The sequence below is a fragment of the Xyrauchen texanus genome, chromosome 29 (assembly GCF_025860055.1).
Source record: "Xyrauchen texanus isolate HMW12.3.18 chromosome 29, RBS_HiC_50CHRs, whole genome shotgun sequence".
Lineage (NCBI taxonomy): Eukaryota > Metazoa > Chordata > Actinopteri > Cypriniformes > Catostomidae > Xyrauchen > Xyrauchen texanus.
The window spans coordinates 30,116,948-30,261,126 of NC_068304.1; the positions used below are offsets into that span (position 1 = coordinate 30,116,948).

General features: G+C 38.8%; 1 protein-coding gene across 3 annotated transcripts; it reads right to left on the reverse strand.

The window, feature by feature from the left end:
- Positions 1–22,590: 22,590 nt before the first annotated feature.
- On the reverse strand, positions 22,591–105,488 carry insyn1 (inhibitory synaptic factor 1). Of its 3 annotated transcripts, none has more exons than XM_052096728.1 (4): positions 104,745–105,488; positions 104,219–104,552; positions 103,109–103,514; positions 22,591–24,298 (listed from the first exon to the last, which is right to left on the reverse strand). In XM_052096728.1, exons 3-4 carry the CDS (start codon positions 103,250–103,252, stop codon positions 23,498–23,500), a joined length of 945 nt encoding a protein of 314 aa, XP_051952688.1. In that variant the 5' UTR covers positions 103,253–103,514; positions 104,219–104,552; positions 104,745–105,488; the 3' UTR covers positions 22,591–23,497. The 3 variants fall into 3 exon arrangements, with proteins under 3 accessions (XP_051952688.1, XP_051952686.1, XP_051952687.1); XM_052096726.1 differs by having other exon boundaries at positions 103,109–103,628; XM_052096727.1 differs by having other exon boundaries at positions 103,109–103,979.
- Positions 105,489–144,179: the final 38,691 nt, after the last annotated feature.

The following is a 144,179-nucleotide window of genomic DNA, read 5'->3' on the forward strand; positions in this document are numbered from 1 at the left end:
GTCTCTCAGTGCGCCTGGTAACCTGGTCTCATCCTCCCAACCATAATGAAAAGCAAAAAGAAGTAATAAAATATGAGAACTGTGGTGTGCCCCTTAAAGGTGTGCCCTCCCCCAGATCCTCCATACCTCCTGTATGTAAATCTACAGGAACCCCCTCAATAGGGGACCAAAATCTAATTATAATGACAGACACCACCATTTGGTAAGCATATTGAATTATCTGGGTATTTAAGGAGATGTGACACATTGCTCATGGTTCTCTGTAGTCAGACGATCCCACACAGTTTACTGTGTGTAATTTATATCAGGTGATTGCAATTCAAACTTCTTAGGTTTTGATAACATATCTAAATTTGACTTATCACTGTCTGGAATTGATGAATTGACTATGTTACCTGGTCAATAAATTGTCAACATTTGATTTTATTCTGACTGACTCTGACATTGTTTTTCCCAAACAGATTAAACGATTCGTATGTTACCGCAAGTCTGCATCAGATTAGTGACGACTAAAATTTGGCATCAATTCAAGTGTACTTGATTTGCAAAGACCAAAAGGGAATTTCTGTTTAGAACAGCAAATGCTGCTTGACCAATCTAAATTCGGGTGTGTCTTACCTCTATTTTAATTTGATGTTTCTCCAGATAAGTGTATGTGGGAAACCACGCATGGCCAATCCAAAGCTATTATAAGAGAAGTTATGTTGGTCAACTTACATCTGTAATAGTGGCCGTGACCTCTACTGAAGAAACCGTTAAGTTAAGTTATGTGAGTGGTAGTGGCGTAGTGGCTAAAGCACAGGGCTGTTAATCAGAAGGTCACAGGTTCTAACCCCATGTCCACCACCATTGTGTCCTTGAGCAAGGCACTTAACTCCAGGTTGCTCCGGGGGGAATTGTCCCTGTAATAAGTGCACTGTAAGTCGCTTTGGATAAAAGCGTCTGCCAAATGCATAAATGTAAATGTAAATGTAAATGTTAAGTTAGGATTCAAGTGTATGTAATTCCATGGGGGCTATACTGAAGTGTCTTTGATTGTGTGAGCTTGAATGTGGCTGATCTCAGGTATATAGCAATTACCTCTGTTTGATGATCAAATACTGGCCGCTTGTGATCGTGAGACCCGCGGTGTAGAGAAAAACACGCGAGGACCTCAAAGCGACATAGTTTCTTAATCTAAACGGGTAAAATATAATTAAAGGAGTTAAAAGACTAATCAAACATTTGTTCGCTTTTAATGATGCTCAGATATCATTAAAAACCTTTTTCATTATTGGAGTCAGATGAAATAACGAGATAATACATAAGAGAAAATGTATTTCATTTAATCTTGTTGTGTTGCGTACAAGGAAAGACCGTAACGCGCAGAGACCTTCACCCATATTATTGGAGACCGCCATTGGACCGATAAACGGGCTTACAACCATAACGATTCTCTTTCGGGTCAGAACCAGTGGCAGCCTGCGGTAGGAGCAACATCAGGATCAATATTACAGTCCTATCAGAAGGGAAACAGCTCCCTTTTGATTGCAATTCCTCGTCGTCTGATTGCATTTATTTGTGAAATTAAAATGACAGTAAGCTGGCTAATTTCAATAAATTGTCTCAATACTCTCCCCATTTTACCAAAACTTTGGGGGAAAATTAGGAACATCTGGGATGTGAAAGGTACACAATTAGCAATATACACACATTTCTATATGGAAACGGCTTAAGGGCAGATTTATTTAGCAATAAACCATTTTTTAGCATGACGTCATTACGCACAACATTTTTATCGATAAAAGGCCATTTGAATGGAAACAGGCAGAAGATGGAAAATTTCGCAAAATTTGTTTTCACCTTGTCGATAACAAAACAGCGTGCAAAGTTGATGGAAACTAGGTTATTGATGCAACATGAGATGATGTGGTTGCTGCAGAATGTGCTTTTCATGTCACATATGCTTTTACAGTAGGACATTATCGGTAAGGTTTAGGTGTATTTTAAACAGACAGTTCACCCAAAAATGAAAGGTCTTTCCTGGTTTACTTACCCTCATGCCATTTCAGATGTGTTTAACTTTCTTTTTTCTGCAGAACACAAAATTATGCTTTTTAGAAAAATATCTCAGCTCTTTTGGTCCATGCAATGCGAGACATGTCAATTTTGACATGATTTGATAGGTGTGGGTGAGAAACAGATCAATGTTTTGGACATTTTTTGTCATAAATTGTCCTTCCTGCCCATCAGGTGGCGATATGCAAGAAGGATGTGAATCACCAAGTACAGAAGGTTTCTCACCCAAACCTATCAAATCACTTCAGAATATATAACCACCAGAGCTGTCTGAAGTACTTTTATTTTGCTTTTATGTGAGTATTGGAGATTCAAAATTTTGGCACCCATTAACTTTTACATTGTATGGACCTGAAGAACTGAGAAATTCTTCAAAAATCTTAGACTTTGTTCAGCGGACGAAAGATAGTCATACACATCTGGGATTGCATGAGGGTGAGTAATGATGAGAGAATTTTCATTTTTGGGTGAACTAACCATTTATGGGTAAGAATGTGTGTGATGTTAAACTCTCATTTGCTTTTAGGACACTTGATTAGGTTTAGGTTACAATTTTAGATCTGTGAGATTATTACATTAAAACTGATTAAAACCTCCCTCCATCTAACATTCACCTTAAAAACATAGTCTGATTGCAACACCATTTCACTCGCTTTTGGCTCCCCCTGCTGGACTTGCAATGATAAACATAAATTTAGCAAAATTTTTGTCACACACTTAAGTTTAATGAGATCATGCTGAAAAATCTGGTTTTATGTTACTTTTTGCTGTTCAAACTACAGACAAATCAGAAAAGCCACCAAGTCAGAACCAAAAAATAAATACAAAAAAATCTTATTTTTGCTGCCTGTGTGAACAAAGCCTACCATCTCCCAAGCATGAGTGCAGTGGTTGTACACCTTGAAAATGTTAATGAGTAATATTCTGAGGAATGATTTAATACCACTGGGAAGATGGGCAGGCAGGTGGAGCTATGTAAAACTGGCTGGTAGGATCCCCCCTTGAGAACTCTAGCACACTCTGGACATATCCATAAAACTTATGAAAAATGATTTGGCTGTGACTAATTGCCTGTTTATTGTCATTGAAAGTTGTTAAACAGACCATTGCCTTTTAAAACCTAAAGTAAGGAAAGGGATTAATTATGCAAAGATCTATTCTCTGCAGCCAGGTTTCAGTTCACTCTATTTAAAATAAGAAGCAACAGTATGAAGACTTAAGAACAAAAGACGGATTGGGATGGATCTTCGGACGAGTGATAAGTCTCTTAGGAGGGCCAGAGTATATTCCTTTCTGCACTTCAGTTCGATTCAATTCAATATTTGTATAGCACATTTCACAACACAGTACATATTGTTCCAAAGCAGCAATACAAAGAATATGCCTTACAAATGAACAGTGGTAGATAACAAGATAAGCAGACTAGATTTTTTTTTGGAATGAACCAAGACTCTGCTGGAGAAGCTAACCTCCCAAGGCTAGTACATATTTAAACAAATGAATGTAAGATATAATTAACTCCACAAATGTGTACTTATGCATACATACACACGTGTTCAAGGAATCTTCTGAGTTCAATACAAATTAAGCTCAATCCACAACATTTGTGGAATAATGTTGATTAGCACACACACACACACACACAAATTAATAAATAAATGTAAAAATAAACAAATAAAGTAAGCCTTACTTTTATTAAATTTGTTGTTTTTTATTTATTTATTTATGTTTTTAGAAAAGGACGTTCAAGTCGAAATTACAGTGTTAACTAGTATTGAACCCAGAATATTTGTTTAATTTGACCAGCTGAAATGCATCCACACAGTGATAATATTGACTAATGTGTGGTTTAATTAGATATAGTAAATATAATGTTTGTAGTAAAAATTTTAGTCTGTTGTGAAAATCTTACATAGATTTAATAATGACAATGTTATTACTACATTATAACTGCTTTTATCCAGAACTATTTATTTGTATCTACTCTTAGTACAATTTATATTTGTGAAAGTAAATATGATTTTTGTATTTGGACATATTTTAAGTGAATTTTTGTTGAAAGAATCTGGATCCAGTTGTGGACTTCAAAACAGGGCCGAATGGGCGGCGACAAGATGAAACGGGCTGCCTCATTATGCCGAATGGGCTGCGACTGGCTGAAGAGGGCCGTGATATGCAGAAAAGGACAGCAACCCCCCGCCCCTAATGGTGTTTCGATTTTTATGTAAAAAAGCTTTAGGAAACAGCGGGTGGCTGTATCAGGCTGTCACTGAGCAATTCAATTAAACTTTTCTTCCTCTCTATTATGCGACGACGGATTTATGGACCTGTGGACGTTTTTAAAGGACTGCTACTAGTCCTGCACTAAAGGTCCTTTTTAGCTCTCCACTTTTTCTTGTTGACAGGATCTTGGCACATCCTTCAATGAATAGAAGTGAAGTACTTTTGAACCGGCCAATAAACCAACATCCCAAGCATGCATTAGAAAAAAACCCTAGCAGCAATTGGACGAACACTTGAATGGATGATCTCAAGTAGGACTTAGAAGTGAATGAACAACAGGATGTCTAGGGAATCATTATTGCCTGATTTTTGAGTATGTGGGACATTAAATTATATTGATTGTGTCTACTCGACACATGGCCTTGTTACAGATAGTGAGAAGTCTGTCTCTTGCTGTGATCATAGGGGTTAGCTTTTCTTACTTTGAGTTATCAGGTCTAAGTTGAGTGATGTTGGATCTTCATACCGACACTTCCACCTTCTGTTATGTAAGGTCATCATATTCTGTCAGGAATCATGTACATTTCTGGAGAAAAAAATATTGTTCTTGGTGCCATTTTAATAGTGCATAATATTAGTTAAATAATTAGGTTAACCCTCTGCGGTCTGAGGGTGTTTTGGGCCCTGGAGAAGTTTTGACATGCCTTGACATTTGTGCTTTTTTCAGTTGCTTAATAACACTGTATTCAGCACAAACTGGGCTACAATAATGTGTGAGCAACATGTGCGTACGTTTATGCATGGTTTTTGAAAAGAAAAATGTTTTAAGTCATTGAAATAAGGCCATAAAACACATAATAAATATTTGTCCACAAGACTTTTGATAACTGAATATTTTTGCCTAGAGTTTTTGCAACAAGATGATGCGAAAACCATCCTGATCACTCATTCATACAAAACAATATAGTAATATAACTTTTGTAAGACACTTTTAGTGTTAGAAAGGTCATATGCGAGGAGGTGTGAATTATCATGAATATTGATTGTAATTCACACCTGAGGAGACAAAAGACCCCTCCCCTGGGCCTATCAATGAGGAATATGACAGAAAGAGAATGAATGTGAGACTTAATGATCAAAATCAAGTTGGACTATACATTTTTTTTTACATAAAGACTTTACAAAATTTTAAACCTACATTAGCGTTTAAAAGAAGTCTCTTCTGCTCACCAAGGCTGCATTTATTTGGTCTAAAATACAGTAAAAACGTTGATATTTTGAACTATTTTTACAATTTAAAAGAGTAGTTTTCTATTTTAATATATTGTAAAATGCAATTTGTGATCAAAGCTGAATTTTCAGCATCATTACTGCAGTCTTCAGTGTCACATGACCCTTCAGAAATCATTATAAGATGGTGATTTTCACAAGCTTTGTTGATGATAATGAGTCAGCATAAACAGTAGTTAAAATATAATCTAAACATTCATATAATTTGATTTCATATTACATACCATATTTATATCATACAGCATACAATTTAAATTCCTGCTTTAGCTGAAACAACATTTCAGTTTAACTAAAACTTGCCTATTAGGAGTCATATTTCAAATTTCAATACTTTGAATCCTGGCTGGCAAGTCTGGAAACAGTCCCACTATTAAAATATGTACATGTTTAAATAAAATAGTATGTCAACTAATGTAATTAAAACGAAATGACTTACTCATCCAAAATTTTATCCTCAGCTGGATCAAGTCTCTCTTCAAAATACAAACGTTCATCAGAGTACCGCTCTTCTTCTGAGGAAAATGTTAACTCTTCGTCAGTATCAGGGAGTTTTCTCGCCTGTGTATCGTGCATCTTCCAAACATGCAGAAAAGTGAATTAACGTTGTTTTTAAGGCACAGTCGGGGGCGTTTACCATTTGCATTGATCGCCTCTGCACATTACCGTATGAATAGTGCCCTCTGCCCGTGGGTGTGATCACATTAGGGATAATTAGCTGAGCCAGGATAAATAGTGCATCGCTTTGTTTCATACAGATTACATTGCAGGATAATTTTGGTTTTAAATTAGAATTGTTTTATTTAAAAGTAGACATTTTAAGCTTTCTTTAGACATAGAGTACATCCGGAAAGTATTCACAGCACTTCACTTTTTCCACATTTTGTTATGTTACAGCCTTATTCCAAAATTTATTAAATTCATTATTTTCTTCAAAATTCTACAAACAATACCCCATAATGACAATGTGAAAGAAGTTTGTTTGAAATCTTTGCAAATTTAATAAAAATAAAAAACAAAAACCTCTCAAGCTCCATCAGGTTGGATGGGGAGCGTTGGTGCACAGCCATTTTCAGATCTCTCCAGGGATGTTCAATCGGGTTCAAGTGTGGGCTTTGGCTGGGCCACTCAAGGTCATTCACAGAGTTGTCCCGTAGCCACTCCTTTTTTATCTTGGCTGTGTGCTTAGGGTCGTTATCCTGTTGGAAGATGAACCTTCGCCCCAGTCTGAGATCCAGAGTGCTTTGGAGCAGGTTTTCATCAAGGATGTCTCTGTACATTGCTGCATTCATTTTCCCTTGATCCTGACTAGTCTCCCAGTTCCTGCCGCTGAAGAACATCCCCACAGCATGATGCTGCCAGCACCATGCTTCACAGTAGGGATGGTTTTGGCCAGTTGATGAACGATACCTGGTTTCATCCAGATATGACACTTACCATTCAGCCCAAAGTGTAAAATGTTTTGTTTATCATGGTCTGAGAGTCCTTCAGATGCCTTTTGGAAAACTCCAGACAGGCTGTCATGTGCCTTTTACTGAGGAGTGACTTCTGTCTGGCCACTCTACCATACAGGCCTGATTGGTGGAGTGCTGCAGAGATGGTTGTTCTTCTGGAAGGTTCTCCTTTCTCTACAGAGAAATGCAGGAGCTCTGTCAGAGTGACCATCGGGTTCTTGGTCACCTCTCTGACTAAGGCCCTTCTCCCCCGATCGCTCAGTTTGGCCGGGCGGCCAGCTCTAGGAATAGTCCTGGTGGTTCCAAACTTCTTCCATTTACGTACGATGGTGGCCACTGTGCTCATTGGGACCTGCAATGCTGCAGACATTTTTCTGTACACTTCCCCCGATCTGTGCCTTGATACAATCCTGTCTCGGAGGTCTACAGACAATTCCATGGACTTCTTGGCTTGGTTTGTGCTCTGATATGCACTGTTAACTGTGGGACCTTATATAGACAGGTGTGAGCCTTTCCAAATCATGTTCAATCAACTGAATTTACCACAGGTAGACTCCAATCAAGTTGTAGACGACAAGGATGATCAGTGGACACAGGATGCACCTGAGCTAAATTTTGAGTGTCATGGCAAAAGCTGTGAATACTTATGTACATGTGATTTTTTTGGTTTGTATTTTTAATACATTTGCAAATATTTCAAATAAACTTATTTCACGTTGTCATTATGAGGTATTTTTGTAGAATTTTGAGGAAAATAATGAATTTAATCAATTTTGGAATAAGGCTGTAACATAATAAAATGTGGAAAAAGTGAAGCGCTGTGAATACTTTCCGGATGCACTGTATGTTTCATGTTTGTGTGATAAGTATTCGCAGAGTTTCAGTTCATTTTTGTGACGTGTTTCAGAAAAATGCTCGCGCACACAGAGACTGCTGAAAGCTCACCCTTTTTATTTTATTTATTTTACAAAAGCACAAGGTTTTGTTGTTATTGTAAGTGTACACAAATAAAAGAAGATCCTTTATAGTATCTAATGATGTCTTGCACTTATCTGTATGCCCCAAAATGACGGACAATTTGATGTTATTTCCGCTGTAATTATGAAAAAATCCAGCAGGACATAATTAACTAGTTGCTATGCTATTATATGCTTTTATGAATATGCACAATATTTAATCTTATAATCAAATAGAATTTTAACATACAGTATACAGTACTGTACATTAACATTGGGACCACAAGTCTAAGACTACTAACGAAAATGCTTCTATTTTGCATTTTTCTAATTTTAATGAAGTACACATTTTATATTCCGATTTAAAAATTTAGTGAAATGTTGAATTGAAAACTTAATATGAATTTCAGTTTATTTGTATTTGGTATATACCCTTGTTACTTTAATGACAACATCCCCTCGAGCTGGGTATGGACTTCACAAGCTTGTGCCAAATCTGATAATTCACATTATCCAACATTCTTTGAAAATATTTCAAATAGTGCAGCATTTTTCAATAATTTTAATTCATTAATACACCAAAACATAGATTTTTTTATTTATTAATTAACTTTATTTGACATTTTTCAAAAGTGTTTATTTACAGGTTTTATAGAATTTGAATCCCAGATTTTCAATGTTGCCTCAGGCTTTTGGAAATGCATCTTAATACTAGGTGTACATGGGGTCTAGTTAAGGCAAACTAGATCAGCTTCAGAATGCTTTGCTCCTCTGATCCTGGAGATTCACAGTAAACTTACATCAGGAAACAAGTGGGTGGATCTCTCTGATTAGACAAATTGATAGTGTGGTCCACCAAATACTTTCTAGATCACAATTAACCTTGTGCCAGTGTTCATTGCTTTTTATTGTCCTTATCTTTGCATCCTTTTTTATGAAGCTTCTTCACCATTCTGGCCACAATGTAATTGTCACACTATATTTAAATAAATAAAAACTTCTCACAACCCACACAGAATTAAATGTTCTCCTTTTCTAAGTCTTGTCTTCTAGGTCTCAATTATCCTGTGTACAACGGCCAATATTTTAATCACTTTTTGTTTATCTTATTGTGCTCCAAGTAAATGGCTTAATAAAACCCCTGAGCTATTAATCTTCAGATATGCCTCCAAAATGCTGTCAACATGCCACTGAGTGTGGAGAAAGCCAGACCTGACATTTGTCTAATTGCACTCATTTGAGAATGATCAGTATTCTGATGTATTGGTGATTGTGGGTAAATACAACATAAAATGAACTGTAACGGACAGTTAGGATGACTCACTGCTTTCTGCAAAAAAATAAAAAAAATTTAATTAAATTAAAGAAAGGAAGTGAAGATGAAATTAAGAAACTAGATGAATGAATGGAGGAATACTTGAGATATTCCTAGCTGTTGATTGTCTAGGAAATGTTTCCAATTAATGCAGAAAAGGTTTGCCCCAAATTCTCCTCTGAGATCAATTATGTCTGCCTGTCTGTCTATCTATCTTTCTACAGTGGCTTCAAAAAGTCTTTGGACACTTAAGGCACACAAATGTCAACCAAAGCAATTGGTATCTGCAAACTAATTATGTTAGATGTTATCTCAGAACTACACAGTCACTTACATAAAAATCTACAGAGTTGCTGCAGTTTCAACACTCATTAAATTGCACATGCAAATTAGTGTTGTGACAATCTCTTCATTGTTGCCAAAGGTTTACTGAAGATTCACCACTAGCAGTAAAGAGCTGCAAACTTCTGGCAAACATTTGTGGTGACAATCAAGCTCATTTGCATGTAAAAATAATGAGTAGCAAATTTGCGGAAAGTTTGCAGCAAGTTTGTCGCAACTTCAGATTTCTTGTAAGGGTAGCCTCACTTTTCTTAATTAGTTTTCACAAGGTCTTATGGGGCTTTTCCACAGCATGGTACAACTCGACTCAACTCGACTCTGCTTGTTTTTTGGGGGGTTTACACTGTGTACCTGGTAGCTGATTTTTAGTACCACCTCGGTCGAGGTTCCAAGCGAGCCGAGCCGATACTAAATGTGATGTAAAAATCCAGCAGATCACTGATTGGCCAGGGAGAATCGTCACTACGAGCATCACTGGATTTCCAATATGCGACATCAACCCACTAGTTTTAAAGTTAGTAACAGCGATAGCGATACTATCATTTGTTCATGCGACTTTCGAATTGTGAAAAAATAATTGGGTGTGCGCAAAACCACGCCATGGTCAATAAACCCGGTGCAGACGGTCCACTCGTTAGCAACGAGCAAAACTAAAAAGTCTTTCAGGAAGTGTCTCAGCTGTTGGCCGCACACGGCTACCACTGGACCTACCAACAGTGTAGGGAAAAGTTTTAAATTTTTTAAAGTGACTACAGAACAATCAAGGAAAATTGGAAGTTGTTTGACCAAATGGACGCTATCTAAACTGGCGAGCAATGGGAGGGAGAGTGCCCTTGATCCACGGTGGACGATGATATGTTTTGTTATGTTAACTCTACACTCAGCTTGAAAGCTTCATTTTATTTAGTTGACCAGCTACTGGAAGCTTGCTTTTAAAACAACAAGGCCAATTTAACTGATACACTTGTGTAAAATCACCATTCAACAACTGCTTTATGCAGCACAATGAGCTAGTAGCTAACAGCTAGCAGTCGTGTTATTGTTTTGGTCAGTTTGTGTTGTGTTTAATAGGATGTCACTGCAGTTGAGGTGGTGCAACAGCAATCAGCCTATAATCCCACCCACGTTGAGATGGCACTAAAAAATGCAGTGGAAATACAAGCTCAGAAATGTAAAGCGTGTAGAGTTGAGGCGAATCGAACCGTAACGTGCGGTGCCTTTTTTGCTTTCAACCTTATTGTGTACTGTCAGAAATACGATTGCTGTTTCTAGACACATAAAGCATTTATGAGTTATTTATTATTATTTGTTTCCAAACAGTCTTTCCAGCAAACTGTGTTTCTATTCAGACATTGTGCTGCAACTTATATACATTTCAAATCATATCGGGTGCTTTTTGAATCTTTTTGAATCTTTTATCTAGCAGGCAAATCATGTTAACTTGTGTTATGTTTATTGTTCGGAAATAATCAAATAAAACCATGTGTGGCTTCTCAATATATGGTTTATATACTGTATACATAAACCATAATAACAATATATATATATATATATATATATATATACAGTATATTAGACATGCTATATGTAGACAAGCTACTACAATAAAACTTCCAAAAACATCCATTCTATGTTAAGAATGTGGACATGCTGCTGCTGCTGCACAATTAGTCCAATTGCAACACACACTGCACCGACATGCATGTCAACAATCCCCATGTAGCAGATGCAGACAGTAGAAATGGGTGGAGGTGGGTTTCAGATAAAAACTCTTGAAGCGTGCTACAGTGGAACTAGCTAATCTACAAAATTTAAATGTTAAAAAGAGACAGACACTATTTGATTGGCTACACGATTACATGTCTGAGATGCTATTCTTCTCACAATGATTGTCCAGAATGGTTATCTGAGCAACCATCAACTTTGTCAGTTCAAACAAGTCTGGCCATTCTCTGTTGACCTCACTCATCAACAAGTTGTTTCCGTCCACAGAACTGCCACTCACTGGATGTTTTTTGTTTTTGGAACCATTCTGAGTAAATTCTAGAGACTGTTGTGCATGAAAATCAAGGAGATCAGCAGTTACAGAAATACTCAAAGCCTGTCTGGCACCAATAATCATGCCACGGTCCAAATCACTGAGATAAATATTTTTCCACATTCTGATGGTTGATGTGAACATTAACTGAAGCACCTGAACTGTATTTTCATGATTTTATGCACCGCACTGCTGCCACATGATTGGCAGATTAGATAATTGCATGGATGTTTGTTGGTGCCAGATGGGCTGGTTTGAATATTTCTGTAACTGCTGATCTCCTGGGATTTTCATGCACAACATTCTACAGAATTTACTTGGTACTTTGTTTTGAATGGTACCAAAAACAAACAAAAAAACATCCAGTGAGGGGCAGTTCTGTGGAAGGAAAAGCCTTGTTGATGAGAGAGGTCAATGGAGCATGGCCAGACTGGTTCGAACTGACAAAGTCTACGATAACTCAGATAACTGCTCTGTACAATTGTGTTGAGAAGAAAAGAATAGTATTCTGAGATACGGGTTGGCGTCACTAGGGGGATCTACAAAATATTACACAGTTGGTTTTAATGTTGTGGCTCATCGGTGTGTACACATTGTATATATACACACACAGTATATATATACTTGCGGCCAACAATTTAGGAATAATGTACAGATTTTGCTCTTATATAAAGAAATTTGCACTTTTATTCATCAATGAGGCATTCAACTGATCACAATGTATAGTCAGGACATAATAAAGTGTTCTCATCAAAAAATCCTCCACATGCAGCAATGACAGCTTTGCAGATCCTTGGCATTCCAGCTGTCAGTTTGTCCAGATGCTCGGGTGACATTTCACCCCACGCTTCCTGTTGCACTTGCCATAGATGTGGTTGTGTTGTCAGGCAATTTCCATGCACCTTACAGTCTAGCTGATCCCAAAAAATCTCAATGGGGTTAAGATCCATAACACTCTTTTCCAATTATCTGTTGCCCAGTGTCTGTGTTTCTTTACGCACTCTAACTATTTGTTTTGTTTTTCTGTTTCAAAAGTGGCTTTTTATTGGAATTCTTCGCATAAGGCCTGCAGCCCTGAGTCTTCTCTTTACTGTTATATATGAAACTAGTGTTGGGTGGGTAGAATTCAATGAAGCTGTCAGCTGAGGACATGAAAGATGCCTATTTCTTAAACTAGAGACTCTGATGTACTTATCCTCTTGTTTAGTTGTACATTTGGCCTTCCACATCTCTTTTTGTCCTTGTTAGTGTCAGTTGTCCCTTGTCATTGAAGACTGTAGTGTACACCTTTGAATGAAATCTTCAGATTGTTTTGGCAATTTCAAGCATTGTATAGCATTTTATTCCTCAACACAATGATTGACTGATGAGTTTCTAGAGAAAGCTGTTTCTTTCTGCCATTTTTTACCTAATAATTACCTTAAGACATGTGAGTCTAATGCATACTGTGGCAACTCAAAAACAAACACAAAGACAATGTTAAGATTCATTTAAAGAACCAAATAGCTTTCAACTGTGTTTGATATGATTGCAAGTGATTTTCTAGTTCCAAATCTGCAATTTAGCATGATTACTCAAGTATAAGTTGTTGGAGTGATGGCTTCTGGAAATGGGGCCTGTCTAGATTTGATCAAAAATAACTTTTTTCTAAATAGCGATAGTGCTGTTTCTTTACATCAGTAATGTCCTGACTATACTTTGTGATCAGATGAATGCCACTTTGTTGAATTAAAGTACCAATTTCCTTCTGAAACAGCAAAATCTGTACATTATTACACACTTTTGGCCTTACCATGGATCTGAATAAGCAACATGTTTTCTTAGTCTATCTTGTCTAGTCTTATTCAATTTTTTGTATAGGGTTGTTTGAAATTTAGTATTTTTGTAATTTTGTTTTGATACCGAATGTATCCATAAAAATGTATACATCCAAAGACTAAAATTGTGATGAAATACACATGCAATTCAACATTTTCTTGCATTATGGTTGTACCAACATTCGTTCAATTTGTTTGACCTTGCTGGCATTTCATCTTTGTGAATTTATAGTCTACTGACATGGATATTTTTGGAATGTTTCTTATTTTTGTTAATCAAATATCCATTAATTTGTCTTACATTAGCCATCCATTGAGCAAGAAACTATATACCAGCTTGAATGTAATTTTAAAAATAAATAAGTCCTTTTACATTTCTGTATCATGCAGGCAACAATTTCGAAATATTCCAATTAGACATATATTGTAGGTACAGATCTGGCCAATGTCAATGAGTAAAAATCCTTAAACCCATAATAGGCATATTGCATCTTAAAAGGTAAAGGTGTACACTCTGAGATGAAAATTTCTGGTGTCTGTTAAACATTTCACAGTATGGTCTGTCATGAAAAGCTACTATATACTTCTGAATTTGCCTTTTTATTATTGAATTACATAAACGCAGTGTATTTAAATAATGTTTGTATATTGCATTATCATATAGTTTATTTATTAATTAGCAAATCCATAGTTTTCCCTTAAATTTTAACTCAGTCATTGAGGTATTCAGGTTTTCAGGTGCACATTAACAACTGTTGTAATTTGGCACAATTTTGATTTGTTCTGTATAATCAAAGCTACATTGTGTATATATCTACTATAACAAAATATTAAGGGACACTTACAAGACAAAACTAACACATTAATAGAAACCTCACTAGCCACTTTGGAGAGAAAAAATATTAGAGAAAGTATGTTCAGAGAACAGAAATAATTTGCTTAGGTTGATGGAAGAAATACATGACAGAGATGAAACAAATCAAGTCTGGGTAGCTTCCATGAGCAAGTCAATCTTTAGTCATCAGTGTGACTGTATTCACAGTGACTTTTCAACAGAGATTTATTCCTTTTGGAATCTTATTTGCCACCCAGAACATACAACTCTCATCAATTTTCCATAGCCCTGTGCTGGATTGATCTATAATATCTGGCTGAAAAAAAAAAAAAAAAAACACACTGATTGGGGTCATGTTACTTCTTCAGAGGACAGTTTCATATTTTCCATCAGTACAATAATGTGCACGAAAGCTTGGAGGTATGTTGGCATAATGAGATGATCGGTAAAGATTAGGTTATGGAATAGATGCCTGTTTATGTGTTGACAGAACACATTTTTTCTCACAAACGACAAGGTGCAGAGGAAATACAAGCTTAGCATATTCCCCAGTCTCCCAAGAAATAAACATTTGAGCAATTGTTGTGAATTCCAGGGCCGTTTTTGAGCATATGGGGGGCCTAAGTAAAATCCTGCTTGGAGCCCCCCCCGCCGCATTACATTCTCCCTTCCCTCTCGGGCCACAAGGGGGCCCCCTATAGCAGTCTTATTAAGCCATAACTAATGCCTTAGTCTTACTCGCAGCTTTTAGTATATACTGTATATAAAAAATTCCTTGCTTTGCAGGGCCTCCTGGTGGCTAGGGGGCCCTATGCAACTTCATATCTAATGCTTATAGCTGGGAACAGTCCAAGCAAATACAAAATAATTGTTCTCATTCTGTTGAGGTACAAAGTAATGATGGCCTGGAAGCTGTAAAATTATGCTGTCTCATCTGTCTCTAAGTAGTTAAAAATGTTCTGCAACCTTCTGCCACCCTTTCAGATTGAAGCCTTATTAGTTTCTGTCTCTTGGACTGCAGTCGCCAATACGACTCTATCAGCAAATCCACTTCATTATTCTCTTTAATTGGTTAAATAATTCCCCTCACTCCCCACTCAACTTGTTTGTTGGTGGGCAGACTGGCATTCTATGGCTGTCTGGAGAATATACAGTATAGTAAAATGGTAACATCATTTTCAGCCCACGCACGCACACATGCATGCACGCACGCACACACACACACACACACACACACACAGTGTACAAATAGATCCACGATAAAAGATCCACCCAGTTATACATCGTACAGCTCATTTAAAAGCAAAATCATCCATGTGTTTTGAGGGAGCAAAACTCTGTACTTACTTCAGCTCAGTGCTGGACCACTTAAATTAACAACCCAAGATCATTAATTTCAAGACAAAGCTGTCAATGGCAATCTGATCACTTAATGGCATGTTGGAAAAACATTGAAGTGTTTTTAGCCCTTTGAGAGTCAATATGTCACTGTATAGAAAAGGCCAAGAAAAAAAAAAAGATCAGCTGTAAACGAGTGTTAGATACATGGCTGATGGGTTCTGGTCTGTGTTTGTGTTTCTTGTGATAGATGGCTTTTCCTTGCAGCTGTGCTAACCAGTGCTTTGCTTGTTTATGCTAATGTGTTTGATGACCTGTTGGTCTTCAATCTAACTGGAGGAAATGGCAGCTGGAGCAGCGGGGTGTTATCCTTTGATTGTTATTCAATGCATCCTTCACCGCAAATCCTCACCAACATTAAATAGACAAGATGAATGAAAATGTGAGCAAACTGTTGGTTTTCAAGCATGGGCCCTGACCTGTTCCAGGCATATTTACAACAGCTGATACCAGCATAATTTAATGATTACTTGATGGTTTCCTTCAGTCAATACATTTACATGGACAGTTATAAACGAGCTACAGTCTTAATCTCTCTGTAGTATATGTGACACAATATATAATCAAATAAATTAAGAAAGGTCCTAGTGAATTCGAACTTTTAAAAGGGACCTATTATGCAAAATTCACTTTTACATAGTGTTTGTACATAAATGTGAGTCGGCAGTGTGTACACAACCACCCTACACTGTTAAAAGTCCACCCACTCCTCATTCTTATATTTCAATTAATCAAAAATGAATGGTTTTCGTTTCTGCTCTAAAGTGACGTCATGTTAGAGCAGGCCTCGCCCACGACTGGTGATGGACTTCACCCTATTATCATAGATCCTCCCCTGAGGGCTCTACACACTGTCCACAATTTTTCCCCACGCTGGAGCAGATACAGTGAGAAGAATAATGTCTCAGCTTCGTAAGCATCATAAGTGTTCTGTTGTTGGCTGTAAAAGTGAACATAAGAGTCTTCACGTACTCCCGGCATCAGACCCACTGAAGACGCAGTGGAAAAGTTAAATTTTTTAAGGAAATGTGCCCCCAAAACATACATTTGTGTATTTTTTAGCAAATCACTTTAAACAGGACTACTTTGTGAATGAGTGTCAATATAAAGCAGGATTTTCCAAAAACTAGATTTTCAAGAATGGATAATTTCCAACTATTCGTGTTCCAGCTTTATATCCTGAAGATGTAAGTATTGCACTTTATATTTTGTGAATGTTTGCAAATCGCCTTTCCAAATGTGCTTGTTAGCTAATTCCATGGCTAATGCAGCTAAAGTTACCATTGTCTATGATTGTTTTCACAGAGATCAGAACTATGTCGTTATGTTTAATTTTTAACCCGAAAACGCTAACTGTCAGTCACCATAGCCTCTGATTGTATTCATGGAGACCAGATATATATATATATATATATATATATATATATATATATATAGTGATTATTAATTAACAAGATAGGGATTACATGATTAAACAGTACAGATAGTTCAAGTTCATAGCATCAATACATTATTATGTTTCTGTCTTGTTTCTTGGTATCAGATAATATTCTTTCCAAATACTCTAAACAAAAAAGTTATAGAGTTCTCAAGATTTTCTTGAGTTATCTTGAAAAACAAGACAAAAGAATAACAGCAATGCATGGCCCCTAAATAACTTTTTATCTAAGCAATATTACATTAAATTGATAGTTCACCCAAAAAGGAATATCCTCTCATAATTTACTCACCCTTATGCCATCCCAGATGTGTATAATTTACTGAACACAAATTAAGGTTTTTAGAAGAATAAATCAGCTATGTAGGTCCATGCAATGCAAGAGAATGGGTGCCAAAGGTTTGAAGCATAAGGGCAACATATAAGTACTCCAGAAACTCCAGTGTTTAATCCATATCTTCTGAAGCAATATGATAGGTGTGGGTGAGAAACAGGTCAATATTTGAGCACTTTATTAGGTACACCTGTACAGCTAATTATTTATGCGATTATCTAATCAGCCAGAAATGCCTTGTTGATGAGATAGGCCATGGAGAATAGCTAGACTGGTTTGCGCTGACAGAAAGGCTACAGTAACTCAGATAACCCCTCTGTACAATTGTAGTGAGCCGAATAACATCTCAAAATGCACAACATGTCGAACCTTGAGGCGGATGGTCTACAACAGCAGAAGACCATGTCGGGTTCCATTTCTGTCAGCCAAGAACAGAAAGCTGATGCTGCAGTGGGCACAAGCTCACCAAAGCTAACCTGGTCTAATGAATCTCAGTTTCTGCTGAGGTACACAGATGGTAGGCCTTGTGCAGCCTCAGCTTTCCAGTGGCCATTCTCTGTTGACCTCTCTCATCAATAAGGCATTTCGGTCCACAGAACTGCTGCTCACTGGATGACCTGGCATTTTTTGGCACCATACTGAGTCAACTCTAGAGACTGTTGTGTGTGAAAATCCAAGGAGATCAGCAGTTACAGAAATACTCAAACCAGCCTGTCTGGCACCAAAAATCATGCCATAGTTGAATCACTAAGATACATTTTTTTCACCATGCTGATGGCTGATGTGAACATTTACTGAAGCTCCTTACCCGTATTTGCATGATTTGATGGATTGCACTGCTGCCATACAATTGGTTGATAATCACAGGAATAAATAGGTGTACAGGTGTACCTAATAAAGTGGTCAGTAAGTGTATATGCGGCTTCTCTCATGTGCGTTCGCTATCTCTCTCTCCACACATACTTCTGTGTGTGTGCAAGAGACCATTTAAGCGCTTGTCAATCAATTTTTTTACATCAATATGAAAGATAGAAAACAGCCAGAAAAGAAGAAAAGAAAACCATTTGAAACAAGCAAATTAATTTTCATTTCATCCATTTTCATGTGATATATGCAGTTTCTCTCTCCGAAACCTTGTGTTTGAGGGAGTGGAAAAGAAAATTTTCTTTAGACTTGTGCCGGATATTTGTTGTTGTCTTAAACACAGCGAAAAATCATATGTTTTATGTGTAAAGAAGATGCTGGGGAAAATGGATAGTAGTTATGGTCTGTCACTTTTACTTAGCCCAACAATAACAGGATAAAGCAATCAAACGAAGTTGAACTCTCTCAGGCTCAATGCAACAAATCCAGAACAATCAATCAATACTAATACTACACCATTGAAGCATAAATAATGTATCTTATGTGTTTGCTTGGTTATTTAAAAAGGTATGCTACACTCTGGTAAAGCGGTTTTGAAGTCAGATATTCTCAGTTGCTTTGGCTCAATTCTAAAATAATATATATATATATTTTAAAAACATTAAATTCAAATCTCTGAACAGTTCGTTTCTTGTTCATACCAGATTTAAATGTTATTAATGTCAACAAATTGCACATGTTTTGGCACATATGAGCAGAAGAGTAAGTGCAATTGTCTACAATTTGCACAAAAACTAAATGCACATGGTTTGCTGATCAAAACTGATGAGTTGATTCTCAGTGAAATTGTCATAATCTTCACAACTTCTAAAAATTATTTCATTGTGTGAGCCATCACATGCAAAATGATACATTCAATTATACAAATCATTTTGTGGCAATTTTCTGAACACTATTTGTGACAAACATTTTTTTAAAATGGACATGCAAATGTGAATTTTTATGTACAAAAATATATGTACTGTATACATACAAATGTGCATTTCTTTTTTCTGTGTACTACAGTATTGTACAGTATTGACTATTCCCAATAAACTTTTACCTACTGTTGAAATCGGTATCTAAAAAGCTAATTGTGATACACAACAGCATTTAGCTAGACAAAACTATCATTCCCCGTCTGTTGCTCACTTCGACGTTGTGTCGAAGAAGCGACACTAGGGGTCTCTCTTGAGGGCAGAATATGCCTCTGATCTATGAAAAAAGGTCAATGAGCAGTAGGCAGACAGTATTTGCATACCCCGCCCTCAGACATACAGATATTTTCTTCGGAGCCGATGGTCGTGTATGCAGTCAGCTGCGAGTCACACACCTGTTCCTGTTCCTCTGAGCTTTGCCTGCTGTTGGATCTACGGCGCACTTCAGCGGTTTTTCACCTTCTCTGCACGGCAGTGCAGTTTGCCCCTGGGTGCTTCAACAGTGCAAAAAACTTAAAAGAGTTTATTTAAAAGAGTGATTTTCTCTATGAAAGAGTATTTTCCTCTAAAAGAGCTTTGCACAGCGGCGTTGAACGTCCTTTTAAGGATGCGTCTTTTTAAAGATGCCTTTCCACCCCTGTGTAGTTTATGGATGCGGTAGAGTGCTCTCCGCTTCAGACGGCCACAGGCGTTGTCTTGTTGCGGGCACAAAAAAGCTCTAAAAGAGCTATTTTCTTTGTCTCTGGGTCACCTGGCCCGCAAATGCCGTTCTCACAGCACTCTGCCTCCACACCTCAACAGTCCCGGTACGCTGGACACGGACCCTCCGCCCCCAGCCCCATGACTGTTCCCCGGCCGGCCGGTTCTAACAAGTCCAGAGGACACCTCTACTGGACCTCCTCCTCAGTCGGAAAGAGGGTCGGGGACCTGCAAGTGTTCTCTTTCAGCGACACTTGCCTGAAGTTTAGTCCGGCAGACACACATGTGATCCTAAGACCGCAACCGGGCTTCGTGCCCAAGGTTCCTACCACGCCCTTCAGAGACCAGGTGCAAACCTGCAAGCGCTGCATCGGGAGGAGGCACACCCAGCCCCTTCTTTGCTGTGTCCGGTACATGCTTTGCATACCTACTTGGACCACACGCAGAGCTTTAGACGTTCTGAGCAGCTCTTTGTCTGCTTTGGTGGACAGCGGAAAGGGAACGCTGTCTCCAAACAGAGGCTTTCCCACTGGGTAGTGGACGCCATTTCATTGGCCTATCACACCCAGCCCGTGCCCCCCCCCCCCCTTGCAGGTCCGAGCACACTCAACAAGGAGTGTTGCATCCTCATGGGCTCTGGCCAGGGGCATCTCCCTGGCAGACATATGTAGAGCAGCGTGTTGGGCAACACCTAATACCTTTGCGAGGTTTTACAATCTCAGGGTTGAATCAGTATCGTCCCCTGTTTTCTCAGGTCCGAGCCGGTAGAACTCGGTACATGCTGATGGACTGACTGGGTGGATCGCTTGCACCTAGCGCCCTTTCCCTCGGCCGAGGTAAAACTGTGTGCTTTCTCTCCCAGCAGATCCCATTCATTCGGATCCCTGGATGACCCCTCCCAAGCCCTGTGGGTCTGCAATTCAGCGGAGGAATTCGCCAACCCAATCCCCTGTTAGGGTAACCAGAAGGATTCCGGCGACTTTTATGGAGCATTGGGTAAGGGTATGTTCAGTCTGACACAGATGGTCGCTTTTGTCCTCCTGGCCACGTCGCTGAGCCGAGCCACTGTGGTGGCCGGACCATTTCCGGCTCCTCAGAAAAATCCTGCGTGAACTCAACGTATTTCCCCGCTTTTATACCCGTATGTCCGGGGGCGGGGTATGCAAATACTGTCTGCCTACTTCTCATTGGCCTTTTTTCATAGATCATTGGCATATTCGGCGCTCGAGAGACCCCTAGTGTCGCTTCTTCGACACAACGTCTCATTCCCTCCATCAGAGAACGGAGGTTACATACGTAACATAGACCTTCTCCTTCAGTACAGTGAGCAGTCAGTGTCAACAAAAAAAAATAAATTTGAATATAACAAATATTTCCAGGGTTGACTGCCGAGGTGAAAAAACATCTAAACATTTTGACCAGAACGGCTCACACAATGAAAAAAAAAAGAAAACATAACATTTTGGTGGCATTGGCCAATTTACTGACACAATAACTAGGTTTTAAAGCATAAATTAAATGTTTTGAGTGAGGTATTACATTTTGCATACATGCAATAGAGTTGTGATGTCTCATAAAACAGTCACTTACACTTACAGTGTAGAGAATGTTAAGACTGTTTGAGAAAAACTGTAATAAAAACACCAATAGCGGCTATATCAAGATATCAAATACAAATAGAATGACATCCGTACACAAGAACAAAATTACTCATAGTAGGCTACTAGGTATCGGGTGATACCTAAAACTAGGTACTTGGTACTTGTATTGTCTTCAAAAATTGTTTTTGGTGCATCTATTGTGTCTAATGCCAAGTTTCTGGAATTGTATCATACTGACTTAGTATATTGAATGTTTGTAGTGGATATCCATAATAACATGGTCATTTTTAAGAGGTATTAATAATGTTTTTATGATGTGTAGTGCAGTGTGATTGTGATTTTTATATGCTGGTTTTCTATCATTATCAAAATATTTTAAATGGCAGGTATCATTATAACCTCTTTATTGAGGTAGTGCTTGGCAGAAACTTTTCTTCAGATATCTTTATACAGCTCTTCTGTTATGTATTGTGCACTTTTGCAAAAACATACAGTTTTTAAATTTGACACAGATATACAGTTTCATATGAGCTAAATATACTGTTTTCTTAAGTATGCACCAATTGTCATTAATTAGTGTACTTGATTGCAATCCAAAATCTGATCAAACTAGGTTCTGATTGCACAAATTAAATGTGTTTAGTATTTAAAATGCAGACGAGTGTTAAGATGGAGATTGCAGAGAGACATGGTATCACAGGATCTATTGCCCTGACCATCTCTGTTGCCCTGGGAGATGATTCCAAGTAAATGATTATGTTGAGGGGGTAATTAAGAACAATCTGTCTTCAAACACTCATTTTTTCCAGGCTACTTTGCCCTTCATTTGCCTCTCCATTTTCTGTAATGTATAATTTCTCTCCCTCTTCCTCTCTTTCTGTTCCTCCCACTCACTCATTTCTCTCCACCCTCCGCCCCTTCCCACCACAGGATTGTTTCTGAGCTGCAGAGTAAATACCAAAAGCTCTAACAGAGAGCCAGGTTTTTGTTAAAGACCCTCGAAGCTAGGAGCCAGGGACTCAGCACGGAAGCCCTCTCACCGAGCCTTAACCCATTGGATCGATCAGCTGTGCTATTGGCAACATCCCTTTGAATAAAACACAGTACTATTGAGTATACAATCCCCACTGGGCTCAAGAATGGGGAGACATAACCTTTTGCATCTCGGCTTTGTGCGCTGCGATTCAAGTCATCACCCCTGACGACCTTGCCCTCCCCCACAGAGAGGAAAGAGATGGAGTGTAAATGTCAGAGTGGAAAGCAGGCACTTCAAAATAATAGTTTTTTTATCCCTTCATCCCATCACCCAAACCAAACAGTCTGTACTAGGGGTAGGATCCTCAAATACTTTATAAAAAAATCAAAGGCAAGTCACACAGTGTTCTTCCTTGCAGCCGCCCATACACCAGAGACAAGACTATATTGATCTTGTCATATGCACACAAAACATTGTTCAAAAATTTTCCTAACTACAGTATGAGGAATAGAAAGTTGTAGAATGCACAGCTCTGCATTAATAAAACTAATGTCAAACTGAATAACCCCTTAAAAGAGCTGAACCTCTCAATAGGAAAGAAACCTCTGATAAAATATTTAAATACAAGACCTCACAAAAACATACTGTTTCATTCAACTCAACTCTGTTGAATATGTGCAAAAGATATCCTCCTCCAAATGCATAAGTCATAAAATGACTTAAGCAAGTCTTGAAAGTTTCCCATATATCATTTATTTAATAACTGATGTATTGTTTTGTTTTATTCTATTATCTATGCATTTCATATTAAATCGTATATAGTTATTTGCAATATTTCTTAGTCCGTTCTTTTATAATTTTTTACATTTAAAGTCAGGTGTTCTCTCAGAGGCCCTTGGTTTTCTGTTTGGTGGGAATATAGGGCAGTACAGTTTGAGTGCTTTTATCCGAAACTGTTTGTGTGCTGCTGTTTCTAAGCAGTTTTTTCCGGCAGCCTGGGTTAAGAAGACCTTTCCTGGGTAGCGTGTGAGACCCCACTACCGGCACCTTTATGGGCGAGGGGCCCGCAGAAGCCGTTTCCCGACAGTTATAAAGACCAGGCGGATGGTCTGACGAGGGCAAAGGGGGCGTGGGTGAACAAGCCAGCGGGCTGGGTTCACTGTCCGTGTCTGGGGTGCCACAATCCCTTTTATCTTCCTCCTCTGCGCCTTCTTCATCTTCATCATCATCACAGCACAAGGCGTGGTAGAGGATCTTGTCACTGAAACGGACCCTCTCTCTGGTCCCGGATGTGCGAGAGGTCTTCTGGCTGTGTGTTGAGCTGGATGCTTCTTCACTGGAGGAGTCTGGAGTGATGATTAAAGGTCCGTTAAGGATGGGGAGACCCCCGTTCATCTGCGAGTAGACACTGGCCGTGGCAGGTGTAGGTGTGGCTGATGAAGCCCCCCCTTGCACTTCATCCACCTCCTCCATGTGTGCTCTCCGGTTTGCTGCATTAGACGCCTCCAAGAAGTTGCAAAATTCCCAGCTGTCCGAGAGCATGTCCTGGCTGAGGAAGTCCAATCTGAAGGACTCACCCAGGCCACGCTCGCTACTTGAAGTGCTGCTAGCTGTTGCCACCGTCCAATCATCTGACTCCAGGTCAAAGTCAAAATCTGATGTGAGTTTGTCGATCTGACCCACCACCTAAGAGACAAAGATGTAAAAATAAGGAAGAGAGAGTGATGAAAAAAATATTCCTATGATCATCAAGAAGGCATCACCTATAAGGTCAGTCCAGGTTTACTTACTGTTCAAAACCACATAAATATATTTTATATATAAGTCTGAAATGATCCTAGGATCATAATTCAATTATTATTATTATTTTTAAACAGTTTGAACTAAAGTAAAATTGAGTTCAGCACATTACAAACTACTAGTATTTAAGTGACCAAAACTTTTATTGCAATAGAACAAGATATGAACCCAAATAGCATCTGTCAAATAAATAAACAAATATATTCTGTAAATAAAGACAGACAGACAGACAGACAGACAGACAGACAGACAAGTAGATACTGTAGATGGATTTTGCTACTTTTGGGGTGCACTATATAAACAACTGTACATTTTCTTTACCACCATGGAACCAATGTTGTTTTCTCAATCTTCATTTTTATTCAGATTTGAAAAACATACTGGGTATGTCCATTGACACGACACAAAGATTTGAGGCTGTCCACACCAGACATATTGACACAAATGTTCTAAACTCTTTATGTGTGTTGTTGGCAATACTAGTGACAGCACAAGCACAAAATGGAATGGGACACCCGTTTACTCTCGGTGCAACGTGCCGCGCTGCAATGGTCGCTTCCAGTGTAGACAGCATCATTAATTATAAGGGTTCTATTGCTTTTGACAATTGCTTTTGTCCAGTGTAGACAGGGTGTAAGGCTCTTTCATAACTTGAGCAATAAGAGGTAATGTGTACTGTTTTCAGACTTAAGCAACACAACTTTTCCTCTGCAAATATTAATTCTTTCTTGGTTTAGATGTATTTTCCCTTCACTTTGTGGCATAAACATGAAAGGATCAGATGAATATGCCCTGCTGTCATGAGGGATTAAAATCTAATTCATTTATCCAGCACAATGACTCCAAAGGAGCAATTAGGAGCACTAAATCCCTGATTACACTGCAGTGAAAGCCAGAGGAGGGCCTGTGTTTCCATGATCTGCTCGCTGATTTAACAGATGAGTTGCCTGAGACACTTTTCCTCATCTCTATCTGTAATCACTCACTGAGCAGTTGATCCTATATTTAAACGTGCTCCAAAAGCCGGTTGTTGAGTTTACTCAAACGTTTTATGGAATATGACTGCTTGGCTTGGTTTAATTGCCTCACTTATTGCATTCATTTATTTTTTCAATGTATGTCAAGTAGAATCCATTAGAAGAGGTGGAAAGTATACAGATTTTTTTTTACATAAGTAAAAGTACTGCTACTGAAGAAATAATTCACTTGAGAACAAGTAGAATTGCTGAGATATATTATGACTCAATTAAGAGTAAATAAGTATTTTGCCAAAAAACTACTCAAGTAATTATGTTACAAGTTACTTTATGAAAATTATATTATATATAGTATATACACTTCTATTTTTAGAACACAAAGACATTTTTGTTCTTCAAAGAAATTAATGCTTCTTTTCACCAAGGATGCATTAAACTAATCAAAAATACTGCCAAAATCATTAACTGCAAATTACTATTATGGTTTTAAGTGTTTAAGACATATTCAATTGTACTTCAATAATATTTAAATATAAAATTTTTCTTTACCTGTGATGACAAACATATACTGTGTCACCTATTCCTTACAAAATCATTCTAAATTGCTAATTTGGTACTTGACTTATCAATAATAAGAAAATGTTCTTATTATTAGAACATTTGAAAATGATTGCGCTACCATGTGGAGATCACAATACAGTGTTTTTTTTTGCCCATTTGCTAAAGTATTAAGTTCTTACAAGTTGCTTTACACTTGCAAGTCCAATTTTGGTTTTAAAAATAAGCATAAAGAACGTCTAGGTTACGAATGTAACCTCCGTTCCCCGATGGAGGTAACGAGATGCTGTGTCGAAGAAGCGACACTAGGAGTCTCTCTTGAGTGGCGAAAATACCTCTGAACTATGAAAAAAGGCCAATGAGAAGTTGGCAGACAGAATTTGCATGACCCGCCCCCGGACATACGGGTATAAAGGCGGGGAAATACGTCTGTTTCATTCAGGATTTTTCTGAGGAGCCGGAAATGGTCCGGCCACAACAGTGGCTCGGCTCAGCGACGAGGCCGGGAGGACACAACTTCTCGTTCCCTCCATCAGGTAACGGAGGTTATATCCGTAACCTAGACATTCCCTGTCTGTCGCTCACTTCGACGTTGTGTCAAAGAAGCGACACTAGGGGTCCAATTGAAATCACGCCATGCTCTGAGCCGTATACGTGTACTGCTGACACAGGAGCGGGCAGGTACTTGACGTGCCAAAACGACCAGCTGTATCAGACTGCACGTACCCTTCCCCAATGCCCCATAAAGTCGTCGGAATCCTTATAGTTACCCTAGACAGAGGAACAAGGCGACGTTTGCCAACCTGGGAATGGGCCGAGCCTAGCCGGGCCTATTTTCTCTCTATGTTTCTGCCATGGCATGCAGGGCGGAAGCGGCCTGTCCAGTGGCACTGTAGGCTTTGGCGGCCAATGATGACGTTGTCCTACAGGCCTTGGAGGGGAGCACAGGGCAACCCCACCAGATGGTGTCATTCTCGGGGCATAGGTGGATCGCAACCACCCTATCCACCTGGGGAATCGGCGTGTACCCATGGGCAGCTCCGCCGTCGAGGGTAGTGAGTGCGGATGAGCGAGTGGAGAGGGGTGCTCTCCATGCAGTCGTCAGCTCATCATGCTCCTCCAGGAAGAAAGGGGGGGTGTGGCTCTGAGCAGTGCGCAGACCCAAGGAACCAATCATCCAGCCGCGATGGCTGTGGGGAGGATGGAGGGTTTCAGTCCAGCCCCACGCTGGCGGCGGCCTGGGCAACCATGTCGGACATCTGGGCATCAGCCTCAGCCTGGGCGTGCTGGCCCGAAGGTGGCAGCCCAGTCGAGTCATCAGCGTCAGATGCCGGACCGCTCTCCGATGCAGCGGCAAGCTCATCCAGCTCAGGGGGCTCCAGAGGATAGGCCGGCTGGCTGTGAGGCGAGCCGCTGTTGCCTAGAGCCCGGACGGAAGTCAACGGGCGGGTGGTTTGTGGGGGTGTACCCGGCAAAACGAGCCCGCTGCCATCCCCAGATAGCCTCAATCGCCAGCTGCGTCGTCCTCAATCCCGTGGGAATTCCCCACCTTTATACACGTATGTCTGGGGTGGGACATGCAAATTCTGTCTGCCAATTTCTCATTGGCCTTTTTTCATAGATCAGAGGTATATTGAGCGCTCAAGAGAGACCCCTAGTGTCGCTTCTTCGACACAACGTCGAAGTGAACGACAGACGGGGAAACACATTTCTGCTGAAATTCTATTTTCTCCTAAAGTTTGTTGTTTTAGAGAGACAAAGGCTATTCCATGCAATACTGTTTTGAAAAAATAATCTCTAACCAGATTCAGAGGGAAGTGGATGGCCAGATGCACAACAAAAATACAAGTATATCACACTCTCTAGTTTGAGAAAAAGACTCCTCACAGGTCCTACATGCCAAAGACCTGCATTGTTGCAAGATGATTCTTGAACAAACAGAACATTTTAATAATACAAAATTTATTTCAATAGAAATAGCCATTTGTAGCACACTAAATGTCCCTAAATCATCATCTATTTCTGGTTTACTCTCATTCACGTGTCCAAGTATTACTGAACCAAGTTACTGTACTGTACAATATCATAATTTATCCTCTATGATATTGCAGCAATTGTCCAGATACGGAAATTGATTATTAAGCAAACTGTTATCAACTCCTACATGACAACTGAATAAAATAAGTGTTTAGTGAGATATATGATTGATTCAAACACTAAATTTGATTGTTCTGTATATGTATTATTGTACTCCAGTTGTAATAATAAAATTTTGGCTAAGTTTTATATATATATATATATATATATATATATATATATATATATATATATATATATATATATATATATCAATATTTAGTATCAACTTGTTACTGATCACTGGTACTTTTGATATCACCACAATACACACACACACACACACACACACACACACACACACACACACACACACACACACACACACACATGTTGTGTTTCCATGTTTTATGGGGACTTTCCATAGACATAATGGTTTTTATACTGTACAAACTTTATATTCTATCCCCTAAACCTAACCCTACCCCTAAACCTAACCCTCACAGAAAACTTTCTGCATTTTTACATTTTCAAAAAACATAATTTAGTATGATTTATAAGATGTTTTCCTCATGGGGACCGACAAAATGTCCCCACAAGGTCAAAAAGTTCGGGTTTTACTATCCTTATGGGGACATTTGGTCCCCACAAAGTGATAAATACACGCTCACACATACACACACACACACACACACACACACACACACACACACACACGTCTATATATATATCAGTTCACTGCTTTATTGAAAACATTCAGCCCTGGTAGCCAACTTGAGGGGAACCAACTTCATACATCCACTCAAAATTACCTTGGGACCAGTTGTTTAAAAGTAAAAATGGCTTAGAAAAAAAAAGTTAGTATTGAGAAAAGTATAATTTGATTGCAATGACATTCTTTCATTTTGAAGCGTGTCTTTTTGGGGTCACTGCATACATACATGTATCTCAAGTTCAAACTATTCATCATCCACAGTCCATTTCATTCCATGCAACCCCATAAATAAACACTTATTTTGTTTTTTGCGCTGGATTTCCGGTAAATAATATTTGCGTCGCTTCTTGAGCAGGAGCAATATAAAGGTTGTGTGGACTCTCTGAGTGGGAAACTTATAGTCTATGCCATGCCAGCACTGAATGAAGGATAGGCAAGCTTAATAACACACACTGAGGTGCTGAGGATGTGAGATGAATTGCTGGCCCAAGGGCGGATGAGATAGCTTTGTTTACGAGATTACTTGTCCCGCAAAAGCAGGATTTAATTCAATCAATGCTTTCCGGATAGTCTGGCACTGTCAGACACATTTCACAAACCCCTGTCATCCAAAGTAGAAATGTAATTTAATCAATATTAAGTCTATTATGACTCATGCTGTTTTTAATATTAATTGCAACTGTACCCAGGCTGATCTCATTATATATGTAGCTATTTTTACAGTAATATTGGTAACATTTAAATGTACATGTTTGTACATCTGGATAGACACTAAAACTTACAATATGGATGTTCTGAAGCATCTAAAACATTAAAATTTTTACGTATTTAAAGTTTTAGAAACTTAAAATACTGACAAATCCATTACTAATATATTTGAAAACACTAATCAATTATAAATATATTTGTAAATTTGTGCTGTTTTAAAGATATTTTAGATTCATTAACCCTACCCAACCTCTAAACATAACCAAGTAGATTAATGTAAAGTGACAATCATTTTTGTTACAATATATTCATTTACATATCATTTACAGCCCATAATCTCAAACCTACTCCTAAACCTAACCTTACCTTAACAATTTATTAAGCATATAAAACATGTAACAGGCAGATACATTTAATCACACTAATTTATTCAGATAAATGGCAAAATGCAGTACAAATGTAGTCAATAGGTCAACACGCTGCATCCGATGTGCTTACCTGATGGCATACAATAGCATTTTGTGAGGTAGAGACTGAAATTTTAATTATTAATCACTGTGAAGCTTCTCCTAATGCACACCGTAACAGCGCTATCATATTTAATTCATACATACATCGTAGAATACAGCAGTCGCAAACATTCACAAGACACTTGAGAGAAAATGAGCATTCGACATCACTGCCATAATACCGGTCGAGACATTTTTGTATTTTTAAAATGAAAACCAATGTGGGTTGGTGGCATTAAATCTTTAAAATCAGATTTTAGTTTGAGGCCCTTAGTAGCAAGAAGACTAGACACCCTTTAGCAAAACTATATTCTGTTTGTTTTCTTAGTTATGGCTATGTCTGTACTTGTTTTCTGTATTGTTCTTAGACCACAGATTTCCCAGTACATGTTATCTGTACTCAACACATTTACTGCTTCTTAAACGTGTTTTTGAGAAATCTTTCACTGAATCTTTCGTCTTTTATTTTGTTATAATATATCTCAGAATATATCTCAGATATATTATTAACCCCGCCTCAAAATGGCACACTGTTTTACATGTTACTGTAGTGGATCTTGCTGTCTTGACAAGAATAAGATGCATTATGCTGCAGATCTTTTGCCGTTTAATCAAAGGTCTGGCCACAAAATCTATCTTACAAATGGCTAACTTAAAGTAACCCATCCAAATTAAGCCGATATAAGAGAATGTACTTTAACATACAGAATACACACTTCACCTTCAATATAAGTCCCCTTGAGGTAAAACACAAACTGCTAACACACAACATAATGCGCCTAATTTTGCTGATAATGTCCTTTGCGGCACCGTAATCATCTAGGCATCCGCCTCCATTCCTGCAGTGCTTTCTATCCTCATCTCACTCTAGGAATGGAACAGGCATACCTCAGGGTAAACAAAATCATTCAAATAAGCTTGCCTAGACAATGCCCTTACCCCCACAACAGTTCCTGAAGCAATTTAACTAGATAGCAGAGAAAGCTTTAAGGGTCTGCAGAACCTTTCTAGGTCACAGATGGGCTCGATCCAGCTACAATGAGCAGTAATCCCTGTGCCTTTTCTACAAGATGCAGAGAGAGTGAGTGGGCTATGGAGTAAATTATTGGGTAAACAGATTGCCTAAGTGTAAAGGATGAATGAACACATCAGGAAGAAGTCATTAGCATTGGGACACATTGCGTTTTAACTGGAAGGAGCACAATGAGAACCTGCAATAGTAATTACAGTCTATAGAGTGAAAATCACATCCTTTTGTCAGGCCTCGGCCCTCATAATGGCAAAGATTGCAGATGGATTAGTCAGCTCAGAAAAGATGACTCTTCCCACTCCGGTGCTTTCAGATGATGCTGGTCTCACTGTAGCAAAATTATATACCACTTGAGGAAACATAGCACAATATGACCAACACATGGAGGTTGAAAGAGACACAAAGGCCAACATTGTGGAACAATTATATGTGGTAGCACATGACACCAAACTGGCCTTTGAATTTTACTTCTCAGAAAATAGGTACAAAAATAAAACGGGAATGTGTGTAATTCCGCTCTCATTGCTGGACACACACAACCCAGTTACCTCTAATAAAACTAGTAGGTGGTAACTGAATGACTGCGTGAGAAGTATTGCTAGCAGAGCTCCATCTGCAATGATTGGCCAGGGTAATTGCAGGTCAGGTTCTCTCTGCCGTATTTGAGGAAGTGCAGTGCAGTTATAGCGGGTAGCCGGAGAGAGGTTAGCATTCCTAAGAGTGACAGCTGACTCTCTGCCTGAGCCTCCTGCAAAATGTCATCTGCGGTGCTGATCCGTGAATAACATGCACTAGAAAGGCAATGCACACTCCTTGTGGAATAAACACTAGAAAACATGTGCTACTGTTGTTTTATGTATTTTAGCTGAACCCAGTCCTACAATGGGGTCAGTTCCACTTAGACCAGTGTTTCTCAGCCATTTTGTTGGTGAACACCCCCGTACTTCATTCCCTAAATTGTATTAATATATTTTGATCATTGGAAAGCCATTGAAAACTATTTCAGAGGATAAAAAAATCAATAAGCAGCCTCTCTGCTCATTTGACGTGATGGGTCTAAATTTACAAGAAACGTAACAATATAATGTTATATTAGCTTACTTTGTTTAGCATAATTGTAATGGCAATAGAAAGACGACATGTTCTTATTAAATGGATTAAGAAGACATGTGGCATGTTACCACACAATTTAAAACCTAAATAAATATGCCTTAATAAATCATTAAAATATGGTTAACAGAGGAGATTAGAGTGAGAGTCTGCAATGAGGTTCCCTCTCACTCTCTTCATCATCCTCCTTGTCCTCTTTCTTCCTCCAGTGGCTGATTCAAATCGGCTCGCCTAGTCTTTTTACAAGGCGTTGCATGCCGCATAATGACAGTAAGGCTACAAGTAAATAGTTCAGCACCTTCAATTAACCAGATGGTCCATTAATATTTAGACAGGTCAATGAATAATTCAGTACTGATGCCCGTCATTTTAATTCTGTTCTATGTGCATTTCCAGCCAAAGAAACAAAACTTTAGGCTACATGAGAGGCCCATATGATTCACATAGTGTACATTCATGCTAAATGCATTATTGCGTCTCTTTCATTAATCTCTAAGATTGAGCATCAGTACATCTGAATCTCCGTCTTACTAAATTCATAATTATTTATTTCATTAAATTCTGTATTAGTTAGGAAATACATTTTGGCGCCTCAACAATGTTACAAACAAATTCCAAGTTTGTTAATATTTCCACTTTATTTTTAATTTTGAGAAGACAAACACCTGGACGTACTGGCCAAAGTGATCAGCTACTTTGTACTGCACAGATCCCATAACAAAGCACTTAAATTCTACTTTATAATGAGTAATCTACTTGCTGGTTTGGGAAACAGGTGTTTCTCCATCATAAAATATCAAGGGACATTAGTTAAGGTGATCGTTTTAGCTTAAGTTTCAATGTTGTCAGGAAACCCTCTTTGGTTCAAATAACAAAAAAGACTTGGACTTGTTTGCATGCATACTTTGTCTCAAAAAAACACCGAAAGAGTCAACTTTATGTAACAGTACACAGACCAAAAAGAATAATTTCCATCTGCTGTAAATAGATATTGGGAAAAAAAAATTGCCAGGCAAACTTTGCAGGCCTCTGAATGATACATTATATAATATCCAGCCTCTGGGGTGAATTTTTCTTAGAATCTGATTGAAATGTGAATGCTAGGGTAACAAAGAGCTATTAAAACCGCCTCTCCATAGTTAGAGGCCGAATGTGATGATTAGGAACTGCAAACAATTACTGCAACAGCAGCACATGCTGATTCCAAAGTGTAACGTTGGTAAATATTTCCTTAATGTATTTCGCTCATGCAGTGTTTCAGCTTTTTCGAGCACGCAGGAATCTATTCATTGTCCTTTCCATTTATTCCTTTTTGGTCTACATGTGGTATGTGTCATCCTGCTTGGTACTTTTTATTACATTCTGCTGGCGGATTCATCATCCTTATCAGTATGAAATTTGCTTATGAGGAAAAAAAGAAAGAAAAAAATTTCAGCAGAGGCTGCAGATACACAGTTCAGCTGATAGTGTGAATGAATATTCAAGGTGATTTCATAGAACAAGAAAAGGTAGTGTCAAAGAGGAAATAATCACAGTTGTTCTGGTGTGCTCACTAGAGAGCCATCATTTTACAGGTTTTCAGAAATGTTGCATAGCTAGAGTTTCGATTTATGGCATAAAGTCTAATCCACAGAGAGCAAACAGTGCCCATCCTCTTTTTCAGCCATTTTGATTCTGAAATATTATGGGGGTTTTTTCCCCCTTTTCATATTTTCCCATTATTTTTTTTATAAGGATTTCATATAAATCATTCACATATATATCACAATCATACACTCATATATACTCTGATGAACTGAGTTGTAAAATTTCTAATATGGTCTATTTTTTGTTTTTCATAATTTTTGCATAATCATTTGACTCCCCAAGTGCAAGTCTCGTGAGTTCTAGGATGTAAGTTCTACATGTCAATCAACCGCTACATTAAACAAAGATTTTTTTATACTTTGTCGGTTACATGGAGCTTTTAAAGGAAATAAATATCCGATCATAATATTTCAAAATTTGCATTCATACATGCACAATTTCACTGAACTTTGTCAGTGTGCCTGATATCATAATAAAGTGTCACAGATGAGAAGTACACACATGTGTGAAACTCTAATGCTGGTACAGCACTTTTCTAAAATGACAATTCTTCTATAAATGTAATGTTTGCACTTTTAAAATGAAATGCAATTAATTTGCAAAAATTATGCTCTGCTTTTTCCATTTTCATTTTGTTATTATCCTTTTTTGCATTTCATTATAATAAATTAAAACACTATTCATACACTAACAAAATGACGGATGTATGCAATCATTAATTCAGAGACCGACCCCTCATAATCCAAACACAATTGTTTAAAAGATACACATATTTCCAGGTTATAATGGTGATGGTACCTGTTAATACAAATCTTAATGCTGTACCAGACAATAAACGGGGCACATACAAAGTAGGAGTGTGTGTGGGAGAGACAGTGAAGTCAAAACTGATGCACTAGGTTAAAATTGTTTTTCTTATTTATTTTATTTATTTATTTTATCTGTCAGAATTACGGAGAGCATTTGAAATAATTTATCCATTAATGTTTTTTTTCTTTTTGTTTTTATTTTTTTGTTTTTATTTTACAATATATGTACTATTAGTATACTTACAGAGTAATATTAGGTAGCTACATGTACTTAATATGAGTTAAAATTTAGGGTTGGGGTTGGGTTTAGGGTTAGTACCTAGTAATTACTGTAGTTGTTGTACTTATATAGTAAGTAAATGTTGAAAAGTACTGTCAAATCAAGAGCTATCGAATTTTCCGTTAACGTAACCCCTGTCTACTCATTGTCTTTCATGAGGGCATTGACTACAACCATGTGGAGCATTTCGAATGATGTAATCAAATTAAAACAAAAGAAAAACATACAATTATCGATTTCAATAGTTGATTATAAGTAAAAAACAACACATTCTAGGTTTATTGCAAAATATTAATATATATACAAATATACTGTATAAGTAATTTGAGTTTAGGGAAGAGAAGACTCTAATGCTTTATTCACAGGAGTGTTCAGTCGATACTGGGCTTGATTGGGGTGCTTTGTTTGCTGCAATTCTCTGATTGGTGGATCTTTCTCTGTATATCTGTCACGTTCCTGTGTTTGTCTGCCCCATGTTTTCCGTGTCACCCTTCACCGATCCAATTCCATGTCACGTTTTCCCTGTTGAGTCTCACTGTCCGTGTGTAAAACTACACTTCCCACAATTCCCAGATCTTCTCACTGCCATTATTGTGTCATTGTTTGCACCTGTTTGTCGTTTGTGATCGTCCTGTGTCTGTGTATATAAACCCTGTGTGTTTTCCACTCCTTGTCTATCGTTGTAAGTTGAATGCTGACGTTTCATGTCCGTGCATATGTTTACTCTTTGTCACTCGTGTTCGTTCGTGGTAACCTTGCCCTTCGTGGATGTTTTGTCAACCTGTGTTCACCTGTGTGTATTTTGTGTTTGAGTTTAGTCTTTTCCCATCGTGGACTTTTCGTTTGTTCCTGAGTTTGTTTATTTCTGTTTTTGCTTATTAATAAACTGCGTGTGGATCCTAAACATCAGTCTGCCTTCTCCTGCTTCCCACAGTCATAACAGAACGATAGACCACACCATGGATCCAGCAGTGTTAAGGGCGAACTACCAACTGCTCTGCCTGAAGCAAGGGGACCGACCGGTAGAAGACCACATCCATGACTTCCTTGTTCTGGCAAACGTTTCAGACTTCCCTGACTCCTCCCTTGTGGTCTTCTTCCGGGACAACCTGAGCTATGGGCTGAAGGAGCGGTTGCCACCGGCAACGCGCTACTGGACGCTCTGTGACTTCATGGAGGCGACGTTATTGGTCTGCGGCTCACCGTTCACCATGGGGGTCGCTGAAGAGGACCCTACCTCTCCTCCCTCAGTGGTGACTCTCCAGTAACCCGTGGCGCTTCCTGTCATGCCAGCCCCATCTGTCAGCGAGCTCACCCCCACGCCAGTCGCCTTCCATGAGCCAGCGCGGTCCACTTTGTCTGCCCGGAGGAGAAGGAGAAGACGGGCTTCCGCCTCCTGGCCCACGCCTGCCCCGGTCTGTGAGCCAGCGCCTGTAGCCTCGACCGTCCCTGAGCCAGCGCCTGTAGCCTCGACCGTCCCTGAGCCAGCGCCTGTAGCCTCGACCGTCCCTGGGCCAGCGCCTGTGGCCTCGACCGTCCCTGAGCCAGCGCCTGTGGCCTCGACCGTCCCTGAGCCAGCGCCTGTGGCCTCGACCGTCCCTGAGCCAGCGCCTGTGGCCTCGACCGTCCCTGAGCCAGCGCCTGTGGCCTCGACCATCCCTGAGCCAGCGCCTGTGGCCTCGACCGTCCCTGAGCCAGCGCCTGTGGCCTCGACCGTCCCTGAGCCAGCGCCAGCAACTATGACCGTCCAAGGGAAAGCGCCAGCAGCCATGACCGTCCAAGAGCCAGCGCCAGCAGCCATGACCGTCCAAGAGCCAGCGCCAGCAGCCATGACCGTCCAAGAGCCAGTGCCAGCAGCCATGACCGTCCCAGGGCCAACGCCAGTAGCCATGACCGTCCAAGGGCCAGCGCCAGTAGCCAGGACTGTCCAAGAGCCAGCGCCAGTGGTCGTGCCCGTCCTAGAGCCAGCTCCTCCAGAGCCTCCCAGGGCTCCTCCTCTCGAGCCTCCTAGGGCTCCTCTCGAGCCTTCCAGGACTCCACCTCTCAAGTCTCTCGAGTCTTCCAGGGCTCCTCCTCCCGAGCCTTCCAGGCCTCCGCCTCTAAAGAATCCTACGGCGCCACCTCCCTCGGCTCCGCCTCCAGAGCCTTCCAGGGCTTCGCCTCTAGAGCCTTTTACGGAGCCACCTTCCTCGGCTCCGCCTCCTGAGCCTTCCTCGGCTCCGCCTCCTAAGCCTTCCTCGGCTTCGCCTCCTGAGCCTCCCTCTGCTCTGCCTCTAGAGCCTCCCCCGGCTCCGCCCCCTGAGCTTCCAGAGTTTTCCATGGTCCCGCCTCCCTTGGCTCTGCCTCCTGGGTCTCTCTCGGCTCCGCCTCCTGGGCCTCCCTAGCCAACCTCGGCTCCGCCTTCCTCAGCTCCGCCTCCGGAGCCTCCAGAGCCCCCCTCAGCTCCACCTCCTGAGCCTTCAGAGCCTCCCTCTGCTTCGTCTCCAGAGGCCCTCTCAGCTCCGCCTCATGAGCTTCCAGAGCCTCCCTCAGCTTCGCCTCCTGAGCCTCCAGAGCCCCTCTCAGCTCCGCTTCCAGGACCTGTCCCTGTCCTGAGGCCGCCTCCTGGACCTGGACCTGTCCCTGTCCGATGGCCTCCTCCCAGGCCCCCTGAACCTGCCCCTGCTCTATGGCCATCTCCCAGACCACCTAAACCTGTCCCTGCCCGGTCGACACCTCCCAGACCACCTAAACCTGTCCCTGCCCGGTCGATACCTCCCTGGCCTCCTAAGCCTATCCCTACCCTGTGCATGCCCCCCAGGCCACCTGACCCAATTCCCTTCACACACCCCCAGAGACTGCTTGCTTGCCCTCTCGGCCTGCCTGGTCTGCCAGACTGCCCTCTCGGCCTCCCTGGTCTGCCTGTCTGCCCTTTGTGCCCCCGTGGACTGCCTAATTGCCCCTTGTGCCCACATGGACTGCCTAATTGTCCCTTGTGCCTCCTTTGTTTGTCTCTGTGTCCCTTGTGCCTCCTTTGTTTGTCTCTGTGTCCCTTGTGCCCCCTTTGGTCTGTCTGTTTTACCCCTTTTCTAGCCCCTCTCTCCTTGACCATTTGTTTATTTTTTCTATTCTTTTGCTTCTTAGGACCGTCTGGAATCCGGTCCTTTTGAGGGGGGGCTATGTCACGTTCCTGTGTTTGTCTGCCCCATGTTTTCCATGTCACCCTTCACCGATCCCATTCCATGTCACGTTTTCCCTGTTGAGTCTCACTGTCCGTGTGTAAAACTACACTTCCCACAATTCCCAGATCTTCTCACTGCCATTATTGTGTCATTGTTTGCACCTGTTTGTCATTTGTGATCCTCCTGTGTCTGTATATATAAACCCTGTGTGTTTTCCACTCCTTGTCTATCGTTGTAAGTTGAATGCTGACGTTTCATGTCCGTGCATATGTTTACTCTTTGTCACTCGTGTTCGTTCGTGGTAACCCTGCCCTTCGTGGATGTTTTATCAACCTGTGTTCACCTGTGTGTATTTTGTGTTTGAGTTTAGTCGTTTCCCATCGTGGACTTTTCGTTTGTTCCTGAGTTTGTTTATTTCTGTTTTTGCTTATTAATAAACTGCGTGTGGATCCTAAACATCAGTCTGCCTTCTCCTGCTTCCCACAGTCATAACAATATCATGGGAAGTGTAGAAATGTATTTATTTATTTTAAAGAAGTTGAAAAACTTCAACAGAAGCATATACAACCAATTAAAAACCTCAGAGCTCACTGTAGATTTATCTATAAAGGTTTATAAGTTATTGTAAATAATAAATTCCCCCATGGAAAATACAAAAAAAAAAATATATATATATAGTAAATTTATTTCTGGAGCTAAACTGTTGTGATTTATTACAGTTTTTTAGATGAAAAACAGCCCACCTAGACAGGAAGTGATCATCTGACTGACATGCAAAGTAACCAACCACAGTTCCTTTTGCTTTTGGGTTTATCTGAAATGGATTAAACCACAATAATAGACTTAAATTAGACTGGGATGAGAGTGATCCTTTTGTGTCATGCGGTAAGGCATTAAACGTGAATGTGTATGTTTTGCATGGATCTGCTTAAGACAGACACTTGTACGGATGGCACTGCATATTTGATCTGGGTCAAGTAGACCTGATTGGTTAGATGTGTCACTCATCCAGTGCTGGGGGTATGAAGTGTGGCATTGAAGTGCTCTCCCCGACTGTTAGCGGCTAATTATCCTGTCATACATGGGAGCATGGTCTCTGCCTTTCATTAAGCACACAACATCCTCCTTTTCATCTCTACTCCAATATAACACTTCAAGCAGACCCTAGCACACTGTGCATTTTCACAAACACCATAAGTGGGGCGATGAAGCTCTCAACAGCTGGGTAATCAGAACCAGCATAAAAACACAGCTGTATAATGGGTGTCAGTCAATGACGGAGAGCTCTAGCCATCGCCACTGCAAGCCCTGTGATATGCCACATAGATTCCTCTATTGCTAATTGCAGTGGAATTGTCAAAACAGGTCATTATTTTGCCTCTCTTCTTCCAGAACCTTGGCTGGCTAAGTGCAATAATTTGAAACTTGCAGTGTATGGCTGTGCAAAAGAATTATGTGGGCCATGGCTATACCTATTATGCTTAGGCTATCTTTAGATATAGGCATAGCTAACTTTGGATGTGGGTTTGCTGGCTAATAATGGCACTGTGAGTGGTGCTGTGATACTGACTGGGCGGCTCCCAGGAGCTCTTTTACATAACTTTCTGACTGCATAACATGAAGCATAAAGGCAGTCGAAAATCAGATTGAACACCATAAGAAAACCTAGGTATTCAGCTCAAATTCATATTGTCACCATTAATTGTAAGGTTACTCTAGTTTTATTGATGTAATTTTATCACAATTTTACCAGGGGGCTTGTACAGGTTCTTTAGGCAATACATGAATTGTTAATTGCAAACATGTTGCACATTAATTGTTGAACATACAAATCACTTCCAACCAATGCCCTAGAGTGCAGCCAATTTTTCCATATAATTTAATCACATACTCATGGATCTTAGACTATGCAACATTTTACATGCTTAATAACTGTTTTATACATGCGTTATAGACAGATTATATGGTTAAAATTACTTATATAGATAAAACATCTACTATGAAAATGATGTAACAGAACTGTTATTCATTATTTATGACTGTTTATACACCTGTTAAAGACAATATGCAGTTAAATTAGCTTTTATATAGCTAAAAAAATCTACCATGAAAATGATGTAATAGAACAGCATTCTCTCTCTCTCTCTTTCTCTCTCTCTCTCTCTTTCTCTCTATAAATGGTGCATTTATATGCGTAGGATGATATTCATAGAGCCTGACTCATGTGTTATGAGTAATCTAGCATTGACAGCCTCAGAAGAAGCTTATGTGGAGACTCTCAATGTGTCTCATTCACTAACTAGGCATACACACACATTTGTGCATATATCCTGTGTACAAACATTTCCACACAGAAATCATGATTGATCAATACGTTTACACTTATAATTGTATTTCTAGATTTACAATAATATATAGAATCATCACAAACCAAACATGCAGTGTGCAAAAATCCAGCATCATATCAAGACAATTATGTGACTGTGGCAGAATTTTTGCAAAATTAAATTATGTGGTTTATCTACACATATTTTAAATCGACTGATCTTCATTTTTAAATCTACGATTGGCGATTGGCTGATTGAGTCTAGATTCAGGGCCGATTCACGAATCACAAATTAACGAATGAGCGCTCAATCAGCCCTCATAACATGATACTGCGACCACTGGAGAATGAGTTTTCTCTACTTTTTTTTTTTAAGTAATATTTCACATGCAATGATTTTGGAGCTTTTTATATACAGTATATATATATATATATATATATATATATATATATATATATATATATATATATGTATATATATGTATATATATAATGCTCTTATTTTTGAACATATCTCTGATGTGTGTGATGCTCTCATGGTGTTTACTGGTTGCCAGTATGTCACAATTATATCTGATAGTGACAACAGAACATATTCACAACCATTTTCAATTCAAATAAATGTTAGCATTTCACAACCTATTTAAATTGAATGTTATTTCACAGAGTGAGGCATAACCATATAACTGCAGCAAATAACGTGTAAAAGTCTAGCAAAGGGCACATTAAAATGTCAGTGAACGGATCAATATCGGCAGATCTCAGTATTAAAAAATCGTTGATCTGTATCTGCCTCAAACTTTCTGATCGGTGCATCTCTAACACATATTGCTGCAGTTTTCAGATGAAATGTCCACTGTGTGAAGCTAAAAACAAGTTAAATGTTCTCCGAAACAGATGAGGTTAAATTTAATCAGGTTTTAAATCAATAAAACCTACCTCCCAACCCTAAACCTTAAACCTAAACCTTACCAATACCTAAGTAAGTATCCTAATTACTAACTGAGGAAATACACTCCCTCCTTTAGAATAATACTGATTCATCAATATTAGAGCAACGTGAAGAATGTGCATACATGCCCTGTTGTGAATCTGGCAGTAATTTTGCATGAGAACCTTACATGAGAATGCTTGTACGCAATTATTATTGAATGAGACTCAATGAATCAGCCCTGACCATGAGAGCAACAACCTTAAAACCCATTTGGCTTGAATGATTATGGTAAAAGGCTGACGAAAGAGAGGCTTATACCAAGAGAGCCACATCGAACCAAGAGTGTAGTTGTTAAAAAGCAACAAGCAGTAGTCTTGTGATAAGCCTTAGTCTAAAATCAGTTTCTTCCTTGGCATTGAACCCCTTTATGACATAATGTCGTCATTTCATCACTGTAATACGTGTTCACTGAACAAGTTATGAGCAGTCATGCTATTGGTTGATGCATTTGCTTATGGCAGTCCTTAGAGAAAAAGCACAGGGTAAACTAAATTGCTTTTAAATCAGGTTACTGATGTTTGTTCTGTATGTTTTCTGAAAGATTTTTAACACTTCAATTTGAATATTTTTCACATTGGCTGAATGATACGGCTTGCAATATACAGTACATCTCCAGTAACTACCAATTTTCATCACCTCCTTTTTTTCATCTGTTTGAAGAAACAGTTGCGAGTTTATTTAGACTACCTGATGGTGGCTTAAAGAGAGTAATTTGTACACTATAATGGTGAAATCTACTGCCTACTCTCAGTGGCTGACAGTATAATTGGAAGTAAGACAGTGAAGCACATTTGAAAAGACATAATAGAAGCATATTAGTCACTAATTAAGTCACATGCATTTTTCTCTCCCCTGACACATTAATCATCCAATAAATCCCTTCATGTGTTACTCAGTAAATAAGTGTGAAGCTATGTTTATGCGTGTGTGTGTGTGTGTGTGTGTGTGTGTGTGTGTGTGTGTGTGCATGTTAGACTGAAAGAGACAGAGAGAGAAAGAAGACACAAAAAGGGCACATGGTTAGTAATTACCTCCCAGGCAGAGGTGGGTCGAGTAGCCAAAACCTGTACGTAAGTAAAAGTACTATTACTTTAAAAAAGAATTAAGTAGAAGAAAAAGTACTAACATAATTACTTTCTTCAGTAAGAGTAAGAAAGTATCCAATTAAAAGAGTACTCAAATACTTTCACAAATGACATAATGGATGTTAACTCCCCTATATTCTATTACATAATACACATTTAACATGTATTACAAAATTATTATTATTATTTTTTATTATTAATGGAAATACTGTCCTTATTCACCATCATGTTGTTCCAAACCAGTATGACTTTTTTCTTCCATGCAACACAATAAGGAGATTTTAGACAGAATGTTTGCCTGAGTCACTATTTACTTTCGGTGAATGTGTATTTATTTCTCCATATTTTGAAAGTTAAAGGTGACTGAGACTGTCAGTCTCTAACATTCTGTCCAACATCTTTTGTGTTCCACAGAATACAGAAGGTCACATGGTTATCACAAGGGAAAGTTTACCCAAAAATGAAAAGTCTCTCATCATTTACTCACTGAGACGCGGCCAATGTGAACATTCAATGCGACCACCTCACTGTGCATGTGCAGAAATGCTGTCTGTAACTTGGATATTTACATGGATTTATACAGTAGGCAGTTTAATCCACATGTTAAGGATGTTTCCCTGCACTAAACAGCCATAAGTAGCTGCAATAGCTTCCAGTAACCCCATGAGGGTGCATGACATGCGGGACAAAGCGCACTGATATATTGCTTCAGATTCAAAATGTACACTTAAAAACTGATCTCAAGAATCACTCTGAAAATGACCATACCCATAACACAGAAAAGCCTGCGTTATCATTTGAGCCACAACATACCTCAATATGCTACCTTGAGTTGGAGCTTCAATTTGAATCTTGAAATATCCGCTTGTCTTCATGTTAAATGAAGGCATTGCATGACAAAACTATTCTTTTATCACTGTGTTGAGCGAAGAAAGTGTTTCACTTTGAAGAGCTTGATGCTGCAGCAGTGATGGACTCATGCGTGTAGCTGTGATCTTCCGCTGTCATAAAAGTCCCATTCAATAATCTCTCAATAAATGATGCATTAATGAAAAGAAACCCACTAATGTAACGACTGGAACGCCGCCCACTGTAATGAAGTAAAAGTACATTTTTTTCATTCAAAATTTACTTGAGTGAGAGTAAAAAGTATCCACTTTTAAACCTAGTGTTACTCAAGTAAATGTAACAGAGTAATTGTAGCACATAACTAACCACCTCTACTCCCAGGAGATATAAACCCAGATGAAACGCTAAAAATGACCAACAACTTATACCAACAGATAGAAAGATTTACATTTAAAATCTTTAGAAAGTTTAATTTTGATACCGCAGGACTATTGCTGAAGGTAAACCAATAAAATTCAGAAAAATCCAGTAAACCCCTTACACAAGACTTTGATTTAGACGCCATTGAATTAGACAACCTAGAGTGCTTTCGCATTTGGTTTGATTGCTTGAACCAAACCTGAGTTTGTTTCCTCCCCCCTCCCCCTGCCCCAGCTGGCCTCTGTTCACATCATATTTTTTTGGGTCCGAACCGCAGTCCGATTACGTCATTAACATGAGGAAAAGCGGAAGCTGTTTACCACTGTAACCAGGCAACAACTCAAGTAGACATCAGCTTTGCTGTAATGTACTCATCTCTTTGGATTTACCACCAAAATGTCCATGCACAAAATGACAATTATGTTTGTCGGCCACAGATGCATTGAATGTGCAATGATGTGAAGAATATTAGTGTTTGTCTGCCGTGAGCCCGCAGATGCGTAGTAAGAGATGTGAAGTATGTGAGCTGCTCTCTGCAGGTGATTTATTTGGACACAAGCTGGTAATGGAAATTCATTAAACCATAATAATTGCGATCGGAAGCCTGCAAATACAAAAATTATACGTCATCAATGGCAGTTTAATTTCCACGATTTTGTGTGATTGTATTCATATCAGTAGCGAACCGCACAGGAGTTCACATGAACCGTACCCCAGACCACCTTTTGAAGTGGACTCGTGTGCTGTACTTGAGTGTGCATCGGAGTTTAGAAAACAGCTTGTTGTGTGGGGCCTTGGCCTGGGGTTTGTACCTTCCCACCATCCCCCCGCACTTTTTCGCCCTGGATTTCTTGCTTGGGGCTGGGTCTGCATTAACCTAGTTTTTGTTTTTAATGCATCACATATTAGCTGAGATACATATATATATGTATATATCTACAAAGAGCTAAACAAGGAATACCTCTGAAAAATGATAAAAGGGAAGGGAGAAAAAAGAGAAAAGGGGAACACAACACAAAAACCCAGCACAGGCATGTGGGGAATGTCCTAGGGGATGGTGGTGTGGGCCTTAGGCCATGTGCCCGGCGGCATCTCTCCCTGACGGCCCATTGTGGTGTGACATGGGCATGGGACTAACTTATGACATGGCCACGGAGGGAATCAGAGGCAGCCTTATAATAATTTAATATTATTATTATTATAATTACTACTACTAATATTATTATTATTTGCCCTCTTAATAACCCTACACCCCCCCCATTTTTATTGAATTGAGTTTATTATTATTGTCATTATTATTTGTTGATTTTACAATTGTTATTTCTGTTATACATTTCTAGATGTTCTTTGGTTTATGTGCTTCCACCCCAACACCCAGATACACTTACCCTCACACTCACACTCACTCACACACACACACACACACACACAAATATATATGCATACAGGAGATAGACTTGACATGTTGGCCGTTGGTATGTATGTTTGTTTGCCTTGGTTATTATTTATTTGTTACATGTAAATACTGTCACATTCTTTGTTTGCATAATAAAAAGATATATATATATATATATATATATATATATATATATATATATATATATATATATATATATATATATATATATATATATTTGCATCAATTCAAAAGTGTTTACCTATTCCCGTGGTGGTTATAGTGCCTTACGCAAGTGGCCTTAGACACGGGTTCAGGTTCCATGGAAACCAAAAAATTATTGTGTTCATATAATCAATAATGAATGTGATTCTGAGGTTGCATTTTCCATCTAAGATTACATTTTTACTCCACTGATGGTTAGGTTTAGGGTTGGGGTTTGGGTTAGGGGATATTATGTATAAAATATGCATGTCCACTGACTGTACTACATCATTTAGAACTAAAACAATTAGTTTTACAACTCACTTTTGGTTCAACTCTGTGAATATTTCACCTGGAAACTAGATCACATATGCTCTTACATTCAACAACACTTCCAGCTTCAGCCAACTTCAGCTGAAGATCTTTCGACCAACTGTCACAGAATGAACAGTGATGTCTGGTCCGGTCAGCCAGCTGTAATCACTTACAGCATCTTAATGGACATAAATTATGCATACAACGAATGGACTCCACATTAATGGATAAAATGATACTGAGCATCATCCAGAAATCATATTAAAAAAATTACATTTTCCAGTAGGGAAAATTATGTGGAAACTATTGGTCCCTAAATGTTGTCTGTGGTGTTTGTCAAATTCTTAACAGGGAATCTTTGGTTGTGTCCTATTAAAAACATTAAATAAAAATAAAATAAAAAACATGTTTTCTGTCAGATAGTGGCCCCTGACACTGCTTTGCCCTTCGTCACTCATAGGGCAAAATCAGGGCTTAAGATAGCATTGAGCAGGAGAACTGGAGGAAGACTATCACACTCCCGTTCTCTTATTCTCAGAGAGTCTTATTCATAGACTCTCTCTCTATGATATGGGCCATCAGATCGATGTGTCTCTAGCACTTTACTCTGTTTCTCTGGCCTACACTGCTTCTCATTTTGCAAATCCTATATATCATTACACAACAAATGTAACTTCCTTTACCATACCAAAGTGAAAATACAGGCATGCAGCATGAATAAACAAATAAAGAGATTTAATTTTCCATTCTCAGAGACACTTTTATTTGGTATGAAGCATAGCAGCAGCAGCTCTATTTACATTGCTTTATTCTTTTGTTTTTGACTTTGTTCAAGCTAAGACCTCAATCGTCAAAATTACCTTGACACAGCCAGGAACTTTTTACAATCAGTGATGCCTCAATTGCCTGAACTGAGAAACGTGAGTCACGCTGTTCACTTTGATTAATTAAGAGAACAAAGATTTTTGATTTTGTATTTTATTATTAAAACAATTGCAGGGGGTGCTGCATTGGTGGTACAATATTCTCAGTTTATGTTTTGTTGTGAATTATAATGTCAGTTTGGGAGAATGATAAAACACTTAATTCCCTGAGAGTTTTAAGGCTTCTTCTGCTGTTGAATTTATCAGTTTTGATGAGCCAGTGCTCTAATTGAATTATATATTTAAAGAAGGAATGAACCAGAAATAAGGCTCATATGTGCATTGTGCACAACAAGAGAGTTGTTTTGAAGGCCATAAATATGCTTGGAGCAAATACACAAATGCAGACAATGAGCGCCTGGCCAAAGCATTGCAAGTGTGTGGTCCTGTGTACTTGAAAGCAGAAAAACAAAACAACAAAAAACATTGTCATCATTGAAAGAAAAATGTTGATGTTAAGCAGAATGTTATGGGTGAAATGTTTGCATGAAATTTAGCTTACGTAGCTAGAAACATCCTATTGTAAACAAAAACAAAAAAGATTCAATGAAAGTGATTTGTGACTGAGGCTAACATTCTGCCTGCCTAACATCTTTATCATCTTTTGTGTTCCACAGATTCATCCAAGTCATACTGGTTTCAAAAAACATTAGGAGGAATAAATGATTATATCATTTTAATTTTTAGGTGTACTATCCCTTAAAGTCAGATAAGGCAGCAGCTCAATGTTACATACTTGATAACGTACTTGCACTTCACTCATCAAAACAATTTGTCAGTGCTGCCAGATTACCTCCATCCCTACCTGAGACAATCTGTAATATGGACCATCGCAAAGAATGATTAAGAGTGAATAACACACACACACACACACACACACACACACACACACACACACACCCACACATGTTGTGTTTCCATGTTTTATGGGGACTTTCCATAGACATAATGGTTTTTATACTGTACAAACTTTATATTCTATCCACTAACCCTACCCCTAAACCTAACCCTCACAGAAAACATTCTGCATTTTTACATTTTCAAAAAAACATAATTTATAAGATGTTTTCCTCATGGGGACCGACAAAATGTCCCCACAAGGTCAAAAATTTCGGGTTTTACTATCCTTATGGGGACATTTGGTCCCCACATAGTGATAAATACACGCTCACACACACACACACACACACACACACACACACACACACACACACACACACACACACACACACACACACACACAAAGCTCTTCAGCAAGACCTCAGTGAAGCAGTGACCTATTTATCAGACTTGTTAGATTTCTTAATCAATGGTTGTGGTGTAATCTGTATGGAAGCAGGAAAAGAAGCAAAGGTGTGTCTATTTGCAAACACAACCGCAACAATATATACTGAAGTCCCCCGAGGAACTATCGGGTTTCTGCTTAAATTCCTAAAACAGAGATACACTCCTAAATCCTGACATGCGTATCTGTTCAGCAGCTATAAATGGCATTTGTTGACAAGTTATTAGCATCATAGGATTTATTCAGTCATTAACTGTTAGGTGTGTCAGAGCCAACAGTTAATTTTTAACAGTCAGCGGTTTCAAAAGAAAGAATAATGCATTTCACTGGCATGATCTGTGTTCAAATCCAGCAGTTGTGTTTCTGTGGAATTTGCCATTTGTATTCATCTACCAATATGACAGTAAAAGATTTAGGTTTGAGTCCACATCACTAGAAACAGACTCATTTGTATGAATTAATATAATTATACGTAATGTGGATACTCGGATAACATATGCACATGACCAAGATATAGGCACAAGAGTGCTTTCTCTGGAAAGCATTGTATCTCTGTACCAGAATCGGGTAAACTTCTTAAGTAGAGGCCTATTTGCATATACATTGGCCATAAAAAGTGTTTTGACTCTTTAAAATTGCCTTAGGAAATATTGTGTGAAAGTGGCATTTGCAAACAAATGGTGCTAGACTTTTTCTCAGAAACGACTTTAATCTCAGCCATTTTAGCAATGATTTTAACCAGCTGGTCTCAAGGAAATTTTTAGGGGAGGAAGACTGTTTCCCTCAAGTTCACACATATAACCTTGCAGAGTAAAAGCAAGTGAAGTTCATGACATTAACATGTTCTATTTTTCGTCATTATAAAAATGGTATTATTATAATTTATGAATCTATTCCTATTAGAAAGTTTTTTTTTCTTGGTCAAATTGTTTGCTTGTGCTTTCTTTAAAATATTTTTTTTTTACTGAATGCAACATCCAAATTATCGTAAAACATTCTGGGACCACTGCATTGTTTGTTTCATTGACTTGCATATGCTATATGGAAAGTATTTAATCATATAGAGTTGTAAAATTGCCACCACATAATTCCACATGGTAGAGGCTAGTTCACTTCAGATTAGCCAACTAGAATGTTTAGTAAGTGTTTATCTATGCTTGCACAGCAACATATTGTAAGAATGTCCACTTCACTTTCTCAAATTCTACAAAGCAAGTAATTGTTGCACTCTGGTTTGAGAGAGCAGCTTAGCCCAGCTTTGCTCGGTACAATTGCTACTGAAAATCATTCTATCTCTAGTAGGCTTCAGTGTGACAGTAAAAACACTGCAGCAATTATATCAACAGCGTTTATTGTTAGCCTTGTCCACCTTTTTCAGGGAGAGGTGTAAAGTCATATCAATCCCAAATTAATTTTTCATTGTTTTGGCGTGCGGTATGGGCTAATAGTATGGGATGGATAACAGATGATGACAAAGTAATAATAACAATTTATGGTAACATACTGTAAATAATGTTTGAATGTCTTTAAATGTACAGTACATTCAAAGACATTTATTGGGCCTTCTCATGTATGTCATTAAACACATGAAAAAAAAAATCCATCTGGAAATTAGAATAGTTGTCCTAATTCCAGTCAGTAATTGTTTAACAACTATCAGACTGCCCTGCAAAGTGACTGTGCCAGTTCATACATTGGATGCAATCAGAACTAAATCACTCCCATTACTATCAATGAAGCCATCTACAATGTAATTATTCAGTGCCCGGCCTTCAGTTGATGGACGCCCCATTTCTCTTTTTGATGTGCTGCAGAGCTTTTTTTTGCCATTTTATATCAAATTCAAATAAATTTATTTTATTTACAAATATCATATGTGATATTTTTATGCCTATAATTTATTTATATGTTCAACTTCTAAAAAGTACATCACAGCCACAGTGTCTAGTCCAATAATAATTTAAAACCATCTTGTGTTTCTAACCATAGCAATGTTAAAAGTCACTGCAATGTTAAAATACATTTTAATAATAATTATACAGGTACATTTTTATTCTAATGGGTTTGTATTATAAAGTTACATACTGTACATACTAGGGATATGCATGGGTAGTTGTTATTTGGTTAACCTTTGACAAGCTAGTATTCAAAAACCAATTCGGGCCAGGTGCGGGTATGTTTTTTTCAAGTATAGAGCAAGTTAGGGGCTTTTCAAATGTTTTTGTGTGTCTGCCCTGTTTTTTATTTGTTTTTCTACAGTATGTAAACACTTGCTGGACAGTCGTCTTTGACCGTTGCAACACATCTCACTTTTTTCAGCACTTTGATAAGGACCACTGCATTTTTTAGAAGTTAAGAATAGCTTCTTGAGAACGCATCTCAAGCCACCTGCGTTCTGTTTCATTCATTGTGCTACCTCAAGCTGTTTTAGGTGTCCTTTGGGCCTTTGAATTTGTTTTCACTGTGATGCTGAAGGTACTCAACTTTATATTTCTCAACCCTGATTTCTCCCAAGGTTATTTTTCTCCATAAACAATTAATTCCATATCTAAACTAAAAAAAAGTTATGCACGGTTATTTGATATTCAGTCAAACTGCACAATGGCATTACATCATCATATTCTTTTAAAGCTACATTTCCTGTTTAGCAGCTTTGAAACAAATGTTCTGCGCCTGATAAATGTGCTAGGACCTAGGACCACTCAAGCCACGATCCAGGGGACATCTGCATTCAAACTCTTGAAGGTTGCGGTATCAGAAGCAAAATCTCTCAAGACACAGAGTCTCGTTCCTTCCCTCTCAGTGGGAAAGGTTGCAAATTGGTTTTCAAAAATATAAATGAATGCTAATACAAAATCAGATTGATGAAGCTCAACAGCTGCTTTGCGCATTTACAGTTAGTTATCACCACCCAAAAATCTCCACTGGCATCAGCATTCTGCTAAACATGTGTTTAGTGCTGTTATTAGGATGAGATCAACCAAGAGATGTGAAATATGACAGACAGACAGATAGACAAACAGACATAGAAAGATAGGTTTCTCTATAGCAGGGGTGCCCACACTTTTTTGTGTGATGATCTACTTTTAAATGACCAACTCAATAAGATCTACCAACTAAAAAAACACAGTTTCATTTAAAATAAGAAAATGCTTGTTGGGACTACTGCATGTATCTACATGGAATTCATCTTCTAATTAATAAAAAAATATATAATAATGTTCAGTGTTGATATCATTCAGTTTTAACACTAAACCCAAAACACCTACAGCACAATAGATTATAGCCAGGGCATTTACCTTATTCTGATGACGAGTAAATATTGACCAGGCGAGATTTAGTTTATTCAGTTGCCATGACAACTAGGTTTGCGCATACTCGCCTTCCAAGGTAGAGCGCGAAATTGCGACGCTACTGCCCGGATTAGGCATGTTCTCAGAAGTCCTTGGAAGGCGCATATGCGCAAACCTAGTTGTCATGGCAACTGAATAAACAAAACCTCGCCTGGTCAATATTTACTCGTCAAGTGCAAGTCAGACAGAAACTAAAAGCATTATATAACATTATATTTATTTTTATTAAAATTTAACGAAAGTACATTTAAATTTTGTGCGATCTACCAGCATTGCCTTTGCGATCGACTGGTAGATCGCGATCGACGTATTGGGCACCCCTGCTCTATAGCATGATTTGTTTGTTTTTTTTGTTCAGTGGAGATGCATTTTCCATTTAAAGCAGGTCTTTTCATCATAATTAGCAATACAATAACAGAGCACAGCAGAAGTCGAGTGGAACATCCAATCCACAGCTAGAACTGACAAAATAAACAGTGACGCTTCATTAGAGGCTTCCTTCAAAAAGCTCTCGTCTGTAATAAAGTTGTTTTTGCTCATGTGGCATGGCGAGTGACCCCTGCATGTCCTCTTGGATGCAGTTTGAAATCAGCCACAGCAGCCGGTGAATGATTCTGCACATCTGTGAACATGCACGGTATGAGCCCTCTCCAGAGCTCCTGCATGACACTGGGTCCTCACCGCACTTAGAAATGGCTTTATGAATTATGAATAGCACTATGTCTAGGCACTGTATGCAAGTGTGGTCTGAGCTCAGTGTCTCTGCCTGCAGCTTCCATACTCTGACACCTCCTGTTATGTGTATGCTCTGGCAATTTCAGCCCCAGATGGTAAGAAACAAAGGGAAGAGAAGAGAAATCTATCCTTCCGGGAGAGGGATGGAGAGAAGAAGATAAGTGACTAGCTGCTGATGAGTCAATGGATGGGATGGCCCTGTGCCTGACAGAAGAAAAGCGAAGGAGAGAAAAACAGAGGGCAGACAAGGAGAGAAAAGCAGGGAGAATGAGAGAGCGGAATCAGAGTGAGGCAAGTGAGAGGATGGGAGCAGAGACAAGAGAGACATAAGGGAGTAGATGAGCATGAGTCAAAGGGAAGGCTGGGTTTGAAACAGAAAAAGACAATGGATATGTTCAGAACAGAATAGTAGATTACTACTTGCAGAATACTGTGCAGAATCCACTGTATCCTACCTACTATGGCTACAGTTTCCTGGTAAAATAAACACTAGATGTGCTAACACAAACGACTTTGATTCACTTTCACACAAATCACAAGTAAAATGGCAGATTATCAGTTCAAGAACATTTACTGTTTGCTGTGTTCCTCACACAAAGCTAACTTGTGGCATCAAAAAACATTTACTATTGCGCATGACTTGTAAGTCAATATGTGATTGGGGGGGAAATCACTCCGTAGAGAATGAATGGCACTCCAAAACATTTTTATTTTGTTTGAGGTGCAAAATGTGCAAATAGTGTAAATAGTGTTTAAAAGTAATCATAAAAACAAGGTTACATACATTTTTGGTACTAAGAACACTACCTACTTCCCTCCCTAAACTATAGAGGTTGGAGTTTCTCCTGGTATTTCAGATATTAATATCTGAATGAAACTGAATTTGCATTTGTCTGTGCATGTATAACAACATTATTCTGGAGGCAGGAGGTGTCAAGCAAATTGTGAAATGTCAAGCACACATTTTGCAGTTAATAATAAACAGAAAACTCCAAACATTAAAATAAATTAAAATAAAATTAACATAGCCTACAAACATGTGAAAGTCCCATAAATCTTTCAGGAATTTGTATGATAGTATTATAATTGTATGACACCATTATTTAGTTGAATAATAATAATAATAATAATAATGTTACATTTATATAGCACCTTACCAGATTTCAAGAACACTTAACATTTTCAAATTTAGCACAGTTTAAAGAAGAAGAAGAAAATATTGAGCATGTTTCAGTTTCTTCGTTTTACATAAGGAGGGATATTCCTAATAGATGAATACTCTACGGAGCATTTAAACCTTTATGGAGCATTTAACTTTTTTTCGGAATAAAGTCTTAACCAGTTAATATCCTTAATCGCTGATGTGGACATAAATGTGGTCAATTATAAAAGATGGATAGATGGGATCCGACATAAGATCAGGAATTTAACATCTCGCTCATGTTTAGGCTATACACATGAATTGTGAGATACATTAACATAGACATTTCAAGAAGTAAAAAGTGTTTATGATGTCGTATACTAGTTAATATTACACTTCACAAGCACAAACACAATTAACGGAGACCGCAAACAGAGTCGAGACTGCGCCCATCCGATCTGAATTTGAATTTTCATTCATAAGGTTTACACTTTAGAAATATTGGCTGCACAGATTTCTAAATTTGGTGTAATGTTTATTTAAAATGTCACTTTATCCTTGTGCTTTTCGGATAATCAGTCATACAAATATTTATATTATTCTGATTAATCCATTATTCATTTTGATGTCATTATTCGTGCCTTTCTGAATAAGGTATTCGGCTTTGGGCACATCCCTACACAAGCAGTGCTAGCATAACCTTATCCATGTGCTCAAACACTCGTCATTCATCTTGTCTTCCCTCTATTGGCAGATGGGTTAATTAGGGTAATTTTCCTGCCTTTTCCAATTGGAACATAACATTATTTAATCAAATTCAAACTCACCTCCCCATTCTTAAATACAACATCTTTGAATAAATACAGAATAATGAGTTAAATTTGGGGGCCTGTGTAGCTCACCGAGTAAAGACCAGGGCGTGACTCCAGCCAGGTCTCCGTCCAAACAAATTGGTGCGGTTACTAGGGAGGGTAGATTCACATGGGATTCTTTTGAAAGTCTTTCAAACTGTGGTGTTAGGGCAACACAATGTAAAGTCACATTCCCGAGAGTGAGAGCTTTCATTGAATATATGACTTGTACATTTATGTGTTATGTGATGGACTTTTATTTTTTATATAAATATTTCTACCCCATTACCTCTGAGGGGTGATCATTTTCAACGTTAAAGTTTTGGTGCCTTATTTTGTTATTTTAAGTGACATAAATGCAGAAGTGATGGTCTCTCTGGATGGTATCTCTGAAACGTTCAGATTATAAGGTTTCCAATAATACCTCATATGCCTGACTTATGTATACAGAGACTTTAAAATTGTAAGTGTAAACTTTTTTCGTGACATAGCACCCCCCTTTGGACCTGCTGATGGGTCCATAGAGTTTGGTTTAGAATAGAGAGGTTGTTTTTTTTATTTAAAACTCAGCATTAACCTTTACAATCTCATATGTTTGAGAGAACATTTAACTCGCTTCTAGTGCCACTCAATGGACATTTCACCATGGAACTGCCCCGATCCATGTAAGAAACTACAGTATGTAATATCATTTTGCAAAAATGTTGCTACAAACACATATTTTCCATGAGATCATGCAGATTTCATTATAATAGTTTCAAACAGTGTTATGCCAAATTGTTGTCGCATGATGTAATTTCATGTAAAATATAACAAAAAACAGTTTTGAACATAGTAGGAAAAACCTAAACTAAATGATACATTTTCATGATTCAAAACTAATATTACTATTAAAATAACCAATAATTATTTAAATTTTTAGTTTTTGATATATAGTACATATGTTATCAAATTTGATACCTTTGCAACCCTCCTTTATTAAACATGACAATGCACTAAACAGTGATAACACAAGACAGCCTTGAGATATAGAATGAAGTCTAATGTAAAATAAATAAACTGAAATACAATTTTAAATAAAACGAAATAAAATGTAATTAAAAACTATAATATCTCAATACACATCATGTAAGTGGCATTCACTTATAATCTTAGTAAAATAGTTATTTTTATTCAATTAGTTGTAAAACATGTTTAATCAAATAATGAGACCAAAAAGTTAAGAAATGTTAAAAAGTGTGGCTTTAATTACTTCCGGTTCATTCATCAAACTGACAAGTGGGGTATTCAGTATTCCTCACACTTTGCTTTGTAGTATACTGCACATGTAGAAGGTCATCTGGGTACACTGGGTTCTAGAAATGTGCACATGTTGTATAGTTTAAATACATATATACACAGCAAGAGTAGTGTTATATGACCCTACTCTTTTGCTTTTGATTTTCTTGTGAGGCTGCTTATTGCATAAGGGCAGAGAGGTGAATTTTGTATTCTGTTTACACAAGACATGTTACAAAATGTTCATTTTTTCCCACCAGTCGTTAGAAAGTTACTAACTCTTAAGCTTATTTATAGCTTTATTTCGTCAGCTCACATGTCCTTGTTTAAGTTTTTGTATGTGTTTATGTTTACTGTTAAATAAAACTACCGTTTTACTCTGGCCATTGCATATTTTGTTTTCTACTCTGGATGGCTAATGTTGATCCCAAACTTGGGTCCCAAACAGTAATATGTTAATATTCTACTCTGGGCATAGCCAATGTCAAATGAAAAAAGACATGATTAGGGGAGGAAGTAGAGACAGACTGAAAGAAAACCGTATCAAAGGAATTCACAGGAATTTTGAATCACTAATCTTGCCCTGGTGGTTTTGAGTGACAGTGTGATGCTGGTTATGCCACCTTGCCTCCATTTTGCCAATCAGTGTGTGAGCAGTACTGTATGATGTCATCATGCAGAAGATCTGTGAGTGTGGCGGAGAGCCACACAGCGAGACTCAGCCTTCAGCGTTCAGTCTAATCAACCCACTGAGGCACCAGACGAACACATACACACGCTTGTGGCATTTTCATAGACTCTCACACACAAATACATACTCATATGCATGCACCAGCTGTTGTTCAAATAAAAACATCCATACATTTCTACATGGATTCAAGCTGTCACAATAATGTCCATGATGAGACACCCACAATATTAATTTTGTAACATACTAGTTAAAACCCAACTGGTCACTTTAATTAGACAACTGGTAGGAAATTACTTCCTTGAATCATATTTGCCATCTACGTAATTTAATATTGTGTGTTGAGTTTTTTTTTTTAAATTGAAGGTAAGTGAGGTATATTAATGCCATTTTACAGCACATGCATTCTGCACAGAGAAGGAAAGATAATCCATTGTTCATTAAATGACAAACTCCAGGATGGCTATGGAAACATGATCTGTCTTTTAACCTGACACATAAACAACAATTGGGCAAGACATAGGGGTTAATCTGCATGTAAGGACACCTATGTTAACTTGATGAGAACTGTGGGTGTGTTATTCTGCATGTGTGGATGTTTATTTGTATGTTTGTGAGGGGATTTATGTTATGCATGCTGCACTCCTTTAAATAACTGATTTTAATCTTTAGATGGCACATTCTTGACAGCTCCTGCCTGTTTGCCTCCCCTGCCACCTTCTTTATTTAACTCTCTCTCTCTCTCTTTCCCTCACCCTATCTCATTCTCTCACTCTCTCTCTCTACCTTTATTTCTCTCTCTCTGGTATTCTGACCATTGCTCTCTGGCCCCTAAAGCCGTTGTCTCTTCTGCTCTGTGTCTGCATCTGAAAAGCCCAGTGGATTTACAAGGTTTACTGTCAGCTCCTCTCTCCCTCTCTTGAATTCATTTTTCCTCTTGCTCTCTCTCCCTCTGCCACATGCTATTCCATTTTTCATGCCATTCTTTCCGTCTGGTGACACTGTCGTTATTCTCATTATTATCTCTGTACAGTCGTTGTCTTAGCTTGCTGGAGTGAAAGTGAGCAACAAGGCTCAGCTGTCATTTTCTCACTTTTTTGGTAGGAATTTTAGTGTTTATTAACGAGGGAGGCCAAGGGTAAAATCTTTAAATTCAAAGTGTTAAGGGGTGGGGGGTCTCAGGAAACACGTAAAAAAGCACTGCTTTTGTATGTGCTGTTTCATTGCAGAAACCTGCATCTTCTTCACTAACCAACCGAAATGCAGTTTAGCAAGCCACTAAATGCACTGAAATAGCATTGCGTTGTGAGCATTAAATTAAGAATTTTTTAGGTGCAAACATGCCCCATTTCTATGTGAATTACGTTTATCATAGTTCCAATTTGTGGAACTCCAGCTGTGTATGATCGCTATGGGAAACCATCCGAGTGTCACTTGGCCTGAAGCCCTTATACAATCACAGCAATTTATTGGCTTATAAAGTCCCCTAGGGAGCTACATCACAGACTCCATAGAGACACACGCTTATGCGCCATTGAGTGAGATATTCTGTTCTTCAATGCACGAATTGTCTAAGCCGTGTTTGTTTCTAGTGACTCACGTTGAAGCAAGGATTATTTTTTCTCCCTTTTGAGTGGCAAACACATACGAACGTTGTTGACACAGCATAAATTCTGAGAAATTTCAATGTGATTTTTTCAAATATTATAAGGGACCAATGAGGACAGTGGAGCTTCAACGAGGCTTGCAATTTCTCACAAGGTGTTTTGCCCACTTGTTCCAGTTCTACAGCCTCCAGATTTTCAGCTCCATGTGCTGGAGCCGTTTGGGATTTCGACTTTGTGTCTGAGAAGATAGGAGTGCGAACGGACACCGGAGTCCTCCTCGTGTTTGTAGATCTCCCTCTGAGCAAAAGAGTGAGTCTCGTCGGACATGCTCTGAAGCCTAGCTCGGCAGCCATATTCTGATGAACAATGCGGCCTCGGCCTCTCCCCTTCCCGTTCGAAGCACTGCTCCAGAACAAGAGGGCTGGAATAAGAGAACATTCCCCAACTGAGTGATGGTGAACCAATGCGCAAAATACTGTGCAATTATTCTCTCTGGATTCTATCAGGAGATGCAAGGTATTTTTAACTACTCTCTAGCAGCTGCATAGGCTCGTGCCTTTTGCAGAATATCTGACTCGATGTTGCAAATCTGCTCGCCTTTAGGGGGTACTTGATGTAGACATCAGCTAATAAATGTATGTGATTGTATAAGGGCTTCAGACCATGTGACAATCAGATGGTGTTCCATAGCGATCATACACAGCATCTCGTTCCATTCAGCGAACCAAGGTTACGTACTTAACCGAAACAATTTAAAATATTCACAATAATACTTTTTTGCACAATTGAGTATATGCAATCCATTTGAAATAGTTAAATGGGTCATGTCATGCAAATGTTTATTTTTCTTCCTTGAGATTAGCTTAAAATATTATTAAATTGTTTTTGTACAAGCACATTTATAATGTAGAATTTCATTACCTTTTCTACTGTGTTTAGCCCTCTGTCTGAAACGTTCCATTTAACCAGTATTATAGCTTTAAGATACGCCCACTCTTCTGACTGGCTAATATCATTAAAAAGCAGACGACCTCTCGCCATTAAAAGTGAGGAACAATATTTTACAATATTGAAAGAATGAAAATTAGCAAGTGATTTACGAAATCCCCTGAAGCACTCAGCCCAGGCAATCATTGATATGGACATTTGTCCCAATGGGGTTCTCAATTGGCTGACTCCGGTCTGGGTCCAGATCCAAGCCGAAGGACAATTCAGTCCAGGCTAAGTGACTGTGCAAGCAGCATACATGTATACGAATAACGTGTGTCCAGCACTACGTCCTTATTCTCTAGCGCTGAATGTGCTTCTATTCCTGCTCTCCGTGCGTTGCCTCACTCTCCGCTGTAGAGGCAGCACATAAAACCTGATTCAATGTACATATTTGCATGTGTGGTTATTTTAAAAAGAGTAGCGAAGACTCTTTTACATGAAATTACATTCACACTTTAAAATTTTTTATAAAAATCTTTTCTCAGAGGACACCCCTGAACCCCCATTCAGTGTTTTTTACATTTCTGTCAAAAGGCCTCTTATGTCCCATATATTCCAAATGTAAAAATATTTAAACACAAAAACTGGACTGCTGTCATTCATCTTCAAAATTAACTGTTGATCATATGTTTTAATATTCATATCCAATTGCCATTGACCGATGAAGCCTTGATGAAATATTTAAATCTTTTGGTAGTATATCCATCAGACTGCCCATCTCTGGGCCCCTAATGTCCTTTTGACTGTTTAGAATATTTTTTTGTACAAAGTCCTATTGCTGCCAATATGGCAAGTTATATAAACTATTCAAATATATATATTCTATAATTTCTTAGCCATATGTAAGCTACGTACTATTATCCGGACTTTAATTGGGAAGGAAATGTAGAGACCTGACCTCTGGGAACTTTAATTGTGTACCTCTGCAATACACTGTATGTAAAGCACACAATCAAACTACAACAGTTGTTCAGCTGAAATGACAATAGAAAACTGAAGAAAATCGCCACACTGTTTCTCCCCAAAACTTATCCGGCATACAAGATTTGGTGATAAAATAACGCTATTTAAACAGCAAAAAAAGTTGTGAATTTGAAGGGTTAATAAATGTGTATCAAGCTGTAGGGAGAGTGTTATAAGGGACAGCCCGGGGATTCCCCTGTTTGATCTCCCGGCTTCAATACTCTGACTGGGGAATGGGGATGTTCGCTGGTTGGGGAATCTCCCTTGTATTATTCAGAGGAGGGAGTCTCCCTCAATAAATTTGCTGATTAAATACGGGAAAATGGGTTCGCTGTCCTTTTCTGCATTTCACGGTGCCGTTTTGTGCTCCATTCTGCATAAAGCGGCAGCTCATTTTTGCTTAGCGCGGCACGTTTCGCAGCTGACCAACCGGCCTGCTCGGTTCTCCTGCTGGACAGTCCGCCCCTGATCGGCACCAAAGTGCATCAACCCACAGAAAAAATGCCTGGTATGACAGATTGCCAGCCCTGAGGCAGATGAGACATTAGAATTGCACTTGTAACTTGCTGGCATTACTGTCGAGTCCAATATTGTTTGCATTGCTCAATTTTTCAGTGCATTGTTCTTTGTAAAGCCTGAATCCTTGGTTCTCAGAACAATTCCTTTAATTAATGAATCCAAATAATCCAAACATTCGAATTCAAAATTTGTTTGAATTAGCCACTCATTCCTAACATTGGGATCCTTCAGAAGTCTATGCAGAGATATAGTTTTTCCACAACCAGGAACACAATAACGTCTGGGACCTAAATGTACTTTTTTTGCCGGCAAAAAGCAAACTACAGTTTGTGGCAAGGTGTTTTTCGCTATCCCCTTCTGCATATCATGGCACACTTTGGCATATCGCTGCCCGTTTCAAAGCCCCAAAGTTTCAAAAGTTCCAGTTCTACCGATGTCCACTCCGCCTCTCAGCAGATTTTGAAAATTAACAGGCAAGACAAGTCTACAAAAAACTAAAATAATAAAAAAATTATGCATATATTTTGCAACATGCATTAGCCTATGATCTACTAAAAAAATGCAATTTAATTATAAAGTTTAAAGTACAAGATAAATTTTCAATTGATCATGTCAGCAGTAATTCGTCAAATAATGATCAATTCATGGAGAATTGTGTTATAATCGCCTATATATATATATATATATATATATATATATATACACACACATTCAGGGTATTTTAAATAGCTGATCCAGAGTCTTAGATACCAGATTGTGATAGACTGCTACATCCTCCACAATCATGGACTTAGAAAGGACCCACAGGCACACTTACATTTTCCCTTGCAGTTTGTCTGTGGCAGTACCTGAGTTACTTGATTCCTTTTGCAAACAAGATGCTAAAACAATTCAGACGGAGTGTGCAAATTAATAATGATTCATTTACTGTGAATTCTCCCAACAGTGGATTCCATGATGTGCTAAGGAGGCAGGGTCAAGGTTAAAATCATTACACACAGTATTTACCAGCACAATGTGAACATATCCTCTTGTGTGTTTAGATGGTATGGGTGTTTTGTTTGTGTGTGTGTGTGTGTGTGTGTGTTTATGCGTGCGTGCGTGCGTGGGTGGGAGAACTAGAGTGTGTGTGTTTACATCATCCTACAGCACCCTGAGAGCAAAGATCAGAGGTGAGAATCTTTCACACACAGCGTGCGTACAAATCGTGTTAAGGTGAGGAGTTTCTGTAAAACGCAAGACGCAAAATGCTCATAAACAAGCAGTTGTGCTCTCACCTCTGATACAGTGTAAAGCATGACTGAGTGTCTCACAGCAGCCTGTGAGTCAGCCTCACCTGCCTCGGGCCTAATTTAGCTCATATTAACTAAGCACCCCACAAACAAGCTATTTACACAGGGATAAACTTCTTTCACTTACAGGAAGTCCTTTATCGTACCTGCAAAAATACAGAATTCACCAGCGGGGGTAGAGCAAGTCTGTAATGAATCTCCCTGTGATGCAGATGATAGAGATGTTCAATGATGTTCATGTTTACATGCACAGATTTTGTCTCATTATGTACCCTGTATGTAGTATTTATATGGATAATTGATGCATAAAATGGTCGTTTTATTATTATTATTATTATTATTATTATTATTATTATTATTATTTATAACCAACACTATGCTATTCTTGATTCTCCTTAAGTTGAACAGAATGTATTGAGAAGCTAATTAACAACTGTTGATCCAATCTGTAATTGAAAACATTATGTCACAAATTTTGTAGGTTGTGGTAATAGAATCATTGCCTTAAAAAGTGTTTTCGAAGACTTCCAGTGCTGTGCAGTTTAGATAATTTCAGTCCACAGGGCTATGTATGTGAGCAAGCACGTGTGTGCTTGCTACAGATTTTAAAGAGTCTAACCTTTCCTTGATACTCAAAGGTATGTGAGTCTGTGAAGTTGCTCTGAGCACAATCCTTGTCTTTACTCAATGGCCTATTCAAGATGACACACACTGGCGCACACTCATGCACACCCCCAACAGTTATACCCTTTTTGCTGTCCTATCTTTTTGAATCATGTAATTCCTCACACTCAGAGCTTGCAATCTGGCCACCCTCACCATATGCCAACCATTTTTATTCTGAACCGGTCAGCCATTAGGCTACCAAAGTGCAGGCACATCATTCCTACAGTGTGTCTTAGCTCAGTATATAAAGGCCCTATTTTGTTTTTCCAACATCGTAGCAGTGGAAAGAGAAGAAACATAATTTTTAGTAATGGACAAGGCTCTAATGTACTACAATCACACACGCTTTCATATTATTTACATGCTCAGGACTTTCAAGCAAATTTGCTAATGCTGATAAGTAACTACATAACCCAAATAAGTTATTGAGTTCAAGCAGATAAAAACATTGTACACAATCATTCCTACCCTGTTAAAAATAATAATAATAACGCTTCAGCCAACCTAAGATGTTTTGCTGGTTTAAGATGGTCTAACCAGTCTCCACGCTGGCAAAGCTGGTGCCGTGCTGGTTTCGCTGGTCAGACAGCTGGTCTCCCAAGAGACTCTCTAAGGGCGTTTTCTCACCTAGTTCGTTTGAGCAATCCAAGCACTCTCAGAGCAGTATAAAGTGTAAATGTGAACAACCCAAATTGTCTCAGACCCCTCTAAAAGGACCCAAAAGCGAACCATACTCAGACTACCTGAGGTGGTATGAGTACGGTTCGTTTGTGGGTTCTTTTGTGGGTTCATACTTCACATTCCATTCACAATTTACAGTCCACATATGGGAATTCTAAGCAAATATATATACATATATATATATATATATATATATATATATATATATATATATATATATATATATATATATATATACCATGATGTGTTTTTGTGTCTCATATTCCATTCTTGTTGCATTATTTGAGCACCTAAAATGAACGGACAGGCCACATCTACATAGGTTAGCACCAAACTCCCATGAAAATGCCAGCGAGGATTTTTATAGATTCACTTTAATTTTATTTGCACATGTTCTTGGCTTATACCCTCAATGTAAATGACATGCAGGAGGAAATGCTTGCTTGCTCCATTACTCTCAAGATGGTAGATAAAGAAACAGATTTTCAAATGCACATAGAATTTCAAACATTTTCCTTCATGTGAAATAAGGGCTTGTAGGTTTTATCAGAGAGCCTTAACGTAACGTGAGAGAGTGAAGAATTTAGGACAGAAATACAGTATACTTTATTACTATTGCCTAATGTAATATAATTTGAGGTGTTTTCTGGGTTTCATAAATGATATAACATATATGTACATTTATGCAGACGCTTTTATCCAAAGCGACTTACAGAGCCCTTATTACAGGGACAATCCCCCCAGTAGGTTTAGACCACTACACCACCACCACTCCTTATATATAATATAATTGAATATGAAAAATTTAATATTTCTTAAAGCCTTAAAAATAATCATATAGGCCCATTTTAATATATCAATAAATTACTACTTAAGGTGGAGGACTATCTGTAATAAGCATATGTGAACCTTAAGAAGTATGACAATTTGTGACAATTGCTTATCACAATTATTTATGAAAAATTATTGTCAGCCAAATTTAATTATCGTGACAGCCCTAGCTGTAATGGTGTCTGAGTTCTTAAGGAGCTATGGTGTGAACAACAAGGGGTCTGAGACCACAATAATGTGAAGAGAACCAAAAAAGAAACTCTTTTAAGTCCACTTACATTTTGAACACCAAAAGCACTGAGGTCATTTGCGGCTTGTTCCCTTTCTGGTTCACTTTAACCAAACTGGGTATGGTTCTCTTAAAACGCACTATATGTGAAACCACCCTAAAATCAAAAAGCAAAGACTAGCTTGACCAGGCTTGAAGACCAGCTGAACCCAGCAAACCAGTTTAGGCTGATTTTCTGTAAGCTTTTTATAGCATGGTTGGCTTCTTTCAATGACCCAAAAGCACAATGCTTGCTAGTTTGTTTGCCTTCATGGTAATGCTGCCTAGCAAATTTAATTAGCGCATAAGTTAATTGATTCCATGTAGGCCTATTTGATCAAGCTCAAATATGGTTTGTGTGGGTTTAGCCCTTTGTCAACATGACTAAATAAGCTCTGGTACTACTATCCAGGCTATGATGTCCAAGCACTTTGTGAGTCTTACATCTGCTTTTTCTTGTTCAATGAACCATAAACAATTACTGAACATGCACCTATGGAACAGTCGTTAAGACACTAACAGCTTACAGATGGTAGGCAATTAAGGTCACTGTTATAAAAACTTAGGACACTAAAGAGACCTTTCTTCTGACTCTGAAATACACCAAAAGAAATATGCGTGAACGTGCCTTTGGCATGCTGCACGGAGGCATGATGACTGTAGAAGTGGCCAGGGCAATAAATAGCTATGTCCATACTGGAGATGCCTAAGACAGCACTAGAGGGAGACAGGAAGGACACCTGATCATCCTTGCAGTGGCAGACTATGTGTAACAACACCTGTACAGGATCGGTACATCTGAATATCACACATGCTGGACAGGTACAGGATGGCAAAAACAACTGCCTGAGTTACACCAGGAACACACAATCCCTCCTTCAGTGCTCAAACTGTCCACGATAGGCTGAGAAAGTCTGAACTGAGGGCTTTTAGGACTGTTGTAAGTCAGGTCCTTACCAGACATCACCAACAACAACGTGGCCTATGGGCACAAACCCACCTTCAGTGGACCAGATAGGACTGGCAAAAACTGCTCTTCACTGACGAGTCGCGGTTTTGCCTCACCAGGGGTGATGGTCAGACTAGCGTTTATCATCGAAGGAATGAGCGTAACACCGAGGCCTGTACTCTGGAGTGGGATCGATATTTTAATGATTAACTTAAACAAAAGACAAACACACACACACATGACGGACATGTCCGTAAACGATCTCTCTCTCGTCGCACCATCATCCGCAATCGGCCTTTATCCCTCTCAGAGGCTTAGTTAGCCTGATAAGGGTGTGTATAATCACGACCCGGCCCCGCCCTCCGCCCTGTCACAGTCCACCACTGTTTATATTAAAAAAATTTAAATGACAAGTCATCTTCCTTCTATATTTGTGTGCTTTCCAAATTCTTTTGCAGAAATAAATAAATCCCCCCCAAACCATCGGCAAAGATCCCAAAGCTATCACAATACTTCACTGCAGAGTTAGTGTTCTAAGTGTGATGTGCTGTGTTAGGTTTGTGCTAAACATAGCACAGTATCAAGGCTCAGAAGTTCAATTTTGGTCCTATTCAACCGTAGACTCTTCTTACAAATTGCCTAACATGCCTTTGGGCAGAGTAGATGCAATATGAGATTTTATAGCAAAGGGTTTGTTTATTCTACCCTTCCATATCAAGATCCATGAAGTGTGCCTGTGTGTGTGTGTGTGTGTGTGTGTGTGTGTGTGTGTGTGTGTGTGTGTGTGTGTGTGTGTGTGTGTGTGTGTGTGTGTTTGCTATTGTTGAACAGTTTCACCCATCTAATATTGTTATTCTTGCAGAGAGGCTGTAGGCCTTATGGTAGCCTCTCTTATTACTATTGTTGTCCAGACACTCAGGTTGGAGAATGGAGAGTTCTGGGCCATGATTTCCAAAAGCATCATGAGCCTAAGTAGATCGTACGATGCACCCCTGAAATGCACCCCTGGTCTGATTCAGTTGGTCCATATCTTTTCACCTTTTACTGAATATTTTGAGTGCTATAAGGTGTATTATTTTCCACACCATGCCACATCCACACTAATGAATCTACTGTAAGTTTGTAAAAGTTATCAGTTTCCGAATGCCACTTTCTAAGTATGAGATGAGATGTGCGTGAATTTTTGGAAAAGAGATGTTAATGCCTAATGCATTTGTTATAAAATCATGGAAAAATCTCAGCTGCACACATGTGGCTTCCAGTACTTGGAAGTAAGTTCAATGGTAATTGAGCATCTAGTGTGGTTGAATATTTGTACAACACATTTTTGTTGTATGTTGTTTTTTTCTAATTACGTCAGTAAGATATATAGATTTTTTATTTTATTTTATTTTGACATTAAATGACACTTTGTGTTTATAAGAGGCAAACATTTCCATTTAACTATATCACAGTTTTATGCTGTAACACCATAAAATGTGGGGGAAAAAATCTTAGCACAGTACATTCACTGTGCTCAGACCATATGGTACAATATAAAGCAGGGCCGTCAGTGTGTCCACATAGTAAAATGCAAATTAATTTGGTCTGATGCCTGGAGCTGCAGTGAAAGAACACTCCATGTCCCGTTGCTGAGATCTTGAATTTGAATCTCATTCATTCCAGGCTCTGGTTGAGTGTCTCAGCAATGGCTAAATATGATTGGGTGTGTGGCAGGGTGGGTACGGCATTTGTGGTGACCTCCTTGTAATATCCCCAGCAGTTACCATGGTGATGGAGTTTTGGATTTGAGAGATTTATAGTGTAAGTCACATCCATATGGCTGGTATACCTACAGTGACATGGTTAAGGGATAGAGAACAGTTTGTGAGGAGGAATGTGGATGAATACATCTAGCCTGATTGAAGGTCATGTGTTGGAAGAAAATAATGACTTTAGTTTTCAGGCTGCCATCTACTTTCAAACCTTCCATGTGGGCTAAATATAAAGGCTCAGCTCAACGTAGTAGCCAGACAGTGTTAATGGATCGGGAAGAGAATTGAAGTCTGGATAGGCTCCAAATGCTGAGGGGAAAATGGGTCTTGGCCAGACAGTAGTGAGGTGACCACTGGACACGATGCTCCAACACACACAGACATACATTCGCACTGCACGACCTCTGCACACTTGTCACTTGGAATGATGAAGCACCTGGACGCTCCTCTAGTCTCTCGTTCTCAGTCTGACTCATTCACTCCCCTTCATAAAATCCTTTTAAACTTCAATCTCATATGCCAGTCCTACTGTGTGTAGCAAAACTCTTTCTTTCTCCCCTGTTCTCCCTTTCTTTGCTCTCTCATATAGTTCAGTAGATATAAATATGTAATCACAGTCCCAAGAAAGTGGTTGCATAAGTGCAGAAGCACCATGCCCCTTAAAAAAGTATAGATTTTTAATCCCTTAAGAGGCATAATGAAATCAGCGTTCTCATTACTTGATGTTTCAGAATGATGCTTTCTGCAAAAAACGTAGAATAAAACGTTTATTCCAGGGTTGCATTGAAATGTTGTCACTGACAAAATTGTTAGTCTTTTCATTTGTAATCAGTATCAGAATACAATTCAGAAGTAATCTACCTAGTACCTTAGTGAGTAGTTCCTGAAACATTGCTAGGGTGTTCTGGGTGGCTGCTAGGTGGTTGCTATGTAGTTAGTAAGGTGATCTGAGTGGATGCTAGGCAGTTGCTGGCCAAAGATGGCCAACTTGCCAAACATGTCAAAAGAGCCCTCCCTCAAATATTTCTGATATTCGAATTCCTAAATTCACAGGCGGCCAAAAGTTTAGATAATGTACAGATTTTGCTCTATGTGGAAAAAATGTGTACTTTTATTCACCAAAGTGGCATCCAACTGATCACAGTGTATAGTCAGGACATTAATAACGTGAAAATTACTATTACAATTTGAAAAAAAAAAAACTACTTCAAAGAGTTCTCATAAAAAAAATGTCTCTGCTGCACATTGAGGTGCAGCAATGACAATGACAGCTTTGCAGATCCTTGGTATTCTAGCTGTCAGTTTGTATAGATACTCAGGTGACATTTCACCCCACACTTCCTGTAGCACTTGCCATAGATGTGGCTGTCTTGGCGGGCACTTATCATGCACATTACAGTTTAGCTGATCCCACAAAAGCTCAAAGGGATTAAGATCCATAACACTCTTTTTCAGTGATCTGCTGTACAGTGTCTGTGTTTCTTTGCCAACTCTTACCTTTTCTTTTCTTTTTTTTGTCATTTTCAAAAGTGGATTTTTTTGCAATTCTTCCCATAAGGCCTGCACCCCTGAGTCTTCTCTTAACTGTTGTACATGAAACTGGTTTTGAGTGGATAGAATTCAATGAAGCTGTCAGCTGAGGACATGTGAGCGGTCTATTTCTCAAACTAGAGACTCTGATGTACTTATCCTCTTATTTAGTTGTATATGGCCCTTCTACATCTCTTTCTGTCCTTGTTAGAGCCAGTTGTACTTTGTCTTTGAAGACTACAGTGTACACCTTTTTTTGAAATCTTTCAAACATTGTAGCCTTCATTCCTCAAAACAATGATTGACTGACGAGTTTCTAGAGAAAGCTGTTTCTTTTTAGTCATTTTTTTTACCTAATATTAAGACATGCCAGTCTATTGCATACTGTGGCAACTCAAAAACAAACATAAAGACAATGTTAAGCTTCATTTAACTGACCAAATAGCTTTCAGCAGTGTTTGATATAATGGCAAGTGTTTTTCTAGCACCAAATTAGAAATTTAGCATGATTACTCAAGGATAAGGTGTTAGAGTGATGGCTGCTGGAAATGGGGCCTGTCTAGATTTGATCAAAAATTACTTTTTTCTAAATAGTGATTATGCTGTTTTTTTACATCAGTAATGTCCTGACTATACTTTGTGAGCAGTTGAATGCCACTTAAGATAATTAAAGTACCAATTTCCTTCCAAAACAGCAACATCTGTACATTATTCCAAACTTTAGGCAGCCAGTGTACAGTATGTGTGAATATTGAGAACCAAGAGCAATAACACTTTAATTGCTTAATAATCTCGTTCCATATCTGGATAAACGCTGTAATATCATAGGGGATACATTTCCTCTATGATATTTCATTATATTAATTTTGTTAATCAGCCAAAATACTTCGACATATGTGAATGATAATAAACCTGAAATAGGAATGAGTTTAAGTCACAATGTACATTATGTAGTTTGGAGAAGATTTAGAGACATTTAGAATGTTACAAATGGCTATTTCCTTTTACATAAATGTTGCATTCTTAAAAAGTTCTGTTTGTCCAAGAATCCTCTTGCAGCAATGCAGGTCTTTGGCATTTAGAAGCTGCTAATTGTGAGTAGCCTGTTTTTCAAACTAGAGAGTGTGATTTACTTGTATTTTTGTTGTACATCTGGCCATCCTCATCCCTCTGAATCCTGTTTAGAGATTCTTTTTTTCAAAACAGTAAAGTATGAAATAGCCTTCATCTCTCTAAAAGAACAGACATTAAGAGAAAATAGAATTTAATCAGAAATGTGTTTCTTGTTTGGCTTTTACAACCAAAATTTGATTTGCAAGTGTAAAGCAACTTGTAAGAACTTAATACCTCAGCAAATGGGGAAAACCCCACTTTATTATGATTTCTGCATGGTAGCGCAACCATTTTCAATTGTTCTAATAATAAGAAACATTTCTTGAGTACCAAATTAGTACTTTAGAATGCTTTTGTTAGGAATATATGACACAGCATATGTATGAGACCATGGGTAAATAAAAAATTGAATAAATTTCACTTAAAACAATTATTTCAAACTGTAATAATATTGGCAATTAATGAGTTTGACAGTACTCAAGTTAATTATTTCTTCAGTAGAAGTACTTTTATTTAAGTAAAGTAAAAAAAACTGTACTCTTTCCACCACTGCCTAAAATTCTGCATAGAAAACTTTACTTCATTTCAACATTTTCAACAACAGGTTCTAGACACATAATAGGGCAGACCTGAACCCACAACTCGTTGTATGATCACCAAGGCTCATGTGCAGTCATGGAGCACATGTGCTACCACTAGGCCACAGGTCTGTCAATAAACTTGTAGGATACTGTATATAATACCCCTTTTAAACTGAACACAAAGTATGGTGGTGCTCAAACCTGCCTGGATACAGGGACAGCTGTGTGAGTACATATTCTCTAGCCCTGTGTATAATGCTGCAATTTGGCATCTGCTAAAGTTGTCCACCAGAGAAGAGGGGGGAAGGAACAAGTGAGAGAAAAGGGAGGATGAGAGATGCATGGGGGTGTAAAGATGGACAGATAAGGATTGTAGGAAGGAAGCAGAAGAAGAAGTGGAAAAAGGAACGTTGAACAGGAAAGGAAAGTGGAACAAGTGAATGTAAACAAAGAAGATGGGAGAGGAACAAAAAAATTGGAAAAAATGTATGAAAAAGACAACAAAGAAAGAAGTTCTGACAGTGTGGTGGAGGAGGCTGTCTGATTTAGTTATGTGAGACGATGTGTTCTTCCTTTTAACATGAAAAACACAACCCTCAATATTACATACTCTTTATAAAAATTTTAATTAATCCCTTAATGCAATGAGATATCGGTTTATATTAAAATTACAAATGTAAATAATATTAATATTAAACATATAACATGTTTATTTGTATACTTGTGGAAAATAATGTTTCCAGAGGATTATTTTACTACAAAACATTTTCTATATCAGGATGTTTGTATTTATGTCAGTGAAAATGGTTAAATATACTTAAAACAAATGCATTTACCTGAGAATCAAGATATTTATGTATTTTTGCTGCCAATTTTCAGATGCGGAAAAATTAAATCAAGATACATTCTCTTAAAACAAACCTTAAAGGTATAGTTCACCCACAAATACAAACTATTTTGTCGTTTACTCATGCTCATGTCAATCCAACTCCCTATGATTTTTTTTTATACAATGGAACACAAAAGAAGATAGTTAGATACGAGTTAGGCTGAATGTTAGAGGCTGACAGCCTCGGTCGGTCACCATTAGCTTTCATCGCATTCCAATATGGAAAAAAAAAAGATCCAATGAAACATTTTATGAAGGTGAATGGTGGCTGAGGATAACATTGTGTCTAACATTCCCTTTTGTGTTACATGAAAGAGAGAAAGTCAAATATGTTTGGAACAATATGAGGTTTAGTTAATAATGGCATAATGTAAATGTTTTGGTGAACTATCCCAACTTAAATGTTTTATGCAGTTGCACATCTTAAGTAAATGTATCTTGTTTTAAAAGAATAGTTCACCCAAATATTCTCTCAGTTTTCACGCCTACACTAATGCCATTTCAGATGTGTATGACTGTTATTCTTCTGCAGAAAACAAATAAAGATTTTTAGAAAAATGTAAAAGCTCTGTATGCCCTTATAATGTAAGTAAATGGGTGCCATCAGGCTGCTGGCTATTTGACAGTCCAAAAGGCATATTTAGGCAGCATAAAAGTAAGGCAGATGCTAAGGCAGATGCTATTTGCACCCTGGTGCAATTAATGGTAGATGCATATTGCACCTTGGTGAAAATAGTGTCAAATACTGTTTGCACCCATATTTAAATACTAACATACAGTATGGGCATCACTGCAGTGTTTTTATTGTGTTTATTTAGAGTCCCACAGACACACTACACTAATCTCTACACCAAAACCTAAAATTAACCTTACCTCAAAAAATATATAACCTTGGTTTTACTACTTTAACCATGATCTTACAATGGTATTTTTTGTAAATTTACAATAACCACAAAATTAACCATGGTTAATATATTGGCACCATATTACTGTACAAACAACACTACAGTTAATTGCATTAAAACTATGGTTTCTGCCAAAGAACATGGTTACTGCAATATTAATAATACAGTGGTGCAATGTACACACAAGTGATGATGAGCCGCTGGAACAAATTCAAACATATATGATACACATGATAAGTTTGTTGCATATTTCACTAATTCCACCAGACTATTGGGGTGCAAAAATATGGCTTGTGTTGAGATGCTATTTACACTGGGGTGCAAATAGACACTCCGTAAATGTAATCTCTACGACTCGATCAATAAATGTCTTCTGAAGCAAATCAATACAATGCTGATAGAAACAAATTGATAATTAAACTGTTTTTAACTTTACATCATTGCTTCCGGCCAGTGCTGGAATGCTGTTTGAAATGAACTATTTCTCGCATGACGTTCGTACCTAAGCACAAAGCATACATTTCCGACTTCTTGCATTAACGCGCCATAGTGCTTACGTCACTAATGTGTCGACTACTGGCCGGAAGCAATTTTTTAAAGATAATAAAGTTTTAATTATCTATTTGTTTCTTACACAAACCTATCAATTTGCTTCAGAATACATTAATTGATCGACTGGAATGTTATGGATAACGTTTATGCTGCCTTAATATGCCTTTTGGGCCATCAAAAAGCCAGCAGTCTGAAGGCACCTGTTTACTTACATTATAAGGACCTACAGAGCTTCAGCATTTTCTAAAAATATAAATTTGTGTTTTTGAATTTTGATTTTTGGGTTAACTATTCCTTTAAAGTTTGATCTTGCAATGTTCAATACAGACATGAATAAACAATCTGATTCATGTAAATGACACAGGGAATTATTATTTTTTTATCTGTATTTTTATCTTGTTTTCTGGTAACATACTGTAAATAAACATCCTTAAAGCACAAGTGGTGTGTGTGTGTGTGTGTGTGGGGGGGCTGATTTGGGTGGTTTACAAGGACTTTTTTTAGGTAATAAACTGGTAATAACAAGGGTATTATGCTCTAAATGTGGTTTATGAGGACATGTCTAGTGTCCCCATAATTCAAATCGCTTACAAAACATTTTTGAAAATGCAGAATGTTTTTTGTGAGGGTTAGGTTTAGGGGTAGGGTTTGGGTTGGGGGCTTGAATCTAGTGCTATACTAGTTTGTGCAGTATAAAAAACATTATGTTTATGGAGAGTCTTAATAAGGATAGCCACACCAATGTGTGTGTGTGTGTGTGCGCCCTCGCATACAATTTAGTGTGCAGAAAGATTCAGCCCTCTACCATCCTTGCTCAACCCTTGCTAGGGCTTTGCAGTGTCCTGATTAGTATTCTATCTGCAGAGGAGCAGGCCAGTCTAAATATAGCCAATGAAAACAAGACCAGTAGCATCACACTAGCACTAGAACACTGACTGCTCACCAGTCAGACACAGACCATAGACACTGGTCAAACCAAGACTACCCCAACACGTCAGAGAGAAGCTATCAACACAGAAGAAAATTAGTTTTTTTAATATGCAGAATCAACTGTACATAAGCCATTCATGAGATGATTCCCCTTAAAAGTAAAAACATTGTAGCTATGTGGACCTATCAGAAACATCGACCAGTCCAACATAGCAACATTGAATAAACCAATGCTGTGAGATTGGAATAGGACTATCTGTTTAGTTCAACTAATAGAAAATAGGGGGGAGTATAAGGTTTGAAAACAGTCAATATATTTACAGTACAATTTGGTGGCACAAAAATTACACAATTCCGTTTTAAAGTAAGTTAAAATGCTGAAAGATGTTTCATCTCTCCAATTATGTTGAGAGAATCTGCATTAAAATAACGAGCACATAAATAAAACATTGGTAACACACTGTGCTTGCAACACAGAAAGACCAAGACATATCTTGCAATCCCTTTGAGATGCTTGATACTGCATACAAAATTTCATATATATTTAATGCATTCTATACATCTCACATTTGTCCTTTTTCATGTCCATTATGTTTCAGGCATGTCCTGTGTAACTGCTCTGCAAATACATTAAACATTAAACCCAGTCTAAGACGAGTGACTGTACTTTGACAATTGTTAAGAGGTATGTAACTTCATGTCAAAATATATTTAATGTTTTACAAAATATGTTTTTCAGTGAGTAAAGACACTGACTACCACCCCTGGAGTCTCAAGTTCGAATCCAGGGCGTACTGAGTGACTCCAAATTGGCCAGGTTGCTAGAGTGGGTAGAGTCACATTGGGTTAACCTCCACATGGTCACTATAATATGGTTCTCGCTCTCAGTAGGGCGTGTGGTGAGATGTGCATGGATGCTGCGGAGAATAGCGTGAAGCTTCAACGTGCCCTATTTCTCCGCGGTAACACGCTCATCAAGCCATGTGATAAAATGCGCGGATTGACGGTCTCAAACACGGAGGCAACTGAGATTAATCCCCCGCACACCTGGATTGAGGTGTGATTGATTGAGTCACTATGCCACCATGAGGACTTATAGTGCATTGGGAATTGGGCATTCCAAATTGGGGAGAAAAGGGGAGAAAAAAAACACAAAAAAAACATTGATGTTTATATTTTGAGCGACTCACTCAGCTCCCACCCATCCTTTCTAGCTCAACTTACACTATAAGTTTGGGGCGTGGCTACTTGAACTAGATGTTCAGCCGGGGGAATATGAACAATCATGGCAGACTTGTACAGAGGAAAATAAATAAATCTTTGTCTACAGATGTTAAATCCAAAATTCAAAGACTTGCTGAAAGATACAGAGACAGAGAACGGAGAGTGAATATTGGCATCATATTTACAAGGTGGAGAACACACACGCACACACATTCCTGTCAATAATAGTAATCTCACCAAAGGTGCCACAATGGTCAGAAACTCTGTCGTAATGCTTACTAGTAACCAGAAGACCTACCACATGTGCTGTATCCCCCACATCGCACACCCTGCTTCAATCCAGCGATGTTATCAGATGACAGGATTCCTCTGCCATGCTATCTGTCTGGTGTGGTTATGTTATAGTGGTCTTGATCATTTCACATTAAACGATTATCACCTTTTATTTATTTGGTTGCGGTGGGTTGGTGTGTTTGGCAGTGGTAATTGGTGTCTCATTTTTGTCTGTCGAAGGGTGGGGGATTGGGGTGCATAGTCAAGGTTGGTAAGCAGTTTTACAAGGGCTTGAAGCATGAAATTATAGGGCTTGAAGCATATGCGGAGGTGGAGTTACAATGAACAGGAAGGGAACCATCTACATGGACAGTAAAATAGCCATGTAAGGCTCTGCATTACAGTACTTTTATGTGAAGCAGAATACGATTGAGGAACACATCCAAATGCATCCATATGCATTGGTGGCGTAGTGGGCTAAAGCACTAATCTGTTAAGCAGAAGGTTGTCAGTTCGAGCCCCCCGGCCACCACCATTGTGTCTTTGAGCAAGGCACTTAACTCCAGGTTGCTCTGGGGGGATTGTCCCTGTAATAAGTGCACTGTAAGTTGCTTTGGATAAAAGTGTCTGCCAAATGCATAAATGTAAATGTAAATGTAAATGCATGGACTAATTGCGTTTTTATAAAATGGCATCAACAGCAATATGATACAAGAAACGGTTACATTTCTTATTAATAATTATTAGAAGAAACATTTCTTCAGCCAAATAATATATATTGCATTAGAGTAAATAGTTGGAAAGCACCGTAAAAACTTTTATTATCATATGTGCTGGTCACAGGTGTGCGTTTATAGTTATTTTACAACAACTTAAAATCCAATTAGAATTTAGAATCTCAGCTATCCACATAAAAAGTAAATTTCCCTCCCTAGTGTGAGCAGCATCCAGCCAAGTTATAAAGACTAATAAGGACGTCAAATTTGGACGTGCCACTGGAAGAGACTATGTGGAATTTTTAAGGTGACCTGAAAGTGGATGAGCCCTTCCTCTCTTTCCAGAAAACCATCATTTGTCTCCCTCACACACAGGGGACGCATCAGTAACGTCCTAGCTTGGCATGGACAGATGCTAATGCACTGTGAACACACGTGCAAACACACACACACACATTTTAAATTACAGCCCCAAAACTCAATGTTCCCATCAGCCATTGCACACAGCGCAAACTAGGACACAGTTAATCTGTTCAAAACATGGTAGAGGTGTCCTAGTTTATTTGACACAGTTCAGTTACTACTCACCATGCTGTGGCTGAAGGTTTACAGGAAGTGCACAAAGTAAGGTTCACAGCAAAAAAGGATGGTGCTATGTTAAGTGATATGTTTTAGTGGTTGAAACTGCAAACAGAAACAGCTTGTTAATGACAGTGGTCTAAGGAGAATGGCCCGACTGGTCCAAGCTGACAGAATGGTGACAGTAACCCAAATAACCACACGTTACAACAGTGCTATGCAGAAAAGCATTACTGAATGTACAACATGTCGAACATTTAGGCGGATGGGCTATATTAGCAGAAAACACCTCCGGGTACCACTACTGTCAGCTTAGAACAGAATACTGAGGCTGCAGCCTAAGTTTTCTGTTCTTGGCTGACAGAAGTGGAACCCGACGTGGTCTTCTGCCATTGGAGCCCATCTGCCTCAAGGTTCAACATGTGCATTCTGATATGCTATTCTTTCTGATACAATTATACAGAGGGGTTATCTGAGTTACCGTAGCCTTTATTTCAGCTCAAACCAGTCTAGCCATACTCCTCTGACATCTGTTATTAACAAGACATTTTCGTCTACAGAACTCCCGTTCGATGTTTTTTTGTTTTTCACACCATTCTCTATACACAATTAGAGACTGTTGTACATGAAACTCACATGAGATCAGCAGTTACAGAAATGCTCAAACCAGCCCACATGGCACCAACAATCATGCCACATCTTTTGAACTGTTCTGAAATCATCTTTCCATATACAGTATAACGTATTACATAATGGTGTATAATTATTGTATTTATTTAGAGTCCCACAGAGAAACTTTACTAACCCCTACCCCTACACATAATTCTGACCTTCCCTTTCACAATTAAACTATGGTTTTACTACAGGAACCATGGTATCACCATTATATTTTGTAGTAAAAACACAGTTATCACAAACTTAAGCACAGTTTCTATATTAACAGCATATTACTGTAGTAACACCATGTTTAATTGCATTAAAACTATGGCTTCCTTCAAAAAACATGGTTACTACAATATTACTATAGTAAACCGTAATTAATTTTTACCGGATGAAACATTTACACCCCGACCTTCACCGTGACCATATCACTGTGAGAAATTCTTATTATTTATTCATTATTATAAGTAGTATTAAAGGAAATATTAAGAATAGACACTGGAAACAGGATGGGAAAAAGTGGGACAAAGGGGAATACAAAGCCAGGTCATCCGAGCCAAAAAAGCAAATTTACACCATCATTACACCCAACGCCACTGCAAACTTGGGGCGCAGTGTGTCTTCAATTTCTGTTTCCACAAGACTACTGGAGTGCAAATTGCTGTGTTGTGTGGCAGCTGCTATTAAAACCTATTACAAATAGTCAATCCGATATACAATATACAGTATATTGCATTAAGTGCACCCTTTTCAAGATTCATTGATTCATTCAAAAACCCACATTGCTTTTGTGCCAGATCAATACTGTTCTAAATAAACTATAAATTACAAATATTAAAAATAATTTTATTCCCACATATATAACTTCTATATAGTCCGTTGCTTTTTGTTTGTGGCGTAGCTTGCAAGATAGCTACTTTTTAATTTAAATGTCTTTTAATTGTTGTCTGCGGATTAACTTTAAAAAAAATATATAGGTAGCTTGTACAGAAGCTTGGATAGCTACCATTAAAAAGTAACACCGGTCTTTTGTCTTGAGTGTTTTGTATGTGTTTGTTTGTGCTCTCTCTCTCTTTGCCTATGAAGTCTCAGCAAATTTCTTAGTTCTTTTCATTTTGGTCTGTTGAAGCAGTTCACCCTCTGTTCTCTTTTGACATATGAGTCATTGTGATTCAGCTGTCTCAGTGCCTACAGAAGGTCCCTTTTTTCATCTGCTCTTAAACTAATGGCACATTACCCGGTCCACCGTATCTGTTCCTTTTGAACTGTTCTGAAATCAGCTTCCCATTAGGCATTCATCCAGCAATGTGTCAGTCATCCTTGAGCAGGAGATATTCCTGACAGATATTTTGATAATCTCACAAACCTCTGCCAAACAAATGTTTGGCTTGTCCTTTCAAGCATTGCTGTGCAGTTGTGCTATTTCTTTAAAGCCTTTCTCTGTGTTTAATAGCTTAATGCCTCTTACTGAGATGATGCCTGAGGTGAAGGGCAGATACGTTCATTTTTTCATTTTTCCCAGTGCAACCCCCCATCTTCTCTTTTTGTAAAATAATGTTTCAAGCAAACCAGTGAGAGGAATTGATCATGCTTCCCTTTTATAATTTTTTTTTTTTTTTATTACATTAAAAAGACAAATGCAGAAAGCGTAATAGATTAAAGCATTCCACTCCAAATACATACAAAATGTAAAAAAAAACTCATGGGCTCAGACTCGGCATGGTCCACGTCCAAAGGCTGTGTCTCACATATTGGCTGAGCTGGCATTGATCATTTTACAGTTGGCTGACGAAGGTTTGCGGCCAACAAACGTGCAAAACAAATTCACTCAGTAGGAGCCGTTTGCCTCACTGCCCTTTATAGCAGTGCTAAAGCACTGGCCGGAGTCCCTACCTCTAGTAATACGAATGCTGTTAGAAAAAAAAGTAACTGTTTGAGCTGCTTGTTTCCCTGTAGTGAAAGTGCATTGTTGGTTAAAGGAATATTTCACCCTAAGATACACCCTCAAAATTCGGTCACTATTAAATTCACCCTCATACAGTCCTTGAAACACAATAGGAAATGTTTAGCAGCATGTTGATGCTTTCCATTCTACTAAATTGAATGGTGAACTAAAATGATAAAGCTCCTTAAATGACATCAAATGACACTAAATTGATAAATAACCACAAAATTATTCTTCTAAACCCATATGATAACTTGTGTGAGGAGCAAACTAAAAGTTTAGTAATTATCTGAAATTCTTCCCCTTTGCGATAGCTTGCAAACACATTTGCGTCTGCACATATTAATCTGTATTGTGTCAAGATGCATGACGTATGTCAGGTTAAACACTAATGACACCAAATGCCATTGGTCTCATAACCAAATAATTAACAGCAAGTTTTAATGTGCAGAAATGAAAATGAAATTTCAAGACATCAGCGGACAGCTAGATTTTCAGTGAAAAACAGCTTGATTTTCATTTGATTTTTTTTGGTTCATTACATAAAGCCAGCCTGATCTCGAGAACATGACCGAAGCAACATTGTTGCAAAACCAAATTATGTGCTTCATAACACTTTTGGCTGCAGTTTACCAGTGAAAAGTCCTGCCGGGGGCACCAAATGCAGGTGAAGTGATGTTGTAATAAGACACGGTTTGTAAGGTGAATTTAGGTGGATATTTAATGAGAAAACATACATCCCTAACCTAAAACTTTAGTCAAAACCTAGCCAGTAGTGTCTTAAAAGATAAATGAGAGGTAAACAAAACAGACATTGTTACCCTTAACCAACATCTAAACCTAACCGATAGTGTTTGAAAAAGCAAAAGTGACATGAAAAGCACATTTTCTGAAGCAACCGTGTCATTTTGTGTCACTTCTATGGCACTGTTGTTTCGAGCATCCTTGGCTGGCCTCAAGACTCGGTCTTCGAGTCCACAGTAAAACAATCCATCAATTGAACTACTGCACAAGTTAATCACATTGGAATAAATGTGTAAATGGTGGTGGGTCTGAAATACAAGCATTCAAATTTATCATTTTTTAAATTATGCATTAAAGAGTTTTCGATATCATAACATAGCTGTGCATGAGTAATATAGAGAAAAATAAGTGTTTATAAAGACATAATCAGCCACTGCACTCGTGATTTGTGTGAAAGTGAATAAAAGGCACAGTTGTTGTAGTGCCTCTAGTGTTAGTTTCACCAGGAAACTGCGGCAAAATGTGGAACATGGCATGTAAAAGTCAGTTTTTCAAAAATGTAGTTATAGAAAAATGCTATGAGACTAGGTTACATAAAGCTATCATATGGTATAAGAAGACTAACTGGACCGCTATTATGGTACTTTTATGGTACATTTTTACAGCTTGACAGCCCCTGGTCACCATTCACAACCATTGTATAGAGAAGAACAGAATGAAACCTAACATCCAGCCTAACATATCATTGTGTGGACTATGGATGAAAGGAAGCCACATGGTTTTGGAACAACATGACTTAATTATAAAAATAAAAAAATAGAATAATTTTTACTCAGCAGTTATTGTTTTCCAGTGGTCATGTTAGGTATGTTCCAAAGTAGATTATTTAATGTATGAAGGCAAGGCTGCAATTTTAAATTAAATGACCCTTGTTAATTGACTCCCATTACAATGCTTTTAGTCCCCTTGGCAAAACCAATTCCTGCCAGATATTTGACAGAACAGAGTTTTCATTCTTAAACAAAAGAGCTGTTTTTTCTTTTTAAACCAGTTGCTAATGGGTTCAACAACAGAGCCAAAATAAATAAATAAAAAACTAAGATTGGAGAACAGCTCTCAGCTTCCCTAGAAAGTTTATTTTTTCTCAAGGTTATTCAGTAGTGTTGTTCAGTCAAAGATCAATACTATAGCCTTTGCCTGCCCAATGTTTCCATAAAAGAGGTTCTTTGTGAATGAAATAGTAGCTTATATTGATTTGGTTAGCTTGTGTTTTGTATGTGTGTGTGTGTGTGTGTGTGTGTGTGTGTGTGTGTGTGTGTGTGTGTGTGTGTGTGTGTGTGTGTGTGTGTGTGTGTGTAAAAAGTCTTGTCATTTACAAAAAGCTATAGCTTCAGTTACATGTCTGACTGCCCTTGTAATTGTTTTCTCTCTAGGTGCTATGACACATTGTTGGGGGGTGCAGGTGCAGGTTTACCATTTTCAAGGATGAGGTGGGTGATATTATTAAGTATTCATACATATTTATTAAGTGCAGAGACAGGTATTGGTTGAAAAATGAACAGTATAGGTTGCACTTGTCCTGTGTCTAACTAATTGTATGATTTCTAGTTGTTATTGCGTAATTTCACACATACACACTCCCCTGGAGCGACACCTCAATCTACCCCCTGCCGTTCCTGAACAAATATCCACACCTGAAGTGCAAAGTCAAAGCAACCTTGGGGATGCTGCTGGCCGATATTGCCACCTGTCAATTATATCTTGTGACATCAGTTGTGAGGTGTCACTAAGCTCAAGTTACCATTCCGCTTCTTTGACTTTCACAATAGTTGGCCAACAATGAAAAATAGATGTGTATGACAACATTATATATATATATATATATATGTACTTTTGAGGCTTTTGCTCTGTTATTATTCTTAGAAACAGTAAAGAAATGACAGGGTATGTTGGGCAAAGAGAGGGAATCAAACTAAATTTCCCTCATGAGCACCACTGCTCCATGTGTCCAGAGCAATGTGTGAGGTTAACTGCTATGCTACAACTCTTATTCCATATAATAATGTTTTGTGTTATTATTTTGATGCTTTTTGACACTTTATAAGCAGGAATCAAACCCAAATCTCCTATATGAGCCCTACTACTTCTCGAGTCTGGAACACTTGCATTAACCAATAGGGCACGGATTTGATACTATTTAATTTTATTTGTAGGCATTTAGAAACGTTTTAAGCTAAAATCAAACCCGCATCTCCCACATAAGTGCCACTCCTTCATGAGTCTGGAGCACAAGCATTAGGTGGCACAAACACTAGGCCACAGCTCTGACACCATTTCATTTCACTAGTGTGTGAAACCGCAAGTGTGCATTTTGTACAGGGGTTTCCAGAGTACTGAAAAATCGTACTAAGTAAAAGTACTGTTACTTCCCAAATATTGTAGTGTGAGTAGAGTAAAAGTACCTGACCTAAAAATGACTCAAGTACGATTAAAAGAGTAGCTCATTTAAAATTACTCATGAGTAGTGACTAATGAGTATTTACTATTAGAGTATTAACTGATCACATTAACTAAATACCTTGCGAATATGGGCATTTTGGTGGTATTATGAAGCATATTTTCTGACAGTTTAGGCGCATATTCATATTCGCGGAGCACACACGCATGTAAAGCGCAGTGCACACACATAAGCCGCCTGTCAGTCAAACAGCACATGTCCACTGAACCTAGGAAATAAAAAGTTAATCTTTTACATTTTATGGAGATCAACCAGTAGTAATCTTGCTATCATGATCAATGTAATGAGCACCCCTGGTCTCCAGTAGATGTAGATGTAGGTTAGGTAAATATAGTAAACTACTCATGTTTATCATATATATCAAGGATATTTTCCCCCCTGGTAAATATAAAGATTGTATGATCACCCAGCCCTATTGCTAGCATTGCATAATTGAGCCCAACAGTCTGCAGCAGAAATATGAAGTTTACCTCAATATGTTTCTTCAAATTAGACGTAGAATTAATGCTGATATCTCGATTGGCTTGAGCAAGCTAAACTCACATGACACGATCAAGCAATCTGCCGCCTTCGCTGCAAATAGTCCTTTCGGGTAAGCACTTCATGTCACATGCATTTCTGTTACTCCACTGTTGGTTGTTTTATCTTGAACTTTTTAAAAAGAATGCTTTTGGATAGCTAATTAAAAGAAGTATCACTCAGTCACATCCCACAGCAAAGCACATTGAAGGTATATTAGGCTTTGGTCATAATTATACAGTGATATACAGAATACAGTGAAACATCAAAATTAAAACAAAGAATGTTAAAAAAAATATTTGTAAAATTACAGTTAGGGAAGTAAAGTTTAATACAAACAGTGTTTCTTGTTGCCTTTAAAATAAACTTATTAATTAGATTAATTGTGATTTGTTTTTTAATTCAGTCTAAAAAAAGAAATAATAAATAAATAAATTATATATATATATATATATATATATATATATATAAGAAATCTTTACTGGCTAGAGCAGAGCGTGATTATAAGACTCTTTAGTCCCAGTGGATTTTTCTGGAACTCTTTGTTCTCTCAGTGATGTGATGGTTTCTTATTGCATCTGCCTTTTAAACTACAGTAGCAGCCAGTGTGAAATATGAGCATAACATTCACTAAAGCTTGAAGCCCTGAGATACAGGAAGATCAAAAGTAATCTCAGCACAAATACTGTGTGTTAAAAACATCAATATAGTGTTTATAATTGGCTTCTAATGCTCGAAATATCTAACTGATCAATAGGGGCAGATCACAAACCAATAATAAGTCTGTAGTCTGCATATATGTCTTGGAACTAATGAAAAACTGTTTTTTTTAGACAAAAGGCAGTACTGACATTTCTAGACCATGTCTGCACTAAACCGAAGGTTGCGCTTTGAGTGAGCTATGCTGTTTTTTCCCCTCTTATTGTTTCAAAACAACAAAGAGACACAGAATAGACTTGGAGATCTCATTGATCTTTCTGGAGTTATATGTTAAGTAGGAAGACGTTTCTGTAAATTACATAGCAATTAGGGAGAGATAATGCTGTGGCATACATCAAGGCTTATTAAGGAAACACTTTCATTAATTGGCAAATGTAAGCACATCACAGGATGCATAATTCTCTATAGGACACAGAATGTTAGCAGCTCAAAACCATGTTCTTGAAGCTGCAACAAGACACGCTTTGCTTACCCCCACTCAAAACTGAGCAATGCAGTAAACCGCGCTTGATGATTCATTTGTAGAAATAACAGATCACATCATATTATACTGACAAATAACAATCAGCTCATGTTTTTGAACATTTGAAAGTTAGTGTCAATATTAGGGTATACATCTGGCAAATCAACAGTAGTTGTGTATATATATATAAATATATATATATATATATATATATATATATATATATATATATATATATATATATATATATTTAAGCAATATCACTAGCAATATCATTTAAGCAATAAGAGCAAGAGTGTGATATGGCTCTACATCAGCACTGCTGCGATTCGGCCGCAGTTAATCACAGCAGTGCTGATTTAGGGACATATAGCATGATTGCAAGAGTGATATTGCTTATATACAACAGTTCAATGAACAAGTCCATTTTTTAGTAAAAACTGAGTACGGACATGAACAATGCATTTGTGCATAGAACTACTTTCTTACGCGACGGATCAGAATCTGCAGTTGCTGGTTCAAACCAAATGATGCGTCCAAGCCTCCATTAGTAATTCAAAAATACCACTTCAGAAATAGCATCACGGCTTGTGTTGTTTTGAAGAAGTTATTGGATAAACAAAGATGGATGTGTGTGTGTGTGTGTGTGAGAGAGAGAGAGAGAGAGAGAGAGAGAGAGAGAGAGAGAGGCGTTGTTGCCACTCCCAAGCAGAGATGCTGTCAGCTTTCTGAAGGTCAGCTGGAGTGGAAAAATTGTGTCCAAGGGGGGGTATTTCTCCCTATTTCGCAGTAGCCGGTGACCAAAAATGATCTTTTGACACCACCTGTTGGCTAACATATGTAATGTCAAAAAAAAGAGAAGAAGAAACCATAGCTCTTAACAGATCTGCACTGCTCTTATACTTTAGTTTAGAACGGCACCAACACAAGTGGAGTGATACACACACAGTGAAGCGTCGGAATACTGATGGTGACAGACCATCAGTGCTCATGGAATGTCTCTCGTCCAATCAGATTCAACTCGAAGCTGATTGAAGTAATTTAAGAAGTTCTGCATTGCTGAATTTTTTCAAATTGCAATAGTAATTTTTACATTATTAATGTCCTGACTATACATTGTGATCAGTTGAATGTCACTTTGGTGATTAAAATTACCAATTTATTTCCATAAGAGCAAAATCTGTATATTATTCCAAACTTTTGGGCACCAGCACATATATATATATATATATATATATATATATATATATATATATATATATATATATTTACTCCAATCAGCCATATTCAATTCAATTCAAATGTATTTATACATTTCAAATTAAAACAACAGATTTTTACCAAAGTGCTGTAAATACAAAAGGGTAAAAAAAGATAATACACATAAAGCACACAAATAATACAGAAAAAACAAAGCACAACCTCTAGGATTGATTAAAATCCAAGGTGAAAAAATATGTTTTCAATTTAGATTTAAAATCATATTGTGCAGGTCCCCCTCGTGTTGCAAAAACAGTGACAACCTGCATCTCAGAAGCATTCTGAGATGCTGTTCTTCCCACCATAATTGTACAGAGAAGTTATCTGAGTTACCGTAGAGTATGCTGACCTCTCTCATCAACAAGGCTTTTCTCTCCACAGAACTGCCCCTCACTGAATGTTTTTTTATTTTTAGCACCATTCTAAGTAAATTCTAGGGACTGTTGAATGTGAAAATCCCAGGAGATCAGCAGTTACAGAAATACTCAAAACAGCCCATCTAGCACCATCAGTCATCCATGCGATTATCTAACCAGCCAATCATGTGGCAGCAGTGCAGTGCATAAAATCATGCAGATACAGGTCAGGAGCTTCATTTAATGTTCACATCAACCATCAGAATGGGTAAAAATGTGATCTCGGTGATTTGGACTGTGGCATGATTGTTGGTGCCAGACGGGTTGGTTTTAGTATTTCTGTAACTGCTGATCTCCTGGGATTTTCAAGCACAACAGTCTCTAGAATTAACTCAGAATGGTACCAAAAACAAAACAAAAAAATATACAGTTAGGGACAGTTATGTGGACGAAAATGCCTTGTTGATGAGAGAGGGCAACAGAGAATGGCTAGACTGGTTCAAACTGACAAAGTCTACTGTAACTCAGATAACCACTCTGTACAAATGTGGTGATAAGAATAGCATCTCAGAATGCTATTCTGAGATGTGGGTTGGCGCTGTTTTGGCAGCATGAGGGGGACCTACACAATATCACACTGGTAGTTTTAATGTGGCGTATCTTCAGATCCTCCCAGCTCATAAAAGATTTCTATCCAAATGAAGCTGTCTCCTGAAGATTCTGTAGACCTTAATAAACAGTTTTATGTGTAAATCCGTTGGACATATTTAGAAATATTAACCTGATCTTTGGCCTTGTATTTTTACTTGAAGGTCGAACCCATTCACCATTTCCTTATTCTTACAGCTCAGGCTTTTAGTCAGATGAGCACAGGAATTAGTGGCTTTACCCATTAGTCTTTTAATTGCCTCTGGACGAGTGACATGCATGCAGAATTAGCTATTGACTAAAGCCCAGTTCATACTAGTCGTTGAGCATGCAAAATTATTTCTGACATCGCAAGGACCAGGATATGTCAAGCACAAGGGGTTCTGGTTTTAATAAATAATAAATCACAAATAATATGATATTCAAAATGTTCCAGCAACAATAAAAGCACACAGCTTTGATGTACTGTAAGTATTCTTTGAATTGAGCCAAGAGGTCAGAGCTTGACGTTTCAATCTTTTATTGGTCCCTCGTCTACTCGTCATTCAGATTCACATGTCAAAGTTCTGCAATCTTGAACTTTCCTCTGCAGCTTAGTGCAGCATTTTATTTATTTATTAATTTATTTTTAATGGGAGTGAATGGAGTGCAAATTATACTGTGACAGCCTTTTATGGGTCAAATGGAATGAATTTATGGCAGTTAATGAGACTGTCTTTTTGGGTGGTGCAAGTTCAACCTACCTCTTTAGCAATGGTACTTGCTATATTCGTTCTGGCTTACATTTCATTTTGTGAGTTTTGAGTTCTGCTCTGTTGAAGAAGATCCATTTATAGAAGATGTATGTGCATATTAGCACTTTTCCAAAATTGTAGTCCATACCAATACCATTGAAAATTATTGATACCATAGTAAAAACTAACATGCTGCGAAACACACTTCAGTATTTGAAAGCCAATTGTTAATATAAATACTAACAAATTAATACAGATCTTTCTCAATTAAGTAATCATAGCTTTTCAAGGTAATTGTTTAAGTAAACAGTGCTTTTCTTAGGTCTCTGACAACAGCAACAACTATTCAAATAACCATTAAGAAAAAAAAATTAAAAAATTGAATCAAAGTAATCAAATATACTGTATATGATCACCATGTGTTTAGACCTTGCAGACTAGCTTAAAGACTTACTGGTTAACTTAACAACAACAACAACAACAACAAAAAGATCATAAAACGTTGTTTTCATGTTCTTACTGGAGATTACTGTAATTTTTGTTATAGCCATAAACAAATATGTCTGTTGCAGCTGGCTTGACAGTGCATTTCAGTGACAGCACTTTGGTGTTGAATTTAATTTGTAGACATTGAGTGCATTTGCATGACCACCAATATCCTGATAACTACAAAAACCTACCTGTGTCGATCAGTGTATACTCAAACCATTTATAACCTTACCATGATAAAGGAATGCTGTTTAAGGCTTTTACATGACCACACATACTGTAGACTTGAGCATATTCAGTGTACGGTCATGCATGTAAATGTGCTCATTATAATCTTATAATCGTTATTATAGAAATATGGTAAATGGTTATATAGCGCCTCTTTTAACCTTAGCAGTTCCAAAGCACTTTACACCCATTCACACACACACACACACACACACACACACACACACACACACACACACACACACACACACACACACACACACACACAGTTTGGTTTCCATGTTTTATGGGGACTTTCCATAGACATAATGGTTTTTATACTGTACAAACTTTATATTCTATCCCCTAAACCTAACCCTACCCCTAAACCTAACCCTCACAGAAAACTTTCTGCATTTTTACATTTTCAAAAAACATCATTTAGCATGATTTCTAAGCTGTTTTCCTCATGGGGACCGACAAAATGTCCCCACAAGGTCAAAAATTTCGGGTTTTACTATCCTTATGGGGACATTTGGTCCCCACAAAGTGATAAATACACGCTCACACACACACACACACACACACACACACACACACACACACACACACACACACACACACCAATGACAGCAGAGCTGCCATGCAAGGCTCTAGCCTGCCATTGGGAGCAACTTGGGGTTCAGTGTCTTGCCCAAGGACACTTCGGCATGTGAAGTCATATGGGCTAGGAATCGAACCGCTAACCCTACGATTAGTGGCCAACCCACTCTACCACCTGAGCTACAGCCACCCCCATACAAATAGTGGTATTATTATTATTTTAAGATCAACTACCAGTACTTTTGCTATTCTGATGGTGTGCTAGATGTTAAGTTAACAGTGTAATTTTTTTCCATCATGTTCATTTTCAACAAATTATCAGCCTCACAGGATGTTTCACAGTCAAGTGCAGAAATGAATGTGTCTCATTCTCACTAAATGAACATGCTGTTACTGAGAGTGGCCACCAATGACTTATGCATACATGGTGAGTCAGAGTTGAATTGAAGATAGAAAGCTGTTTCCTCACGTCATTCCCCAAACCGTAAAGTATCCAGGGAACGATGTGTTGCTAACATCAGCTGTTGATCCATAAGGAATCGTGAAAACTCCTGCCACATCACTGGAAGTTGACGCTGGCAGAGTGTTGCGAGTAACGCATCTACAGTACGCATATATGCAGTGAGCTAAGCTCACAGATGTCATCCCTGCTCGGAGAACAGTTGGTGGTATTTAGAAATATTTACTGTTGACATATTTTCAACTAACATTACATGTTCAATATTTTATAAGATTGAGTATTGCTCTGTGCATGCAGAGAAAATAAAAATACAGTTTAAGGTCAGCTCGAGAGTATGAAACAAAAGTCAACTGCTATGATACATGTTATGATACCATGATACAGTAATGGCATTAGATGGTAACCCTGAAAAAGCTTAACCCTCAGAAACCCACTGTAGCTGAATTGCAATGTTGGTTTAAAACTATTAAAACCCAATTTTTTATAAAAATAAAAAAATACAAATCTACACAAGTGTAGATGACTCTGAACTATATCGCAATATTTTTGGCAGAAAATAATAGCAAATTGTCATGGCTTGCTAAAGTCAATTTAAAACACAGTATGCCTAAAAATCAAGATTTTTTAATTAGTGCCTTCCTAAAAATAAGCAGGTCTCCAAGCCTGGCCATGCTGGTTAGGCTGGTCCATTTTGATGGTTTTAAAGAGATTTGTGGCATGTGTTCTGAAGTGAAACAATCAGTTTTGGGTAAGAAACAGACCAAAATGTAACTTTTTTTTACTATAATCTTGACCTATGTAGTCTCCGTCATGATTATTATTTAAAGCTTGACTACACTTCCTCAAGATGACATAAGGGTTATGTATGAGATGGTATAAGGGTGAGTAAATTAGAGAATTTTACATTTTGGGTGAAATATTCCTATAGTAGTTTGATATATACCATTGTATCAGTTGATTACCTTTTTCATTTCCCATGGCGTTTACAAGGTACTCCAAAGTACTTGATATTAACATGGTACATGTCCACATAACATGATATTAACAAGGTAACATGTCCAAAAACATAGTAGTACCATGCTACCTTTTGGTACTTTTTTCCTGTAGAAAGTCTAATAGTTTGTCAACATTTTTGACTCCCACCTCTGGCTACAATGGTGCATAATTAATCTTCGCTCTGGTCAGCATCTCTTTCATCACGGTCTGCCCGAAGCTGACACCTGTGATTCAGAGACAGTGATGGGAAAAAGAGCTGTGACAGGGGATAGGACAGGGGAGGGGTGGCATTCAAGCATATAGGGCCAGCTGGCCCACTCAGTTGGCCGGTCTGCACAAGGTGACGGTTACATCGATTTGTAACAGGTAAAGGCTACCTTTAGCAGAATAATCAAATAAGGTCTTCTGAGATCAATGACATCATCTCAGAGAAGTGTGAGAGTTGATGAAAAAAGAAAATGAAAGGCCAGTGTTTGTTATGATACCCAAACAAAGCCCAACTAAATAAAAGAACAAATCCAATTGAAACAAAGCACAGTTCCAATGACCAACTTTCAAATCTACTTTCAATTTTCAGACAAGGCTGTTTAATATGAATGTACGCCAACTGCCACTGCTTGTCATCTGTCGGCAGCTCCCAGAACTCTACACATGCTGTGTGAGATACCTGTGCCTGGTGCTTTTCGTCCAATGTGTGACCGGCTTTAGTTTATTGCATAAGCCGATGATCGATCCTTATGTTTTAACATAGACCAAACTCTTTTCCGATCGGTTATCTATTTGTTGCATTTGATAATGGTCTCAATGATCTCCTTCATTATTAAGAAATTGGAAATACTCTGCTGATTTATTTTTATGATTCAACCCCCAATGGCTACAGACTGGTCCAAACATCAATGTATAGTACATAATAATCTCATCTACCTTTCCTTTCACATTGATGTAATAAAAGACTCAAACAGCCGATTGAGAGGCTTTAAAGGTTAAAGGCTGCTTTTTGCCCTGCTGCTTAAGCTCTGGCTATTACAGTTCAATCTCTCAGTGCTTACATTATGAGATCATTGCAAACTGGGTCACACTGTAATATTCCTGTCCTGAGATCCTTTTTAGCACTGGGTGTTTCTGTGCTTAAGAAAGTGTACTATTTTCAAGGACATTATCTACAAATATATAACAGGCACAGCATAGTCATCGCACATGATGGACGTTCAGAGATTATATTGTGAAAACGTGTTTGCTCTTAGGATCACATTATGTATTAAGTTCCAGTTATAATTAAGGCTGATTAAAACATTTGTCCCTCTCTTTGTGCTAAACATGCTTGAAAAACTATTAGCCCATCTAAAGAGTTAGTCTGCCATTTCTCACCCCATTAAGTTCAACCCAGTGGTTTCATTCACTGCACAAAGATGTGCCAAGACCCATTCCATGCATGCCCATCAGAGCAACTGCTGCAAATGATCAGAGCTTTTTTTCTTTTTTCTAATGCTATCATCAGCCGGGGTAGCCAAAGAGAGACAGAAAAATGATGATGAGGAAAAGAAGAATGGGATTGAGAGCCTAGGAGTGAAAAGTGCAAGAGCAAGGAGGAGGTAGGCAGCTGGAGGGACAAAGTGTTATCGCTCTACCTTTACAATGCAACAATATTTTCCTCCCTAGTGGAGAAATTTTGGCTCGGTGCTATGGAATATACAGTATACATCGCAAAACTTAGAGATTCTGTATCTTCTAGGTTATGTTTAATAAGGCAAAAAAGCTCCAAATATTCCTACTTGCAAGCATATTTTCTCAAAGTAGAGAATAAACCAACACCTGACACCTTTGTAAAATCATTTCAAAACAAGTTTCATGGTGAATATCATACAAGTTTCAAATATTACATCAGCGCATAACTTAAACCAAACTGAAGATTTTAAAAATCTTTGCCTCTCACATAATCTGACTCAATAACCAGGAAGCCTCTAATGGCCACTAGAGATGGAGGACTTCAGAGGGTGGGTGTGAGACAAATGGAGCTAGTCCATGGCTTTTACCAGCATGACGTCAATACCACCCCGAACAGTGTGGTAGCAGGGTTGTCCGCTTGTCCGGAGGTTTATAATACCTAGAGGAAGCTATCCGTTAGCATGCCCATTCATCTCCCAGCAAGTTGGTCGGCCCATGTATGCCAACCTCAGAATAACACTATCTGCATGTCTGACAAAGCTAATTGGCTGATGGCAACATACCTGTATTTAATTCAGTGTATAAACCCAAGCTCTGTACTAGTGACCATTTCACGCTTTTAAGACCCCTCTAAAAAGAACTTGTCACTGCCAAAGCATCTACAACAATAATTGTAAAAAAAATATTACAGTTAGAAAGCAAAGCTTCATTTGAATAGACATAATTTCAGGAAGATCCTTTTCCCCCCTGCAACGTTGTAGTTATCTGCTAGCAGGGGCTAACTGGACAACGCTAATCATCCAAACTTTGACCCCTTTGCTGCTAATTATAGTAAATAATTTTAGTTACTGTATGTATGCTTCATCATCATACAGGTTGGTGCTAACATTATTGAGTGCTACATTCCAAAAAAGACGTGCACTCGTTTCTGAGGTAAAACTCATTAATATAAGAAATACATTTGAGCAAAGGGAATGAGGTCAAGAGAAAATGGAAATGGGTCTGTGAAAGAGGGTAAAGTAAGACGGACAGAGCAGGGTTAGGCTGCCTGGGCACCCCTTCAAGCTGGATGGTTACCAGTGCAGGAGGCTGATTTTTTTTGCCAAGCTTAGCTGTGTTGCACTGAGAGAGAGGGAGAGCTAACAGGCCTCTGGCTTCACCAAAGTCTCCCCATAATCTCCAGCAAATTGAGTCTCCTGCTGCCTGCTGGGGGACAGGGCTGGAGGAGGCCGTTTTGGATGAAAGTGGGCAGTCAATGTTGGCCTTGATGCATTGGTGATCGAACAGGGGAGTGCTAAAAGGTCCATCTCTTTTAGAGCAGGTTACAGGGTTTGTGAGTTGGCAACCACTGACTAAGGTATGAAACAGTTCTCATTTTGTCAGTCTAACATTATTTGTATCAGTAGTCTAGCAGGCAAGTTGGAATATATAAAAATGCTTAAAGACTCCAGCTATCTTTGCTGTGTTTATGTATTTACTTTTGAAAAAAGAAGTAACATGAAGTAAAGGCTAATAATCTTTAGTTTATGTCACAACCGTGAACTATGATTTGCTACTTGTTACTTCTAGTCATTGGCAGGTGGTGTAAAGGGACAGAACTTTCTCAGAGAGAATTTGATTAGATAATAATTTGTAGCACAGGAGGAGTCATCAATATTTTTTGTCCATTTTCCTGGAAGAAAAAGACCGTAAATTGTAAATGTGCTAAAACTTAATTTGCTCATCTTGTAGGTGTGCACTAGCAACTAGATGATCTTAAAGATAACAGACATGCACTAAAATCCTCAAAACTCCAATTTTTATTTTATGGGGTCTTTAACAGGAAAAGCACAAGTAGGACATGTCCCTGGAACAACATTCTTGCCATTAGATTTTATTGGTAGGGTCAGAACAATAATTGGTTGGTACGAATGCTGCTCTAGAAATAACAATGATCCAGGAAAATCTACTTGTGAAAATCCTGTTGTGCATGCAAAAATATAGTCTATTTCACTTGAAATATTCTTAGTACCCCCAACAATATTTCCGGTATTCAAGCACTGCAAGATATAGAGATTCCAAAGATTTGGAAATGTGTTTTTGAATAAACCAATGTCTGTTCTTCATGAAATAATCTGTCCAGTCTTAGGGCCTCTAGTAGATAATACCGCAGCTTTACCACAGTGGCGACCATGCGGTCTTGTCAGTGGCCCTGTGCAGAGGAAGCTGTGCAGGGGGGAGACAGTGTAAACAGTCCCAGCGAGAGAGTGGGAGCCTTTGATTCAGGGTTTTAGCCACCCCTGCGGGTCTCTCCATGCCGTGAGCCGATTCGCCCATGCTCATCCCCACAGCTAGGCACTGAGAGAGGCTTCCGACCCAACTGATAGGCTGCCTGCCTGGATCCTATCACACTCTCTCTGTGTGTGTCTGAGTGGTTGTGTGACACTCTCTCACAGCAAGCTCTATCCCCATCACTTTCTACCATCTCTCCTACCATCACTCATCTCTCTTTCTTTCACTCTCTCCTTCTCTGTCTCTATCTATCTAGCCAGATCAGACAGGATGTGATACAGAATGCTGTATGTCTCAGTTTTCAGGCGTTTGGTTACCCTACAATACAAGAAAACATGCCGCTTTTCATTTCTGAACACCAGGGTGGCAACTCTTGTTCTACTAGGACTTTTTGTTGACACAACATCAAACTGTTAACTCTCCTAATGTAAACACTGTTCATCAGTGTATGTTCAGGGTTCCCACACATTCTGGTCAATTTATTTCCATGACATTTCCATGACTTTTCTATTACAATTTTTTTGTCGTTTTGACTACTTAAGAATTATTTCTTTATTATTATTATTTTTTATTTTCACATTCACAAAATGCAATATCTAGCTAATGAAAGAGTACAACTAACTAGAAAAAAAAAATTCAGTATATAAATATTAGGGATGCATCGAAATTTCAGCCACTGAACATTTTCGGCCGAAAATTAAATTTTTTTGTTTTGGCCGAAAGAGAAAAAAGGCCGAAAATATATGTCTCCCCGCCTCTCATTGCTCAGGTTTCAATCTCGATCGATCTAGCCATTATCATGGTGCTACCAAGCAAAGGCCGATACATAAAAGCATTACTGCCGGTCCCTACTGCGTAGGGCACCAATGCACCAACTCCCTAGGGCAGGGGTCCCCAAACTACGGCCCGCGGGCCGGCCGAAAATGGCCCGCCCCCACATTTGTACCGGCCCTCTGAACAATGCCATGCAGAGAAATATTTTTACAATTTAATTTTAAATATGTTTTAATCATATCATATTTGTATTTGATAATACATATTGGCTTTCAAAATAAAATTTCCCTTAGTTATAATTATTAAAGTAGCCAAATTATTTGTTAGATTCACCCGGATTAACGTTCCATCGTGATCGAGCGGGTGCACGCGATCCAGCAAGAACATTTTAAGTGACAACAAAATGGCCAAACGGTTGGGAAAGAGAAAAGTTGATTCAGAATGCAGGGTATTTAACCAAAAGTGGACAAGTGATTATTTTTTTGTTCAATGCAAAAAATGGCTGTTTGCCTCATCTGTCAAGAAACAGTCTCCGTGTTCAAAGAATACAATCTGCGCCGACACTATGAAACCCGCCACAGAGACAAGTATGCAAGTTTACAAGGCCAAATGAGAGCAGACAAAGTGTCGAAGCTAAAAAGTGGACTATCTGCTCAGCAAAATACGTTTGTGCGGCAAACCCAGTTGAACCAGTCATCCATTCGAGCTAGCTTTCAGGTAGCTAAACTGATTGCAACCTGCGGTAGGCCATTCAGTGATGGTGAGTTCGTAAAAAATGTATGAATGCTGTTGCGGAGGAGGTGTGCCCCGATAAGAAAGACGTCTTAAATGCGGTGAGTCTGTCCACAATCTCCTGACGAATTGAAGAAATGGGGTATAATGTATATGCCCAGCTGAAGGTAAAAGTGAAAGAATTAGATTTTTTTGCATTAGCACTGGATGAAAGTAATGACATGCAGGACACGGCACAGCTGCTCATTTTTCTTCGCGGAGTTAGCTCAAACTTTGAAGTGTCCGAGGAGCTGGCAGCCCTAAAAAGTCTCAAAGGTACTACGACAGGGGAGATATTTTTGGTAAAGTGTGCCAAACGATAGAAGAGTTGGATCTAGACTGGTCTAAGCTGGCCAGCATCACGACTGACAGAGCTCCTAGTATGGTTGGCGCGTCAAGGGGACTGATAGGACGCATGAATACAGAAATGGAGGAAAGAGGTCTCATGCCTCCTTTACAAGTACACTGCCTAATTCACTAGCAAGCACTGTGCTGAAAATTCTGAAGTGGGAATCGATTATGAAAGTGGTGGTGTCATGTATAAACTTCATCAGAGCAAACGGACTTAAACACAGGCAGTTCCAAGTCTTTCTGTCCGAGCTGTCTTCTCAAGGAGATGTGCTTTACCACACAGAAGTCCGATGGTTAAGCTGGGGCAGAGTTTTGAGGCGTTTTAACGAGTTGCTACCTCGTATCAATGTTTTTCTTCTGACAAAGGGCAAAACTGTCCCAGAACTGATCGACACAAAATGGAAATGGGACCTCGCCTTTTTAACAGATGTGACAGAAATGTTGAATGGCCTCAACGTGCAGCTCCAAGGCAAGGGTAAACTAATATGTGACATGTATTCCCACATAAAAGCATTTGAGGTGAAACTAGCACTGCTTGTGGGACAAGTGCAAAAGCAAGACTTCACCCATCTCCCTGTTACCCAAAGCCTCTCAGCTGAGAAACCAGTGGTCCCATTCCCAGCTGAAAAGTCAGTGGAAGCGCTGGAAATGCTGAAGGCGGAGTTTGATGTGCGATTCCGTGAGCTACATGTCCACGATAAAGAAATCCGCCTTTTTCAGAACCCTTTTGCTGCTGACATTGACGAAGCCCTGCCTTCTTATCAGTTTGAGTTGGCTGAGTTACAGAACTGTGATGTTCTGAAAGACGCGTTTAAGCCCAACAGTCTCATTTAATTCTATACTGCCCTCCCTAATGAGACCTACCCAAACATCAGAAGGAATGCAGTGAAGATGTCCACACTTTTTGGCAGCACATATATCTGTGAGCAAACCTTTTCACGCATGAAACTGATGAAAAATCCGATGAGATCAAGACTCGCTGATGAACATTTGCATCAGTCTTTGAGACTGGCTGTGACAGGAATGGAACCTGACATTGGACTTCTCACCAGCCAGAAACAAGCCCATAGTTCACACTGATTAGCCTAATACGCATGAGTAAGTAAATAATTTGATTTCAATAGCAATGAATATGAAAAAATGTCATTACGATAGTAATAATACTCTTTTAATAGGCTATATATCACTTGATATGTATGGTGCATGAATAATAAATTAATCTAGCATTAGGAGGCATAATACCGTCAATCCATTTAAAATCATAATAAAATCTCCACAATAAATCACTCCGGCCCATGCCATTTTCTGTTAGACTACGGCCCTCCATTATAGAAAGGAAAAATGATGTGGCCCTCATAGAAAAAAGTTTGGGAACCCCTGCCCTAGGGGTTCTCCAGAAAGTCCACCGGCTGCCCTTACTCGCACGTTCTATGTTATCCAAGGACCCGAAAGCAATTGCGGAACACAGACGATCGTTTCACGCACATATCACACAAACGCAACAATCCTCTTGACTACTGGTACATGAACAAAGATCGCAGACTGCACGCAGGTATTTATCTGCCCCAAGAACAAGCACAGAGTGAGAGAGAAACTATTCAGTGCAGCATCCCATGTTCTTGAAGAGTAGAGGAACCGTCTCTCCTGCAAGAAAGCTGAGCAACTTTTGTTCTTGAAGAGAAACCTGCCACTTTTACTTAAATAGAAAGAAGTCCAATTTGCTATGTGTATAACAATTACATTAAAATAGGTTTAGCCCTGCAAATCTTTGTTCTTCACTTGAGGCTACATCTGTCGTTTACAGTTTGAGGTAGGTTTTTAGTTCTGTTACTGCAGTTTTGCACTGTTGTTTTGCACAATAATTTTATAATAAAGTGGAAATACATTTACATAAACAGAATAGAGGCCCTCTGCCGTTCTGTTTTGCCTGTTGTTTTCATAAAAATTTGCATAGCATATGTAGCATATTTAAACTTTTTGAATTTCCAAGATGCTATACTAGAGCTGCTAAGTTCATTACTTGACTGCTGTTTTGCATATCATTAGAGTTTTCTAGAACGTTACCTTAGTTGGATAAATGATAAAAAAAAAATCTGTTAAATTTGAATGTTAAAGAACTGAAAAAAGAATAATATATTTAATATTGTTTTCATATATTTTCTGTCCAATTTTGGTGCGTTAATTTCAATTAAATTGTGATCATTTTATTGGTTTGTAGTTTTTCAATTTATATGAATTAAATCAATGCAATTAATTAAAAATAATAATATTAATACAATTATAAAAATTAAAAATAAACTATTTTAAAATTTTCAGTTTTCGTCCAAGTGCATCCTGAATTTTCGGTATCGGTTTCGGCCCAGAATTTTCATTTCGGTGCATCACTAATAAATATATATAAAACATTAAGTAACATACAATTGTTCGTTTTCTGGATTCTTATATGGAACACCCACTATCTTCGAGCCAATCATTTCCTAATGGATAACATCAAATGACAAACATAAAAAAAAAAAGTATGTTATAAATACATTAAATCACAGAAGTAAAAAAGGGTTGTGATTGTCAATTTATGTTGACTTTAACTGGTAACACTGTAACCAAGGCCACTTTTCAACTGTACATGCTTTATGTGGTATTGAAAAGGAATTAGCCCGAGGCACTGCCTTTGCAAATGGGACTGATGCTATTTGATCAGCTAGGGTCGGTTCAGTAAAGGCATTTCATATCTCTTCCAGCTTGATTGTGCCTTAAAAGTTGTACAGATCTCTAAAAGGATCCAACATGCCTGTCTCATCTATTTGGAACAGATATATGATGGATATGTGCAGATTATCATGTTGGAGGGCTCTTAATGAGTTGTCTCATTTTTAGTTTTGGTGGCAAAATTAAAACAGACCAAGCTATTTCGTCTGAAACAAACAACTTTCAGGAAGCCACGTTTGCTGTTGCATCACACCCTCTGCTTCTGTGTGATAAACCAATCTCTCAAATTACTGCACTCAGGCAGAGACACTTAACCAGGCTGCAGACACTGCACTGTAGCAAAGATAAGTACCCTGTCCAAATGACACTTGTCCCTCTCATTACATGTTGTGAGACACAGTCTCCTCTCTGCATTGTGTCTTTCTGTTTCTGTCTACTTTATCTCTCTCTCTTTTCCAACATTCATAGAATGGATGGTGCAATGTTACAGGAAAACAAACTAAAAGTAGCAAAGCTACTAACTTAATTATATATTTTTTTAAGTAGTTCGGAGCGGTTCATTAAAATGAGGCAATTAGAAAAACGACTCACTGATTTGAGTCCCTGCACAGAGGTCCCTGCTTCTTATTTATAGCGCAATATTTCATTACAGTAAATGTTTCTAATGTTTTTAACTCTAACACCATCAATTATGGTGTATTCTCTTTTTTTTCTTTTTTTTTTTTTGTAGTTGTTTTTACTGTAAATGCATCCATTTAAGTTTAATGCTGCCTTGAAATTATTTATTCAAAAGCCATTTTGTGTATGTGTGTGTGTGTGTGTGTGTGTGTGTGTGTGTGTGTGTGTGTGTGTGTGTGTGTGTGCAGGGCCGTTTCTAGGCAAAGGAGAACTAGGCATTCGCCTAGGGCGCCACCTGCTGGGGGGTAATTTCTCCAGAAAAACTCCAAGAGGAGAGTGAGAAATACCATTCACTGGGGGGTAATTTTCCCAACATTTGGAAATCATAATTTTCAAGCTCTTGTATTTTTATTAATCCATAGACATTTCATGTGGGCCTATAATGCATTAGGCATTGTGTTGCTGTAATGAAAATGTTTATGTTATCGATGTTGTTTGTATGTTGTGTTCACACCACAGAGAATTCAAAAACGTATCAACTCGCTGAGGACAGAACCACTGAATTGACTCATTAATGAAATGTTTTGATCATCAAATTCTGTGCAACTATTGGCTGACTCTAGGGAGAGTGGTTTCTGCTTTAAACATTATAGGCATTAATGACTAAACAAAGGCCATTTTTTGTCTCCATCCCAGTGTTATAACAACAGTATGGACAACATAATGCCCATTACACAAAATATAGGCTATATATATAGCCTCAATTATATTACTAGTCATTTAACATGTCATGCTACTGTAGATGTTTTATCCAGATCATATTACAGTATGGCAATTGCAATGAGTGCCCTTGGACCAACTGGGGTTAAGTGGTGAGCGATAGCAAGCCATTCGTAGGTTGATTTCCCAGAAAAGTGTAAACACTGTGGCTTTGTGGTTCTATAAAATCATCACTCTGTCCAACACAGCAACATTGGCTCAACCAATTGCATACGTTTTGGGAGAGACAATCTTTTTTTTTTGCTGTGAATGTTCGGGATAATTTTTGAAAATATGCCCATTTGTTAAGTTGTAGTTGTAGAGTTCCAGAAATGCCACAAATGTACCTTTAAGTGAAGTTTATAACGCAGTACCTATGAGGATACCAGAAATATATTCTGTAAAACTATACTAAATTGATATACTAAATATTTTAGCCATTTGGTTTAGTTTCTTACAGTGATTTAGATTTTGCTTAATTTGATGAGAGTGGTGGCTAATGCTAAGTTAGAATAGTTTAACAGAACGGGTTGACATCATTTTTTGCTTTTTTTAAACTAAACCATTTCTTTTTAAGTGTACAGTACGTACGTCTCGTACATGAACACTAAAGGAAAAAGAATGACAGCATTTCCCTCAATGTTTGTTTGCAAGGCTGATCTGAGCCTGAGGCGGTTAGCATTAATTAAAAAGTGCAGCAGTGAAAGCTTGAGGGTTGAATGTGAGTTTGAGTGGATGGGAGGAGATGTGAAAAGATTTCAGGCTCATGTGAGATGCTAAAATCCTGCAGAATGACAGAACTGATGACTAATTCAGTGCTGTTTGTGCCGTTTTATGTAAGTTACTGATAGAGTTATGTAAGTCTTTTCTATCTCAGCATAAACTTACAGCACTTTGAAGTCAAATAGGGTTAAAGGGAATAAAAACAAATTTTCACACTCACATATACACTTACACACAGACATACATTCTCAAAGACCAAGAGCATAAATTCTCCATGTAGAAATGGTTTAACTGTAGCTGTCCTGATCTAACACTGTCATACGACACAAAAAAGCAAAACAATTTCTGTTTCTAGCTACTTGCTGATGGGAAGTGTGTAGATTTGGCTTGAACATGGGGGGTATGCACACACTCTGAAACTGAGTCTGCAGTCTCATTACATGTGATGTGACCTCATTATTCTGCATCCCTGAAGTATCATTCTGCATTGAGCATAATCCATCATCAAATATGGCCAAAAGAATTAAAGATTTTTTGTGACATTTGCAATCTGCACATCCTTTCCTGTTGATCCTCAATACAGCCTCTGAGACATCAAGGCCATTTTAATAGCTTTCAAAATATACTTAAAGATATAGTCTGCCCCAAAATAAATATTATGTCATCATTTACTCACCCTCATGTTGTTTCAAACTTGTATGACTTTCTTTCATCAGTAGAACACAAAAGAAGATATAGAAACAAGATGCAATGAAAGCTGGAGGAGACGTAGGTGACAATCCCTAATACAACCCCTAATATTCTGCCTAACCTTTTGTGTTCAATGGAAGAAATAAAGTCACACAGTTTTATAACAACTTGACAGTAAGTAAATGATGACAGAATTTTCCTTTTTGGGTGAAAAATCCCTTTAACAATTTATTATCTTGTTGATACATGATAATATTTCCTAATCTTATGAGAACTTGTTCAAAACTGAACTAAACCTGCTTCAATCATCCTCTATGACAAATGTTACATTTCTTATGTTATGGGTCTCAGAGACCCCCAGATATAAAACATGAATAAATGCAAATTATTGTCACAAGTTAAGTTGGCTGGGGTTCAAAAGGTAGATACAGTATACACTTGCTAGTTGCTATTTCTTTTTTACAATGGATATAGAATGGATATCAGTCTAATTTAAAAAAAATATATATTCATGCATATTTGTGGTAAAACAGAGAACAGCCTCAATAATATCTGCCCTCTTGGTTTTAATCAGGTCACGTGAACTTATTGAAATAATTTGAAGGAAAAACATGAGGATAATTTCCAAACTCTTATTATTATTATTATATATATATATATATATATATATATATATATATATATATATATATATATATATATATATAACTGGGCTCTCGGTTACCCAAATCATAAACAAAAGTAAATCCATCTCAACAGAACATGAGAGTTTACATATCTCAAAAAGGCCCATAATCTCAAACACCAATTTCCTGTTAAACACACTCTTTGGTCCACGTTTACTTTGTAGATACATCGAATGCAGCACCCTCATCTCAGAATTATTAGATATGTGCTGTTATTTTTAGCCGGATCCATATGTAGTGTGGGCGTAGCGCCGTTTACTGAGCCACGACTAGTCTCGGTGTTTATAAATAGCCGGAGCAAGCATTATTCCCACATCATCAATCAGGTTTGGGTGCCGAGTGAGAGGAAAATATTTGAGGGTGGAGCTCTACAGTACACACTCTGGAGGTGTCAAAGGTTAACAGGGAGAAGACCAAAGCTGGATGGGGTAATCTGAAGGGAGGGGGTGAACTGAATCAGAAAGAGCGCTGGAGAACTAGGGTAGATTGGGGGAACAGATGCTCCTGCCTGGGGAACTTGGAGGATAGTAAAGGGATGGTTGTAAAAGTTTAGTCTTTTTAGAAGATTTTAGCTTATGAGCTAGGCAGAATGGGCTGACCTATTCAATGTTCATCAGGAGAGAGAGATATTCATTAAGGACGTTCTTGAAATAGGATGTTTTGTTTTTCTATCATGTCTGGCACTTTGTATTGTCTAATTGTTTCTATTCTAAGCTATTACTAGTATGTTTATTAAGCAAAACTTGACTCCCAGCTCTGTAAGCTCACTTCCCTTACACAAAGCATGTCCACCAATAAAATGGAGCTGAACTTTCATACAAAAGTCAAACGTGAATAGACATACTGTACATATATCGCACACACTGCTCCATCACGTACATCATAAATTATCTTTATACCACTACTTTCACATTCTAAAACAAACAGTTTCATATCTAATTCTCGTTCTTGCCTTTATCATTAACACACACACCTATTCATCTGAAATGTGACATTTGTCTTTTTTCTCTCCTGTCAGCTCACTCCTTAGCACACAGAGATGAATACACACACACACATGCAACAGAATCTTTTCATCTTGTAACCTTGGCAGTTTGTAGAATACAGTAGGAATCCAACTGATAACAAGGTGCTTACATAACTATTACATTGCAAAGCTCAACTCCTACCTAGCATACCTCTTTGACTTATATATTCTTTTCTGTGCCTTTCACTTATGTTCTCCATTTCTATCCATTTTCCACCCTCTATTGCTCTGCGAAATCACTCTGTTCCCATTTATACTATCATTTGGCATTTCAATGAATTCCCGACACATCATGTCATGTCAGTGGAAAAGTGATCTCTCCTCTGCATAAAAAGCTCTCTCTTTTCTCTTTCCACACCCTTCTGCCCCTTTTACAGTAACCATTCCTCAATCAAAAGCAAGTCAGGCTATTCAGAGAGTGAAATGGTTGATGGTTAATATGCCTCTTTCAATAATAGATCGCTCAGTTTGGGCTCAGGGTTTTTGGTATAATGAGACTACATTCACTCTATTCAACCTGTGTACTGTAGTCCTTTAACCTGCTCATAAAATCTTACATCCTGATTAACCCCATTTTGGGTAAAAAAATAAACAAAAAATGCTGTGGGACGAGATAGGAAAAGTATATTTTGGTCCAAAATTAATGATTGGATTATCTGAATTTGGGATGAGCCAATGAATCTGAATGTATGTTCTTTTAATGGGTTAAAATTTGTTAGCAGAACAAAAGTCTAATTTTGAGCTGATAAGGATGTTAGAGGGTTTAAGTGGAAGATTCCATAATGTGTCAGATTGATGTTCATACTCTCTATAATGAGTGTGCACAACTTTCTTCAAACTGTTTTATTGGTTGCCATAGACTCAATTGGTTAATATATCTTTTGAAATAAAAGGTCACTTTGGGCTGAGGGTTTTCTTAGTGTAATAAAGCTACATTCACTCTAAACCACACTGGTACTTGCTCAAACTTTCAATCAATTCCTAATTCTTGAATATTCCTAATGTATCCCCCATTGATTCTCTTCAAAGAGTCAAAAAATAAATAACAAAAATGTTATACAGAATTAAAAATATCTATCTATATAAATCACCAGTGTAATAAAATGGCATGTTGCTCCCTAAACTATTCACAGTTGACACAATGAAACAAGTTCTTACCTCCCGCAGTTCATGTGCCACATCTTTCAGCTCTGTGAGAATTCCTTCTAACTGCACGATCACCATTTTCATGTGGCTGCGGATCTTTTCTCTCTGACTGGGGGTCTCAGAGGGTTCCCGGGCCGGAGCTCCGCTCTGGGACATCCTTCACAGGCTGCTCACGGGCCGGAGTGTGGAGCGCTGAGGGCAGGGGCAAGCCGAGCCACGTTCCATGTCTGGGGCCACCGGGAGCCGCAGTGCTACTGATCCGATCTGGGGCTCGGGCCGTGCAGGGAGGGTTCAACATCTTAAAAATGCTGGGGCAGCCGTGAGACCTCACTGGGTCTGGGGTCAAGCCTCCTCTTGCTGTGTTCTGCAGGAATCCATCTCGGGGCTCCAGGGAGAGACGTGGTTGAAATGGAAGATGCTGGAATCATTGAAGGACGGTTAGGCGGTTAGATCCAAGAAACACACGCCATACTCCAAGAAACAGAAAAAAAATGTACGCGATGAAGTAGAGGGGTGGTTCATTTCACTGCATCTGTGTAAGAAGCATGTGTTTAGTGTGTATGTGTGGGACAATGTCCTCAGGGGTAATTTCAGACTGAATGCTGTTGTCTATGATGTAGAATTTCCCATGTGTACACAGAGAAGAGATATGTATTCATTTGTGCATTGTGCTATGTATAAGAGGGACATATCCTCATGTTGCCAGAAGGTCCACTCTGAACTCTCATAAAATCCTATCCAGGTGGAGAATGGAAACTTCAAACAATGCCTTACTTTCTGAAATTAATTGACCAGCACTGAAGTGAATCGGTTTTAATCTGGGAGATCTCGTTTTATAGTAGACACCAAATAGTGAGATATTCCAACTTTACTTTTCTCTGAACTGGATCAAGAGGAGAATAGAGAAAGAGGATGTTAACATCCAATAGTTTTACCAAAAAGCCTTTTGTACAAACAGCTTGATGTGTCCAATTTATGAGATCTTGTGTCCATATGTGTGTATATGTGTATGTTTGTACTAGCATATATCTATTTGTGAGAATAAACTAGGATGCCAAGGCAGCCAAATTAATGCTGTAAGATTTAAGGTCAGATTTGTCCAAGGAAAGCAACTATACTTACTATAAGTGCTCAATGAGGAAGGGAGTGACGAATGCTCCTCACAACAAGAAGTACTGTATGTAATCCCTTCCGGAGCATTAGATGGAATGGCACATCCTTGATTTCCGAAACAATTCTCTCCAATTTCTTAAGTACAAGTATATGGTTGGAAATACATTGGCAGAGTCTCGTTACCTCTTCCCTTTTAGAATAGCTCTGTGTTCTTCAAAAGTGACCAGTGAAGGTAAATTCTATGTCTTTTGATCCAGGGAGGAAGAGAAGAGGATAAAAAAGGAGAACTTGGCCATTCAAATCGCTTCTGCCAATAGTGGTGTGAGAAAATCTGACACAACACCTGGGAAGACAGGAGGGAGAGCAATTTCTCTGTTTATATCGCAATTTCTCTCATCCTATTTTTTTGTATTTTCCACAAAAATACACACTTCATATTCTCTTTCAAACTTGTTTTCGACTTCAATTTACAGCACAAAATCAATTATAGAAGGCTAATAGAGACCATGCAGGAAATATAAATGGCCACACTCACCAGATTTGATCATACCAGCCACAGTAGGAATAGAAAACACTTTCTAACACAGAGTGCTTTCTCTCTTTTTCTCAGTCTTTCTCACCACAGAATTAGAAACCATGTGCAGGTCTGCCTTTCCTCCCCCCTGAAGAAAAGAGCTGACAGCAACACAGTTTCAGGCTAGGCTGAGCTCGGATCATCCATGCCACATCAGTCACAATCTTCCAAAACACACTGACACTAACTCACTGTCACACACTCACACATACTATTTCCCTACCAATCACTCCCACTTCTCTCTCTCTCCCTTTCCCACTCGCTCAAACCCACTGATTCCACTCTTTTATGTCTTTCCTGGTCTCTCACTCACTGTCCGTTCATCCTCACTCCCCCACAGTGAGCAGGAGGTTCATTCAGAGTTGTCCTTCAGTGAGAAAGTGAAGCAGAGGAGAATGAGCGAGGGAGGAAGTGGATAAAAAAAACTGGCCCCAGTTCCCCTCCCAAAGCCCTCAGCATGAGAAAGCAGCATTAGCTTCTACAATCCTGGAAAGAAATCCTGGAACTCCTCGGATACTCTTGTTGCTGAGGTGAACACCGGCTGCTGATGCTGTCTCTAGTTCCATCAGTGATGCTGCTGTGAAAGAGACACCTCCTGTCGTCTGTGACGACAGTCTCTGTCTGAGGGAGGGATGCTGCCTCTGCCTCTGCCTCTGATTCGCAACCCTGTGGATGCAAGCACACCCACACTCTCTCCGTCCTCTCGTCTCTTTCCTGCACACACTGCCAGATGGAGGGAGGAAGAGGCTGGAGTTTATGGACAGGCATTGGCTGACAGTGGAAAAGGCTCTCTCTTGCAGCCTCTAAGAGGAGGGGGAGGAACCAGAGGGCTTAAAGAGACAGTAGTGAGCTTCACACTGTAATTGTATCTTTCTTCCTTACTCTTTATCACTCTCTTTTTCTCTCTCTATTCATAGCCATCACTTATCATGTTATTGTTCCCTAAAACCCTAATCTCTTGGAATCTACAGAGGACCCAAAAAAAGTATTTGGACCCTTCAGTCACACTTGAAGGAATATTCGTGGTAAAATACAAGTTATGTTCAACAGACAGCATTTGTGGCATAATGTTGTTTATCACAAAAAATAATGCAGCCACTCCATCATAAAAAAAGGAACAGCAGCAAAAATTGCAGATACAGTAAGGCACATGGAGTAAGGAAGTGAATGGGTCCAATCTATAAACATTAAAATCCACAGTTTCAGAAATACAGCAACAAGACATAAACATTATATCCTGTATGTTAACAAGGTTTTAGCATTATACAATTCCTTACACCACATATATGTGTAAAGTTACAGTATGTCCATTATAACAACTTTGTTGCCTTAAAGACGGATCACCAGTAAACCATTTAATCCCAATATTGAATATAACAATATTGAATAACATGCCCCATTTACTTACATTGTAAGTGCCTTGCTGCAACCACAATCTTATTAGTTTTTAATAAACAAAGGACAATAATAGTTATTATTATCATTATTATTAGTAATAGCAAAGAGTGTTGGTGGCGTAGTGGGCTAAAGGGCTTAACTGTTAATCAGAAGGTCGCTGGTTCGATCCCCAGCAGCCACCACCATTGTGTCCTTGAGCAAGACACTTAACTCCAGTTTGTTCCAGGGGGATTGTCCCTGTAATAAGTGCACTGTAAGTCGCTTTGGATAAAAGCATCTGCCAAATGCATAAATGTAATGTAAATGTAGTACTAGTAATCGTAGTAGTAGTAGTATGTGGTAATCAACATTATGTCAAATAACACACACACTATATATATATATATATATATATATATATATATATATATATATATATATATATATATATATATATACACTCACCTAAAGGATTATTAGGAACACCTGTTCAATTTCTCATTAATGCAATTATCTAATCAACCAATCACATGGCAGTTGCTTCAATGCATTTAGGGGTGTGGTCCTGGTCAAGACAATCTCCTGAACTCCAAACTGAATGTCAGAATGGGAAAGAAAGGTGATTTAAGCAATTTTGAGCGTGGCATGGTTGTTGGTGCCAGACGGGCCGGTCTGAGTATTTCACAATCTGCTCAGTTACTGGGATTTTCACGTACAACCATTTCTAGGGTTTACAAAGAATGGTGTGAAAAGGGAAAAACATCCAGTATGTGGCAGTCCTGTGGGCGAAAATGCCTTGTTGATGCTAGAGGTCAGAGGAGAATGAGCCGACTGATTCAAGCTGATAGAAGAGCAACTTTGCCTGAAATAACCACTCGTTACAACCGAGGTATGCAGCAAAGCATTTGTGAAGCCACAACACACACAACCTTGAGGCGGATGGGCTACAACAGCAGAAGACCCCACCGGGTACCACTCATCTCCACTACAAATAGGAAAAAGAGGCTACAATTTGCAAGAGCTCACCAAAATTGGACAGTTGAAGACTGGAAAAATGTTACCTGGTCTGAAGAGTCTCGATTTCTGTTGAGACATTCAGATGGTAGAGTCAGAATTTGGCGTAAACAGAATGAGAACATGGATCCATCATGCCTTGTTACCACTGTGCAGGCTGGTGGTGGTGGTGTAATGGTGTGGGGGATGTTTTCTTGGCACACTTTAGGCCCCTTAGTGCCAATTGGGCATCGTTTAAATGCCACGGCCTACCTGAGCATTGTTTCTGACCATGTCCATCCCTTTATGGCCACCATGTACCCATCCTCTGATGGCTACTTCCAGCAGGATAATGCACCATGTTACAAAGCTCGAATCATTTCAAATTGGTTTCTTAAACATGACAATGAGTTCACTGTACTAAAATGGCCCCCACAGTCACCAGATCTCAACCCAATAGAGCATCTTTGGGATGTGGTGGAACGGGAGCTTCGTGCCCTGGATGTGCATCCCACAAATCTCCATCAACTGCAAGATGCTATCCTATCAATATGGGCCAACATTTCTAAAGAATGCTTTCAGCGCCTTGTTGAATCAATGCCACATAGAATTAAGGCAGTTCTGAAGGCGAAAGGGGGTCAAACACAGTATTAGTATGGTGTTACTAATAATCCTTGAGGTGAGTATATATATATATATATATATATATATATATATATTTTGGGGCAGTGGTGGCTCAGTGGTTGAGGCTCAGGGTTACTGACCAGAAGGTCAGGGGTTCAAGCCCCAGCACAACCAAGATGCCACTGTTGGGCCCTTGAGCAAGGCACTTAACTCCAGGTTGCTCGGGGATTGTCCCTGTAATAAGTGCACTGTAAGTCAGCTTTGGATAAAAGCGTCTGCCAAATGCATAAATGTAAATGTAAATGTAAATATATATATATATATATATATATATATCAAGATATTAAAAATATAAAAAATGGGTTTTAAGTAAAGAAAACACACTTCTCAAGCAAATCATTTCACAAAAAGAGGTGTGTTAAGTTTAAAATGATTTTCTTTGCAAGGAGTGAGAATCTGAGGGGACGTAATACATCCACTAAAATCCTCTTGATACCGGTTAAAGAAACAATTTGAGAAACTTATGCTGAGTAAAATATTCTCTTTCGTGTTTATCTCCTTGATCAATAAAACATTTTCCCCTTCTATTTTCTGTTTTATTGATTCAGCACATTATTACAAATTGCACTTTTGGCATCAAATGTATATTTAGATTGTATACACATATTTAAATAATTTTTTTGTTTTATGTATTCTATTTATGTTTTTAAGTTAGGGGCTATCGATCTAGTGTTCTCCATTTGCAAAGGGAAGTGGGTCCCAAAGGCTGTGTGTTCTGCATATGGGTGAAATGAAATTATCTATAATGCTTGAACTGTATGAATTGGAGGCATAAAAAGCCAGTTTGTGTGTTGGTGTGTTGCTGTGTGTGTAACATTCACATACGTAAATGTTAGAGAGGGTCATTGTGATTATGTGTGTGAATCTCAGTGTGTAGGTGGAGGCTGATGTGGCATTATTCTCACAGATCTATGTAGAACAGGCTACTGCTGAATGGCAGAAAATGTTCTGCAATGTCCTTGAGAGTTTTCACTGCTTTGTTGTGAATTCCAGCTTTTGCTGCTCACCATGCCAAGGCTGGTGTCCCTACCAGGTTTCTTAACTAGCTTAAAGTAATAATTCACCCAAAAATAAACAATTTGGTTATAACTTGTGCAACTGGTCCTGCTCGACCCGCTCCAAACAGGATTCGAATCTGCGTCTCAGGCATGGGAGGTATTGCACAGGTATTACAGCCTGTGCAGCTAAAAAAAAAAAGCAAAACGCTTCACACCTTGTGATTTAATGAAAAATAAAAACCACACGTATTCATGTGATCAGATGTCATGACGTCTTGACTCAAGAATCAGTGAGGTTTGATGTTATTGATGTGTCCAAATTTTTTTTGTTTCTCAAGCATACTAATGATTTAATTTGAGAGTGAATAACTTTAATTTCAGTTTGTTCATCACACAAGTGGATCGCATGGCTCTGAGGACTTGGAAAATCGCACAAGTCACATCAGCTACTTATACTGTGGTTATATAGTGTTTGTCCTTTATAGAGATTGACTGTCCAGATTCACTATTCGTTATCATTATATGGAAAAAATATCCCTTTTGTGTCTCACGAAAAAATGCCATACAGTTTTATGCTTATTACATGGTGGATTTTTTTCCTTTTGTGTTCCATGAACTAAATAATTTCATGAAGCTTTGTAATGATTTGCTTGTCATTATACTGTATAGAGAAATTTGTCCTTTTATGTTCCACAGAAGAAAGGAAGCCATATGGTTTTGTAGCAATATTGTTTTCATTATATGATGGAAATTGTAATTTTTTTGTTCCACATGAGAAAGAAAGATGTATGGGTTTGTACGGTTTCGTTTTGAGTAAATGCCAACATTTTCATTTTGTTTTTGGGTGAATGATTCCTTAACCAGCAAGTCTTCCTTGGTCAACCAGCTTCAACAGAAAGAGCATGCGTGTTGACCATTTTTTTTTATTAATTTGTTTTATGCTGCACATCATGCCTATAGTGGTTCACCAGCTAGACCAGCATAAACCAACTTGAAACAGCCTGGAAATTCATACTGTTGTAAGATGGTCTTTTCAGCAAGGTGTTTGGTTGTATACTCCCTTTAAAAGTCACAGATCATTACAAGCTCTTTTACATACCTTTACAGCCCTTCATTACTGTGTTTAGCTCAATTTGATGTTGAATGAACATTGATAACAGAATCTGCTGTAAAAAAAACCGAATAAATTCATAAAAGTGTAATTATTGGGGAATCATCGGCACACTTGGTTGTGTTTGACTGCCATATCGTAAGAGTGATCTCAGGGTTTTTTTCTCCCTCTCAGTATGATATATCTTTAACGCTAAGGTCATTCTGACTGCTGGTTTTTACTAGCAGAGCTGGAGAGAGGCCAAGGAAATATCAGCCCCGCTTAATATTTCTGTCTTGGATTTATTGCACCTGGCCCGATTATGGAGAAGTTTTATAGAATGCAATATTTTTTTAGCAGGGCCGCACACTTGTGCTTTCACAGGTGTACCTCCAGAGGAAATCACTTGGGTAATGTGGCACTACAGAGAGAGGACAAGAGATGAAGAGAGACGAGAGGGAGAGACAAAGTGAGAGACTATCAGCCTGTGGGGTTTATTTAACAGTTTCTGTTTACACAGCAATGAGCAATCATACCTCTGTTATTTGACACCTCAAGATCAAGTGTTTGTTTTTTAGACAAGGCAGTATTTGGCTGGCTTCCCTCATGCCTGGATAGGTGCACTGTATCCCTGTTTCTGTGAGTATCTATGTAAGAAGGATTTATTTCTTTTCATAAACCAAAACTTGGGGGACTCAGTGGGTTGATAAAGGCGTTCCACCCTTTCTCAAGTGTCTTTGTCAAAAAGGCCACACATCAGTCAAAGCCAGAGTACACTATTTGTCATCATCTGTGTATTACAGTGTTTTTCATATTTGATACATTTTCCTTGGAACTGTATGATGCTCCTCTCCACAAGGTGGCACAGTGGCGTAGTGAAGTCCCTGGAGCAACACAGAGGCCAAAGGACCTGTGGTATTATTTGTGAGAAGGAATCTGTATTGCAAATTTTTGGGGATTGGCCACTTATAAAAAAAAAAATAAATAAAGACTTTTGTAAATGTGTTACTGATAATTTGCATATGGCTTTTTCATTTCATTTATTTATTTATAAAATAAAAAATAATCAAAAGAAGGGGAGAAACATTATTTGTGTGACATGTTATGCCACCACACACATGGTCTGCACTTTCACACCATTTGTGCTTATATTGTTTGCAGTTTATTATTATTATTAATGACCTTGACCTTGGATGACAGCACTGAATCTTGAAACTTTATGATGGTATCACATTCTACACTCTAAAATATTTTAGTAGTTTTGCTGCTACAGTACAGTAAATGACAGAAGCTTGTCAAATTGTCCAGGCATTTATCTTTTTTTGGTCCTTGTTGATGCTGATATTGATATTTCAGTGTCCAAGGAAACTATGATTACTCAGGAATTATACCTCTGAAATATGATCCAGCTTCAGTGGGTTTGTTAAAGGGATAGTTCACCCAAAAATGAAAATTCTCTTATCATTTACTCACCGTCATGTCATCCCAGATATGTATGAATTTTTTTCTTCAGTGGAACACAAACAAAGATTTGTAGTCCATACTGTGCAAGTGAATGGTGATGAGACCAGCTCCAAAAAATACATGAAGGAAATATTATAGTAATCCAAATGGCTACATTGTTTAAATCTATATTTAAAACTTCTATTTGAAACTTCAGAAGCAATACGATAGGTGTGGGTGAGAAATAGAATATTGAAGTCCTTTTTTTACCCTAAATCTCCACTTTAACTTTCTCTTTCAGACAACAAATGCTACTTTTAGATGTGAAAGTGAAAGTGGAGATTAAGAACAAAAAATATATATATTTTTTTATCTGTTTCTCACCTGGGTTTCTCTCTATTTGTAGGCCTTTCACAGCAAAAATGTATAGTGTATCATAGTGATTAATTTTATTAATTATTTGGCACATAGAATAATTAATTCAACTGAAAGCCCTATTTTTTTTCTCCGCAATTTGGCATGCCCAATTCCGAATGTGCTCTAAGTCCTCGTGGTGGCATAGTGACTCGCCTCATCCTGGACGAATGTCAGTTGCCTGAGACAGTCAGTCCACACATTTTATCACGTGGCTAGTTTAGCGAATTACCACAGAGATCTAGCACGTGTGGAGGCTCACGCTATTGTCCGTGGCATACACACACAACTCACCACGTGCCCCACCGAGAGCGAGAACTACATTATAGCGAACACAAGGAGGTTATTCCAAAGTGACTCTACCCACCCTAGCAACCGGGCCATTTGGTTACTTAGGAAGCCTGACTGGAGACAGCCCCAATTTTTAATAAACAAATGTTATAAAATTTAATATTGTATGAAATCCACTCAAGACCATGTGTTACAGTAATTTACAATAGCCCTTACCCATGTTTATTCAGCCTAGTGCCCAGGTAAAGCAGACAGACACAGAGATGAAGAGGTAGAGGTCAGGTAGCATAGCATTTCTTTTACCTTCTCACTTTTCTTTTGGACGATCATTGTGTCATTTGGTCCTCATCTGCTCTGTATTCTGTATCTCTATGATCTCTTTTTCTCTGTCAAACATCTTCCAATTGTCCTTACCCTATCCTTGCAGGGTGAACAACATACCTACCCGCAAAATCCCTAGGCTCAAGAATGTTTGGTCTGCTGTTTGCCAAGGGCTATGTGTGGTTTCCGGGGAACTCGCAGACAGACTGTGCATCCCAAATAACCCTCAAATTCCCCACCAGAGCACTAACAAGCCAAAGCACCTTATTCTTCATTCCACAGGAGTCACAAAAATAGGGAACAGCATTTCTCTCCCAGATCTCTTTCCCTCTCTGTCTCACATAGTTTAGAGCAATGCACCTTTTAGGAAATTCAACTTTATATAAGGTGTGTAATGCTTGAGTAATCGGACTGCATTTGAAATGTCAGCTTTTAGCACAATGATAATGTATACGATTTAATCTTAAAATTGACACGCAGGACATTTGACTGAGAAGTGGAGATTACTGGTGTTGCATACTGCTGTGTGGCTGTGATAGCTCTTTTGATTCACTTGCAGCTCGCATGAACATAATCAAGGGCGAGATGTCACTCAATGTCATCGCTATGGAGACGAATGCAGACAGTGCTATTCTAGTGCATTTCCTTTAGATAATCTCTGTTTTAGCTTGTTTGGCTTGCGAATTTTGCTGTTGACTGATAATGTTGGTGTTATTGTGACTTTTAATTTTCTGGGTAGAGAGGTGGTGGATTGTTTAATGTTTTGGACATTTATCTTTTCCAGTTTCATGTAAAAGTAAAAGGAATAGTGCACTCAAATTTAAATGATGTCATCATTTACTCACCCTCATGTAGTTTTAACCAGTATGACTTTCTTTAGTGAGACACAAAAGATGAATTTCTGAATTTCATATAATGAAAGTGAATGGGGATGGGTACTGTCAAGCTCCAAAAAGACAAAAAAGAACCATTAAAATCACTGATATTTAAGTAATTATTCACTAAATGTCTTTCCCTTCACTTAGCTATAGGGTCTTTTGCTTCTTTTAACGTTTCACCTCATGAGTTCGACCGAAGAAAGAATATAATTTAAGTATGTCGTGACATGAGGGAGAGTAACTAGTTACTAGTGAGTAACATTTTCATTTTTGGGTGAACAAATCCTTTACTGACCCTTTACATTTGACTTTACAATTAACTAGTATTGGAATGTCATTCTTGTTTTCTTTATACTCATGTTTCCTTTCTAGAAATTAAATGCATGAATGCATGTCTGTTTACCATAGAGTCTGTATTAGGAAATCAATATATAATAACTTAAATGCAAAGCAGAAAGCTAAAATTGTACAATTTATAACTAATATATGGTAAACAGCGTACAGTGCAGTTTGGTTTGCTATTAGTATTTAGCATAGTATTGGAGCATACCAAGGTTTGAAACAGGGCTTTTCAAACTGGGGACCAGGAACCCCAAGTTGGGTACTAGGTAGAAAATTTTGGAAAATTTTGAAGAAATAGAAGAAACAAAATAATAAAATAATAATAAGTAAATGTAAATTGTTGTGAGTTTGACATTACTTTTTCATTCTGCTTTCTAAAGAATGGTCACAAATCATGAGATTAATCATGATTATTTTATTCTATTGACAGCTATAGTTTCTCCTTACTACTGGCCTTAGTACAATATAATTTGTATGTATTTTTTTTGTAAATTATCTGGGTGAGTGCAAAACAGCATGTCACCCATTCAGTCTGAAGCGCCCACACATTTAAAAATCACATATGACAATACCATGATTTGTATGTTATTTTGATCATTTGTGAATGGGCCGGTACACCATGGAGGCCCCCCATGGAATGTCACAAGACTACATTCAGTTTTATACGCTACAGGGCACTTGTCAGAATTGGTTGTATTTTTCAAATCGATGTAAGATTAGTTTGGAGCAATGTCTTACATGGCCAGATATGTGTATTTTTTTTAATTATGAACCGATCCAAAATCATGTGTTATTAATAGGGCTGTACATGCACTGTAAAAAATTTTTATAATTAGTGTGAAATTACAGTATATTCCCAGTTAATAATTGCATTACTTTCACAGTAATTTTGCAGTAGGATTTATTGTGTCTAACTGGTTAATGACAACTTTATATGGGGATTCACAGTAAACAAGAGCAGTGAATTACTGTGATGTTTGCAGCATTCTGCTGTTGAATCACAGTAATTTGACACGCAGGATTTACAGCACTGTATTGTGTTTTAATGGTATTCATTTAAATGTAATTCACTGAGAAGGTACAGTTAGTTACTGCCTTATAGGTGCTGTACTTTCACAATATCTTACTGAAGAAAGTGCAGTGTTCTTCATTGCTAAATTACATCTCCACAATGACAGTTTGCAGTAGGCGTGTCCTGTGAATTACTGTAACATATCAACATTTTGCTGTGTAATTTAAGTAAATTACAATGTTACAGTACTGTACTGTGTTTTACTGGGCGTCATTCAGCAGTATTTCACTGTGATATTACAGTTGCGGCCTAAGCTGCAGTACTGGGACAACAAGTTACTGTCAAATGTTTGCTATTTTATTCCTCTTAAATACTGTAAGAGCTCAGTGGCCTGGGTCACGAGATTACTTTGGATGCAGAAGTATTCTGCTGTATAATTACTGTGTGTGGCTTATGGTATGGATGTGTGTTTTTATCTATTTCCTGTGATATCATAGTAATATCTTTCATTTAACTTTACAATATTGCTTACTACATACCATAAATTTAACGTATTTCATGTTAAGATTTCTACACTACATTGCTATGACTATACATGGATAAACTGAATTCACATTAAAAAGTACCATGACAGCTGTGATACATTCTGCTGCACAAACACAGTAACTGCATGCCTAATATCTTATAGCTTGCATTTTCACAATATAACAAACAGTAGCTTTGCCATTCACAGGTCACCAATTCATCCACATTTTAATTTAAATTTTAAAATGTATATCCCTTTTCACACAAGTAATAACCCTAACATTCTATTTCCTAAATGTATTCAGCACTTTCTTATCAGAAATATATTGATAATAATTTTAACACAGAATTACAGGTAATACTACTTTCAGGGGAAAAATATAATAAATAAAATGAATAAATTAACAACAGAATACAACAGAAATTAGGACATATTGTTGATCAGAAATATAACAATTCATGCATAAAATATATCATATTAAATGTATCTTATTCCTTCACCATGTTGTCTATTTTGACCATATACATACTGACAATATGATTGTTTGTTATCTGTATAAACTGCAGAGTGCATGAGGAATCTTTGGGATAATGCAAATTAAATTTAAAATAGTTTGCAAAAATTGCTGCTATGCCGTTGGTGAACTCCTTGTGTGGTCCCCTGACCACTTGTCTTTCAATGGAGAGCATCCAGGCTGCAGGTTTCATCATGTCACCTGAAATAAACAAATATCCATTATATAAAATTGTTGAGAAGTGTAATAAAAAAAATAGAAAGTTAATTTAAAAGTTTTTTTTTAATAGCAATATCACGATGGATTGTTCCCCTTGGGACAGTTCTTCCAAAAATTTTAATTCTGTCATCATTTACTCACCCTCATGTTTTTCCAAACCTTTATGACTTTCTTCTGTGGAACACAAATGAAGATATTTTGAATGATGTTTGTTTTTTACCTTATAGTGAAAGAGCGTGTTTCAGTGACCACTGCCTTTCATGAAATGTAATATATAAAGGTTTGGAACAACATGAAGATGAGTAAATGATGGCTAACATGGTACTCCAAATTGTGTTGTAAGCTTTGGCCAATTATACAAAGTATAGACTAATTCAGTTATTTCAACATTATCTTGGACAATCAAGCAGGGGTGTCTGGTAACATCAAAGCACTCTCAACATCAGCAGGTGTGGCACATGGCTGTAAAACAAAATGTAAATATCACATATTTATGACACCATATATTTCACCATAGCACAAATCAGGCACGCTCTCAATTAGTTTGTCTCAATATCTATGACAATGAAAAAGCACTTACATCTGAATGAAGTATGATGATATTCATTGCCTCTTTAAAGTAAGCCATCAAAAGCAGAAGGATGCATGCAGGCTTCTCTGAAGCCTCTAGTTCATATTCATCCAGGATGCCCTTGATGCCTGGATGATGAGTTTGGGTATACATAGTACACAATACTACAGATATATTTGACAATAATGCCAAGGCATTATATTTTTTACATAGTGCAATGGTTTTCAATGCTTTGGAGTTGTTGGAGGTACAAAGAGTATTTAAATAATATTTCAAGTCTTTACAAAAAAGTGCAAATAGGGGCTTTATAGACATAAATTTACACTTCTGTATAAAAAAAAACTTGGCAAGAAAAATAAACTGATTAATCAGAAAATATTAACTTATCTTAAGTTATCAAAACTGTGAAAACCAAATAAAAAGTCTTTATAATCAAAGAAAAACTAGTTAAAATAGAGGTACGTACAAACAAACACAATTTTCTCCAAAATACTACAGCGTGGACACATTCCCAAAAAAGGTGAGGGGCAGATTAATCTACAGCATTACAGATGGAGCAAGTGGATCTATATCAGGGAGCATGTTTCTTAAATAAAGATTGACTGGGTAAAAACGGTGTAACAGTTTAAAGGACACCTCCTGAGCCTTGTTGGTAATTAAATATTTGTGAGGTAAAGACCATACGACCTGCATCAGACATCTTGTGTCGCGTACCGGGTGTGTTGCATCATAAAAATAAAATGTTTAGTGTCAAGTTAAATATAGTTTAATACTCAATCTTTAAACACATCTTGAGATCCCTTAGTTCGCATTTGCGCTCAAGTGTTTTGAACACAAGAACGTAACGCATGTTTGTGTTGTGTGTCCGCTGAAGGTTTGTTAATGTTTTGTTCACTGAAATAAACTGTGTGTTGCTCACACAGCTGAAATTTCACTTACTGCCCTCTGGAGTAAACAGGTGGTACTACAAGCTTGCGTTTCTCAGGAATGTAATTTTTTTAACGCGTTATTTTTGGTAAAATTAATCGCACGTTATTAATGCATTAAATCGAAAGCCCTAGTTAAAAGCTTAACATGAAAGAACAGACCACTTTGAGAGAACAGGAAAGGCCACTCCTCCTCAGTCTCTGAAATGGATGGTCCAGGGACATAGTTCATGTATTGGCATTGGAGAATATAGTTCTTTTTCATTAGTGGCTCAGCTCTCTCTGTCCCAGTCATTCCTTCTTCAAAAAAGATGTTGAGCATCTCCCACCATGTCATCATTTTTTCCAACATCAGCAAAACATTTGGAGTAATCTTTCACAATAGACTGAACGACGCTGTGACACATATTTTGGTAGGATTAGAATCATGATTTAACATCTGATCCACAAGTGCCTTTACCATATCTTTCTTGTCACCAGGTGATGGCCTTCTTTGATTTGCTATAGCATTACAAACTCCCGTTGGCATCTGAACACAGTTGACATGAAAGTCTACATACCATGGGCTAATAATCAGTAGGGATGACAACGAGTAGTTAGAAGTATCAATAACTTCTTGTGACTGAACTGTTGTTTGATCTAGAAATGATGGGTGAATGGAGGAAGAGGGACAAACTCTGAACCTCTTTATACTTGCACAGTTGGAGGAACAGGTTGCCTACACTCAGATACGCTTGTAGAAGTTAATTACTTTCTGACAGAGTTTTGCACAGATTTGTAAAGTTCTGGAACATTGCTTGAAAAAGGTGTGTTTGCTTTCAAACCTTAAAGTTCATAAATAAGTGGACCAAATTGAAGAATAACTTCAGGATAATGGCACATATAATGATTCTATAATGAGCCATGCCTCATTTTCACAGGGATTCCTAATTATATCACCCACAAAGAGAGGCAGCAACCTGAAAAAGCACCAGTTCTGAACTGCGTGTCCACTTAATCTCTCACTCCCTTGAGAGAGGTCTGCTGGTTTGTCATTGGCGTCATTTCCATTATATGAAAATTGGATTAGCATAGATTGAATTGGATATATGTGAAGTGTTTCTCCTCTACTAGCCGATGAATGCACAAAGCAAGGTCATAAGAAACAACACACTCAAACAAGGTGGAAGACCAGGCTGGCAAACATGAAAAAATGCAAGCTTGATAAAAGAAAAGTCAGACTTGATGCCACATACAGACTTTGTGGTGGCAGTGTCAAAATCATTCAGATAACTTTTATATGAGTGTACTGTTCTTGCTTTGCCACATAAATGTGGTTCACTCATAAAGGTGTTTTTGTTGATTTCACAAAAGCAGTGAAGTTTTCCACAAAGCCACAAGTGGCATGAGATCCCAAGTTGTCTCCTGAAATAATAGAAGGACAAGTTGCACTGGGTCTGTAGTGGATATTGTAACAGGGTAAAAGGGAAAGGAGGAGGAGAGAACCGGCTTGACAACATAAATAATCATTTAATGATTAACTTAGAGAAAAATAACACACACACACACACACACACACACACACACACACACACACACACACGCATACAGGGCAGCTGCTTGTTGCTCTCTCTCTCTCCCGAACTGCTGCCTCCGGCCACCTTTATCCCTCTTGTGGGCTTGATTAGCCTGACGGGGCTGTGCATCATCCCGGCCCGGCCCCGCCCTCCTCCTTGCCACAGATATATTATGTGGCAAAATATCAGTCATGGTTAAGTATAAAGCTACAACTTTTTATAATGAACCATCTTGTAGGCATCTTAACATAATATCAGGCCAACAGAAGAAGGTTCTGTTTTCAAGAGTAAATTAGCCTGAACCCCTATTCCATCTCTAACATCACAATATACATTCTCAGTAGGGATTTGCAAATGTGTTGCAGCCAAAGTATCCAGTGCTGGAATATACTGGTGAAATGATTGTGTGGAAATCAGGAGAAGGCAGACAGGGAATTCGGATCTAAATGCGGTTTATTAATAACTGAAACACAAACACAGGAACAAATGAAAAGTCCACAATGGGAAAAGTAAACTCAAACACAAAATAACGCACGAGTGAACACAGGTTGACAAACATCCACGAAGGGCAGGGTTAACTAAAACGAACACGAGAGAAGAAGGCAACACAAACACGGATGAAGCACTCAGGGGAAAAGCACGAACATGAAACGATAACGATTGACAAAGGGAAGGGGAGAAAGCGGGGTTTAAATAAACAGACAAGGTAATGACAAAATAACAGACAGGTGCGGACAATAACACAGTGATCAGGGCTGGGAGTGTGATCCGGGAATTGTGGGAAGTGCAGTTTCACACGCGGACAGTGAGACTCAGGGCGGACAACAGGGAAAACGTGACATGGAACGGGATCGGTGACGGGTGAAACGGAAAACACGGAGCAGACAACAAGGAAACGTGACATAAACGTGACTAGTGAAACAGAGAACACAGGGCAGACAACACGGGAACGTAACAACTGGGCAAAGCCCTCTTTGCCATTTTCATCAGTACCCAGTAACAACCAAAAGTCTTTCTCTTTAGGTCTGTACTCAAAAGTCCACTGTTGTACAACTTAAGCAGATCTCCTCTATTTATTTAATCAGTTATGCTGTTAACAGTGGCCTCTGGTATTCCAAGAGCCCCCAATTTCTCACTCAGAATCTTAAGTGAATGTGACAAGCTAATCTCATGAGCATTTTCAAACTCCTCAATGATCTTTTGAATGGTACTTGCTGGTAACAGTTGTTTAGCTTGCAATTTCAAATAGAGGAGTTTAAGATTTTGAAGAAAGAGTGCTTCATCTACAGCAAATGGACCTTCTGGTTCACCTCCATCCTCTTCACGAATATTTGATTCTGCCAAACTGGGACACTCATTGGAGACAGATTTTTCTACAGTAGAAACAGTACAATTAATTGTATTTAAAAATAAAATGCATGTTGAAGTATTACGATCTATTACATTCTTGCTGGTTACTGAGGGGCATGCAACCCTGACTACAAATAGTTTACAGAAAACATGTAAAGTCACTGGGGTAGTTTAAATTTAGTATACAAATGACATACTAGGCAGCTTGAAACTTAAATTGGATTAATTATTTTGAAGCAATTGTCAACTTGTTCTATCATATGTTCCACTCAAATTAAGAAATCTTACTTCAATGCTCGTAGCTTTCCCACTAAACTCATGAATGAAGCTGTTTGCAAATCAGTCTGAATTCAAGCTGATTTGAATATACTGATATCAGTCACCTGGTTCTCAGCATAATTCATATTTTGGATCCAGAGATCACAGGTTCTACTTATTTCTTTAATTGTGCTTCCTTGCTGGGGGCCTGGGTAGCTCAGCGAGTATTGACTCTGACTACCACTCCTGGAGTCACAAGTTCGAATCCAGGGTGTGCTGAGTGACTCCAGCTAGGTCTCCTAAGCAACCAAATTGGCCCGGTTGCTAGGGAGGGTAGATTCACATGGGGTAACCTCCTCGTGGTCACGATTAGTGGCTCTCGCTCTCAATGGGGTGTGTGGTAAGTTGTTTGTGGATCGTGGAGTGTACCATGAGGCTCCATATGTGGAGTCTCCACGGTGTCATGCACAACGAGCCATGTGATAAGATGCACGGATTGACGGTCTCAGAAGTGGAGGCAACTGAGACTTGTCCTCCACCACCCAGATTGAGGTGAGTAACCGCTCCACCATGGGGACCTACTAAGTAGTGGGAATTGAGCATTCCAAATTGTGAGAAAAGGGATACAAAAAAAAACAAAACAATTGTGCTACTTTGCAGTGGCGACATTTTACAAAATGCTAAAGCATATTTCTTTATGTCACACTGACACATAGAGCCATAAAAGCAGTAAATATAAAAATAAAGTAAGCTTTAATAAGAACACACAACTTACCTGTCTGTAATCATGTAGATTCCAAGAGTAAATTATATTTGTTTATCAGTTTTTGACAAAAAAAAAAATGCAGATCGCTAGTGCGCAGTGACTCAAATACACTGTAAAAAAATTAAATGGCAACATTTCTCGGTTGCCTTACATTTTTTAGTTCAATCAAAGTTGCTTTACAAGTCCTTTCAATTCAATTATATCAAACGGACTTAAAATCGAGTTGAAACTCATAAAATCACATTGATGGTTGATGATTTATTTGACCATAATTGACTGGTCAAATATTGATTTACAGTGTTTGTTGCTTTGAAGTTTTTTTCATTTGAGCGCCACAGCACTTGGAGAAATCAAAGACAAGGTCAACTCTGTGTAGATGCTTGTCTACTGATGGGGCAAACACCTCACTTTTTTTATCGTTTATTGTTGCACATTTAGTTCACAAGGCAGGGATTCCAAAATTGTAACACACATAAACATGAACATAAATACAAGGAAAATGTTACACCCCATACACCTCACCTTGAATGTAGACAGGAATAGGGGATAAATGAAAAAGGAGCCATCGATTTTGACAGTTTCAAGTTCATGTGTGGCCCAGCAGTCTATGTAAACTAAGCCAAACACCATGATTGCGTCATTGGCTGCCAATGAAGTGGACACATTTGAAATAGGCTTGCTGCTGCTTTTATGTGATGTTGAATGTGATCCAATGTCTCTGTTATTAAAAAGCAGCAGAATCTGTCTTTTCAATCCATTTTCATTAAGTAAAGATTTATAACCAATATGATTAAAATATCATATACAATACTTATAGCCTACCGCATGTCATTGAGTTGGACATTTTCATACATATTTAAACCACATTTTCTTCAACCCGATCTGAGTCCAGGTTCGGGTCAGTTTTTCAAGTAGGCCATAGGAGGAGTTACGGGCTGTTCACACATGCGTCGAGGCTATGTAAACACGCACTGGATGGATGTCTTTGTTCATTGTGCCACAACTCACTGTTAAGTTTAAAATAACTTTAATATTTAGAAACGTATCTCAAGGCACCCGTGTTCTGTTTTACATATCATTGTGCAGGACTGTCATATTTTTTGGACACTGTTAACTTAATTTCTATATTTATTAACACATCTCGAGACACCTGTATTCTGTTTCCCCATTTGTTGTACTACGTCAACCTTTTTCTGCGCTGGTGTCACAATCGATAAATGGTGAGCCAATGTTTGTTCCCCATTTTGCTCTGGTTTGCAGACAATAATTGCACAAGTTAAATGCTGAATCGTTTTAAAGCATCCTGAAGAAGTACTATAAACCGTAGTGTTCACTGCCTCATGGAAAGTGAACTTGCCCGGGCAGAATTACGCATTCTGTGATCCAATGTCTCTGTTATTAAAAAGCAGCAGAATCTGTCTTTTCAATCCATTTTCAATAAGTAAAGATTTATAACCAATATGATTAAAATATCATATACAATACTTATAGCCTACCGCATGTCATTGAGTTGGACATTTTCATACATATTTAAACCAGATTTTAATATTTTAGACAAGCGTGAACGCCATGATTCTTTTAAGCCAATGAGTATTAATCTGCATCATCAGCAGGTTATTTCCAACCATGCTTTAGTTTGCAGAGTCGGGGGAATGTTTCAAATCAGTGGTTCTGTTCCTGTTTAGATCGCATAACAATTGTCCAAGTCACGTGATTTTAACCAACAAATTTGGTCAAAACAAACAGAAGAATGTTTTAAAAGCTCCACTCTACTTACAATTTAACATAGAAAAAATACACACTTCAAAATTAAGTATACAATCTCATACATTTGTGAATGACAAAGAAAACTAAAAAAACATTCAAATGTTTGCTTGATGTGAATGGACATTGAATTACAGTATTCCACAAATAGTGCTGTGGCGGCATAAGTTTCAGTTGGTATCATATCCCATAATGCTTCATGATTTGGTTGTGCTGTTTTTTCACAGTAACTTGGCAGAAAAAGACCCAGCATGATTTGAGTATTTTATTGTTAAATCATACTGTTTAATCCTGTAAATTCCTGGCAACTTTTTACTGTGTGGTATTCAAATACCAAAATCATTATTTGGTTATTCTGCACATGTTTAGAGGTCTTCAACCCGATCTGAGTCCAGGTTCGGGTCAGTTTTTCAAGTAGGCCATAGGAGGAGTTACGGGCTGTTCACACATGCGTCGAGGCTATGTAAACACGCACTGGATGGATGTCTTTGTTCATTGTGCCACAACTCACTGTTAAGTTTAAAATAACTTTAATATTTAGAAACGTATCTCAAGGCACCCGTGTTCTGTTTTACATATCATTGTGCAGGACTGTCATATTTTTTGGACACTGTTAACTTAATTTCTATATTTATTAACACATCTCGAGACACCTGTATTCTGTTTCCCCATTTGTTGTACTACGTCAACCTTTTTCTGCGCTGGTGTCACAATCGATAAATGGTGAGCCAATGTTTGTTCCCCATTTTGCTCTGGTTTGCAGACAATAATTGCACAAGTTAAATGCTGAATCGTTTTAAAGCATCCTGAAGAAGTACTATAAACCGTAGTGTTCACTGCCTCATGGAAAGTGAACTTGCCTGGGCAGAATTACGCATTTTCATTTTATTAAGAATAGGCCTATCATGTTGCAGGCAGTGACAGAGATTATTTTTGTTTGACTTGAATGTGATTTTATCATTTGAAGATCTATGTATTGTGCTTAGGATCATAGCTCACTGTGCACTTTATTCCCTGCTATCTGAGATTGTGTTTGACGCATCCATGGCAATAAACTTTCCTAATTCCCGAGTCCCTACTCCCAACAAATAACACAATAACCGTTTGTGAACACTTGCGGTTAACCAAATATTACAAAAGGTTACCGTGCATATATTTAGGGTATTAAGGAACCATTCTTTTTATCATTAAACATTAAATGCAAGTACGACATAAACATTTTAAAGTTCACTATACTGTTACATGAATTCTGACGATAGTATAAATTTTATCCATCAGCTTTTACACAGCCAGGGTAAACTGCACCATATCTTTGTGTCTGGAAGCATTTTGTATATCAGATGCTGTTCTCTGTAGTCCTTCAAATAAACATGTTCTACTTGTGGGACGCAGATTCCATGAGCGAGCACTCGAGTGTCTGTGATCACGCTGCTGTCATCCAGCACGCATTCAGCTGAACAAATGGTATTTCACATAAGGCTGACATTTACGTGGATTTATAAAAGGTATCTCAAAATAAATAAATAATTGATTTAGTGCTCGGGGCCCTTTGGGTTTAGAGCCCCATGGGCAATGGCCCAGTTGGCCAGGTGGTTAATCCGTCCCTGCTTACAAAGGGATCATCTTATTTTGGGGTCCTTGGCATAAAAAAATTAATAAAATAAACCCCTGCTCTAAAAAAAACTAAAACAAATCAAACTATAGAGGATCACAAAGACAGTATTTTATAACAGATTAAAGTTTGCCTTTTAAATCTCAGAATGCTCACGCATAGCATGTTAGTAGTTCTTGAGGGTTATTGTGCAGTATTGGCCCCAAAGATATATTTTATAATGCATGTCTGGGCGCCAGGCTGAAGGAAGGGCAAGTCATCCCACTTATCACTTGAGCAAATTGCTCTGTAGGCGGCCCCAGTCACAGACCCATCAGCCCCTTCTCATAGCCTGTCATCTCTGCTACAAGCAGGCATCTGTTAGCTTGGATTCAGACAGCTATGTCCATAGCCTCGAGCATGGGCTTAGGTGCACATACACACACACACACACAAAATTCCTGTCTTATAAATAAGTACACAATGCACTTCTGTTGTTCCTCCTTGAATGTGAATGTGAGCATATTTAGGGTGCAGGGAATTTAGTTAACTGCCTACAGAGATGATAAAATAGCAAAAAAGAAGCACAGAGGCTCATGAGAATCCCATTTGTCTTCCTGACCTCTGCGTGCAGAACACGTCATACTGGACCATACAGGATGAACAGGTCAGAAGACATTCCACCTGAAATGAGAATAAAATAATGTCTATGTAGGCAGTTCTTCACTGCAGAGGCTAAATGTATTAAAAGAAGAGTTAGGTATCTGCAAACAAGCCCTGTGTCCCAAATTGCGTACTGTCACAATACTGTACAGTACTGTATTTGATGAAGGATGCACTAATCGCTGGTAAAACAGTACATTCTTTATGCATGCATGCATGCAAGTAGTATGAATAGATTCCGGACATTCTTCAACTGAGAACCCATAACCCGAATATATGACATAATAACAATAAGCATGAAAAATAATCTCTCTGGTTTTGTTAAACAAGCACCATTTAATTACAATGAAGTACTTTCTTGGAATGTAACACTAACTAACAGGGAGAAAAGCCACCCAACTGTTCTTTTAAATCCAGTGTTTGAATGTGACATCTTCTCAGTTCCCGAGCTATTATGGGATTTTAAAATGTCCAGTTGATCCGCACTCTAGATTCTCTCCGGAAATAGCAGGTCAACTGAGTATTTCTCTTATTGTTTTTGAATACTGAGGATTCGGACATTCTACTCAATAGGCATAGGCCTACTGTTGTATGGATATTTAGACAGTGATTGCCATTAAAATCACAATTTTTTGGAACTGAAGTGGTGAGAATAAGCTTTATTACAGAGACATTACAGATCTTTCCCCATCAGGCCAATGCTTATGTTCTTAGGTTTCAAAAATTATACCTTTGTTGATCATGCACATGTTTTTATGTATTGCACGCTTTCTGTGTTGTTTTGAACATTTTTAAAACAATAGCATTTGTTAAAAAATTGTCATCATTGTAACATAATCTATCTGGTTAAAACAGATAAGGTTTTTTGTTTTTTAATGTTTGATAATTATTATTCATAGATGTCAAATTGTTGGCTAAATTTGGTTGAATTATTAATGCATTGTTGCATATTTTGAGAAACTGTAATGTTAAATTAACAAATATACACATAAAAAAATATGTTTTTTTTAATGTTTTGTTGGGGCCAGAGAAACCACTGGCAGGGCAAAAATAACTAATGTTCTGGTCTGACATGAAGTCCTGTCAGATATCAAAAGTCAACTGTGGGCCAAACTGATCCCCATATTTATTTATATATGCATTTAGTTTTATTTAGGGATTTATTCAGTTTGGTGGGTTATTTATTTATGAATTGTGAGCAACATTGTAGCATTCCTTAATTGATCGCTGCCAAAGAGGATGCATTACCTTGAGAAATGTTTTATATATATATATATATATATATATATATATATATATATATATATATATATAATATACATTTGCCCATGAACACTTGCCAACGCATCAAGGCCAGAGCAGAGAGTTATGAGAGAAAAGAAAGAGAGAGATACAGAGATTTTGGCATTCTGCTGCCACTAAGATGTACTGTACATAAACACTTCTCTTCCTAAATACATATATCTAAAGCTTCTCATCTCAAATTAGGAGGCCAGCCGTGTCTGGAGTCAAATGTTTCTGATAAAATCTATCTTTTGCACTCATTATATAAGGAAAACAGAAGACATGGGTAGATTACCCAAAAAACATCTCGGGTTACTTGACTGTAAACCTTGTTCCCTGATAAAAGCAGAACAAGATGCTGCGCTGAATTAGCGCTTTGGGAACAACTTTAGGTGTGACCAGCTGTGAATATGTGTGCAACACGTCAATGAAAATTGACCGGAATTTATAGCCTCTGCCTTCCCTTTATTATTGTGTGTGGAATGTACAGAGGTTCAGCGTCCCCCTCGTGAACCAAAGAGGTGTCGAGGCGCGCTTCAGGCTTACGAGAAGGATCAGCTGGATCTGGGGAGAGAGCGAGCATTTGGGACGGACCCATCTCTCGCTCCTCAGCCAGATCTATGCGAGAGCCCCACGATGAAAGAGTGGGTGCTGGCTCTTGGAAGTAAGCAAGACGAGTGTGAAGCATTTTGACTGTAAACTGAGCGCAATGCCTGCACCCACTCTGCCGCAACGCAAGAGCAGCATGCTCTTCCTCCAAACACACAAAGCAAAACTGGTGTGTGTCCATTTCAGCCATAGAGCGTAAACATGATAACACACACCGCTTGCTTTCTTTATCAGTCATTCTTTTCCTTCTTTTTTTTTTTAAAGAAAAGAGAAAGAGAAAGTTTCAGCGCACTGCCCAACAATTCTAACTCCTAACAGAGGAAAGTAGAAAGTTTCTGACAGGCTTATGCAGTTACATTTAAGCGACACAGAGTGATCTGAAGACAAAAGATCTGACGATGCACCTGTGACACATCTATTTATAGCCCTGTTACAGGTTTCTTCCAATGAAGTCACCAACAGAGGCTACAAATTCCAGTCAATTTTCATTGACGTGTTGCACACATATTCACAGCTGGTCACACCTAAAGTTGTTCCCAAAGCACTAATTTAGTGCAGCATCATAAGTGTAGCTTTTTGAAAGGGAACATTATTTCCTTCAGCACAACTATGTCAGTTACACTACATTTACATTACATTTACATTTATTCATTTGGCAGACGCTTTTATCCAAAGCGACTTACAAAAGAGGAAGAACATCAGCGAATCATCTTAGGGAGACAGTGGTACAAAAAGTGCCATATTACAAAGTTTCACTATCATCAGAATAGTATACAAAACAGATTTAAGTGCAACAAGAAATGTAAATTTTTTTTTTTTTTTTTTTTTTTTTTAGTGACCAGTTAAGTGCTTTTGGAAAAGATGTGTTTTTAGCCGTTTTTTGAAGATAGAGAGTGAGTTAGCTTCCCGGATTGAGTTGGGAAGGTCATTCCACCACCGTGGTATGATGAAACTGAAAGTCCGGGAAAGTGTTTTGGTGCCTCTTTGTTTTGGTACGACAAGGCGACGTTCCTTAGCCGACCGCAGGCTTCTGGTGGGAACGTAGCTCTGTATAAATGTTTTTAGGTATGCTGGAGCAGACCCAGTGACTGTTTTATATGCCAGCATCAGGGCCTTGAATTTAATACGTGCATGAACCGGCAGCCAGTGGAGAGAGACAAAGAGTGGTGTAACATGTGCTCTCTTAGGTTCATTAAAGACCAGACGTGCTGCTGCATTCTGGATCATTTGCAGGGGTCTAATAGCACATGCAGGAAGGCCTGCAATGAGAGCGTTACAGTAGTCCAGTCTAGTTATGACAAGGGACTGAACGAGCAGTTGTGTGGCATGTACAGAGAGGAAGGGTCTTATCTTCCTGATATTGTAGAGTGTAAATCTACATGATCTTGCAGTTTTTTAAATGTGGTCTGTGAAATTTAGCTCATCATCAATGGTTACCCCTAGATTTCTGACCGTTTTGGAAGGCGAAACTGTAATTGGACCCAGCTGCACAGTGATGTTGTGTTCAACAGCCGGGTTGGCTGGAAAGACAAGGAGTTCGGTCTTGGCAGGGTTGAGTTGAAGGTGGTGTTCCTTCATCCAGGCTGAGATGTCTGCCAGACAGGCAGCGATTCGAGCGGTCACTGTGGTGTCGTTGGGCTGAAAAGACAAGTAGAGTTGCATGTCATCAGCGTAGCAGTGGTAAGAGAAATCATGTGACTGAATGATGGGTCCCAGTGATGTTGTGTACATGGAGAAGAGAAGTGGCCCAAGCACTGATCCCTGAGGTACCCCAGTAAGTAACTGGTGTGGCTTGGATACTTCCCCTCTCCATGCTACCTCAAAGGAACTTTCTGAGAGATAAGAGTTGAACCAGTCAAGCACAGTTCCAGTGATACCCAGTTTAGAGAGGGTGGAGAGTAGGATCTGATGGTTGACTGTGTCAAAGGCAGCAGAAAGGTCCAGCAGAATCAGAACGGATTATCTGGATTCAGCTTTCGCCTGTCTCAGCGACTCGATGACAGACAGCAGGGCAGTCTCAGTGGAGTGTCCACTTTTGAAGCCTGACTGATTGTCATCCAGCAGCTACAAAACCTTATGCATGACATCACTACTTGTGCACAGGGCCTTGTCTCACCATTCACAGAGAAGCCCCTGAGATTTACAGCACTACTGGTAATCCCATGATTTTGCTAACTGTTATAAACTATGTTTGAGGAAAGCTCTAAAGTCTCATGTAATTCCATTGAGTATTTGAGGATATAAATCCTTTCAAAAGTACATTATTTACTGTAGTTGTAAAAGACAGCAAAACAATCGTGCATCAATGAATGATACTAGTGTACGTAGTGGGTCAATGGCTTAGCTAAATTGGCTAAGCAAATGTCCTTGTTAGCTTTCAAGTGAATAATTCAATAGAGGAAACTTTAACCCCAACTCTGAAAAAGATGGGACAGTATAGAAAATGCTAAGAAAAACAAAAAGAGTGATTTGAAAATTCTATTCATACTGTGCTATATTGAAAGAAATACAACACATTATTTGATGTTTTACCTTGTAAAATAATTATTATTATTATTTAAAAAAATATATATATATATTTTAAATCAGATAAATGCGACACGCTTTGAGCACTGAATACAAGTTTGTTATGTTTAGTAAGTGGATTTTCCCCCATTCATCCATTATGCAGGTCTTCAGCGGCACAGTTGTATGGGGCTATCATTGCCGTGTTGTATGCTTCATAATGCTGCACACATTCTTAATTGGAGACAGGTCACGGACTGCAGAAAGGCTACTCTCGCACTCTCTGCTTATGCAGCTATGAACTTGAAATCAATGCAATATGCGGTTTTGCCTTGTCCTACTGGAAAATGTAGGGATGTCCCTGGAAAAGATGGCATCTGGATGGCAGTACTGAATAGGTTGCTAAAAAATTTGCCAAGAACGTGTGGTGCATTTTGAAGTGCAGAATATGGCAATGAAGGCCCAATATAATTGTGCAGCTAAAGACCTGCATTATGGATGAATGGGGGGGAAATTCCACGTGCTAAAATTTACAAACGTGTCTTGAGTGTTTAAATGATTAATACGTGTTATTAGAAGAAATGTTGATGTTACAGAGTGGTAAACTCACAACTGTCCCAACTTTTTTGTAGCTTGTTGCAATCATCAGATTTTAAATTGGGTGCATATTTAAATAAATGGTTACACTTAACAATAAAATCCATTCGTTAACATTAGTTAATGCATTAGGTATATCAAGTTGATATTGTACATCAGTGCTGAGTTGTACAGCACAACATTTTAATGAATGCAACACTCACGTAAGGTAATTTGCTGAAAAGTAAAACAATTTTCCCTTGTTAGGTCAGCTACAAGAGACTTGACACAAAAGTGTATTTCAGGTAGAATATCTTCAGTCATAATCACTTTCATTAAGCATCTTCTTTTTTCTTCATACAACAAAAGTGTGAGGTAACTGAGGCTTTGGGTGAACTATCCCTTTAATGCTGGTTTTTGGAACAATAGATGTTTATGCTTCATTGTCCCATTTCATGTATTTGTCCCACGTGTAAATACCATGGTACATGAATATGGTAATAATGTAGTATCATGGTTTTTATCAATGTGCCATGGTATTGTCATTGATATGCACAGTATTTTTTCATAAGGGTTCTAACTGGTTTAAATAGCACAATATAAATTCAACAAATTTGTATTATCTCCTTGTTACTAGGATGAATGATAAAATGTCCTGATTTGACCTCAGCAGAGTACCAGTTGTGTTCTGAGTCCACCACACAACTCATGTTCACCTGCCCTGAAACTAAAGAGGGATTTTCTTTTTGAGCGGCACCCCATGGAGTGAACTGTGAGTGTGATGTCCCATTCCAGTCAGCAGAGCTGGTGACAGAAATTCTCTCCAATTCAATGCAGCTTTTTTGAATGAACCTGCCACATCGGTGTGAGCCAAAGGATGCAGATCTGCCCTTGTTGCTGGTAGAGGGAGCGTGTGGAATCCTCGCTCAGCCTGAGCAATTTATCTCCTCACACCACTTTGTCACATCTTTTTACTTTACTTGTCCTCTCCTCTAGTCATATTTCCCTTCCTTCATTTTTTTGCCTGTACCTCACTTTTCCATCATCTCCCAGCCCTCCGTTGACTTCAATCAGAATAACTGTAAGAGTGAATTAATTGCATCTCACATTTTACTAGTGCACTCACCCGTCTTATCAATGAGTTTTCATGTCTGTGACATGCCACACCACACCACTATATTGGGTGAAATATAGACAGAGACAGTGTAGTCAATGTCGGCGCTATTTTGAGGCGAAAAGCAAACTTTTTTTTTCAGCACCTCTCGCAGCTCTATTGTGATCAGGAGAGGTTAGCACAGAGGCAGACAAAGAGATAGAATTGGTGAACTATTTGGAAGCATGCAGATACTTAAATGTTTCTATTTTACAGAGCTTGGGATCTCCATTAAAGAGTTATTCTCGTTTGCTCTCGTTCTCTTGTGTGGGGGAGTCACCATAGTCTTCACTAACTCAGTGTGACATGAGAGAGCATTAGGCCAGGAGCTGTTGATGGAGTGCTTGATTGGACCTGTCACCTTTTATTGTGGCAGTGCAGCTGAGCCACAGCAGAGACGAGCTGTCACCAACCCGGCACACTTTCCCATGCTGCCCTTATGCACCCTCACACTGCATGTGCACTTTCACCTTTGGCCTTGGCCTTGCAAAACCAGTCCCTGGATCTCACAGTCAATATGGATGGCAATCAATCAACAGCTGAGTTATAAACTTGAGAGGTATTTTAAAAGCAGGTGCAGGGTGCAGCTGACATCTGCTGAATTTACTATTGTGAAAAACATTGAAACATTGAAAGTCTGTTTTGGAACATTGTAGGACCATTACAAACCAGCATACAACAGCTACAGGCTGGACATACCAACTCAAAGTGGTCAACCTGATTTTTGGAAAAAGGAAGCAGGTCGACCAGTCAGTGACCAGCTTGAACCAGCAATGATCCACTCGGACCAGCTTGACCTGCTTGGATGAGCTTATAACCAGCATGAAGCAGCTAATGACCATCTTATAACCAGCTCAAACCAGATTTTGACCAGCTTGGACCAGCAAACATTCAGCTTGGACCAGCAAATGGCCAGTTAGAATCAGCTAATGATCAGCTTGGGCCAGCTAATTACAAGCCTGAACCAGCTAACAATCAGCTTGAACTAGCTAATGACCAGTTTGAATCAGCAAATGAACAAGGTAACCAGCTCGAAACCACTAATGAACAGCTTGAACCAGCTGATGATCATCTTGGACCTGCTAATGACCAGCTTGAACCAGCTAATGATTAGCCTGGAGCAGCTAAAACCAACTTGGACCAGCTAATAGCCATCTTGGAGCAACTAAAACAAGCTTTGACCAACTAATAAACAGACTGGACAAGCTAGAGACCATCAGCTATCACCATAAGAGGGATTTCCCAGTGGGGAAATTATGTGGACACCCAAATATCACCCATGTGTTTATTGAACATTGATTTCAAATAGGCATTAAAAGGGAGTTTGTGTTCCATTTGCAGTTATAACAGCTTCCACACTTTTAGGAAGGTGTTCCAATAGATGTTGAAACATGGATGTTAGGATTTCAGTCACAAGATCATCAGTGAAGTCAGGCACTGATGTTGGGTGATGTAGCCTGGCTTGCAGTCGACATTCAAATTCATATCAAATGTGTTCAGTCGGATTCTGGTTTGGGCTTTGTGCAGGTCATTCAAGCTTTTCCACATCAAACTCAGTAAACCATTTCTGCTACTAAAATCATTCTACTGAAAATGGTTGTTTAACCCTCTGGGGTCGGCGGTAGCGCCGACGCGTCCTGCTGGATTTTTTCGTCATTACAGCGGAAACAATATAAAATTCTCTGTCATTTTGGGGCATACAGATAAGTGTAAGACATCATTAGAGACTATAAAGGGTCTACTTGTATTTGTGTGCACTTACAATAACAACAAAACCTTGTGCTTTTGTAAAGTAAAGAAAATAAAAAGAGTGAGCTTTCAGCATTCTCTGTGTTCGCGAGCATGTATCTGAAACACGTCACAAAAATAAACTGAAACTCCGCGAATACTTATCACACAAACATGAAACAAATGTCTAAAGAAAGCTTAAAATGTCTACTTTTATATAAAACGATTAAGATTTGAAACAAATATTCTCCTGCAATGTAATCTGTATGAAACAAAGTGATGTACAATTTATCCTGGCTCAGCTAATTATCCCTAATGTGATCACACCCATGGGCAGAGGGCGCTATTCATACGGTAATGTGCTGAAACGATCAATGCAAATAGTAAACGCCCCCAACTGTACCGTAAAAACATCTAGTTCATTCACATTTCTGCGCATTTGGAAGATTGCACGATACACGGGCGAGAAAGCTCTTGGATAGTGACGAAGAGTTAACATTTTCCTCAGAAGAAGAGCAGGACTCCTATGAACATTTGCATTTTGAAGAGAGACTTGATCCAGCCGAGGATACAATTTCGGATGAGTAAGTCATTTAGAGTAAGTAGGACCAGCACAAAACAGGACCAGCATAAAACAGCTACAGACAGGACATACCAACTCAAAGTGGTTTAGTTTTACTTAAATATTAGTCGACATGCTATTTTATATAAACATGTACATATTTTACTAGTGGGACTGTTTCCAGACTTGCCAGCCAGGATTCAGAGTATTGAAATTTGAAATATGTCCTAATAGGCAAGTTTTAGTTATATTGAAATGCTGTTTCGGCTAAAGCAGGCATTTAAATTGTATGATATAAATATGATATGTAATATGGTATAAAAATAATATGAATGTTTAGATTATATTTTAACTAGTGCTTTTGCTGCCTCATCATCAACGACGCTTGTGCTTGCAAATATGTGTTCAAGTTAAATGATTAAAATGCACTTTAAATATGCCCATATTAGAAAATCAGCATATTATAATGATTTCTGAAGGGTCATGTGACACTGAAGACTGCAGTAATGATGCTGAAAATTCAGATTTGATCACAAATTGCATTTTACAATATATTCAAATAGAAAACTTTTCTTTTAAATTGTAAAAAGAGTTCACAATATCACTGTTTTTACCGTATTTTGAATCAAATTAATGCAGTCTTGTTGAGCAGAACAGACTTTTTTAAACAGTAATGTAGGTCTAAAATTAAGTAAAGTCTTTATGTAAAGAAAATGTATAGTCAGATTACTTCTTTTAACTTAAAACTTGATTTTGACCATTAAGTCTCCTCACATTCATTCTCTTTCTGTCACATTCCTCATTGATAGGCCAAGGGAGGTGGTCTTTGTCTCCTTAGATGTGAATTACAATCAATATTCATGATAGTTCACGCCTCCTTGCATATGACCTTTCTAACACTAAAAGTGTCTTACAAAAGTTAAATTACTATATTGTTTTGTATGAATGAGTGATCAGGATGTTTTTCACATCATTTTGTATCAAAATCTCTAGGCTACGAGATCCAGTTCTCAAAAGGCTTGTGGACAAATGTTTAGTATGTGTTATATGGCCTTATTTCTTAAAGTTCAAAAAACACGCATAAACGTTATTTTCTCAAAACTACAAACATGTACACACATGTTGCTCACATATTATTGTAGCCCAGTTTGTGCTGAATACAGTGTTATCAGACATTAGCAATTAATGTGTTTTTAAGCAACTGAAAAAAAGTGCAAATATCAAGGATAAGTAAGACATGAGTAAGACATTTTGCAACAAGGAGTGGGTATTGCCTTAATATACCCAAACCCTTAATTAGGAGCAGATGTCCACATTATTTTGGCCATGTGGTGTATGTGTTGCACCTCAGTGCCAAAGAAAGAAAAAAAAGATCCAAGAGAAGATAATGACCAGTTTTATTGTCAGCATTTGTCAAAGGTAATATAATGCTTGTGTTTTGTACAGGTGAGTCATATCTGACTGTGTAAACCCAGACACAAATTGGAATGGCATACTGGTTAATGGGAGTGATGTCTTTGTTAGGTTGAATTTCTCTCTCATACCTCTCAGGACAAAATAAATTGAGCTGTCCTTTTAGCTCTGGGTCAACTACCTGTCCATCTCATTCTTTTGCTCACACCCTCTGCCTCTCTTTATTTCTCTTCCTCTTTCAATTATACTTTCATCTGCAGAGCCTGTGTCCTTTTCATTTTTGCCTTATTATATGGTTACCGATGGCTGCTAATGGAGTAGCTTTGCCATTATATGAAAATAGGACCCCATCTTGACAGGGGTCAGTACCAATAAACAGGAGACATGGAGGTGGAGCCACAGAGCTGGAGATTCTAATCTTCCATCTGCACTTTGGATGGCAGCCATCAGGTCACAAGGGTCACAGTCCACTCTCTCTCTTATGTACGTCCAACTTCTGCCTTCTAAAGTAATGGTACCATCTCTCTTCTCCCATCCTCATCTTTCATTCTATCTTTTCTCCCTTTGCACCCCTCTCTCTCACTTTCTGTTGTTCAACTGGATTTATTGATGTTGACCTTTTGGTGAAATTAAGTTTGCCAATCCCCAGGCAGCAAGGGCAAATTTTAAACCAATTGAAGATAACTTCACCAATCAGCATCTCCAGAAAGAGTGATTCTGTCTTGTCAGGCGCATTATAATAATTTGTTCTATTTCATGGATGGAGTGAAGTGCAGGGGTGGAAAAAGTACTGAAAAATTATACTCAAGTAAAAGTACTGTTACTTCTTAAAACAATTTGTTTGAGTAGAGTAAAAGTACCTTTCCTACAAATTATTCAAGTAAGAGTAAAAGAGTAGCTCATTTAAAAGTACTCATGAGTAGAGAGAATTGAGTGCTGAGTTGCGAAATCTATGCCCCTTTATAATAAAAATGATATGCTGCAATTTAAACATTTAGCACACATACCGTAATTTAAATTCCCTTCTATGGCTGTTTGCCATAAAGAATAAAAAATATAGGTATTTTATAGGTGTTTGTGATTGACAACTTTTAAAATACATCACTTATCTATGATACTGTAAACACTACATGAATCTGATAAAAAAAATAAAATAAAAGGGTGACATGATTACAGAAATAAAAAAATTTAAAAGTTATTTTCAATATCATAATGTAGGAAACAATTACATTAAAAACAGTTTATGTGTAGTGTCTAAATGTTCCTTAATGTCGACTGAGAGAGTTATTGTTTCACATAAAACATGCTCAAAATAATGCGAGGAATGCAAACAAATCGCTAAAAAAAAGCTGGGTCACTTGGCACGTCATGTCCTCATAATAGATGCGTTAGAGCAGTTGTTTGGTACGGGGGCCACATTGGGCATTAAAGGAATAATTCACACTAAAATGAAAATTCTCTCGTCATTTAGTCACCCTTATGCCATCCTGGATGTGTATGACTTACTTCAGCAGAACACAAATTAAGATTTTTAGAAGAATATCTCAGCTATTTTGGTCCATACAATGCAAGTGAATGGGTGCCAAAATTTTGAAGCTCCAAAAATCACATCAATCAGCAATTGGCCTTTTTCACTGCGAAAAGCCCTTTCAGGTGCGGCCGTGATGTTCAGGTGTTCAACTGTGTTTGAGGAATCCTCCACATCCGTAACAGTTGGCGCCGATCTGCAGCTGCCATTCAAGTTTTTTATGTGTGATTTGATTTGACGGCAGTAGACTATCATGTTGATAGATACAAATTTAATCAGGACAGGGAAGTAGCGAATACAGATGGTGGGAAAATAGCTAATTAAAAGTACAGTTACAGCACTTAAAATGTACTCAAGTAAAAGTATACAATTTAAAACTACTTAAAGTTAAATTCCTTGGAAAAAATACTTAATTACAAAAATGTGAGTATTTGTAATTCATGACTTTACACCCCTGGTGAAGTGGAGTGCAAGGGTTGAGCTGGGTAAAAACGTCTAAGAGCTAATGCCACTGTTTTTGAGCAAAAGGGTGAATGCAAGCCCGGGTTTATCACCTTCATGAACGGTGCATTCCATAATGAGGGTGCATAATGTACATCAGGATTTCGGTGACATCTAATGGATTGCAAGTGATTATGTCCTTAAAAGGAAGAGTCTAACAGACCGTGATTAAAGCTCCATTCAAATGTGCTTTAGTAAAGCATTTGAGGGCTTTTACGGATTATTGAAACACAGACCCTTGTGGTATCTGAGAAATTAAACATTTTGTTACTATAGCTTGAATGAACAATTCATTTCTGCCTGATGAGTAAAAGCATCATGATTTAATACAAAGACACATTGTACATATGTTTGTATAGTGTGAGACATTACTTCAGTAAAACCTACTAAGCGCTGTTAATCTCATGCTTTTCTAGGAAACACATTAAAGAGATAGTTCACCCCCCCAAAAAATGATCTTGTCATTTACTTACCCTCATGTGAAAGTGAAACTAAACAATCACCACATGTGACTTTCAGATGTAAAAGTAGAGATTTAGAGTAAAAAAAGGACTTACATTTTTATCTGTTTCTCACCCACACCTATTACAGTATATCGCTTATGAAGATATGGATTTTAACCACTTGAGTCTTATGGATTACTATGTTTACTTTATGCGATTTTTGGAGCTACAAAGGTCTGATCACCATTTACTTGCATTAAGGACCAACAGAGCTGAGATATTCTTCTAAAAATCTTTGTTTGTGTTCTGCTGAAGAAAGAAAGTCATTCACATCTGGGATGGCATGAGGGTGAGTAAATGATGAGAGAATTTAAATTATTTGGGCGAACAACACCTTTAAAGCATTCAGTTTCTCTTTGAGGAAAGAAAACAAAATAATATACGTAATTGTTAGGTTTGTCAATTGTGTGGATGATACTCATAGGGGAATATATTGCTGCCTTCAAGTCCTCTAGGGAAGATCCTTAAAAATTCAGTAATCGTAATTAATTTGTGGTGTAACTTCAAATGATTTTGTTTGGAATAAATAGGGTGTGTTGTACAATTTCTTCCTCTTATTTCTATTTCCCAACAAAGGCATCTTATTTAGAGCTAGTGTAACAAAATGATGAGCAAATGTTGTGCATAAGGTGTGTTATTGACACTTTGTCTATGTATATTATCATCCTTGTGTTATCAGATTTCAAATTTAATGCAAATAAATCGTAAATACAGATTCAATAGTTCTCAAATTGCTCCATAATTTGATTTTATATTTCTCAAAGACATGTATCATTACACATATGAGGTCTTTCATACTTGTCTATTTTTAATGATCATTAAATTACACCATAACAAGGCTTTTACTTTTTTAAATGTCTCATCTGTATTTCATTTATAAATAAATTACCCATAATGAGAGTATTTCTCCATTATTTACTGATACACTAGTTGTCTGTTATAGGGAACTGTTGTGTGTCTGTGTGTAAGTGTAAGTGCTTGCATTTCAGGTTAACTTAAATATGGAGACAAAAATGTCATCACAATTTAGGAAAACCTAACATAAACTGCATTATAAAAACTGTCCCCAATTGTGTCCAACTGTCTCCCTAATTCAAAAGGCTTATCAAACACACTAAACGGAGTTGTAATGAAAAAGCAAAAATATTTAGGTTTAGCTTTAGGTTTAGTGTCAGGGAATAGAAAATATCCTTAACTCAGTATAAAAACGAAATAATTCAAAGGAAAGTCCTCATAAATATGGCAGTACTGACATGTGTGTGTGTATTTTCATTCCTATAGGCTCAAAATGCTGCACAAAGCATTAAAAAAAAATGAAAAGCTAAATAATCCTCTCATATCTTCTTTTGTCTTTCATTGTCCAATTGCTTTTTTATCAAAGAACGTGGGTTGAGTCCAGGAAAATGTCAGACTAGAGTCCAAAAACACATTCTTTGAGAATACAGGTGCATCTGAAAAAATGTGAATATCGTGGAAAAGTTTTTATTCTCGTAATTTAATTCAAAAAGTGGAACTTTCATATATTCGAGATTCATTACACAAAAAGTGAAATATTTAGAGACTTTTTTGTTGTAATCTTGATTATTACGGCTTACAGCTCCAAAATCCAGTCTCTCAAAATATTAGAATAAAGGGATATAATACAGAAATGTTGACCTTCTGAAAAGTATGTTAATTTATGCACTCAATACTTGGTTGGGGCTCCTTTTGCACTAATTACTGCATCAATGCGGTGTGGCATGGAGGCAATTATCCTGTGGCACTGCTGAGGTGTTATGGAAGCCCAGGTTGTTTTGATAGTGGCCTTCAGCTCGTATGTATTGTTGGGTCTGGTGTCTCTCATTTTCCTCTTGACAATACCCCAAAGATTCTCTATGGGGTTCAGGTCAGGCGAGTTGGTTGGCCAATCAACCACAGTAATACCATGGTCAGCAAACCAATTACTAGTAGTTTTGGCACTGTGGGCAGGTGCCAATCCTGCTGGAAACGGAAATCAGCATCTCCATAAAGCTTGTCAGCAGATGGAAGCATGAAGTGCTCTAAAATCTCCTGGTAGAGTCTGCATTGACTCTCGACTTGAGAAAACACAGTGGACCAACACTAGCAGATGACATGGCACCCCAAATCATCACTGACTGTGGAAACTTCACACTGGACTTCAAGCAACGTGGATTCTGTGCCTCTCCTTTCTTCCTCCAGACTCTGGGACCTTGATTTCCAAATTAAATGTAAAATTTACTTTCATCTGAAAAGAGGACTATGCACTAAGCAATAATTATTTGCAGCAATTCATGCAAAAGAAGCCCCGACCAAGTATTGAGCGCATAAATTAACATACTTTTCAGAAGGTCGACATTTTTATATCCCTTTATTCTAATATTTTGAGATTCTGGATTTTTGATTTCCATGAGCTGTAAGCCGTAATCATCAAGATTACAAAAAAATAAAAAAGGCTTGAAATATTTCACTTTATGTGAAATGAATCTAGAATATAGGAAAGTTAATCTTTTTGAATTAAATTACGGCAAAACATGTCCACGATATTCTAATTTTTTGAGATGCACCTGTATAACGTCTAGGTTACGGATGTAACCTCCGTTCCCCGATGGAGGGTACGAGACGTTGTGTCAGAGAAGCGACACTAGGGGTCTCTCTTGAGCGCCGATATTCACCTCTGAACTATGAAAAAAGGTCAATGAGAGTTGGCAACCAGTATTTGCATGTCCCGCCCCCGGACATACGGGTATTTAAGCAGCGCAAATACAGGAGTTCATTCAGGATTTTTCTGAGGAGCCGGAAATGGAGAGAGGGCCTTGAGAGAGAGGGCCCTGAGTCCAACTGAGTCAAGCGGCTCGAAGGGGGGTCTCTGGAGTCCCGTAAGGACGACTGAGAGATCCCAGGAGGGGAACAGGTTAGGCCGGGAGGGAGTTATGCTCCGGGCACCTTTTAGGAACCTGACGATTAAGTCGTGCTTACCAAGAGACTTGCCGTCTACCGTGTCGTGGTGGGCCGCGATAGTGGCGACATACACCTTGAGGGTGGAGGGGGACAGCCTCCTCTCCAGCCTCTCCTGAAGAAACACGAGCACTGACCTAACTGCACACTTCTGCGGGTCTTTGGCTCGGGAAGAACACCAGTCCGTAAACAGATGCCACTTTAGAACGTTAAGATGCCTGGTAGAGGGGGCTCTGGCTTGATTGATTGTATCTATGACGGTCGATTGTAGGCCGGCTAGATCTTCCGCATCCCGTCCAAGGGCCAGACGTGGAGGTTCCAGAGGTCTGGGTGCGGGTGCCAGAGTGTGCCCCGTCCCTGAGAAAGAAGGTCCTTCCTCAGGGGAATTCGCCAGGGAGGGGCTGTCGTGAGGAGCGTGAGGTCCGAAAACCAAGTCCGGGTGGGCCAATAAGGGGCTACCAGAATGACTTGCTCCTCGTCCTCCCTGACCTGTGCAAGAAGGCTCACTGGGGGGAATGCGTACTTGCGCAGCCCCGCAGGCCAGCTGTGTGCCAACGCGTCTGCCCCGAGGGGAGCCTCTGTCCGGGCATACTAGAGTGGGCAGTGGGAGGTTTCTTGGGAGGAAAACAGGTCTACCTGAGCCTTGACGAACCGGTCCCAAATCAGCTGGACCGACTGGGGGTGGAGCCTCCACTTTCCGCCAGGCAAGCTTTGTCTTGACAGCGCGTCCGCTATCACATTGAGGTTGCCGGGGATGTGAGTGGCGCGCAGTGACTTGAGTCGCTGCTGACTCCAAAGGAGGAGACGACGGGCGAGCTGTGACATGTGGAGGGAGCGTACTCCGCCTTGGCGGTTTATGTAGGCTACGACCGTGGTGCTGTCTGTCCTGACTAGGACATGTTTGTTCCAAATTAACGGAAGAAACTTCTGCAGGGCCAGAAAAACCGCCAGCAGCTCTAGGCAGTTGATGTGCCAGCGCAGCGAGCCTCGGTTCCACCGGCCTGCGGCTGCACGCCCATTGCACACGGCGTCCCAACCCAATTTGGAGGCGTCGGTTGTGACACCTGCTTTAAGGGTACTCCTGCCCATAGAAAGCAGAGGTCTGTCCAGGGTTTGAAGGTTTGGCGGCACGCAGAGGTAACTTTTACGTTGTGCGTGCCGCGGCGCCATGCTCGTCTCGGGACTCGAGTCCGGAGCCAGTGCTGAAATGGTCTCATATGCATCAACCCCAGCGGCGCGGCCGCCGCAGAGGATGCCATATGCCCCAGGAGCTGTTGGAAACGTTTTAGCGGGACCACGGCGCCTGGCTTGAAGGAAGCGAGGCATTTCAGCACTGACTGAGCACGCTCGTTGGAGAGACATACTGTCATTGAGACTGAGTCTAACTCCAGACCGAGAAAAGAGATGCTCTGGACCGGGGAGAGCTTGCTCTTTTCCCAGTTGACCTGAAGCCCCAAACTGCTGAGGTGGCTGAGCACCTGGTCTCTGTGTGCGCATAGTAACTCTCGGGAGTGGGCCAGTATGAGCCAGTCGTTGAGGTAATTGAGTATGCGTATGCCGGCTTCTCGGAGCGGGGCAAGAGCTGCCTCTGCGACTTTCGTGAAGACGCGAGGGGACAGAGACAGGCCGAAGGGGAGGACTTTGTACTGATATGCCTGGCCGTCGAACGCGAACCGTAGGAAGGGTCGATGTCGAGGCCGAATTGAGACATGGAAGTACGCGTCCTTCAGGTCTACCGCTGCGAACCAATCTAGATGCCGGACGCCAGATAGAATTTGTTTCTGGGTGAGCATTTTAAACGGGAGTTTGGACAAGGTCCGACTGAAAACTCGCAGGTCCAAGATAGCTGTAGAAACCCTTCTTCGTTTCGGTTGGAGGGACAGGCTCTATCGCGTCCTTTAATAGAAGGGAGGCGATTTTTTCACGCAGGGAATGGGCATGTTGGCCGTGTACTGCAGAAAAATGTACGCCCACGAAGGGGGGCGGAGACCTGGCAAACTGAATTGCATAACCGAGTCGAATGGTCCGGTGCAGCCAGCGTGACGGGTTGGGCAGTGAAAGCTACGCCTCTAAACTCCGTGCTGAAGGCGGGGACACCGTGTCCATGGAGCCGGAACTGTTGAGGCCTGAAAGCAGAGTGCCGTGAGAACGGCATTTGCGGGCCATGTGCCCCAGAGACAAAGGAAATAGCTCTTTTATTGAGAATTTGGGTACCGCAGCCCTTGTTAGGGGGTGCGGCAAATGAAAAACAAAGGATTCTCCTCCCGGCCCTCCACCGGGGACGGAGCGGTCTTACCACCTCCGGAGCTAACGTCTTGGGCTCTGGGTGCGTTGTCTCAGGAGCGCCTGGGAGCCTTCCGGGTCCTCGAGGGGGTCCGTGAGACAGGGGGTGTGCGCTTCCCGCGGTTTGCTCGACGCTGGGGCTGAGAGCTGGGCCCGGGTTGAGGCGGAGCAGGAGCTTGTCTTCTGGCCGCGGGAGGACGCCCTCGGCGAGCAGACGGGGCATGGGCCGTGGCGACAGGCTTGCGGCAAGGCATGATGTGAGAGATGGCCTCCGTCTGCTTCTTTACCGTGGAGAACTGCTGGGCAAAGTCCTCGACGGTGTCGCCGAAGAGGCCGAACTGGGAGACAGGGGCGTTGAGGAAGCGAGTCTTGTCGGCTTCACGCATCTCGACCATGTTCAGCCACAGTTCACGTTCCTGGACCACTAGCGTGGCCATCACCTGCCCGAGCGCTTGCGCTGTGACCTTCGTCGCTCTCAGGGCGAGGTCGGTCGCTGAGCGCAGTTCCTGCAGCACGTCGGGATCAGGGCCACCCCAATGCATGTCGCGTAGTGCCTTGGCTTGGTGGACCTGCAGGAGAGCCATGGCATGCAGGGCAGAAGCGGTGCGTCCGGTGGCGCTGTAGGCCTTCGCTGTCAGCGAGGAGGTTGCTCTACAGGTCCGGGAAGGGAGTACGGGGCGACCTCGCCAGGTGGTAGGGGTTCCGGGGCATAGATGGATCGCAACGGCCCTATCCACCTGGGGAATCGCCTCGTACCCATGGCGCGCTCCGCCGTCGAGGGTGGCGAGGGCAGACGAGCCTGTGGCAGTGTGACGAGTGGAGAGGGGTGCTCTCCACGAAGACGTCAGCTCGTCATGCACTTCCGGGAAAAACGGAACCGGGGGGGCGAGGCTGTGAGTGGCGCCCAGACCCCAGGAACCAGTCGTCCAGCCGTGATGGTTGTGGGGAGGATGGAGGGTTCCAATCCAAGCCCACGCTGTTGGCTGCCCAGGAAAGCATGTCGGTCATCTGTGCATCGGCCTCAGCCTGGGCGTGCAGGCCCGAAAGCGGCAGCCCAGGGGAGTCCTCAGCATCAGATACCACGCCCTCCGATGCCGCGGCGAGCTCATCTGCTTCCATCGCAAGAGGGTCGGCAGACTGGCTGTGAGGTGAGTCGCCGCCGCCTCGAGCACGGACGGGAATCAATGAGCGTGCTGGGGTGCGGGTGGTCCGAGGGGCGTACCGGCGAGCTGCACCGCTGCCATCCCCA

Coding starts and splice junctions, on each gene's coding strand:
- insyn1 (XM_052096728.1), bottom strand. CDS start 103,252: ATGTCCCAGAGCGGAGCTCCGGCCCGGGAACCCTCTGAGACCCCCAGT. Junction 24,299..103,108: donor TGGCACATGAACTGCGGGAG/GTAAGAACTTGT, acceptor TTTGTCTCTTAG/GTGGTGGGTCAGATCGACAA.